Here is a 137,078-nt window from a genome sequence, read left to right on the forward strand (position 1 = left end):
GTAAGACTTTCATAAAAGAACAAACTCGGGGCTGGAAAGGTGGCTCAGTGGTAGAGTGCTTGCCTTGCATGCATGAGGCCCTGGGTTCGATTCCTCAGCACCACATAAGCAAAAAGAAAAAAGCTGGAAGTGGCGCTGTGGCTCAAGTGGTAGAGTGCTAGCCTTGACCTGAAGAGCTGAGGGACAGTGCCCAGGCCCAGAGTTCAGGCCCCACAACTGGACACACACACACACACACACACACACGAACAAACTCAAGTAAAGGGGAGGGGGAGATAATAAAAAAACGCGGGGTGGGGGGGATATTAAGGAGGGGATAAGACCCTTCAAAAAGAACTGTACTCATTAACTTGCTTATGTAACTATAACCCCTCTGTACATCACCTTTACAATTAAAAACAACAACAACAAAACATTAACTAAGAATTCACACAGAGTGGGGTGTTGGTGGCTCACACCTGTAATCCTAGCTGCTCAGGAGGCTGAGATCTGAGGATCATGGTTCAAAGCCAGCCCGAGTAGGAAACTGTGAGACTCTTATCTCTAATAAACCACTCACAAAACCAGAAGTGGCACTGTGGCTCAAGCGGTAGAGCGCTCACCTTGAGCTGAAGAGCTGAGTGACAGCGCCCAGGCCCAGAGTTCAAGACCCAAGACTGACCAAAAAAAAAAAAAAATAGAATTCACACAATAAATATTAGGGCAAACAATAGGGCGGAGCTTCTCCACGGCCACGCCTACTGGGCTGGGGGAGCCTTGAGCGCGTTGGAAGGCCCTGCTTTTACGCATGCGTAGTCAGCCACGTTAGTTGGCGCAGACTCCCAGGGGCGCCGAGTAGCTTGGATTTGACCCCATTAGGCCACCGTCGCAGTGACCGGAAAAGAGCGCTGAATGCTTGCTTCCGGCGATCTCCTCTGGTTCCTTTTCCCTCCCTCACGCTGCTTCCCCTCCCCCTGGTCCCTTTTTTCGCCGGGTTTTGTTTTTGCTTCGAGGTGGACCCCTGAACGAGAGTGCGGGGTCTGGTGAGAGGAACATTAAAACGCTCGTAGTGGGAAGCAGGGAGGAGAGGCGAGTACTTCTTACTCAGGTATTTAAAGACCAAAAGCTTCTCTGAGGCGTTTTGTTTGTGTGGGGGAGGTCGGCGCGGCTGTGGAAATGTTCTGGAAAGGCGATCGCGAGCGGGGGCCGGGGGCGCAGCCCGCGCTGGGCCTGCGGCGCGGGGCCGCACCCCCACAGTGGGTAGCGTGGGGCCGGCGTGGGGGCGTGGGGGAGTGGGCGCCGCTGCTCCGCGTTGGGGTCTTGGACACGTGTGGTATCAGCGTTGCTTCAACGGTTTGACGAGAGAGGGAAAAAAAAGCACTTTTTTGTTTTTTGGTGCAGGTCCTGGGGCGGCTTGAACTCAAGGTCTGGGCGCTGTCCCTGAGCGTTTTCGCTCAAGGCTCAGGCTCTACCACTTGAACCACAGCTCCACTTCCGACTTTTTTTTTTTTTGTTTATTGTAGATAAAGGTTTTTTTTTTCTGCACGGGCTGGCTTCGAACCTTGATCTTTAGATAGCAGTTTGGAGTAGCTAGGATTACTGGAGGAAGCCACTGATGCCCAGCTTCCCCACACCCACACCCCCCGACCTTTTATGGTGGGTGTTAGATACTTACATTTTATGTCCCTGTTACTTGCCTGCTTTTGTCTTTGGAGAAACCTTTTCGCTGCCAGTCTTTGTGTGTTTAACTATGAACGACCTATTCAGATCATTTTCAGGCTGAGGATTGAAGCTAGGGCCTCATGAATACTATGCATGCATGCCTTTTTCATGGAGTCCGTACACTCCAGGCATGGTAGACTTGTAAAAAGTAAATTAACATATAACAAAGCAATAAAACAAGCAATAAGAAAAACAATGAAGTAGTGATTCCTAGGAGCATGTGTTGTTTCAAATAGATACAAACTAGGAACAAAGATTTATTTCTCAGGGGACACATTAGGTCACAGAGATAACTTCATTTGTAGGTTGGCTCTCTTCACTTTCCTGAAACATTATTTTCTGTAGCTCCATTGTATAAGCAGTGTTCTCAAACTTGTGAAGTTGTATTCAGGCCTGATAGTCTTTCAGAAGATGAGGCCATAAAAATCTCAGTATCAGATTGTCTCTGGAGAAGGAGAGAGACCTATTTGAAAAACAATAAATGGCTCTCCCACTCAAGGTGAGCTCTCTATCTCTCCTCTCTTCTCCCTCCATCCTTCCTCCCCTCTCCCCCTCACCAATTCTGGGGCTTGAATTCAGGGCCTGGCCACTGTCCTTGAGTTTCTTTTGCTCAAGGCTAGCACTCTAACTCTTGAACCACAGTTCCACTTCCAACTTTTTCTGCGTATGTGGTACTGAGGAATTGAATCCAGGGCTTCATGTGTGCTAGGCAAGTACTCCACCACTAAGCTATGTTCCCAGCCTCCTTTGGCTTTTTCAGTGAAGGCTGGCACTCTACCACTTGAGTGACATCATTTTTTGGTGGCTAATCGGAGATCAGAGCTTCAGACTTTTTGACTTGTGCTGGCTTTGAACTGAGATACTTAGATTTCAGCCTTCTGAGTAGCTAGGATTACAATGAGTGCCAGGCAAGAGAGAGTTTCTTAATTGTGACTATATGTGATTGCAATGCAGTGTTACTATTTTTATTTATTTATTGGGGGGGGGTTAAACTCAGGTCCTGTGCATCTTAGGCAAGCTTACTTTATCACTGAGCCAATATATTCAGCCCTTTCTGAAATAATTTGAGCTTCTTGTTGAACACAGGACAAAAGCATGTCCTCCCTCCCTGGGTGCATTGGTTTGGGTGCAGCAAGAGCTGCAATGGAGTCTGAAGAGATTGCAGAGCTGCAGCAGACAGTGGTGCAGGAGCTGGGTATCTCTATGGAGGAACTTCGGCAGTTCATTGATGAAGAACTTGAAAAGATGGACTGTGTACAGCAACGCAAGAAGCAGCTAGCAGAGTTGGAGACATGGGTAATACAGAAAGAAACTGAAGTCGCTCATGTGGACCAGCTCTTTGATGATGCATCAAGGTAATGGGAAATAATGAAATATGTTGGTTGGCACATATTTTTAGAGTATAATTATGCATGATATGTACCAAGTACTTTATACTTTGTGAAGTACAGTTGTGTGGAACCTTATTCTTCCTCAGTTTAAAGTCCAAAATTTGATCTCACAATTATATGTATGTGTGTATTGTATATGTACTGCACACATATATATATACATATATGTGCATATTATTGTACATAGAAACCTATTAAGTTTTTTAGCTTTCTGAAACTAAATTATCAATAATAAGGAAATACAAGTCTTTTTGTTGTTGATGTTGCTGGTACTAGGGCTTGAATGTGGGGCCTGGGCTCTGTCCCTTAGCTTTTTCCCTCAAGGATTATGCTCTACCACTTGAGCCATAGCTCTACTTCCAGATTCTTTTTTGCTAGATATTGAAAGATAAGCGTCCCAGACTTTTCCTGCTTGAGCTAGCTTCAAACTGCAATCCTCAGATCTCAGATTCCTGGGTCTTGAACTCCGGGCCTGGGCACTGTCCCTCAGCTCTTCAGCTCAAGGCAAGCACTCTATCACTTTGAGCCACAGCGCCACTTCCTACACCCTCTGTTGACTTTGACTTTTTCAAAATGTGTTCTACTCTCAGGGCAGTGACTAATTGTGAATCTTTGGTGAAGGACTTTTACTCTAATCTGGGACTTGAATACCATGACAGTAGCTCTGAGGATGAATCTTCCCAGCCCACAGAAATAATTGAGATTCCTGATGAAGATGATGATGTCTTAAGTATTGATTCAGGTAAGAGATGAGGCTTTGGATAAGAAAGTCTCAACATAGAGGTTCAAATACTGAAAGATGAGCAGGTAGAAGAAAAAAGAAGAATGGAGAAACCAGGCCAGGAGTTGGTGGCCCATACCTGTAATCCTAGCTATATAGGAGGCTAAGATCTCCAAGTTACCCTTTGAAGCCAGCTGAGGCAGCAAAGTTCATAAGACTTATCTCCAATTATCAAGTATAAAGACATAAATGGAGGTGTGTCTCAAGTGGTAGTGTGCCAGCCTTGAGCTAAAAAGCAAAGTGAGAGCATAGTTTCTGCATTTAAGCCCCATTACTGGCACAAAAATAAATAATAAACAAATAAAAGCAAAAGCTCAAGCCAAGTGTCATGGCTCATACCTGTAATCCTAGCTACTCAAGAAGATCACAGTTCAAAGCCAGCCCAGGCAGGAAAGTCTGTGAGACTCTTTATCTCCAATTATCCCGCAGAAAACGAAGTTGTAGAGCACTAGCCTTGAGTATAAAGAGCTGAGGGACAACCCAGGCTTCCATGGTCCATGCCTGTAATCCTAGCTACTCAGGAGGCTGAGATCTGAGGTTCAAAGCCACCCTGGGCAGGAAACTGTCAGACTCTTATCTCCAGTAAACTACTCAGAAAACTGGAAGTGGTTCTGTGGCTCAAGTGATAGAGTGCTTGCCTTGAGCTGAAGAGCTGAGGGATAATGCCCAGGCCCAGTGTTCAAGCCCCAGGACCGACCAAAAAAAAAAAAAAAAAAAAAAAGCTCAGGGACAGGCTGGGAATGTGACTTGGTAGTAGAGTGCTTGCATAGCATGCATGAAGCCTTGGGTTCAATTCCTCATTATCACATAAACAGAAAAAGCCAGAAGTGGTGCTGTGGCTCAAGTTGTAGAGTGCTAGCCTTGAGCAAAAGAAGCTAAGGGACAGTGCCCAGGCCCGGAGTTCAAGCCTCAGGACCGACAAAACAAAAAACTCAGTGAGGCCCCAACTTCAAGCCCCATGACTGACCAAAAAGAAGGTATAGAGCATAGCTCAAGTCATAAGAGCACATGCTTGAGCGTTAGAGAAGCCCTGGGACAAATTTCATGTATATATGTACATAACATACACTTAGGCACTTATATATACACATATATATGTCTGTATCCATATATACATATAATATGCATGTATATATGTTCATTTCAGTGTTATTCATAATATCCAAAAAGGCCCCAAATATCCATTAACTATGAATAGGTAAACAAAGTATGGTATATCCATATAATGGACTATTATTAGCCATAAAAATCAGTGAAGTGAGTTGGGAATATAGCTTAGTGGTAGAGTGCTTGCCTAGCACGAATGAAGCCCTGGGTTCTATTCCTCAGCAACACATAAACAGAAAAAACTGGAAGTGGTGTTGTGGCTCAAGTGGTAGAGCTGCAACCTTGAGCAGAGAAAGTTGTAAGGGATAGCATCCAGGCCCCGAGTTCAGTCCCCAGTTCTATAACATACATACACACACAAAAGCAATAATGTACTGATAGGTTCAACATAAATGAACCTTGTGTGGATTGCATAGTATATGATTTTATTTATATGAAATGTCTAGAATACGCAACTTCATAGGGATAGACGATAGATTTCTATGTGCCAGGATTGGGCAAAAAGTTTCTTTTTGGGGCAATGAAAATATTCTCAGTAGATAGGGATAATGGTTTCATAATAGTGAATGAACTTAAAAGTCACTGAACTATATTTATCTTGAAAAGGTAGATTTTTATGAAAAGCAAATTATAATACCTCAGCTTGTTAATTAAATGAAATTCAGAATTGATTTCCTCAGTTATATTAACCACATTTCATGTTAGTGGAATGTATTGGATATATAGGATATTTCTATCATCGTGGCTGGCTCTTTTGTACAGTGCTGCTTGCAAATAAATATTTTGTTAATTTGTTAGCCACTCCTCCCCCTCCTCCCCACCATACATGGGGCTTGAACTCAGATACTGATCACTGTCCTTGAGCTTCTTTTTTTTTTTTTTTTTTTTTTTTGGTTGGTCGTGGGGCTTGAATGCTGGGAAGGCAAGTGCTCTACCATTTGAGCCACAGGACCACTTCTGGTTTTCTGCCCAGGCTGGCTTTGAACCTGGCTTTGAACTGTGATCCTCAGATCTCAGCCTCTTAAGTATCTAGGATTACAGGCATGAGCCACCACTACCCAGCTTTTATCTTATTTTTTTGCTCAAGTCTAGCACTCTACCACTTGAGCCACAGTGCCACTTCTGGCTTTTTCTGTTTATGCAGTACTGAGGAATTAACAGGGCTTCATGCATGCTAGGCAAGCACTCTTACCACTAAACAACTTTCCTACCTGGGTCTTTTTTTTTTTTGCTGGTGTCTTGTGGGGCTTGAACTCTGGGCCTGGGAGCTGTCGTTGAGTTCTTCAGCTCAAGGAGAGGGAGGGAGGAACTGGGGGGGTGGGAAAGGAAGTGATGGTAGGGGAAAATCACAGGGGGTAACAATGTTCGGTAGAAAATGTACTCATTACCCTACTCATGTAACTGTAACCTCTCTGTACGGTATTTAAAAAAACAAACCAGGCTCAGTGGTAGAGTGCTTGCCTTGCATGCATGAAGCCCTGGGTTCGATTCCTCAGCACCACATAAGCAGGGGAAAATAAGCTGGAAGTGGTGCTGTGGCTCAAATGGTAGAGCGCTAGCTAGCCTTGAGGTGAAGAGCTGAGGGACAGCACCCAGGCCCAGAGTTCAGGACCCATGACCGGGTGCAAAACAACAACAAAAAACCAAAAAGGCAAGCACTCTACCACTTGAGCCACAGTGCCACTTCCAGTTTTCCGGTGGTTAATTGGAGATCAAAGACTTTCCTGCCTAGGCTGGCTTTGAATCGAGATTCTCAAGATCTCAGCCTCCCGAGTAGCTAGGATTACAGCCTTGAGCCACCAGCACCCAGTGGGTGTTTTTGTTTGTTTTGTTTTCTACTTGGGTCAGTTCTGGGCTTGAACTCAAGGTCTGGGACTGTCCCTAAGTTTCTTTGCTTAAGACTGGCAGTCTACCACTTGAGCCATAGTTCCACTTCTTGAGTTGCTTTTTTTACTTATTCTTCTTTTAATGCTGGTCCTGGCTTGGACTCTGTTCTTGAGCTACTCTTGCTCAAGGTAAACTCCATACCACTTGAGTCAAGCTCCATCTCCAGCCTTTTGTGATTAATTGGGAGATAAGAGTCTCCTGAACTTTTCTGCCCAGGCTGTCTTCAAACTATGATTCTCAGATCTGTTACCTGAGTAGTTAGGATTATAGTCTTGAGCCACCAGCACCTGGTTTTGTGTATATGTTTTTATTTAATTTGTTTTTGGCTATTACCATTAATGCTTTTGTTACTATACTTTTAAGTCACTATTTATTGAATTTCTGGAAATTTTTGTATTAAGTTTCTTACACTCATAGAATTCTTCTCTTCCATAGGTGATGCTGGGAGTAGAACTCCCAAAGACCAGAAGGTGAGTTGGGATGGATAAAGAACGTTAAGAAATTAGCCCGGGGCATTGATGGCTTATTCCTGTAATCTTAGCTACTCAGAGCTAAAAATCTGAGGATCAGTAAGATCTGAGGATCACAGTTCGAAGCCTGCCCAGGCAGAAAAGTCTATGAGACTCTTATCACTAATAAACTACTCAGAAAAAAGCTGGAAGTGGCACCGTGGATCTGGTGGTAAAGCACTAGCCTTAAGCAAAATAAGCTTAGGGACAGTGCCAAGGCCCTGAGTTCAAGTCCCAGGACTAGAAAAAACAAAACAAAACAACAAATTAGCCACCAGTCATTCATGCTCTGAGCCCTGCAGTTGACAGTCCTCTGATAGACATTACAAAAAGGAAAAGGCTAACCACTGGTAGCTCGTGCCTTTAATCCTAGTTACTGAGGAGGCTTGAGGTCTGAGGATCAAGGTTCAAACTAGTGGGGGCAGGAAAATTCCTGAGACTCTTATCTCCAGTTAACTACTTAAAAACTGGAATTGGCACTGTAGTTCCCAAGTAGGAGGGCTAGACTTGAGCAAAAAGAGCTTAGGGACAGTGCCCATACCCTGAGTTCAAGCCCCATGACTGACTCCAAAAATAATGGAAAAGTTACCAAGATACCAAATACAACGGGGCTCAGCAAGGAAAGATTCAGAAGAGCTTTGTAAAGTTAATTTCTAAGTGGCTTTTTAAAACAGGGCAGTTTTTGCTTGATGTAACTGTGTTTTCCAAATATAATTGATTCCATTTTGTTTTTTTAAGGAGGTATTTCTTATTCTCAAGTTTGTGTGTGTGTATGCACACACCTGTGCGCCAATACTAGGGCTTGAACTTATGGTCTTTAGTTCTTGCTTGGCTGTTTTGCTTAAGGTTAGCCCCACCTCCAATTCCTGCTTTTTGCTGTTAGTTAACAGCAAGTACTCTGCCACTGAGCTGTTGCCTTTAGCTCTCTCACATTATTTCTAAACTATCCTGTTAAAGTTTGTGTCCTTTATCCACATTCCTACAGCTTCGTGAAGCTATGGCTGCCTTGAGAAAATCAGCTCAAGATGTCCAGAAATTCATGGATGCTGTCAATAAGAAGAGCAGTTCCCAAGGTCTGCATAAAGGTTAGGGTCCAGGAGTACCTGGGTATAGATGGGAGGTGAATTCTCACAGTGATTTCATGATTATGAAATTCCTTCCTATCTGTATCAGTTTCTTTTTTTTCTTTTTTCTTTTGGTCCGGTTGTGGGGCCTGAACTCTGGGCCTGAGCACTGTCCCTCAGCTCTTCAGCTCAAGGCTAGTGCCTTACCACTTGAGCCACAGCGCCACTTCCGGCTTTTTTCTTTTTTGCTTATGTAGTACTGAGGAATCGAACGTAGGGCCTCAGGCATGCAAGCCAAGCACTCTACCACTGAGCCAACTTCCCAGCCCCTTTTCTTTTTTCTTTTTTGTCTGTCCTGGGGCCTGAACTCTGGGCCTGGGCACCATCCCTGAGCTCGTCAGCTCAAGGATAGCATTCTACCACTTTAGCCATAGCACCACTTCCAGCTTTTTCTGCTTATGTAGTGCTGAGGAATCAAACACAGGGCCTCATGCATGCAAGGCAAGCAAGCACTCTACCACTGAGCCACCTTCTCAGTCCTTGTATCAGTTTCTTTTCTTTTTCTTTTTCTTTTTTTTTTTTTTTTTGGGTCTGGTCATGGGGCCTGAACTCTGGGCCTGGGCACTGTCCCTCAGCTCTTCAGCTCAAGGCTAGTGCTCTACCACTTGAGCCACAGCACCACTTCTGGCTTTTTTTCTTCTTGCTTATGTGATGCTGAGGAATCGAAGCCAGGGCCTCATGCATGCAAGGCAAGCGCTCTACCGCTGAGCCACCTTCCCAGCCCTGTATCAGTTTCTTTTACCACATATGTCCACATTTGTTTCTCTTGTCTGCTTGTCTTTTGTCTGTTGATTGTGATATTCTAGATTCATTGTCCTTAATAGTCATTAAAGCCTAACCACGCTAGCGCTGATTTTCATGTTTTTCCTGTTAGTATAAATAGTTATCTGTATCTTATGTTTCTTTAACAAGAATTCAACAAAAATGACTGAGGATTACCTCATTTTATTTGATACCATACTGCCCATTTGTGGTGTCACTTTTTAGAACAACTTCACTTTTCTCCATAGGAACTTTGAGTCCCATGTCTGGAGAACTGAGCAAAGATGGTGACCTGATAGTCAGTATGCGGATTTTGGGCAAGAAGAGAACCAAGACATGGCACAAAGGCACCCTTATTGCTATCCAGACAGTTGGTATGTTCAAGCTAGAGGAAGGACTAACAAAAGGTGGCATATTAGTCTCCTTTGCTGATAGTTTTTTTTCCCTATAGTCTTTCCTTTCTTCTTACATAGAAGTCAGGACTTACATGGAAACTGTTTTTAAATTTTAATTTGTCTTTCTTTTTACCTAGGACCAGGGAAGAAATACAAGGTGAAATTTGACAACAAAGGAAAGAGTCTGCTGTCAGGGAACCATATTGCCTATGATTACCACCCTCCTGCTGACAAGCTCTATGTGGGCAGTCGCGTGGTAGCCAAGTACAAAGATGGGAATCAGGTCTGGCTTTATGCTGGCATTGTAGCTGAGACACCAAACGTCAAAAACAAGCTCAGGTACCTGCACAGGGGATTGAAAAGTCTAGAAACACAATGCCTGTCCTGTTCATGCCTTAATTGAGATTTTACAATTAGCTTTTGTACTCTTAATCCTCAGTGGCCAGGATCCTGCATAAGCAGAAAAGGTTTATTTCTTAACACACAAGTCATGAGGGCAATTTCTTTTTTTTCTTTTTTAAATTTTTTTATTGTAAAGATACTATACAGAGGGTTACAGTTACATGAGTGAGGTAATGAGTACACTTCCTCTTGAACATTGTTACCCCCTCCATTGTTTTCCCCCTACCATCCCCTCCCTCCCTCCCTCCCCCAGGTTCTTTTTTTTTTTTTTTTTGATTGTGATTACATAATTTCCGGAAATTCACAGTATTGTGGAATAATGATACTCATTTAAAGTCACAAGTTCATTCTAACTTTCCTGGAACAAATTGTCTATCACAGTCTGTAATATATCACGGTGCACATGAGGGCAATTTCATTTGCTTTTTCTTTTTTCTTAAGGAGAAGTCAATGGAAAGCTAGAGTAAACAAGATTGATTAATCATTAAGAGAATAGAGAATTCACACAGAATGAAGAAATGAGATGGAGACAAGTTGACACCAGAAGAATGAAATAAAGAAGGAAAAATAAGGCTAGGAATGTAGCTTAGTGGTAGAGTGCTTGCCTAGTATGCATGAAGCCCTGCGTTCAATTCCTCAGGACCACATAAACAGAAAAGGCCAGAAGGGGCATTGTGGCTCAAGTGGTTGAGTGCTAGTTTTGTGCAAAAGAAGCTCAGAGACAGTGCCCAGGCCCTGAGTTCAAGCCCCAGGACTGGCATTAAAAAATAGAGAGAAGCCGGGTGCTGGTGGCTCATGCCTGCAATCCCAGCTACTCAGGAGGCTGAGATAGGATCGCAGCGGGAAAGTCTGTGAGACTTCCAATTAACCGCCAGAAAACTGGAAGTGGTGTTGTGGCTCAAGTGGTAGAGTACTTGACTTGAGCTGAAGAGTTCAGGGACATGCCCAAGCCCAGAGTACAATCCGACCACCAACCAAAAAAAAAAAAAAAAAAAAAAAGAGAGAAGGAAAATAAATAATTTTTATTTATTTTATTTTTTATAAGGGTGATGTACAGAGGGGTTACAATTACATAAGTAAGGTAATGAGTACATTTTTTGACAAACATTGCTATCCTTGCCCTTGTTTTTCTTGCTTTCCTCCCGTTCTCCCCCCCTACCCCGCCTAGAAATGACTTTTAAAAAGTGAGGCTGTAGGGGCGGGAATGTGGCTTAGTGGTAGAGTGCTTGCCTAGCATGCATGAAGCCCAGGGTTCAGTTCCTTACTACCACATAAACAGAAAAAGCTGGAAGTGGTGCTGTAGCTCAAGTGGTAGAGTGCTAGCCTTGAGCAAAAGAAGCTCAGAGACAGTGCCCAGGCCCTGAGTTCAAGCTCCAGAACCAGCAAAAAAAAAGTCGGGCTATATTGATTACATAAGGAAACTTTTTTTTTTTTTTGGGTCCGGTCATAGGGCCTGAACTCTGGGCCTGGGCGCTGTCCCTCAGCTCTTCAGCTCAAGGCTAGCACTCTACCACTTTAGCCACAGCGCCACTTCCAGCTTTTTCTGTTTATGTGGTAGTAAGGAACTGAACTCTGGGCCTCATGCATGCTAGGCAAGCACTCTACCACTGAGCCATCTTCTCAGGGCTTGAACTCTGGACTTGGGCGCTATCCCTGCGCTTTTCAGCTCAAGGCGAGTGCTCTACCGCTTGAGCCACAGAGCCACTTTCAATTGTTTGTTTTTTTAAATTTATTTTGGTGCCAGTCCTAGGGCTTGAACTTGGCCTGGGAGCTGTTCCTGAGATTTTTTTTTTTGGGTCCGGTCGTGGGGCCTGAACTGTGGGCCTGGGCGCTGTCCCTCAGCTCTTCAGCTCAAGGCTACCACTCTACCACTTGAGCCACAGCGCCACTTCCGGCTTTTTTCTTTTTGCTTATGTGGTGCTGAGGAACCGAACCCAGGGTCTCAGGCATGCAAGGCAAGCGCTCTACCACTGAGCCACCTTCCCAGCCCCATCCTGAGATTTTTTTTTTGCTCAAGGCCAGTACTCTACTACTTGGTCTATAGTTTTACTTCAACCTTTTTTGGTACTTAATTGGAGATAACAGTCTTATGGACTTTCCTCCCAGGGCTAACTTTGAACTGCCATTCTCAGATCTCAGCCTCCTGAGTAGCTGGGATCATAAGCATGAGCCATTGGCACCTAGCTTAAAATTTTTAATTTTTGGGCTGTGGAGAAAACTGGCTTGTTTTCTCTGGAGTACATTTTATCCAGGGGAATAGAGTTAAGATAAAATTATCTTTGGATGTTATATAAATATACCCCCGCTTTTAAAAAATCATTACTTTTCCCTTATAGGTTTCTCATTTTCTTTGATGATGGCTATGCATCCTATGTCACACAATCAGAACTGTATCCGATTTGCCGGCCATGTAAGTGTCTTTCCATTCTATCCATAGATGTATCATTTTCTTGAGATGTTCAGTTGAAAGACCATAATGTTTGGTTTGATTTTTTTTTTTGGGGGGGGGGGGTTCAGTCGTGGGGCCTGAACTCGGCCTGGGTGCTGTCTCTCAGCTCTTCAGCTCAAGGCTAGCACTCTACCACTTGAGCCACAGAGACACTTCTGGCTTTTTTTCTTTTTTAGCTTATGTGGTGCTGAGGAATCAAACCTCAGGCCTCATGCATGCAAGGCAAGTGTTCTACCACTGAGCCACCTTCCCAGCAAGGCTAGTGCTCTACCACTTGAGCTATAGCGCCACTTCTGGCTTTTTTTTTTCTTCTGCTTATGTGGTGCTGAGGAATCAAACCCAGGGCCTCATGCATGCAAGGCAAGTGCTCTATCACTGAGCCACCTTCCCAGCCCGACCATAATGTTCTTGGTCTTCTAGTCTTGAAATTGGTTAGTGTCCTTTGGGAAATACAGGTTTTATTGGCTAACTGTGGCTAGGTCTTTGTAATTGAAGAGTGAAACACTAGATCATGACTTACCTTAGGTAGACTGCTCATTTTTAGAGATGTGTTTTGGTTTCCTTTCTCAGTGATTTAAGTTTTAAAAGGTATTACTTCTTTTTTAGTCCCATACTTCACCATAACATTTGTAAATCTGTGGTTTGCCTAATGCTTCCTAGAGAAGCTGTGTTAGATGAAGCTTCATGGTAGTCTCTATTACTCTGGTTTGATAACACACTCCTACGGAAGTAACTCTGTTGTTTTTTTTTGTTTTTTTTTTTTATTTGGTCGGTCGTGGGGCTTGAACCTTGGGCTTAGGTGCTATCCCTTAGCCTTTCAGCTCAAGGTGAACACTCTACCGCTTGAGCCTCAGTGCTACTTCTGGTTTTCTAGTGGTTTATTGGAGTTAAGAGTCACACAGACTTTCCTGCCCAGGCTGGCTTTGAACCATGATCCTCAGATCTCAGCCTCCTGAGTAGCCAGGATCACAGGGGTGAGCCACCGGTGCCTGGCTCTGCTTTTTTTTTACTTTTATTTTTTGGTAGGTCATGGGACTCGAACTCTGGGCCTGGGCGTTGTCCCTCAGCTCTTCAGCGCAAGGCTAGCGCTCTACCACTGAACCACAGCGCCACTTGGGCTTTTTCTGTTTATGTGGTGCTGAGGAAATCAAACTCAGGGCCTCATGCATTCGAGGCAAGTACTCTACTACTGAGTCACCTTCACAGCCCCTCTGCTTATGTTTTGAAATAGAGTCCCACTAGGTTTTTGGTTTTGTTTCTCCCAGGCTGGCCTTAAATCACAATCTTCCTGTATCTTCTGATTAACTGGGATCATAAATGTCTACCACTATGCCCAGCAGCAGTTGTATTTCATTGCAAAAGAATCAACAAGTACTTCTGTGTATCTATATATCAAGTCAATGAGTATATTTATTTTTATTTTTATTTATTTATTTTTTTTTGTCGGTCGTGGGGCTTGAACTCTGGGCCTGGGCGCTGTCCCTCAGCTCTTCAGCTCAAGGCGAGTGCTCTACCACTTGTGCTACAGCGCCCGGCTGGCTAATGAGTATATTTATAATCCTTTAAAAACATGTATAATTTTAAGCCAGGCGCTAAGTGGCTCATGCCTATAATCCTAGCTATTCAGGAGGCTGAGATCTGAGGATAGCAGTTCAAAGCCACCCAGGGGAGAGAAGTCTATGTGACTATTATCTCCAAATAACCACCAAAAAGCCATGAAGAAAAGCTGTGGCTCAAGTGGGAGAATGCTAGTCTTGAGCAAAATAAACTTAGTAACAGCTCTCAGGCTCTGAATTGAAGCTCCAGAACTAGTACAAAAATCTACAGCTGGAGGCATGACTTAAGTGGTAAAGTACCAGCCATGAGTAAGAAGAGTTCAAGGCTGGGCATTGGTGGCTCATGCTTATAATTCTAGCTACTCAAGAGGCAGAGATCTGAGGATCATGGTTCAAATCCAGTGAAGGCAGGAAAGTCCATGAAATTTTTTTTGTTGTTGTTGGTCATGGGGGCTGAACTCAATTCTTTAGCCCTAGGTTGGCACCCTACCACTTGAGCTACAGCACCACTTCTGGCTTTTTTCTGCTTATGTGGTGCTGAGGAATTGAACCCGGGGCCTCATGTATTTGAGGCAAGCACTCTACCACTGAGCCAACTTCCTAGCCCCCCATGAGACTTGTATCTCCAGTAAATCATTCAGAAAACTGGAAGTGGAGGTGTGGCTCAAGTGATACAGCACTTGCCTTGAGCTGAAAAGCTGAGGGGCAGTGCTCAGGCCCAGAGTTCAAGCCATATGACCAATCAAAAAAAAAAAAAAAATTTAAGCTCCTTTTGAGTTTAAGCCCTAGTACTGCGCCCCTCCCCCCCAGTTTCCATTTACATGAAATGAGTATCACTTATATTAGTGTGTTTTCTAATTTAGTATTTACTTGATTTGTATATGCATTTATTTATTTATTTTTGGGTCCGGTTGTGGGGCCTGAACTCTGGCCCTGGGCGATGTCCCTCAGCTCTTCAGCTCAAGGCTAGCACTCTACCACTTGAGCCACAGCGCCACTTCAGGCTTTTTTCTTTTTGCTTATGTGGTGCTGAGGAATCAAACCCAGGGCCTCGAGCATGCAAGGCAAGCACTCTACCACTGTAGTGCTGAGGAATCGAACCCAGGGCCTCATGCATGCAAGGCAAGTGCTCTACCACTGAGCCACCTTCCCAACCCTGTATATGCATTTATACATTAGGTTCAATACTTAAGATGATTTGGGTTTTATTTCCCTTGGAGTTACGATTCTTCACTTACTTTGTTTTCTCTTTCAACTTGAATAATACAAAAATTTGCACTACCTTCTCACCAACCATTTTCCTCTATCAAGACATGTCCTACCTGCCCTCTCTCAGCTTTATCTCTTCCTTGGGACAGTGAAAAAGACTTGGGAGGACATAGAAGACATTTCTTGCCGAGACTTCATAGAAGAATATATTACTGCCTATCCCAACCGTCCCATGGTGCTGCTCAAGAGTGGCCAGCTTATCAAGACTGAATGGGAAGGCACATGGTGGAAATCCCGAGTTGAGGAAGTAGATGGCAGCCTAGTCAAGATCCTCTTCCTGGTACTGTTCCTCCATGGAATTTTGGGAAGGTTAAGGTGGGGATTTGGTACATTTAGGGGGCAGCCATAAGAGTAATCAGGATGATATCATAGTTGTTCATAGCTTTCTTCTTCCTTTATTCTTATTTTGGTCAAATTTTATTTTGTCCTTTTGTTCCTATAAACTAGTTACTGCAAACAAATTTTCTTTTTTTTTTTTTGGTACTGGGGATCAAACTCAGGATGTGGCACTTGCTAGGCAAGTGCTTTGCCACTGAGTGACATTCCAGCCCTGCAAACAAATTTTCCGACTTAACTATGACTCTAATCTGCATAGCTTGGGTTTTTGGGGTGTTTTTGTCCTTTGGGTACTGGGGTCAAACCTAGGGCATTACACTTGCTAGACAAGCACTTTGCCACTGAACTATATCTCAGCCCATTGCATGGTTTTGATTTTTTTTCTCCATGTTTTAATAGTCTTTGTTCCTAAGACTTATGCTCTTCATTATGTTTTTGTTTTGTTTTTAAGGGGGGGGAATGGTATTGGGGTTTGAACTCGGGCTGGGTCTATCCCTTAGTTTTTTTCACTCAAGGCTATTATATATATTCTCCACAAGTGACAGGATAGATTCTAACAGATCTTGCTCATTTCCCTTGATTTTCCTTATCTGCCTGTCCCCCAGGATGACAAAAGATGTGAGTGGATCTATCGAGGTTCTACACGGCTAGAGCCAATGTTCAGCATGAAAACATCTTCAGCCTCTGCATTGGAGAAAAAACAAGGAGGACAGCTCAGGACACGTCCAAATATGGGTATGTCCTAAAAAGCACCTGAAGGAAGGAAGAATAGGGCATGGTAGCCAAGGATTTTATATATGCTTTGTTTACTCTAAGTTGTTGCTAGTAATGGTGATGGATTTGTGGTTCTGCCCCCACATTCTGTGGCTTTGATTTTAAACAGCCACAGAAAAATGTGCAACAACTGATAACTTTTGCTGTTCCCCATGTGAAAATTATCTGCTTTCTGTATTATCAATCGTTAGGTTATTTCTTTAAGCTTAGACTGCTTTTTTTGGTTGTTTCTTATTGTGTCTGTTATAGTTTCTGATTTTTCTTTCTTTTCTTTTTTTGGGGGGATCATGGGGTTTGAATTCTGGGCCTAGGTGCTGTCCCTCAGCTCTTCAGCTCAAAGCTAGCACTCTATCACTTGAGCCACACAGCACCACTTCCTGTTTTCTGAGTGGTTAATTGGAGATAAGAGTCTCATGGAGTTTCCTGCCTGGGCTGGCTTTGAACCAATATCCTCAGATTTCAGACTTCCTGAGTTGCTAGGATTACAGGTCTGAGCCACCGGCGCCCAGCTTAGTTTCTGATTTTTCTCACCAACATTAGTTATCAAAGAGTACATTTCTCAAAATATGCACCAAAGTCAGGCTAGTGGCTCATGCCTATAATCCTGGCTATTCAGGCTGAGATCTGAGGATTGTGGTTCAAAGCCAGCCTGGGCAGAAATGTCCATGAGACTCTATCTCCAGTTAACCATCAGGAAACTGGAAGTAGCGCTGTGGTTCAAAGTGGTAGAGTTATATATCGTTAAGCAAAAAAAGCTCAGGGACAGCCTGAATTCAAGCCTTACAACTGATAAAAAAATAAAAAAAACCCACAAAAACCAAAATATACACTGAAGTATAATCTGATTGATGAAATTCAAAACCATTGTATGGTAGTATTCCTACTTATTAGTGTTAATAATGAGAATAGTCTTAGCACTTACTCAGAATGCCTCTTGTAAGTTGAGGATCAGATATATAAATGAATATAATTAGCAAGATGTCATTTTCTCAATGATTAGTTTCCTTTTTATATAGGTGCTGTGAGGAGCAAAGGTCCTGTTGTCCAATACACCCAAGACCTGACTAGTACTGGAACCCAATTCAAGCCAATGGAGCCTCCACAACCCATAGCTCCACCTGTTCCACCTGCTCCATCTGCTTTACCTGCTCCACCTCTGTCCCCCCAAGCAGGTGACAATGAGTGAGTGCTGTTCACTGTTTCTTCTTCACTTTTTTCTATATATTTTCTACATCCTTTATTATATGATTTCATCTCAAATCTCCTAGAAGCTTGGAAAGCCAGCTTGCTCAGTCACGGAAGCAGGTGGCCAAAAAGAGCACATCATGTCGACCAGGATCTGTGGGCTCTGGTCATTCCTCTCCTACATCTCCTCCACTCAATGAAAATGCCTCTGGCGGGAAATCTGGGATTAACCAGACATACAGGTGAGACAAATGTCAGCCTCTGTCTATGTAGGCAGGTTGGCAATGTGGCCTAAGTGGTTACTGTGTAGTGAAAGGCCCTTGGCTCCAACAGGCTTTACTTTGAAGTTAGATAGAAATGTGGACTTCAAAAGGAAGTGTTAACTTTGGACACTTCTGAATTACTGGATACTTAGAAATACTGTATTAGCCAGGCGCCGGTGGCTCACGTATATCATCTAAGTCCTCAGGAGGCTGAGATTTGAGGATCGAGGTTCAAAGCCGGGTGGCGGGGAGGAGGGCAAGAAAGACCGTGAGACTCTTATCTCCAGTAAACCACCAGAAAACTGGAAGTGGCGCTGTAGCTCAAGTGGTAGGGCACTTGCCTTGAGCTGAAGAGCTCAGTGCCCAGGCCCAGAGTTCAAGCCCCGTGACCGACCAAAAAAAAAAATTTATATACACTTGCACACACACTGTATTATTAGGCAGTTACTTTTCAAAACTTACAATTGAACAAGGTGCCAGTATTGCTTCAGTAGAAAGGATATATCATTATCTACTTCTTTGAGTCCTAAGAGTTAGTAAGGATGCATACAGGACATTGTGTACAGAAGACTGTATTCTACTGTCAGGATTCAAAGTAAATACGTCTTAGGGAAAAGTATACTATTGAAATAGGGAAGTTATGTCTTGCATTTTATTTGCAGATCACCTTTGGGCTCAACAACCTCTGCACCAGCACTCTCAGCTCCTCAGTTGCCTCCAGTCAGTGATGAGTAAGTGAGGCTTTTCATTGGCTGGGTTTGGTAAGGCAGTCTAATTTTCTTATGTAATCTTTAGTTGTGTGGTGGTACACATGTGTAATCCCAGCACTTGGGAAGCAAAGAAAAAGAGGATTGTAAATTGTGGCCAGCCATGGCTACATAATGAGACTATCAAAAGAAAAACATCTTTTCTGTATGAAAGATGAGGAAAATGTCTTAGCTAGGCGGAAGGATAATTATGTAAGAGAGAGGTCCTGTTGACTTCTGATGTGATTACATGTGTTTTATTTGCAGATTACCAATAGTCTCAACAACCTCTGCTCCAGCACCCCCAGCTCCTTCTGGGCCTCCAGCCCCACCAGCCTTCCATGGCATGTTGGAGCGGGCCCCTGCAGAGCCCTCCTACCGTGCCCCAATGGAGAAGCTTTTCTACTTACCTCATGTTTGTAGCTATACTTGTCTGTCTCGGATCAGACCTATGAGGAATGAGCAGTACCGAGGCAAGAACCCTCTGTTAGTTCCACTATTGTATGACTTCCGGAGGATGACGGCTCGACGCAGAGTCAACCGCAAGATGGGCTTTCATGTTATCTATAAGACACCCTGTGGCCTCTGCCTTCGGACAATGCAGGAGATTGAACGATACCTATTTGAAACTGGCTGTGACTTCCTTTTCCTGGAGATGTTTTGTTTGGATCCTTATGTTCTTGTGGACAGAAAGTTTCAACCCTATAAACCGTTTTACTATATTTTGGATATCACCTATGGAAAAGAAGATGTTCCTCTGTCCTGTGTTAATGAAATTGACACAACCCCCCCACCCCAGGTCGCCTACAGCAAAGAGCGAATCCCCGGCAAGGGTGTTTTCATTAATACAGGCCCCGAGTTTCTGGTTGGCTGTGACTGCAAGGATGGGTGTCGGGACAAGTGAGTTGGGGGAGGGAGTATTGCTGCCTCGGCCTCCAACTTTATTGTGATTGCTTTTCTTTTTCTTTTTTCTTTTTTTTTTTTTGGTCGGGTCATGGGGCTTGAACTCTGGGCGTGGGCGCTGTCCCTCAGCTCTTCAGCTCAAGGCTAGCGCTCTACCACTTGAGCCACAGCGCCACTAATGCTTTTTTCTTTTTGCTTATGTGGTGCTGAGGAATTGAACCCAGGGCCTCATGCATGCAAGGCAAGCACTCTACCACTGAGCCACCTTCCCAGTTCTGTGATTGCTTTTCTTTTCACCTCTTCCTTCTTTCCCCATCTCACTTTACTTCCTCCTTCAGCTGGAATACCTGCCATAAGGCCTTCATGAAAATAATGAGGTAGGGAGGGCAACATCTGATGTGGCGCCATTGAGTAATCCTGGGCACATGTGTCCTGTGTTGTTTCTCTGATCCTCCTTCCTTTATTTGGCTCCTATCTCCCACTTTTCCTAGACTTCTGTCTATCATGTTTTCAGTGCTACTCCCATTCAATTTTCTCATTCTCTTGTTCTTTCCCTTTTTTATTATTTATTTATTTATTTACTTTTGTCAGTCGTGGGGCCTGAACTCTGGGCCTGGGCACTTGTCCCTCAGCATTTATGCTCACTTCCGGCTTTTTCTGCTTATGTGGTGCTGAGGAATCAAGCCCAGGGTCTCATGCATGCAAGGCAAGCACTCTACCACTGAGCCACCTTCCCAGCCCTCCCTTTTTTATTTAAACACAAAAAATGAAAAAGAAAATTTTACTGTCCCCATTTTCTTTTTTTGGTCGGTGTGGGACTTGAACTCTGGGCCTGGGTGCTGTCCCTGCGCTCCTCAGCTCAAAGCAAGAGCTCTACTTCTTGAGCCATAGTGCCATTTCTGGTTTTCTATTGGTTTGTTGGAGATTAGAGTCTCATGGACTTTTCTGCCTGGGCTGGCTTTTATTTATTTATTTTTACTCTAGTTTCTAAAGAAAATCTCAACTCTTAACCGTCATATATTTATATCTTCTACAGGTCGAAATGTGCCTGCCATCAACTCACTATTCAGGCTACGGCCTGTACCCCAGGGGGCCAAATCAACCCTAATTCTGGCTACCAGTACAAGAGATTAGAAGAGTGTCTGCCTACAGGGTAAGTACTTAGGGCAGTTAGGACATCTCAGAAGCTGAAGAATATGTTCTTGTTAACTTGGCACTGGTGGCTCACACCTTAATCCTAGCTACTCAGGAGGCTGAGATCTGAAGATCTAGTTTGAAACCAGCCTGGGCAGAAAAGTCTCATTAATTAACCACTTAAAAACTGGATGTAGTGCTGTGGCTCAAGTGGGAGAGTGCTAGCTTTGATCCTCTCACTAGTCTTGAGCACAAAGAGGCTCAGGGACAGGACCTAGGCCCTGAGTTCAAGCCCACAACCAAAAAAAAAAAAAAAAAAAATCCAAAGATTAGATGTAGTGGCACTTGGAAGGTAGAGGCAGGAGGAGTCCTAGTTTAAACCCCAGCCTGAGTTATGTAGTGAGTTTGATACAGAGATACTGTCTCAAGAGGAATGTATAGTCATTTTCTGTTTGAGAAAAAGATGAGGATAATTTGATAGCTATGTGAATGTACTTATGATTTATTATAGCAAGTGATTTATTTTCTAGAGAGGACAAGCAGGTAAAGAATGAATTATAATAGGGTTTTGCAACCTAGACTGAACAGTTAGAATCAAATGTATGGGGTGATGGGAAGTAGTTACTTGTAGGTAGTTATTTGTTTTTAAAACTCTCTAGCTTCATTGTAGAGTGTAGATTTTAGAGCAGTGAAAGCTGCCCTTTAACCCTTTTGGGGTTTGAACTCAGGACTTCGAGTTTGTTTGATGCTTTACCACTTGAACCAAGCCTCTAGTCCAGCATTTTTCCAGTTATTTTGGAGATGGTGTCTTAGACTTTTCTGCCAAAGCTGACTTCACATCATGATTCTTTAGATACCTAGATACCAGCCTCTGGAGTACCTAGGATTACAGTCTTGAGCCATTAGTGCTTTGATTAAAGCACAATTTGAGCCAAGCTCTGGTGATTCATGCCTGCAATCCTAGCTAAGATCTGAGAATTGAGATTAGAAGCCTGTCTGAGCAGAAAAGTCTGAGAGAGTCCATCTCCAAAATAACCAGCAAAAAAAAAAAAGAAGCTAAAGGTGAGGCAAAAGTTAGACTGGCCCAGCACTGGTGGCTCACACCTGTAATCCTAACAATTCTGGAGGCTGAGATCTGAGGATCGCAGTTCAAAGCCAGCCCTGGCAGCAAAGTACTTAGGCTCTTACCTCCAATAAACCACCAGAAAACCGGAAGTGGTGCTGTGGCTCAAGTGGTAGAGCGCTCGCCTTGAGTTTAAGAGCTGAGGAACAGGGCCCAGGTCAGTTCAAGCCCCATGACCAACAACAACAAAGTTACAGAGTGCTAGCCATAAGCAAGCAAGCTGAGTTAATGTACAAGGCTCTGTGTTTATGCCCCAGAACAGGCAAAAAAAAAATTAAAAAATTATTTAGAAGACTAAGAGATAATTAGAAAAGTATCAAAAATAAATTATAAAAGCTGGGGCTTTTACTATAGTGGGCTGACGTTAGAATTAAAAGAGGCTGGGGCTGGAGTTGTTGCTTTATAGTAGAGAGCACAGTGTGTACACAACCGTGGGCTCAATCTCTAGCAAGAGTGGGGAGATTCACATGTTAAATTTTAGATGTCTAGCTGGGAAGGTGGCTCAGTGGTAGAGCGCTTGCCTTGCATGCATGAGGCCCTGGGTTCGATTCCTCAGCACCACATAAGCAGAAAGAAAAAAGCCGGAAGTGGCACTGTGGCTCAAATGGTAGAGTGCTAGCCTTGAGCTGAAGAGCTGAGGGACAGCGCCCAGGCCCAGAGTTTAGGCCCCACAACCAGACCCCCCCCCAAAAAAATTTTTTTTTACATGTCTATTATGTGACCTACATACAGATATCAAGAAGGTGATATGATTTCTGGAGCAAAGAGTAGGAGCTTGACATAAAAACCTGGGAATCAGCCGGGTGCCGGTGGCTCATGCCTGTAATCCTAGCTATTCAGGAGGCTGAGATCTGAGGATCTCGGTTCAAAACCATCCTGGGCAGCAAAGTCCCTGAGACTCTTATCTCCAATAAACCACTGGAAAACTGGAAGTGGCGCTGTGGCTCAGGCGGTAGAGCACTAGCTTTGAGCTGAAGAGCGCAGGGACAGCGGCCAAGCCCAGAGTTCAAGCCCCACGACTGACCAAAACAAAACAAAACTCTGGGAATCAGCAGTAGAGGCATAATATTAAAATTTAAAGGAATTTTATCTACTCTATAGAGAATGTTGATCATGAAGAAGAGGCCCAGGAACAATCCCTGGTTGTACCCACATGTATTGGAGAGGCAGCGTGTGAGATTGAGAAAAATAGGTTAGGGAAAGAAGAGGATGATGAGAGAGTGAGGTATGATATAACATGCTCAACTGTGCGAATGCTCAAGATGACAGAAGAGGAAAAGAAAAAAAATACCAATGAGGGGCTGGGAAGGTGGCTCAGTGGTAGAGTGCTTGCCTTGCATGCATGAGGCCCTGGGTTCGATTCCTCAGCACCCCATAAGCAGAAAAAGCCACGAGTGGTGCTGTGGCTCAAGTGGTAGAGCGCTAGCCTTGAACTGAAGAGCCCAGGCCCAGAGTTCAAGCCCCACAACTGGCAAAAAAAAAAAAAAAAGTATCAATGAGGTAATGTAAGATTTCTTCTAATTGAAAAATCTGTTTCCAAAGTCAAAGGCTTATAGGCAGTGGGGAATGGGGGGCTCAGTGGTAGTGTGAGGCCTAGATCTATGCCAAAAAGAAAAAAAAAAAAGTATTACTTAAGCCTCATCATAAAAAACAAAAGAACTAGGTGGCTCATGCCTATAATCCTAGCTACTCAAGAAACTAAGATCTGAGAATTGCCATCAAATCCAGCCCAGCCCAAATCCAGCCCAGCCAGTGCTGGAAAGTTTGAGATTCTTATCTCCAGCAGAAAACTGGAAGTGGCCCTGTGGCTCAAGTGGTAGAGTGCTTGCCTTGAGGTGAAGAGCTCAGACAGCCCTAGGCCTGGAGTTCAAGCCCCACAACTGACCCCCCTCCCAAAAAAAAAAAAAAAAACCACCATAATCAGCCAGTTGCCAGTGGCTCATACCTGTAATCCTCTACTCTGAAGGCTGAGATCTGAGGACCATGGTCAAAGCCAGTCCTAGAAGGAAAGTCAGACTCCTATTCACAAAACCGAAGGAGAGCTGGGTCTGAAGCAGTAGAGAGATAGTCTTGAGTACAAAAACTCAGGGACAGATCCCAGACCAAGTTCAAGCCCCAGGACCAGCCAAAAACAAGATTTCTTAGACTGGGCCTTGTGGTACAGGTCTATCATCCAAGCTATTCAGAAAATGGAGATAAGATAGAAAGTCTGAAACCTTTCTTTTTGCCTCTGGCAAAAACTCAAAACCCTGTCTGAAAAATTAAAGCAGCAAAAAGGGCAAGGAACGTGTCTCAAGTGAAAGGGATTGCAAGACCCTGAGTTTGAAATCTCTTTACCACCAAAAATAATAGCAAAAGGCATGATCATAAAAAAAAAGATAAGAGGGGCTGGGAAGGTGTCTCAGTGGTAGATAGAGTGCTTGCCTTGCATGCCTGAGGCCCTGGGTTCGATTCCTCAGCACCACATAAGCAGAAAAAGCCAGAAGTGGCGCTGTGGCTCAAGTAGTAGAGCACTAGCCTTGAGCTGAAGAACCCAGAGTTCAGGCCCCATGACCGGACCCAAAAAAAAAAAAAAAGATAGTTATTTAATTGTATTATTGTATTACATTTACATTTTAATTGTAAGTAAAGTTCTGGACCTCATAACACTTTCTGATTTAATAATACTGGTTGGTTGGTAGCTGTATGAGTGTATATTAATATCTTTGGGCGGGGGGAGCGGAGGTAAGGCCAGTTCTGAGCTCTTTTGGTCAAGGTTAGCCCTCTACCACTTGAGCCACAACTCTTCTTCCTGCTTTTTGGTGGTTAGTTGGAGTTAAGAGTCTTCATGGGGGCTGGGAAGGTGGCTCAGTGATAAAGTGCTTGCCTTGCATGCATGAGGCCCTGGGTTCGATTCCTCAGCACCACATAAGCAGAAAAAAAAGCCGGAAGTGGCACTGTGGCTCAAGTGGTAGAGTGCTAGCCTTGAACTGAAGAACTGAGGGACAGCGCCCAGGCCCAGAGTTCAGGCCCCACGACCAGCCCCCCCCCCCCAAAAAAAAAGAGTCTCATGGAATTTTCTGCCTTTGAACTGTGTGTGATCTTCAGGTATCAGATTCCTTGAGTAGCTAGGATTACAACTATAAGCCACCAGCATCTAGTTTATTATACCTTGTTTGAGTCTTTTTTGTTGTTTGAATCTTTAAAATGTTTTTATAGAAGCTGGACACCAGTGCCTCATACCTATAATCCTAGCTAATCAGGAAGCTGAGATCTGAGGATGGCGGTTCAAAGCCAGCCTGGGCAGGAAAATCTGGAAGACTTTTTTTTTTTTTTTTTTTTGGTCATGGGCTGAACGCTGTCCCTGCACTCTTCAACTCATGGCGAGTGCTCTACTGCTTGAGCCATAGCGCCACTTCTGGTTTTCTAGTGGTTTTATTGGAGATAAGAGTCTCAGGGCTCTTGTCCCGGCCGGCTTTGAACTGCGATCCTCAGATCTCAGCCTCTTGAGTAGCTAGGATTACAGGCATGAGCCACTGGCACCCGGCTTCCGGGAGACTTTTATCTCCAATAAACTATAAGAAAACTGGAAGTGGCACTGTGGCTCAAGTGGTAGACCGCTAGTCTTGAGCTGAAGAGCTGAGGGACAACACCTAGGCCCAGAGTTAAGCCCCATGACTGACCCCCCACCTCAAAAAACAAAAAAAAAAAACAAGTGTTTTACATAGCAGGATGTAGCTCATTGGCAAAGTACTTGCCTCACAAGTGCAACATCCTGTGTTCAATCCCCAGTACCGAAAAGGAAAAAAAAAGTTGAAGCTGGGTGCTGGTTGCTCATGCCTGTAATCCTAACTACTCAGGAGGCTGAGATCAAAGCTAGCCCAAGCAGGAAAGTCTGAGACTTTTTTTTTTTTTTTTTTTTTGTCATGGGGCTTGAACACTGGTCCTGGGCACTGTCCCTCAGCTTTTCAGCTTTTCAGCTAGCACTCTCCCATTTGAATCACAGCACCTCTTCTGGTTTTCTGGTGGTTAATTGGAGATGAGAGTCTCAGGGACTTTTCTTGCCCAAGCAGGCTTTGAGCATGATCCTCAGATCTCAGCCTCCTGTGAGTAGCTAGGATTACAGGCGTGAGCCATCAGCACCTGGCACCATGAAACTTATTTCCAATTTACCACCAGGAAACCAGAAGTGGTGCTTGTGGCTCAAGTGGTAGAGAGTTCACCTTGAGCTGAAGAGCTTAGGGACAGCACCCAGGCCCAGAGTTCAAGCCCCATGACTGACAAAAAAAAAGTTAAAATGTTTTATATATATTGAGGAGGTAGAGGGGTCAGGGAGAAGAGGTTTAACCCAGAGCCTTGCACATGCTAGGTAGTATTCTACCACTGACCTCCATCTCCAGTCCTATAAAAAAATTGATTTTTTGAGATAGGATCTCACAGGTATAGCTCAGATTGGCCTAGAATTCACTCTGTATTCCACACTAGCATTTGAGCTTGATATCCATCCTCCTCCCTTTGCCTCGTGTTAGGATTTTACAGGTATGTGCAGCCATGCCTGGCAAAAGTATTTTTGATTTTGTTTTGTTTTGTTTTTTTTGGTCTGGTTGTGGGGCCTGAACTCTGGACTTGAGCACTGTCCCTCAGCTCTTCAGCTCAAGGCTAGTGCCCTACCACTTGAGCCACAGTGCCACTTCCGGCTTTTTTCTTTTTTTTTATGTGGTGCTGAGGAATCGAACCCAGGGCCTCAGGCATGCAAGGCAAGCGCTCTACCACTGAGCCAACTTCCCAGCCCCGCAAAAGTATTTTTGAGTAACCACAAATAATGCTTATTATTTCCCTGCTAATCCTATTAGCTTCCCATTGCACTGGAAGTTTATTCTAGCCCTTAACTCATTTGGGTTAAGGGCTATCTGGCTCCTTATCTCTTCCTCCAAAGTTCTTCCAGTTATGCTTAAGTTCACTTTTTTTTGTACATTTTTTTGTGTAAAAATGCTGTACAGAAGGGTTACAGTTACATGAGCAAGGGAATGAGTACATTTCCTATTGAGCATTGTTGCCTCCTTAGATTTTTCCCCTACCATTCCTTCCCTTCCATCTCCACAACTACCTTCCCCATCCCCCTAAAGTTTACGTCTTCAGTTTACTTCACACCATGTTTTCCAGAGTGCCTCTGTGGCGTTTGTACACACTGTACTTTTTTGGCATCCTACATTGTTCTTTGTGTGGTATCTTCTTTTACATTGAGCATGCAGCTTCAGTCTTCCCTCCTTAAAAAGACTGTCCAAAGCCAGGCACTGGTGGTTCACACCTATGATCCTAGCTACTCAGGAGCCTGAAATATGAGGGTCTTGGTTCAAAGCCAGCTGAGGTAGGAAGGTTTGTGAGACTCTTAACTCCAATAAACTATTCAGAAAAAGTTAGAAGTAGCAATGTGGTTCAAGTGGTAGAGCGCTAGTCTTGAGCAAAAAGCAACTTAGGGACTGCACCCAAGCAGTCCCAGGACCGGAAAAATAAACAAGACTGTCCAAAGCTAGGAACTAGTGGCTCACGCCTGTAATCCTACCTACTTTGGAGGCTGAAATCTGGGGATTGCAATATGAAGCCAGGCCAGGCAGGAAAGGTTGTGAAACTCCAGTTAGCCACCAGAAAAACCTTAAGGAGAGCTGTGGTTCAAAATGATAGAGTAGAAAAGTTTAGAAACATTACCCAAGTACTGAGATCAAGCCCCACTGACCAAAAAAAGCAGGGAGGTGAGGGGGGCTGGGAAGGTGGCTCAGTGGTAGAGTGCTTGCCTTGCATGCATGAGGCCCTGGGTTTGATTCCTCAGCACCACATAAGCAGAAAAGGCCGAAAGTGGTAGAGTGCTAGCCTTGAGGTGAAGAGCTGAGGGACAGTGCCCAGGCCCAGAGTTCAGGCCCCTCAACCGACAAAAAAAAAAAGGACAGGTAGGCACACGGTGAGACCAAAGGAGAATAGTTTAAGGAGAGGAACGCAAAGGCACAATGCCTCTGTGCCTTTGATCATATCAAATGTTCATTGGAGGGCTGGGAAGTTGGCTCAGTGGTAGAGCGCTCGCCTTGCATGCTTAATGCCCTGGGTTCGATTCCTCAGCACCACACAAGCAGAAAAAAAAAAGCCGGAAGTGGCGCTGTGGCTCAAGTGGTAGAGTGCTAGCCTTGAGCTGAAGAGCTGAGGGACAGCGCCCAGGCCCAGAGTTCAGGCCCCACGACCGGAAAATAAAAAAATAAAAAAAAATGTTCATTGGAATGGATTCTAGGAAATTGAAACAAACAGAAACTGTCCATGTCAGTCTAAGAGTAGACCGTTTTTACTCTTAATTCTCCTGTTGAGCACCATGTTTGTATTCTTTATAATCTTTATAACAGTCTTATTCATTGACTTGGTTTTGTTTTTTTCATTGAAATGTAAGCAGTTCAAAGCCAACCCAGGCGGGAAGTCTATGAGACTTACCTCCAATTAGTCACTAAAAAGGTGGAAGTTGATCTGTGGATTTAGTCATAGAGCACTAACCTTGAGCAGAAAAGCTGAAGACAGTGTCCAAGCCCTAAGTTGAAGCCCCAGAACCAGCACAAGCAAACGAAAAGAATGTAAGCTATATGAGAACTGGGGCTCTTAAGTCTGTCTCCCTATCTGTCTTATATACCACTGCATCAGTAGCAGCTAACTTAATACAATGGCTGGTATATAATAGCCACTTAGACAGATTTTGTGAAATAAATGACTCAGTGTGGCCATTCTATAAAGGTTTTATGTGGTAGTGTTGGACCTGAGTTCTAATTCTGGCCCTGTACATTCCAAGCTAATCCTGTTTTGTTGGTTCTCAACAAAAGATAAAAACACAAATAGCATTCTGTTCCCAATGGAAACAAAGTTGTTTCCTGATCTGATGCTTATTTTGCAGTTTGTGGAAATTGAGTTATATGGTTCTAATGTGAATGATTTCCTGTGTTATATCACACTCAGTAATACTTTTTTTGTTTCATTTGTTTTGTTTCTGTTGTGGATTGAACCAGGGTCTCATGTGTGCTTAAGCACAGGTCTACTACTAAGCTATATATTTTATTATTTTTTTGGGTCCGGTCGTGGGGCCTGAACTCTGGGCCTGGGCACTGTCCCTCAGCTCTTCAGCTCAAGGCTAGCGCTCTACCACTTGAGCCACAGCGCCACTACCGGCTTTTTTCTTTTTGCTTATGTGGTGCTGAGGAATCAAACCCACGGCCTCATGCATGCAAGGCAAGCGCTCTACCACTGAGCCACCTTCCCAGCCCCATACTACTAAGCTATATACACAGCCCCAATAGTTGTTTTTTGTTGTTTTATTGTTGTTACTGGGATTTGAACTAAGGACCTCATACTTTTACTTTATTTTTTTTTTTACTCAAGACTAGTGCTATACTTGAGCCACTACTCTACTTCTGGCTTTTTGCTGGTTAATTGGAAGTAAGTCTCATGGGCTTTTCTGCCTGGCTGGCTTCAAACTGTGATCCTCAGATCTCAGCCTACTTAATAGACAGTATTCTATGCATGAGCCACCAATACCTGGATCCAGTAGTCCTCTTGAAAGTTAAAAAAAGGGGGGCTAAGCACAAAAAAGAAGCTTTTGCAGCCGGGAGCTGGTGGCTCATACCTGTACTCCTAGCTGCTCAGGAGGCTGAGATCTGAGGATCACGGTTCAAAGCCAGCCCAGGCAGGAAAGTCCGTGAGACTCTTATCCCCAACAAAGCATTAGAAAACCGGAAGTGGCACTGCGTCTCAAGCAGTAGAGCCCTCACCTTGAGCTGAAGAGCTGAGGAATAGTGCCCAAGCCTTGAGTTCAAGCCCCACAACCGAAAAAAAAACCTTTTGGAAGGCACCTTTGAAGATAGAGTAAAAATAATGTGCGTTAAACATAAGATATTTACATAATGCCAGACAGTGTAGGGTATCTGTATACATACACATATATTTAGGGGTAGTACTCGGGTTTGAACTCAGGATCTTGTACTTGATAAGCAGATGTTCTTCCTGCTGTGCCAAGGACTCTAGCCCTGCTTCTGCTGATTATTTTTAGATAGGGTCTCTCACTTTGTGTCCCAGGTATACAACTGGACACAATCTACCATGTTTGGTTTCCTGTCAGCACTAGAATAACAGGCACCACTGCATTTTGGGTTTCATGAACCTTTCTGCCTGTACTGGCTTGAATTAGGAGCCTCCTATTCTAAGCCTCCCCAATTAGTAAGATTATTCATAGGCATGAGCTAGCAATGTCCAACCACAAAGCGTATTTGCAATAAGTAGATGATGTTGTTTATCCTTTGTCCAGAGGATATGGTTAATGTCATCCACCAACTAATGGTACTGTTGGCTTTCCAATGTAAAATGCCTCAGGGAATGTGGCACAGTGGTAGAGTGCTTGCCTAGCATGAATGAAGCCCTGGGTTCTATTCCTCAGTACCACATAAACAGAAAAGGCCAGGAGTGGCGCTGTGGCTTAAGTGGTAGAGCGCTAGCTTTAAGCTGAAGAGCTGAGGGACAGCATCCAGGCCCGGAATTCAAGCCCCAGAATTGGCACACAAAAAAAATAAATAAAAAGAGATTGTTGAAGGTAGCCATTATGACCGTTTTCATTGTTGTATTCCCAGTAACATGCACAGCTCTTGCTGCTTCAGTGTTTACTGACTGAATGAAAATCAGCTTTATATTTAAAAAATCCTATTAACTTCCTGCCTTTCTTTTCCCTTTATTACCTATCAATATCTATAATGACTTCTTTCTTTTTTTTTTTTTTTTTTTCGGTTGGTCGTGGGGCTTTAACTCTAGGCTTGGGCGCTGTCTCTGCGCTCTTCAGTTCAAGGTGAGCGCTCTACCCCTTCAGCCACAACGCCACTTCCAGTTTTCTAGTGATTTATTGGAGATAAGAGTCTCATGGACTTTCCTGCCCAGGCTGGCTTTGAACCATGATCCTCAGATCTCTGTCTCCTGAGTAGCTAGGATTACAGGTGTGAGCCACCGGCACCCAGCTAGATTTTATACTTTTACAAATTGACAAAGTCTTTATACTTAACTCTAGTATTTCTGCAACCTGTGTTCATATTGCTTGCTTAGCTTTCCTCTAGGTAGTAGGCATTCTGGCATTTATATACTATATCACTATAAATATCTTTTCTTGGTCATGACTGCATGGGGCTTGAACTCTGGCCCTGGGTGCTATCCCTGAGCTCTTCAGCTCAAGTCTAGCACTCTACCACTTGAGCCACGGTCCCACTCCTGGTTTTCTGGTGGTTAATTGGAGGTAATAGTCTCATGGGGTTTTCTGCCTGGGCTGGCATCTTAACTGTGATCCTCAGATCAGCCTCCTGAGAAGTTAGGATTACAGGCATAAGGCACCAGCAGCCAGGTATAAATATCTTTTTTTGGGGGGGTCCGGTTGTGGGGTTTGAACTCTGGGCCTGGGTGCTGTCCCTCAGATCTTCAGCTCAAGGCTAGCACTCTACCACTTGAGCCACAGTGCCACTTTTGGCTCTTTTCTGCTTATGTGGTACTGAGAAACCGAACCCAGGGTGCCTCATGCATGCGAGGCAAGCACTCTACCACTGAGCCAACTTCCCATCCCCATCCCTTTAAGTATCTTTATAAATCACTTTTCCTCCTTTTGAAATGTTTCCATGGGCCATATTAAATAAGTCATCTTAGAAAATCCCATAAGTGACTTAGGTAATGCCTTAATTTGTAATCTTTATACATGACACATTTTGTAGATTTCTAGTGCCCTAATGATGTGTTTGCTTCATTGATTTTACTCTAACCTCTTCCTAGGGTTTATGAGTGTAACAAACGCTGCAAATGTGACCCAAACATGTGCACAAATCGGTTGGTACAGCATGGACTACAGGTTCGACTACAGCTATTTAAAACACAGAACAAGGGCTGGGGTATCCGCTGCTTGGATGACATTGCCAGAGGCTCTTTTGTCTGTATTTATGCAGGTTGGTGATAAAATACAAAGATTGCTTCCTGGACTTTGACATGGTGGGGTATTGATCCAGAGACAAATTGAACAGAATAAAGTTCTAGCAAGACATTCCAGCATGGAGAAGGCTAGAACAGGGGAACTTTTTTTTTTTTTTTTTTTTTTTTTAGTGTCAGTCCTTGGGTTTGAACTCAGGGCTTGGGCATGTCCCTTCCCTGGATACAGTCTCCAGTACCATTTGATCCAGTCTCCAGTACTTATTTAAGTGGGTCCAAGAATATATAGAGATTTCTTCTATAAAGGAATTATGTTCTTGTTTGAGAGGACCAGAGAGGGACAAGTGGCTTATAAAAACAAAAATGAAAAGGGTTTGAACATTGGTATTTCACAGGAGTGACACCATTTAAATTCCCTCGTATCATTTTCTCCTATATCACTTCACCCAGAGATCTTTTTGCATAGTTGAAATCTTTCAGTAAATAAAGTAATGAAGAAATGGGAAGGCAAAATGGCAACATTTTAAACTATTAATAGCCTTTACCATACTTTCATCCTAAAGACACAAAGGTGGTATCAAAGAGAAGCTGGAGTCAGCACCGTGGCTCATGCCTGTAATCCTAGCTACTCGGGAAGCTGAGATCTGAGAATCATGGTTCAAAGCCAGCCTGGGCAGGAAAAGCCAAGAAACTCTTTTTTTTTTGGGGGGGGGGGTCTGGTCATGGGGCCTGAACTCTGGGCCTGGGCACTGTCCCTCAGCTTTTCAGCTCAAGGCTAGCGCTCTACCACCCAAGAAACTTTATCTCCAATAAACAACCAGAAAACTGGAAGTAGCGCGGTAGCTCAAGTGGTAGAGTGTTTGCCTTGAGCTGAAGAGCTGAGGGACAGCGCTCAGACCCAGAGTTCAGGCTCCATAACCAACAATTTAAAAAAAGAGAAGCCGGAGACTATAATGTAGACATTCCAATTCTGCTACTGGACAGGGTACTCATAAAAATAACCTTTATTTTCCTAGAAGATCCCCACAACCCTGAAAGACTTAAAATTCTCTTCATTCTTAGGCAAAATCCTGACAGATGACTTTGCAGACAAAGAAGGCCTGGAAATGGGTGATGAGTACTTTGCAAATCTGGATCATATTGAGAGTGTAGAGAACTTCAAAGAAGGATATGAAAGCGATATACCCTGTTCCTCTGACAGCAGTGGTGTTGACATGAAGGACCAGGAAGATGGCAATAGTGGTACAGAGGACCCCGAAGAGTCCAATGATGATAGCTCAGATGATAACTTCTGTAAGGATGAGGACTTCAGCACCAGCTCAGTGTGGCGTAGCTATGCTACCCGGAGGCAGACCCGAGGCCAAAAAGAGAATGGACCCACTGAAACAGCTTCCAAGGACTCACGCCCCCCAGACCTTGGACCCCCACATATTCCTATCCCTCCTTCAATCTCTGTAGGGGGCTGCAATCCACCTTCCTCTGAAGAGACACCCAAGAATAAGGTAGCCTCGTGGTTGAGCTGCAATAGTGTCAGTGAAGGTGGCTTTGCTGACTCTGATAGTCGTTCATCCTTTAAGACTAATGAAGTTGGGGAGGGTCGGAGTGGAGGAGGCCGAGGGGAGGCTGAGAAGATCTCCACTTCAGTACTGGGCATGAAAGATGAAGGAGACATCAAGCAGGCCAAAAAAGAGGTAAGTCTCTGAAAATTGAGAGCAGAGGCTTTTGGGGGTGGGTTTTTCTGTTATTTTGGTTCATTTTGCTTGGCTAGTAGTCAAGCAAAGTGGTTCTGCCACTCTAGTCACATCTCCAGGTTGCTTTTTTGCTGGTTATTTTATAGATAGAGTCTCAAGGACTTTCCTGTCCAGGCTGGCTTCAAACCTTGATCATCTAGTTCTTCAACTTCCTTAGTAGCTAAGATTACAGATGTGACCCACCACATTGCCCAACTGCCACAAGGACAATGTCTTTTAACTTTGGTGTAATAAATCTGCATTTAGATTATTTACATGATGTGTGTATGACAACCGATTATCTGCCCTCTCAACCCAGTGTATTCCTGGTGTTTATTTAAAAACCAATTTAGCTGAGCACTGTAGAATAAGGCAAAAAGGGCTGTGAGTAGCTCAGGTGATAGAGCATCTGCCTGGCAGTTCAAGCCCAGTACCACCAACAAAGAATTACCTTAAAATCCACTTCCTCAGGGAGAGTGTCTGATTTAGATTTATCCAAAAGATTTATATGGAGTTCTTTTTCCTTGTGCTGGGGAAGGGTTTGGCCAATCCAGGGGTTTGAACTCAAGGTCTGGAGGTGCTAGCCTAAACCTTGCTAGCTCAAAGCCAGCACTATACCACTTGAGCCACAGCTCCACTCCTGGCTTTTTTGGGGGTGGTTAACTAGAGATAAAGCCTCACAGACTTTCCTGCCAGGCTGGCTTTGAACCTTGATCCTCAGATCTCAGCCTTTTGAGTAACTAGGATTTTAGGCATCTGGTAGCATTATTTTTTAAGTGGTGTTTTAAAAATAGGCAGGTGGCTTATGCCTGTAATCCTAGCTATTTGGGGTTAAACCCAAAGAATTGTAGTTCAAAGCCAGCCCCCCCCCCAAAAGTCTTTAAGATCCCATCTTCAAGTAACCAGTAAAAATACTGGGCTACAAATGTGCCAGCAGAGTGGCTCTCAGGCTCTCTGAGGCACCAAGTTCCAGTACTTGCACACCCAGAAAAGGTGTTTCAGTTTGTCTACATCATTGATTACTTTTACTAAAATAGATAGCTCAAAGCCAGGGAATTTTTGTTTTTATTTTGTTGACTATGGGGCTTGAATTCAAGGCCTGAGCACTGTCCCTGAGCTTTTGTGCTCAAGGCTAGTGTTCTATCACTTGAAGCCATATTGCCACTTCCAGTTTTCTGGCTATCAAGAGACTCACAGACTTTCCTGCCTGGCAGGCTTTGCTTCAAACCACAATCTTCAGATCTTGGGCCTCCTGAGTACCTAGGGTTACAGGTGTTGAACCACCAGTGCCCAGCAAAGCAGCAGAGTTTAAAGAGGAAGCTCATTTAAGCCAGAAGTTTGAGGCCAGCCTGGACTGTACATATGGATATCCAGTTCCAAAAAAGAAAATGAACTGATTTCAAGTATATCATATTGACAGTTAATACATTGCAGGTAATGAAAGTGTTCTGGGTCTTTTATTAGACTCTGGTCATAGTATTTTTCCTGTGAGGATTATGTCTCATCATTGTGAAAGGGTTAAGGAGTTCTGCGGGGAGAAATAAGTGATAGAACAGTATTGTTGCAATATGATTGTTGCTGTCAAATTGCCAAGTGATTTCTCCACCCCTACCACAATTTAGACAATGTACCTTTGTTGGTTGTCTCTGAAGATCATTTGAAATGAAGTCAAATTATTGGATTTGCTACCTTGTTAACGTTTCACCTTTTTTTCTAGGATCCTGATGATCGAAACAAGGTGTCAGTGTAAGTATTTGTCATTTGACTTGCTTCCAAGTGTGCTCTCTCTTCTCAAGCCAGTGACCTGAGCTCCTGATTTCTTTCCCTCCTATCAGAGTTACTGAAAGTTCTCGGAATTACGGTTATAATCCTCATGTGAAGCCAGAAGGACTTCGCCGTCCATCTAGTAAGACTAATATGCATCAGAGTCGGCGACTCATGGCCTCTGCCCATGCCAACCCTGATGTAAGTGACCTTTTTGAGCAATGCCTTACCCACCCTTCTGTTTTATCCAGAGTTAAGTGAAAAAGCATGGAGCCATCTTGCCATATCAACTAGTGGAATTACTGTTAAATCTTTCCTTGCTTCTTCAGCCTTCCTTTCTACCTTAACTTTCATCCCATCTCTAATCTTGTTAGAGCTTGGCTCTTACAGAGCAAAGTAGCTCTTACATTGCAAAGACTTGAAACAGACTCCCATTTACTTTTTCTTTTTTTCTTATCCTTGTGTCTCTAGGATGTCCTGACACTCTCCAGCAGCACAGAAAGTGAGGGGGAAAGTGGCACCAGCCGCAAGCCCACTGCGGGGCAGACTTCAAACGCAGCAGTTGACAGTGATGATATCCAAACCATCTCCTCTGGCTCAGAAGGGGAGGACTTTGAGGACAAGAAGAACATGTCTGGTAGTCTTGAAAAATTGCGGGAGTGGGAGGAAGAAACAGGAGCAAAGTAGAAATAGAGTATTTTTGAAGGAAGCCAAGAAGGGGGAAAAAAACACAGATTCTAGGACTCCAGGCATCACTGGAGGGCTCCCTGACTAATCTAACTGTTCTTTAACAAGTAATCTTCCTCTCCTTTTTCCTTTTTTCCCTAGCTCCTTTGTCTAGATCTAATTCTGCTTTGTGATACAGTGCTTGCCTCACATACATGAAGTCCTGGATTTGATTCTCAGTACCACATACACAAAAAGTAGCGTTGTGGCTCAAGTGCTAGTGCGCTAGCTTCAAGCAGAAAGAAGCTCAGGGACAGTGCCCAGGCCCTGAGTTCAATCTCTAGGACTGGTTAAAAAGACAAAAACAAAAACTGCCATTTAGCCTAACAACTCAGGAGGCTGGGATGAAACTGAGTTCAAACCCCATTTATTGACACCCCCCCCCAAAAAAAAAAAAAGGGCAGGGCAGAATGACAAATTAGGATGGGCACTAACCCCATTCTTCCTGTCCAGGTCCAACAAAGCGCCAGGTGGCAGTTAAATCAACCCGAGGCTTCGCTCTTAAATCAACCCATGGGATTGCCATTAAGTCAACCAACATGGCCTCTGTGGACAAGGGAGAGAGTGCACCTGTTCGAAAGAACACACGCCAATTCTATGATGGTGAAGAGTCTTGCTACATCATTGATGCCAAGCTGGAAGGCAACCTGGGTCGCTACCTCAATGTGAGATCTTTTCCCCCACTTCTAGACTGGGATTTTCCCACAGTCCTTAAATTTCTGTTAACATCCTATATAAAGCCACCTTTTCTTATAAATTGACTTCAAAGAATCTTAAGAGGTAGCTTTCTTTCAAAACATCTCTGCTGTAATGGGGAGGGTTAGATATCATTTACTTTCTAACTCACCCCACAAAACCAGATTCTATTTCTGTGGTTCTGATTCAATGCCATCCTTATACTTACAGCACAGTTGCAGTCCCAACCTGTTTGTCCAGAATGTCTTTGTGGATACCCACGATCTTCGCTTCCCCTGGGTGGCCTTCTTTGCCAGCAAGTAAGAGGACGTAGGAAGAGGGATTGTTTGGGGAGGGGTGAGAACTATTGAAATCCTAAGGGCTCTTAGGATTGTGTCTGGTCAAATCTCCAACTCTACTCTCTGTAACTCCAGGTGCCTGTGTTATCTGCTACCTTTACCACACCGTGTCCTTCTTTCCCTCTCCAGGAGAATCCGAGCTGGGACAGAACTTACTTGGGACTACAACTATGAAGTGGGTAGTGTGGAAGGCAAGGAGCTGCTCTGCTGCTGTGGAGCCATTGAATGCAGAGGCCGGCTTCTTTAGAGGAGAGCCCTCCTCATGTTCAGAACCCTTCTTGAACTGTCTTTTTCCTCAGGAACTGGGTCTTCCTGACTGTTGAACTCTGACCTAAGCAAGCCTCTGGTCTAGCTACTCCCCAGCTCTTAGTAGGTAGAAATGGGGAGACTGGATCAGGAGAGCTCTTCCATTGTGGTGCTAGCAGGCAAGGTCCCTTTCTTGATTTACAGAGCGATAGAATAGGGAAGGATTGGGGGATTGACTTAACACTCTAGCCTGAGCCTGATAACCCTCCTATCTCTTTGTACAAGTGTCCCTATTCTGATAAACCGGGTCTGTGCATCTGCCTATCCCTGGTTTGTACTGGTTCTTCAAAGATTTGGCAAGAAGATTGTGATTTTGATTTTATTTCTCTCTCTCTGTCTCTATATCCCAATTCTGGATCTTTAGTCAAAGATCTGTTTCCCCATCCTTTACAATAGGCAGCTGTCAATCTTGTACTTTCTCTACTTTTGTTTTCTTACTTGCCATGTGAAATTTTAAAAAGAAAATGTTACATAACTACAAGGAAGGCATAAGAAAGACTTTTACTTTATTTAGTTGCTCCCCTTTCTTAATTCCTAATAGTCGGACGCTTGTTACCATATTTTATTTAATCTTTAATATATTTTAATTAAAAAAAAAAAACCATTAACAGTACATTTTGGTCTGAAATGGTCCCTCTGCTGAAATGCCAGGTGCTAGCTGTAGTTCTAGCTTTAAAACTGAAACCCCAAATGTTTAATAAATAAAAATTAGAACTAGTTGTCATTTACTCCAAACCAGCTAAACAAGAAGAGAAGAGAGATCAGAGAAAGGAGGCAATAAGATCTTGGACCTATGGTTAAAGGAACAGCTAGCAGAGAAATAACACAAAGACCATCTGCACAGTCCCCAGTGTAGCCCCACTTTTTGGCAGAGGTGTGGGAAGGGTTACATATGCTCTCCTACAGTCAATTCATGTGTGGGGAGAGAAAAAGTTAAAAGTCAGCTCAGCTTTGGTTTCTGGCCCAAGTTTGGGAGCTTAGAAAGATGAGCCTTGGTCCAGCTTTGGCAGAATGAGGCCCACAGGTGGGGCAATAAGGCACAACCCCGACTTCAAGCAGGGAGTCAAAGGCAAACAACTAGAGCCAATTCTTGGTAAGGAATGTGAATTATAACCTCCACCTCTAGAGCTGAGGTCTCAAAAGCAATAGAAAGAATAACTTGGGAGAATAGAGAGGAAAATATGACCATCCCCCCCTCTAACAAAGGATATAACCAGCCTCCTCTACCTGGGAATTGGCTGGTTACAATTTGGTTTAAAGGCAACTGGGTGATAAAAGGAGGAGGGAGGACACAGAGAAGTCTCCTCTCCCTTTCTCCTCAGTCCCCAGAACTTAAATAGACCCTACTTTGAAAGTTGGCTCGTTCCTTGGCTTTATGCATTAATGTGGGGAACGGGTGGGACAATAGTTCAGTCAGTCTTACGATGGTTGTTATTGAGAATAGGATGGCCATTGGCTAGGGGCCGACTTTTTATTCCTCCCCCAGATGCAGCCTCTTCCCCCTCTGAGCTCTCTGTTTCATCACGGTCACTGCGTTCATCTTCTACCAGCTGTGAAAAAGGGATAAGAGGAGTTATATATTTCAAAAGGGTTTGCTGGAATGTAAGTTTAAAATTCTAAAGAGTTAAAAGATTTAAGGCCTATAAACACCTTCACCTTTCCAGTTATGAACTTGTGGGCCATTCGCAAAATGAGGTAGGCCCAGAAGATATGTAGCGCCTGCAGCACTGTCATCATGATATTGAAGAAGTAATAGCCAAAGAAGGCAGGATAGAGCTCCAGCGGATACAACACGGTACAGTACAGCATCCTAAGGATTAAAGGGGGAAATAGAACTGTAAACACAGAAGGGGGAAAAGATGGAGGGTGAATAAATGAGGGGAAGAAAGGCAAGACTTCTACATTCTTGACCACAGTATAGTCTGACCACCTACTTACCAGAAGGGCAGGATGACTAGCCGAGTGATGATGAAAACAGCAGCAAAGACGATGAAGATGTTGTTACAGGTGTTTTTCCATCCCGCGTAGTTGAACATCTTGGCTGACTGCATAAATAGCCTCGTCTATCATCATGTGTCCCTGACTCTCCCACGTACACTCTCATGTACACCCTGTTAGCAGTACTGGCTCCGTGCCCCTCCCCCTAACTCAGCCCCAGGAATGTCACTCCCCCTCCCCATTGCGGAGCCTCCAGTTGAAAGAAATCTAACCTCCAACAAGTAGTCAGAAGAGTCATGGAGAGCCATAATGAGAGTCCCCGCACGGATGTAATTGACAACCCACGAGAAGCTGACGAGAATGATGGTGGCCACGTGGTGGATGATCTGCTCCTTGAAATCCTGCAGAAAAGACTCCGGCTCCAGGGAACTTTTTCCTGCTCCTCAACTTCCCACTATTCCTTCCTCCCACCACCTTCGATTCCACTCAGATCCCAACAGCTCCTTCCAAAGCCCACAGAACCCAAAAGAAACAAGGGCCTCACTTGGCTGCTGGATTTAATTGTACAACCCCTTCACCCACCTTTCGCTTGACGTCAGAAGCAACGCTGAAGAGAAGGGACCAGTAGAAGGAAAGCTCAATCATGTAGTACCAATACTGGGAAGGGATAATGCTCTGGGAGAGGAGAGAGAGGTGAGCCCCAGAGCAACAAGTCTCGGGGGGCTCACCTCTCCAAGCCCAGCCCTTCTAGCTCCTAGGGTTATTCACAGTTCAATGACTGAATTACTCTACGGTGTGTTTACACTCTTCACAAGGGTGTGAATGTCTTAGCCACCCCTATAAAGGGGCCTACTTCATACCTGTATGGGATATCCCTCCCAAACTTTCCTCATGTCATAGAACCAGGGTTTCTGCAGAAAGATGATGAGAGGTTAGAAGACCAAGGACCTCAAGTACTACTAATGGCCTCAACCACTCTGCCAGAGAATTTTAACTCCCACTGCCCAGTTACCCCAACTCACATCCACAATGACGGCCATGCCAGCAATGAAGGCAATCAGGTAAAATGTGAACCTCCAGCTGGAAGAGGAAGCAGAACTGGCTAGGGAGAGAATGGCACAGCCCCCAACACTTCCCAAGTGCTCCCAGAGACTCTGATAGCACTGTGAGAGACTGAATTCGTCTGCCATTGCCAACTGCCAGGACCCACCCCTCCCAGCAAGGAACAGCACCTCTCTGCCCCTCAGTTTCATTTGCCCCAACTTGCTGCACCTTGCTTCTCGGAACTTCTTGAGAAGACTCGGCCGGTCCTGGTTGCGGCGACGGCGGAACCAGCGTTCTACCTGGCGGCCAGAAAGCCCACTCTGCCGGGACAAGAGCTCCACTTCTATCTGGGTGTAGTGAAAAAGTCATTTCGTTCTGCCTCAGAATAAACAGCTCCCGCACTGGCCCAACCTCTCCCAGTATCCACCCTAGCATCCTAATGGTCTCCACCCACCAGGGCTAGCCTTCACATCAGAACCCAGGAACTCACAGAGCCTGAGCACAGTCTGCAGCTTGTACCTGCTTGGGCTGCTTGCCACTGGTTAGGTAAAAATGCTCCAAGGTGGGGTTGGGAGGCGCTCGTAACCGAGTTTTCTCCTTTACATTCAGGAGGGCAGCCAGTGGTGTAGCCACATAACTGGGGAAAGGACATGACAGAGATGTGTCTGGCTTTCTTGGAGCAATTCCCTGAACTAGGAAGGGAGAAAGGACTCCCAAGTTCAGATAACATTTTCTGGACCTCAGTTTCCCCAGTTTCCTGGCAACCCCCTTTCTTCTGGGCTACTGGGCTGCCCGTAGCTTACAAAGCCGCCTGTGTTTACTACTGGCCAGGCAGTAGCGGGTGGAGGGTAATAACAAATAACCATTGAAGGGAAAGGGCCTAGGGGTGCCGAGCCCTCAGAAGACAATGGTGCCCTGGGGGTGGGAGGGGGGTGGGGGACACAGTAGGCAGGGACTTGAAGGGCCAGAACACAGTCCAGAACTAGATAGCAAGAAACAAAGGTGAAGTCCAATAGACTGTATAACAGGCTACTGAGAAAGGTATGAGGCCGCCTGGTATGCTCACAGCTCAAAGAAGTATCGAATGATGAGGAAGAGCAAGGCCAGGGGTAGTGTCATATACAGGTCTGAAGCTTTGGCATAGACACGTCCATCTTTATCTTCTAGATCCGCCCAGGTTAGGTTCCCAGGTAGCCATAGCCGTTCCCACCAGAAGTAATCATACAAGGTCTGGAGCATCCTGAGTGAGAAGTAATAAGAGAATGTCAAAAGTGGGTACCTGTGGGGAAAAAGATGAAGAAAAGCTTTCTTAGCATGTCAAAAGGTGCCAAGGGGTTGCCAGGCACTGATGGCTTTCACCTGTAATCCCAACTATTTAGGAGACTGGGATTGCAAGCCTCCTATCTCCAACTAACTAGCAAAAAGACAAGGATGTGGTCTTGAGCAGAAAAAAATAATCGAGAGCACGAGGCACTGAATTTAAGCCCCAGAATGGCACAAAAAGAGCAGCTTCTGCTCTTTTTTGATTTTGGTCCTGTCCATGTGGCCTTGGAACAAATCGATTTTCTCATCTGAGATGTAGAGGCTTAACATTTACTGTTTATATTGGAAGAAAATGACAGCGAGGGGTGTCACAGTTCAAAAAGAAGTCATTACTTGATGTGTAAGTATAACCCCTCTGTACAATTTTTTAAAAAAATACTGTTTATGACATTGACATCAAAGACATCTTTGGAACCTTGGTGGCTGGGTGCCAGTGATTCACACCTGCATCCCAGCTACCCAGGAGGCTGAGATCTGGGAATACTGCTTTTCAAGGCCGGAGGGCAGTAAAGTCCACATGGCTCCATTTCCAAAATAACCAGCTAAAAGCAACTCAAATGGTAGAATACAATTTGAACAAGCACGTTCAAACCCCAATTCTGGCCAAAAAAAAAAAAACTTTGCAGTAGATGTAGTGGTTCATACCTGTAATCCTAGTAACTCTGAGGTAGAGATTGGGAGGATCAAGGTTTGAGGCCAGCCCAGGCAAAAAGTTGGCAAGACCCCATCTCAACCAATAAAAGCTGGGCATGTCATCATTGCTACCTAAGAAGCATAAATAAGCAGGAGGACCATGGTCCAAGCCAGCCTGGGAGTAAAAGTGAAACTCTATGGAAGAGAGAAATAAAAAAGGGTTGAGGGGGAAGATGGCTCAGTGGTAGAGTGCTTGCTTGCGTGCATGAGACCCTGGGATTGATTCCTCAGCACCACATAACCAGAAGAAACTGAAAGTGGCGCTGTGGATCTAGTGGTGGAGTGCTAGCCTTGAGCTGAAGAGCTGAGGGACAGGGCCCAGGCCCAAAGTTCAGGCCCCACAACTGAGAAAAAAAAAAGGGGGGGGGGGGCGTTGAGTGTGTGGCTCAGGTGGTAGAGTATCTGCCTAAGAAGCACAAAGCCCACAGTGTTCTCTCCCCCACCCCCGCCACCCACTTTTGCCTTTGGTTGTCATTTTGCTATCTCAATCTGGAGGATAAGGACCTAACTTGAGAAGTTATAGCCAACAATCTAAAGTCAGAAGCTCTTTTTCCTCACCTTACTCTCAAGGCTACCCTTTAGCTGCCCTGGAGCAAGGGGCAGGAAGAAAGCCCAAGAACAGAAGACTAGGGCAAAAGCTTCCTCCCCTTCCCTACAACCTAGAGAAAAGAACCATCTACTGTGCCAACATAAGGCACAGTAAGTCCTTCAGTAAAACCTTCAGAACAGGCAGTAAGCGTGAGACAACAGCACACAGAACTGACACTGCAGACAAGTGATGGAGCCCCCACACGAGCCAAGGGAACCCCATCGATGAACCTCTTTTTAGAAAGTGAAGGCTGAAACCAAGAAAACGCAGATGGAAGCCAAACATCTTTATCTAATGGAACTAAGCTTTTTTTTCCTTTTATTTTTTATGTGGTACCAAGGAATCGAACCCAGGGCCCCAAACGCGCATGCTAGAAAAGCACTCTACCACTAAACCACATTCCCAGCCCTTTCTTTTCCATTTCCTGAGATCAAGTCTTGCTATGGATCTCAGGCTTGCAAGCCTCCTGCCACGACCACCCCAGCACTGAGACTACAGGTGATATCATGCCCCACTCAAGCTATTTCTAAGTTGCTTGTCTGTTTTTTAAATATTAGCTTCTATCAGTTGCTTAAGGGGGTGTTTCACTGTGACATTTCCATACCTGCATACAATGTCACCAATCAACTTCACCCCTCATCACTCTTCCTTATCCCCAACCCCCTCTTCTTACAACAGTGTCAAGCCGGTTGCTCATGCCTGGAATCCTAACTACTCAGGAGGCTGAGAGCTGAGGATCACAGTTCAAAGCCAGCTCGGGCAGGCTGTGGCTCAAGTGGTAGAGTGCTTGCCTTAAGCTGAAGAGCTCAGGGACAGTGCCCAAGCCCAGAGTTCAAGCCCTATGACCGACCAAAAAAAAAAAGTCGTTTCATTGTTCTAATTTCTTTCTTTTCCTAGAACTGGGGTTTGAATTCATGATGGCCTTGTGCTTGCTGGGCAGGTGCTCCAGCTGAGCCATGCCTTCCAGCTCGCTATTTTCATACCTGTATATAAAGTACTTTAACATAATCGCCCTCACTCATGCCCTCTCCCTCCTGCTGACACCTGTTTTCCAATGGAACTTGCTTTACTCTCCCGTCATTCACTTCTCTTAAGTGCGTATTACCAAAGGATTTTGCACATGCATGTATTCTATGTTAACCAGAGGAACCCCTTCTATTGCTCTCTCCTTCTCAGTCCCCCACTTCTCAGGGGCTCTTTCATACAAAGTACATAAAATAGTTTGCAGGAAGACCCATCATAAACACTCCTCAACCCAGGAAAGAGCTGTTGCTTTAGCGCTTCTCCCCTTCCCTCCACTGAAAGATAAAGGGACCATTGAGCAGGCATGACCAACTAGACACTCAGCTGAGGAAGGGACTGGTTTGTGGTTCATGGAGGGACAGTAGATGCTTGGAGCTCAGAGATGCAATAAGACAGCTCTGGAAAGTCAGGGATGCAGGGTGGAACGCGACCCCTGGCAGTTGTGGAAGCAGGGCAGGGCAGCCAGGGAGGTCTTGCTCAGGCTCCTCACCCCCTATTCTCCTCCCAAGAGGAAAGGGAGAGTATTCAGATTGGCTTGAAGACTGAGAAAGAAAAGTGATTTTCCTTTCATCTAGGAAAGGGTGCACAGAGCTTTTCCACCATGAATGGAGGTGGCAGAGGCCAATGGGTCCGGCAGAAGGCAGGCCAAATCCTCAGCCCACAGCTGAGCTGGGCTGGTCCTAGTTCCGATCAGCCTCCCAGCTCCGCCCTGCTCTCCACAGAAGCCCTTGCGAAATCCCTCTCAGCCTGTCACGGGTCAGTATTCCAGCTCAAGGACTTTACCCTCTTGTCCCCAACTGCTGGTCACTGCTCTCTTGGATGAAATCAGAGGTCAGCATTTGACAATAAAGAAGCTTCAACTCCACCTCCCCCCTTGTGGAGCCCTCTCCCAGTCACACACATTCCAGGCCACAGCACCCAAGGCACTACTACCCTCTCCCCCTCCACCTTAGCCAGAATAAATATTTAATTAGTTAAAAGAGATGGAAGCTTTTTGAACTGAACAAAATTAAATATAATTGCTCATGGTGAAACTTTCCCCACACAAGCAAACATTCTTCCTACAGAAAAGTAGAAAACTGAAGAGAAAGGACAATGCCATTTGCACACCTCCTCCACCCACCCCCAATCTTTTTTTTAGCCTGACTGGAATGGGGAATGCTATCTGCCTGCTAGGGTCCTGGAGTCCCATCTTTTCTTCCAATGAGACCTACAGCCAAAGATGCAGACAGGCCTAGGTCCTGGAGTCCCATCTTTTCTTCCAATGAGACCTACAGCCAAAGATGCAGACAGGCCTAGACCTTGCGCCCATCCGTCCATCCCACTCTGAAGTGGAAACTCATAGGGATGTTTCTTTGGTCAGGGGCATTTTGAGGGTTAGGGACTAGAAAGGCTGGGGGGGGCGGGGAGCTGGAGATAGCTGGAGCCTCTCCCCTAGCCTCCTGGGGCCCAAAAGTATCTTGTCTACACCTCGAATGTGAAGTAAATGGACAGAGTAGGTGTGAGCGAATGGTCAAGGCAAACAACTGAATAGTGCCCCTCTGTCAAGCCCTGGACAAGCTGGCACTTGTCCTTTCCTCTCCAAGCAGGGAAAGTGGGAGCAGGATGTGTCGGGATTCATGCGGCCGCCCGCACACCTGGGTTTCAGGCTTTCAGTGACCACAGCCCTCCCAGGTATTCTGGAACACCATTAGCAGAGATGTACTGCCTGCCCCAGCTAGCAGGGAGATGGCACTGGATTGAGCAGGGTCAGGACTTCGGACTGCATAGAAGGGGAAAGGATGCAACTTGGAAACCACATCTCCACACAACTAAGGAGCCTACGCCCTATGGCAACCAAAGTGTCTTCTTGGTACTTGCACACCAAACAAAGCATCCCATACACGAGACCTGACCAAAACAACAACAAAACAAAAAAATTAAGGTCATGTTGACTGAAGTGTAGGAGATAACCCTGATTTTCCAGCCTCCTCAGTCCTCGGGGCAAATTCTTAATTTTCTTACAGGAAAAAAAAAACAACAACACACCTATACTTTTCCATTATTACACACACACACAAAATGGGGCAAGTACGTGCATCTTTCTTTCACACACACACACACACACACACACACACACACACACCTGCCTGAGACAGTGCTACTTTCTGAGGCACAAGCCTTGGATAGGGGCCAAAAGAGCAGGGATTTCATGAGCATTAGATTACTAGGAACTTGAGCAGGGCTCTGCCCAGCCCTAACCTTTGCCCCAACTCTGACGGTCCCCTCCCCAAGCCCCTCTATGTCCAGGTGGATAAACTTGTAGACCCAGAAGGCTCAGAAGGCAGATGTTTACCCGAACAGTCCTACTGACTGCTGAGTTTGAAGAAATAAGGAAATCTAAGAATCAGCAAGGGCCGAGAGAGAAAACAAGAGGGTCTCAGTCTCTGTTTCTGGAGAAGCAACTGCAAAAAAAGAAAAAGAAAAAAAAAAGGTGGAAAGAATCCTGAATAATCTCCCCTGCTGCAAACTTTCTTTTCCACTCACAGGAGCAGGTCATGAACTAGAAGGCTGCAAGCAATGAGTGAAGCCAGCAAGAGGTGTGTCATCACTCCAGGCTCAAAATTTGGGTCAAATTCTGGGAAAGATGGGGGTGAGAGGCAATGAGAACAGTGGTCCTCAGGCCTCATCTGCATTACAGCTCATCCAGGTTAATGCATCAAAAGCCCCCTCCCTCCAACACTCCCGAGACTAGAGCCAGGAGGGGCAGCCAAAGGCTGGAGGGTGTTGGGGGGTGTTCCTGGAGCGCACAGTGGTGGGAAAAAGAGACCCCTCTTCCAGGGCAAAGTCTGTCCTGAAGCCCCAGTACCAAAAAAAAAAAGGTAGCAGAGAAAACAAAACCACTTCTCTCACTCTCTCCTCTCCCTTGTGCAGGTCACTATGTGGTCAGGGCCAGGTCCTAAGGGACAGGGCTGCAGACAAATCATTGTCCATCACAAACACTGTCACTCACATTCAGACCCACCTCCACTCAAACACCAACAACAAAGCAGCCCCCATCCCCTCCCTCCCTGCCCTCTGCTCTAAGGTAGGGGTGAGTCACCTGAGGCCTTCCTTCTCTGACAAGACAGCCTGGCACCTGGCTCGTGACAACTCAAGTGTTAAGAGCCGGATTCTGCTGCCAGGAGCCTGGCTTGGGGCATAAAAACTCAGGCGGAGGGGGAATGTCACACACCTGCTGCAGCGACTGCCCTGGCCTGCGGGGCCGCGGGGCCGGTCGTGAGCCAGCGGTGGCCCGGAGAGCCAGTTTTGCCAGCTGCTCCCCAAACCAGCCACACACTGCTCATAACGGTATGGAGGAGCCTACCTAAGCCCTTCGGGGCCGGGGCCCGCTCAGGGCCACTCCTTCCTGTTTTCCGTTAAGCACATGGACGCCTGAACCTCGGCCCGGGGTGGGCACGGCGGGCACAGGAAGAGAAGGCGGCAGAAGCCGCCTCTGCCCACCGCTCCCCGGACGCGTCCGGGCCGGGACGACCCCGCGGGGCGCTGCCACGCTGGGGGATGTGCGCGAGGGGTCATCGGGCTTCTCCACTCCCCGGCCAGCGGGCGCCCGCGGCGGGGGGCAGGGGGGGAGGCCCGCGCCCCATCCCCGCCCCCACCTGTTGCCCCGCAGCGCTCCCCGGAGCCAGGGCAGCGCGTCCCGAAACGCCCAGGCGCCGGGCCAGGCAGCCCCCGGGCGGCGCTCGGGGCCCCGGCCGCTCCCGGCAGGCGCTCGGCCCGCCCTCCGGCCCCGGGCCGCCGCCATGAGCCAGCGCCCGGCTGAGGCCCCCCCGGCCGCCGCCGGCCCCTTCCCGGCAACTCGGGTGGGCTCGGCGCCCTCCCCCGGGGTCGCATCGCCCCCTCTTCCAGCCCGCGCTCACCCCCGAGCCTCGGCCCTCCCCACCCAGCCCCCACCCGAGGCCTCCGTCCCCCCCACGCACCAACTTGGCCTCCACCCCTGCCTTTCCGCGCCCACCCGGGCGCGCGCGCCGCCCGGGATCCCGGAACCCGACTCACGCGGCGGTGGCGGCGTCGCGGGGCTGAGTGGGCCGGGAGCCGCTGCTCCGTTTGTAGTCCCGGGTCCGGGCCCCGCCGGACTGGCTCGGCCCCGCGCTCTCCTCCCCCTTCCGCCCGCCCGCGCGCGCCGGCCCGCTCCCTCCGCCTCCTTCCTCCTCCTCCTGCTCCTCCTGCGCCTCCTCCACCTCCCTCCTCCCCTTCCTCCTCCTCCGGCCTCCCGCCGAGCTCAGGCCGGCCGAGTCCCAGCCCGGCACCGGAGAGAAAGGCCGCGGGCCGCCGAGGGTGGCGCGAGACTGGGCGTGGGCCGGCCGTCCAGGAGGGGAGGGGAGAGGGGGGCTGGGGGGAGGGGAGGAGAGAGAAGGTGGGAGGGGAGGAATGGGGAAGGGGAGTGGGGGGAAGAGGAGAGGGCAGGCTGGAGGGGAAAGAAGGGGGAGGGGAGGGGCTGCCGGGGCCGCGGGTTCCCCGCAGAGCTCGCCCCCCTCCCGACCCCCCCCCGCGGCCCGCCCACAGCAGTCTCGCCGCCCCTGGGGAGAGGACACCCCAGGAGGGCCGGCCGCTGTGGCTCGCGGCATGACGTGACAGGAGGAGCCGGGACAGGCGAGTTTGTTTAGAGAGAACTCTTACTCTTCCTTGCTTGTTTGTTGCCTCTCCCCCCCCCCCCCAAGTCCCCCTGTAAGTACTGGAGCTTGAACTCATTTGGCTTTTTTTGCACCAGGCTGGAGCTCCACCACTTGGGCCACACCTTCACTTCTGGCTTTTTGCTAGTTAGGTGGTTGGAGATAAGAGTCTCACAGGATGGGGCTGGGAAGGTGGCTCAGTGGTAGAGCGCTTGCCTTGCATGCATGAGGCCCTGGGTTTGATTCCTCAGCACCACATAAGCAAAGAGAAAAAAGCCATAAGTGGCGCTGTGGGTCAAGTGGTAGAGCGCTAGCCTTGAGCTTAAGAGCTGAGGGACAGCACCCAGGCCCAGAGTTCAGGCCCCACGAAGGACAAAAAACAAATTGGTGTTTTACTGCTGTCAGATGAAACACCGGTGACAGTGTCCTTCAAAATCTAGTCAAGGCCGGGCGCTGGTGGCTCACGCCTGTAATCCTAGCTACTCAGGAGGCTGAGATCTGAGGATCGCGGTTCCAAGCCAGCCCGGGCAGGAGAGACCGTGAGACTCCTATCTCCAATAAACCACCAGAAAACCGGAAGTGGCGCTGTGGCTCAAGTGGTAGAGCGCTCACCTTGAGCTGAAGAGCTGAGGAACAGCGCCCAGGCCCAGAGTTCAAGCCCCACGACCGACAAAAAAAAAAAAAAAGAAAAATCTAGTCAAGTCCAAGCTCTCTCCCATCCTCTGAGGAGGGTTTATCGTAATCACCTAACACCAGCCCCTACCCGTCCAAGGCTTTTCTTGGAGGGTAGAGAGGCAGAAGTTTGACTGACTTCAAACTGTTCATTTCCTCCTTGTACCAGGACATTCAGGAAATCAGTTGACCTGTCCTCTGCATCATCAGTCGCCCAGGGCCCTCTAGGCTTTTCAAACCTCAGGCCTACCTGATTTTTTTTTTCCAGTTCTCACCTATCTAGGCTGGGCCCGCCCATATCCCTTTAAACTCCTTCCCTGCTTAACCTGTGTTATGCTGCATAAAGTATGATACATTGTATCTTTCTACTGGCTTGTGACAGCCTTCCAATTCTCTTCAGTGTCCCCCTGGAGTCTTTGCTACTCACTAAGATGGGTTTTCCTAGTTTTATTTGTTTTTTGGGGGAGGGGGTTCGGTTGTGGGGCCTGAACTCTGGGCCTGGGCGCTGTCCCTCAGCTCTTCAGCTCAAGGCTAGCGCTCTACCACTTGAGCCACAGCGCCACTTCCAGCTTTTATTTTCTCTTTGCTTATGTGGTGCTGAGGAATCGAACCCAGGGCCTCAGGCATGCAAGGCAAGTGCTCTACCACTGAGCCACATTCCCAGCCCCCCATCCTGGAACTTTTGTGCTATTTATATCCCCTCTTTTAGCTTCTGGATCCTTTTCTCAAGTGGTTTTCATAGATACCACACTTTCCCATTGTTCCCTCTCTGTGTTTACTTAGGCAGTATTAGAGTTTGAACTCAGGACTTGATGCTTGCAAGGCAGATGGCTTTACCATTTGGGCCATGCCCCCAACCCTTTTGGCTGTATTTTATTGATTAGCTTGTTTATTTATTTTTTGGGGGGGGGTCCAGTCATGGGGCCTGAACTCTGGGCCTGGGCGCTGTCCCTCAGCTCTTCAGCTCAAGGCTAGCACTGTACCACTTGAGCCACAGTGCCACTTCCAGCTTTTTTCTTTTTGCTTATGTGGTGCTGAGGAATCAAACCCAGGGCCTCATGCATGCAAGGCAAGCGCTCTACCACTGAGCCACCTTCTCAGCCCCTAGCTTGTTTATTTAAGTATATTTATGTACCAGTCTTGCGGCATGAACTCAGGACCCGAGTGCTGCCCCTGAGCGTTTTTGCTCAAGGCTAACACTCTTATCACTTGAGCCACAGCTCCACTTCTGGCATTTTTGCATAGTAAATTGGAGATAAGAGTTTCCCACTTTCCTGCCTGGACCAGCTTCAAACCCAGATCCTCAGTTCTTAAGACATAATCCATCTGTGCGTGTTTTTGTTTTGTTTGGGGTCATGGGGCTTGAACTCAGGGCCTGGGCACTGACCCTGAGCATTTCCCACTCAAAGCTAGGGCTGTACCACTTTGAACCACAGTTCCACTTCCAGTTTTCTGGTGGTTAATTGGAGAGAAGAGTCTCACAGACTTTCCTGCCTGGGCTGGCTTTGAACCGCTATCCTCAGATCTCAGCTTCCTGAGTAGCATGACAGGCATGGGGCACTGGCAATGGGCTCTGTGGCTGGTTTTGTTTGTTTTCTGTCCTGGGGTTTGAATTCAGGACCTCCTGCTTGCTAGGCTGGCACTCCACCACCTGAACCACACTTCTAGCTCAGCTTTCGTCATTTTTTGAGTAGGGTCTTGCTTCTTGCTGGGAGAGGGCAAGCTGGACAAATACCTTACTATTTATACTTTCTCCATAGTTAAGCTGACAGGAGTACACCATTGCTTGCAGCTCTGAAATTTTGCCCTGGTTATCCTCAAAACTATGATCCTCCTGATCTTAAGTCTCCTAAGTAGCTAAGATTACAGGCATGAGCCACTGTACCTGTCTAGAAATAGCTTTTGTGGGTTTTTTGTTTTATGCTTGCTCTGTAGACACTCTACTTCCAGTTCCAAAATGTTTAAATACTTACTTGCAAAGACCGAAGACTGATGAACTTTTTTAATTATAGCAGTGAGGAGATGGGGGCAGGAGGATAATGAAGGCCTGAGAATTAAAAACAATGTACCCCTCCCCCAGGAGACAATGGATAAAGTGGATAGAGAAGGGAAAACTGGACCTTAGCCAGCATTAGGACCATGTTATTCCTGCACTGTCTTGGCTAGACCAGGAGATTCTGATCACCATCTCCCCTCCCCCAGACTGGCATGCCCATGCCCATAGTGCCTCAAGTACAGCCTGCCTTGTAGTGACTCACTTCCTTCTGTATGGGCTGATGAGGTGTCCCAAGGCAGAGGACAAGCCCTAAGGACCAGAGTTTAGATAGCTGAGTAAGCTCCTGGGCCAGGCCAACACAGGGACCTCAATTCTGAAAGGTGGGCCTTATATGTAACACAGAAACTGTTGGGCAAGGAGGAGAAGTTTCCTGACAAGGTAACATAGGACAGAACTCTGTATATCCTGACATCATGTAATGCAAAAGTATGGGTAGAAAAGCAATATGGGGATTAAGGGTATACAAGTTTTCCTGATTCAACTAACAGTTGAGTATTCCACTAAGAGGGACTGAAAACCAGCCGTGTCCTCAAGGGGTGAGATATCATCAAGAAGGAATTGGGAAATTGGGTTCTATTCTAGCAACATAGCCTTGGGAAATCACACGCCTTCCTTGAATCAGTAATTAAGGAGAGCAGATTAGATAATCTCTTAGATATAAGATTTCAAACCAAGCTTGAAATCCTCTAATTTAGAGCGTGGGGTGGAAGGTGAATCAGAAAGCCTCCTTCTGCTCCTGGTATTAAGCAAAACAAAACCCACAAGCAAAAGGAGTGATGTGGGGATGTGGCTTAGAGGTACAGTACTTGCCTAGCATGCATGAAACCTTGGGTTCAATTCCTCAGTTCCACATAAACAGAAAGTGGCACTGTGGCTCAAGTGGTAGAGTGCTAGTCTTGAGCGAAAAGAATCTCAGGAACAGTGCCCTGAGTTCAAGTTCAAGTTCCCCAGAACTAGAAAATAAAAATAAAGTAAATAAAGGGAATGAGTTTCCGTCCTAGTATCAGCAGAGCCACTAAAATTGCATCACACACACACACACACACACACACACACACACACACACACACACACACACACACACACACACACACACACACACACACACACCTCCTGCTCTTCAGCCACAAGACTTCACTTCTGCCACGTGATTGGGCTTCTGTGTACCTTCTCCAGATTTCAGAGTGTAGTTTGCTGGGGTTTTTGTTTGTTGTTTTTGTCAGTCCTGTGGGCTGGAAGTCAGGTCCCTGGCCCAGTCTCTGGGCTCTTTTGCTCAAGACTAGCACTCTACCACTTGAACTTCAGCACCATTTCTGGTTTTCTTGAGGTTAATTGGAGAAAAGGGTCTCACAGACTTTCCTGGCCTGGCTAGCCTCGACTTATGATCCTCAGATTTCAGCCTCCTGAGTAGCTAGGATTATAGGTATGGCCTACCAGCACCAAGCGATAGCTTGCAGTTTTGCCAGGAATTGCTTAGAAAGGTTTGGACTGGGCAACCAGGTACCCTTACCCTTCCTTCTTTTTCTCCCAAGCCTGTTGGGCATGTACAGCTAGAAGAGCTTCTGAAGAGTTCCAAAACCCAGGGCATGGAGACTATGGCTGTATTGTAGTCAGCCAGCGTCACTGCAGTCTTTGCATGTATCCAGAGGTCTGCCTCATGTGGATGCGGTAAGTAGAAATCTACCTGAAGCTCTTCTGACTCTATCTACCCACCAGGGCCATGTCCTTAGGAGTCTGCACTTCTCAACAAGTTGGCAGAAAGAGCCCTTTGATATCTGGGGGAGGAGCCAGAGATCTCAGGCAGCTTGTAGTGCAGGACTCCATATTCTTGGTGGTTGGTGGTGTCCTCTTGTGGCCATATTGGGGGATTGCAAAGAGGAAGTTGCAGAAGAGGGCTAAGGTAGGACATGTAGTAGGACAAGTAGTAATAAGCTATCATTATAAAATAATGTTGTAACAATACTTATTGTTATATATTAGTCAACATTTTGACACCCGTACTTAATACTCTGTACCTAGAACTTTTCTTAAGTGTATTTGGGTGGGGAAGGAGATGCTGAGGATAGAGTCCAGGACCTCACCCAGCTAGGCAGACAATTAACTGCTCTGTCACTGAGCTTCCTGCCTACCTACCCATGTGTACTTAGTTAATTTTCACAACAATCCAGAATGTAAACACTACTATGTTTTGTTTACTATTTTTATTAGCATACATGACGGGCACACAAGGAGTTCATTTTAATAATTCCATAGATACTATGTGCTTTGAGTAAGTTCACCCTCTTTTTCAAACAGTGTTTGGTGGACTTCCTTGTATATTTGTGTGTGTGTGTGTGTGTGTGTGTGTGTGTGTCTAATGTACTTATGCCCGCTTTACTCCCTAGAAGTATCTCCTTTCTACCTTTCCTCTGATCACCCCTAAGCAGTCCCCCATTTATACTCATGTCACATTATTATTATTATCACCATCATTGTCATTTTAGGTCTAGAGTGAAAACGTGATACTTGGCCTTTTTTTTTTTTGTCAGTCGTGGGGCTTGAACTCTGGGCTTGGGCACTGTCCCTGTGCTCTTCAGCTCAAGGCCAGTGCTCTGCCACTTGAGCCACAGCACCACTTTCCATTTTCTGGTGGTTTTACAGGAGATAAGAGTCTCACAGACTTTTCTGCCCAGGCTGGCTTTGATCTGAGATCCTCATATCTCAGCCTCCTGAGTAGCTAGGATTACAGGCGTGAGCCACCAACGTCCAGCTATACTCCGCCTTTTTAGTTTGACTTATTTCACTCACCAGAATGATCTCCAGTGCCATCCATTTTCCTGAAAATGTCATAGTTTTGTTCTTTTTTTTTTCCCGTCGTGGGGCTTGAACTCTGTGCCTGGGCACTATTCCTCAGCTCTTCAGCTCAAGGCTAGCGCTCTACCACTTGAGCCACAGTGCCACTTCCAGTTTTCTGGTGGTTTATTGGCCTCCGGGTGCTGGTGGCTCATAGCTACTCAGGAGGCTGAGATCTGAGAATCTCGGTTCAAAGCCAGCCCCGGGCAGGAAACTCTGTGAAACTCTTATATCCAATAAACCACCAGAAAACCGGGAGTGGCGCTGTAGCTCAAGTGGTAGAGAGCTATCCTTGAGCTGAAGAGCTGAGGGACAGCACCCAGGCCCAGAGTTCAAGATCCACGACTGACAAAAGAAAAAAAAAAAAGAATCTCATGGCCTTTCCTGCCCAGGCTGCCTTTGAACTTCGATCCTCAGATCTCAGCCTCCTGAGTAGCGAGGATTACAGTCGTGAGCCACCAGCACCCGGCCTAGTTTTGTTCTTGTTTATGTCTGAGGAACGCTCTATGGAACACTCTATATATACCACATTTTCTTTAATTCATTACAGGTCAGTAAGCACGTAGGCTGATTCCACAGCTTGGCTCCTGTGACTAGTGCTATGTACTATGACTGTTTTGAAGATGAGAAACTGAGCACAGAAAGGCTAACGTTCTTACCCAGCAACACACAGAGATCAGAACTCTGGCTTGCCAAGTTTGGCTCCAGCACTTCTGCTTCTGGCCACCATGCTAAGACTCAGTCGCGCTTTCCATGTTGCCAGGTAAAACACAGGACACCCAGCTAACACCAGGTAAACATAAGGCAGAAATCTATTACATGAAATATTTGAGTCACACCGACAATCATTCATTGTTTATCTGAAATTCTAATTTAACTGGGTGTCCTGTATTTTTGTTTGCTCACCCTAACACCTCTCATTTACAAGGTAGTTTTGTCTGCCACATGCTATTACACACATTATCTCATTTATTCCTCCTAGGAAACCTGTCCTTAGATGCCCGGGCATATCTCCCAAGCTCAGTCTCTTCCCCAATAGAGCCATTTAGCGGGCTCCAATGACTTAAGTGGATAGAACCTTACAATTGGCGGAGCCTGGGCTTGAACCCATGCCTGCTGGCTCCAGGTTTACCATTTTAATACAAAAGAAAAATGAAAAGTAACTAGTTACCTTGGAAATCTTTCTTAGTGGTGTTTCCCCAGGCTGGGATGTTCTTGTGTGGTGACTGTGGAAGCACTGTAAATCCCTCTTTTAGGGATACAGGAAAACCAGGAGCAGCCTCCTGGTCTGGGCAATTAGCAGAGGCGTGAAGACAAGTAATGCCGGTTCCATGCCAGGCAAGAAGGAGAATGCCTTGAACCCCTAGAGGGTTGAGGCTGGAGCCACCGCTCAGGCCTCCTGAGGCTCCACAAGACTTTCACCTGCTGCTCTGTGCCCTGAGCCACCTTGAACACAGGTGCTGAGTTTGCATCACCAGCAGCAGAAACATCTAGAGAGCCCCAGCAGCCAAAAGGCAACTGGAAGAATCTAAAAAAACCAGGGCCCAGGGAGCTTTATCCTTCTTTATCCATGGCCTTTGGAAGCAGGATGCTCCCACGAGCATGCAGGAAACACCCTGCACATTTTTCTCTCCTGACTCTGCCCATCCCACCCCTGATTACCTAGGCCCTTCCTTCTTCAGATATAAACAGTCCCCTGTCTTCCCCACCCAGGCTGGCTGGCTTTCATAAGGCAGTCATCAAGGAAGTTTCTAGGCTGGGACCCCCCTGTGGGGTACAGGCTGGGGTGCCCTACTGGTATGTGCCCTAACTGGTTTTTCTCTATCAATCTTGAAATCGGCCCCGAGCTTGTCTGACCTGCCCCCCCAGGGAGCTGGAGCCAGAGGCAGAGCTGGGTCAGAAGCTAGACTTCAGGCTTCTGAGGTCCCACCTGGCCCCACAGGGAAACCAATGCACAAAGCCTCCTGTGTCCGGCTGAGCTGCCCAGAGTCAGGCTGAGTTCACTTGCGTGGGTTAAGGCCCAGTTCCTGGGAGGAGAGATGCTAGGCAGAGAGGTGTTTGTATGTGGACCGGGTACTGCCTGGTCCTCTCCCACAGCTGGGAGGGGCCAACGCCTAAAACAACAGCTGGGTTGGTCTACAAGAGAGGTCATCTGACCAGCTGCTCAGCCGAGACTGCCCACGCCCCCTTCTTCTACCAGGCTACACACCAGCTGGTGCCCACACAGGCAAGCCACTAGGCCACCACCATACCTACCTCTAGCTCCATTGGGTAAGTGCTGGCCCGCAGGTGTGGGAGAGGGGCTTGTGGATGACTTGGAGAGGGGGAAATGTTTTCCTTCCCCAGATTGAGAAGCTCTGCTGTCTTGTTCAGGGACCCATGTCCCCACAAGGACACATCCATCAGCTCAGAGATTGCACCTGCTGACCTGAAGACCCCAGCCTGAGATTCCTAGGGAGAAAGGCAGACAAGCAGGTAGGCAACTTGGTGGCCAGGGGTTGGGGGCTTACCTGTGGGAGGGAGGCACGAGTCGGAGCTGTCTCCTCTCCCGTGTGCTGAATTGAGCCACATCCCCTGAACTCCTCTGCACTGCCCTGGGACCTGGAAGGACTTAGACCTCAGAAGGAAGCACCACCTCTGGCTAAGGACTGAAAAGTCTTGGGTCCAAGTCTTTCTGGTCAGTGCTTGCTGCCTAAGGAGGGTGACAGGTGGGGAAAGTGGGAAGTTCCCTCTTATCCTCCCCCCCCCGCCCCCCGGAGTCTACATGAGGAGGGCAGTCATGGTAGCCCCAAGGAGGAGATTCACCTCAACTCATCCCCGTTTCCTTCCTTAAGGAAGTCGGTTGTACAATGTCTGTGAGCAGCGACAGTATGGGACACTCCGTGACGCGAGAGATACTCAGCTACCTGGGCCTTGCCAACAAGGTAGAGACTGCTGGAATTTTAGGAACTTATCTATCTAAATAATATTTATGGGGGCCCAGGGCTTTATGTGTGTCAGGCAAGAGCTCTACCCCGGAGATAAATGCTCCAGAACCAGGATCTTGTACTAGCTAGACAGGTGCTCTACCCTTGAGCCAAGCTCCTAGGCCCAGGATTTTTCCTTTCTTTCTTCCTTCCTTGTCTGCCTCTCTCCCTCCCTCCCTCCCTCCGTCCCTCCCTCCCTCCCTTCCTTCCTTCCTTCCTTCATCTCTTGTCTCTTTTGCCAGTGCAGTGGCGGTGTGGGGGGGGGGAGGGGGAGAGAGGTAAGGGACACTTTTTTTTTTGGTTGGTCGTGGGGCCTGAACTCTGGGCCTGGGCGCTGTCCCTCAGCTCTTCAGCTCAAGGCTAGCGCTCTACCACTTGAGCCACAGAGCCACTTGCAGTTTTCTGAGTGGTTTATTGGAGATAGTCTTAGGGACTTTACCTGCTCAGGCTGGCTTTGAACCATGATCCTCAGATCTCAGTCTCCTGAGTAGCTAGTATTACAGGCTTGAGCCACTGGCACCCGTCAGTAAGGGACACTTTTTTTTTGGTTGGTCATGGGGCTTGGGTGCTGTCCCTCAGCTCTTCAGCTCAAGGCTAGTGCTCTACCACTTGAGCCACAGTGCCACTTCCCATTGGTTTTCTAGTGGTTTTTATTGGAGATAAAAGTCTCATGGACTTTCTTGCCCAGGCTGGCTTCGAACCGTGATCCTCAGATCTCAGCCTCCTGTGAGACTTTTTTTAATTAATTAATTAATTAATTAATTTTTTGGGTCCCGTCATGGGGCCTGAACTCTGGGCCTGGGTGCTGTCCCTCAGCTCTTCAGCTCAAGGCTAGTGCTCTACCACTTGAGCCACAGCGCCACTTCCGGCTTTTTTCTTTTTGCTTATGTGTTGCTGAGGAATCGAACCCAGGGCCTCATGCATGCAAGGCAAGCGCTTTACCACTGACCCACCTTTCCAGCCCCTCCAGGATTGTTTTTAATGTGCTAACTCAGGGGCTATGAGTGGAGAACCTTCCTGAGGTTGTGCCAAGGGGAGCCATTGAGCAATACTCCCTCTTAATTGTGTCGTGTTCTTACAGACTGCCGCTTGGGGAACCCTGGGTACTCTCAGGACCTTCTTAAGCTTCAGTGTGGATAAGGATGTGCAGAGGCTGCTGAAGGCCATTACTGGCCAAGGTGAGCCCTCTTCTTCTACAATTAGGAATGACCTTTTACAAGCTAATCTATAGACCTAAGAGGAGCCAGAAAGTTAAAATTGCTAGTTGCATGGGAGTGTGTGTGTATGTATGTCTGTGCACATGCATTCATGTGTGTGCACATGTACACTTCTGCTGGCCCTAGAGTTTGAACTCAGGGCCTGAGCACTGTCCCTGAGCTTTAGTGCTCAAGGCTAGCACTCTACCATTTGAGCCATAGCTCCACTTCTGGTTTTTGGATGGTTAATTGGAGATAAGAGTTTGGACTTTCCTGCCTGGGCTGGCTTTGCAGGTTGATCCTCAGATCTCAGCCTTCTGAGTTGCTAGGATTACAAGCGTGAGCCTCTGGTGCCACATTTAGGAGCCACCAGTGCCCTGGAATTTTTTTTTTAATCGTCACATCAGATTACTTTGGCTTGAATTTGGGTAAAATTTCCATGCCATTTTGGCAGTTTGTTTGCATTTTCTTTTGAGAGCCAATGGAAGTAGGGGGGAAGTCACCCTGACTTCTTTCCTTCCCAGGCCTTTTTAGGCCTTGTTCTCTGCTCTGGGGTGTAGGGGATCCCCCTACAGAGCCCCTGGTGATAGCCTGGCTCTCCCCTCGGTCCAGGTGTGGACCATGGCGCCATTGTTGATGTCCTAACAAATCGGAGCAGAGAGCAAAGACAGCTCATTTCTCGAGCCTTCCAGGAACGAACCCAACAGGTGAGACCATTCACTCTGGCCTCCCAGGAACAGAGGACTAGAGTGAGGACCCGCGGCGGGGATTTGGGGTGCAGCAGCAACTGCTCCCTAAGCTAGCCCCTGCATTCTGGCTAAACGGGAAGCTGATGCTTGAAATAAAATGAAAACTAGCCAGATCTCTCTCCCCTCCCTCTCTCTCTCTCTCTCTCTCTCTCTCTCTCTCTCTCTACACACACACACACACACACACACACACACACTCACACACACACACACACACACACACACTCTTCTGGAGTTCTCCTCCTGAACCCCACTGCCTCTGCCATGGGGGGCATTTATTTCAGGACCTGCTGAAGTCACTGCAGGCCGCGCTCTCAGGCAACCTGGAGAGGATCGTGGTGGCTCTGCTGCAGCCCCCAGCCCAATTTGATGCCCAGGAATTGAGGACAGCCTTGAAGGTAGCAGGAGAGGACACTGGCTGAGGTGTCCAAGGATCAAGGACACCACTGAGGGAAGGAGAGGGCCCACTCCTTGGGCTTTGCCCACTCCAGAGGGTGGACTTGGTGCCTATCCTCCTAACCACCCCGAGTGACTCAGGGTGGACAGTAGCCCGTGTCTGCTGTCTGCCTTTCCATCTGCCATCTTGCTGTGCTACTGACCTGGTCCAGTCTCAGATCAGCCTCCTCATTTCTTATAGGCCTCAGGTTCTGCTGAGGATGTAGCCATGGAAATTCTTGCCACCCGAGCTCCAGCCAGGCTGCAGGAGTGCCTGGCAGTCTACAAACACAGTAAGAATTCAAGAGGGGGTCACAAGAGAGGGAGAGGGGTCCACAGGACAGTCCATTCCTCTCCAGTACTTCCCTTCAGCTGAGCCATCTGAGAACCCGGATGACCAAGTTCCATTCCCTCAAGCTCTCTCCCCTGCCAGGGCCTCAGTTTTCCCAGAGGAAACAACCAGATGTTGTCATTAAAGACAAAGAAACAAAGATAAACTATCCTAGTCTGAGACTTCAGGGCAGATTGGAAAAGTAATAACAATGTTAAACTCCTGAACAGTTTCAAAGGGACTCTTGTCACCCCCGTAGCCCCAGGGGTCAACCTTATGCCTCCCTGAAGCCTGGGGGTAAGGTGGGGCCTTTAAGTCTTGGATGTCACCTTTCAGGCCCAAGAAGCTGGCCCTGCCCGGTTGCCACAAACAGGCCTTACCCTCTAATTTGTAACTAGCTTTTTTCCTCTTTTTTTTTTTTTTTTTGATGCTGGTACTGTTCCTGCTTCAGCCTCCTGAGTAGCTAGCATGGCAGATATGAGCCACAGGTGCCTGGGTCCCATCTCTTCTTACCATTTTACTCCTTTATCTTGCTTTCCCCAATCTTGGCCTATGTTTTTAATTCCTTCCTTCCTTCCTTCTTTCCTTCCTTCCTTCCTTCCTTCCTTCCCTCCTTCTTCCTCCTCTTTCTCTTCATGGTGCTGAGGATAGAACTCAAGATCTTAGCATGTGCCAGACAAGTATTCTGGCACTGAGCTATACCCCCAGCCCATGCTTTCCTCGTTTTCCTTCAGTTCCTCCTTTTCTTGTTCTTCTACACTGTGTCCTATCTCCACCACTGGGAATCGGATGGAGGGCTAGGCCCTAGCCATCTGTCTTCACGGGATCCATTTCCCCAGCCGGACACCACTGCAATGATGGATGCTTCCTGCTGGGAGGAGAAGGAATGAGGCCACGCCCACCTCACAGCTTTGGGGTGCTTTTTGAGTGGTCAGACTGGCACTTGTGTCAGACATCCTGGGAATGAACAGCCATTAGGTTATTACCAGTGGAAATAGCCAGGATGGCAGGACACAGTGGGTCAGAGACGCAACCCGTCACGGGGAACTCTACTCTCTCTATTCTGAGGGGAGGGAGAAATCAGGAGGGATCAGAGAGCTCCTGTCCCCACGGCAGATTTCCAGGTGGAGGTTGAGGCGGACATCAAGTGTAACACCTGTGGCATGTTGCAGGACCTGCTCCTGGCTCTGGCCAAGGTGAGGACCGGCTTGAGAAGGAAGGGAGTTTCACACCTCCGATCTGGGGATGGGCGAGAGAGCAGTGGGCACGGCTGGCAGGTGATGGACAAGCAAAGGCTTTAGGGAGGCCAGGGTCTGGTTTGTCCATCTGGAGATGAAAAGTAAGAGCTGCCTCTCACAAAGTCTTCCTAAGAACAGTGTCTCCTTGCAGGGAGGCCGGGAGAGCTACTCTGGAATCATCGACTACAATCTGGCAGAACAGGACGTCCAGGTGAGCCAGGGGCTTGGGAGAGTGTGCACAGCGCCCCTCCACCATTGCATCTTTGGGCCTAGAACCATCTACCTGTCTGCCCTGTCAACTCGTTTCTGCTGCAGGAGGTGTCTCGCCCCCCCTTCCCCTTCCCCTCTGCTGCTGACACACTCCTCGGGAGGACTCTGGGGTCAAGGAAGCTTCCCTAGATCTTGTCTTAGGGATTGGAAATTATTTAATTCCTCAGAACAAGGATTTTCCCAAATCAAGGGATAGAGTTGCAAATATAGGGCCTCTCTCAACAAACGATGCCAAGCACCTGGGGCTCACACCTGTAATCCTACTCAGGAGGCTGAGATCTGAAAATCATGGTTTGAAGCAGCCCCGGTAGGAAAGTCTGTGAGACCTTTATCTCTAATTAAACAGCAAAAAGCTGGAAGTAGCGCTGTGGCTCAAGTGGTAGAGCTCTAGCCTTGAGAAAACAAGAAACAGACAAACAACTCAGGGACAGCACACAGTCCTGGAGATCAAACTGGCACCAAAACCAACTCACCACTATGTTGAAAATAAACTATACAACTTATGAATGGGTCTAAGAGGGAAAAACTGGGAGAGAGCAAGAGAAGAGGTGACATTGTCCCAAAAGAAACATACTCAGGGGCTGGGAATGTGGCTTATGGTAGAGTCCTTGTCTCAAATGGGTGAAGCCCTGGGTTTGATTCCTCAGTACCCACATACACAGAAAAGGCCACAGAGACAGTGACCAGGCCCTTAGTTCAAGCTCCAGGACTGGCAAAAATACAAAAAAAACCCTAAAAAACCCTACTTAGTACCTACTTATATAACAGTAACCCCTCTGTACATCAACTTGATTGATTGATGATTGATTGATTGATTGATTTTCGTAGGGCTTGAACTCAGGGCTTGGACCCTGTCTCTGAGCTCTTTTGCTCAAGGCTAGCACTTTACCACTTTGAGCCACAGCTCCACTTCCAGTTTTCTGGTGATTTATTGGCGATGAGTCTGGGCTAGCTTCAAACTGCGGTGCTCAGATCTTAGCTTCCTGAGTAGCTAGGATTATGGGCATAAGCGATCAGCACCAGGCTACATCACCTTAATAATAATAATAAATTAAAATTGAAATTTTAAAAAACTTAAAGGTGCTGGGCGCTGGTGGCTCACACCTGTAATCCTAGCTACTCAGGAGGCTGAGATCTGAGGATCTCGGTTCAAAGCCAGCCTGGGCAGGAGAGACCGTGAGACTCCCATCTCCAATAAAACCACCAGAAAGCTGGAAGTGGCGCTGTAGCTCAAGTGGTAGAGCGCTCGCCTTAAGCTGAAGAGCTGAGGGACAGCGCCCAGGCCCAGAGTTCAAGCCCCACAGCCGACCAAAAAAAAAAAAACAAAAACTTAAAGGTGAAAAAAAAATTACCCTTTCACTCCCAATCCACTTCCATCACGCTGGAACAGCAGCACCCCAAGGGAAAGATCCCGCTTCACTTCTAGCTGAGTCCCTCCTCTCTCCCCAGGCACTACAGCAGTCTGCAAAGCCCAGCACAGAAGACCCATGGATCCTAATCTTCACCCAGCGCAATCCTGAGCACCTTGTTCGAGGTACACACAGCCTTCTTGAACGCTCCCTTCCCCCCAACCCCAGCTTTCTCTAACGATGAGTTAGGCTGAGGAGAATGAGGGCAGAAGGGATGGGATCATCTTTCTCTGTGATAATTAATTCTCCTTCCCTTCAATTGGTTTTCCTCACCTCACAAGTGTTTGATCAGTACCAGCGGTGCACTGGGCAAGAGGTGGAGGAAGCAATCAGGAAGCATTTCCACGAAGGTGCCCAGGCGGCCCTGCTCAGCCTAGGTAGGGAGCAGCTGTGGATGTGTGGGCAGGGTTCTCTGCTGGGATGGGGAGCTGGGGCTCTGACAGTGGCCCTCCATCCTTCCCTCTTTGCTTCCAGCCTCCGTGATCAGGAACACTCCACTGTACTTTGCAGACAAACTTCAGTTAGCCCTGCAGGTGAGAGGTATACTCCTTTTCCCTCCTATGGAAAGAGATTTTTCCAGGTTGTTTAGAACATTTTTGCATGTGTGTGTGTGTGTGTGTGTGTGTGTGAGAGAGAGAGAGAGAGAGAGAGAGAGAGAGAGAGAGAAAGCCTGGCCACTGTCCCTTAGCTTTTTGTTCTGTTCAAGTCGGGTGTTGGGGGCTGGGAATGTGGCTCAGTGGTAGAGTGTTTGCCTAGCATACATGAAGCCCTGGGTTCAATTCCTCGGTACCACATAAACAGAAAAAGTTGGAGTGGCACTGTGGCTCAAGTGGCAGAACATTAGCCTTGAGTACAGAGAGGCTTAGGGACAGTGCCCAGGCCATGAGTTCAAGCCCCAGGACTGGTAAAAACAAAAAACAACCACAATAAAAAGATCAAATGCTAGGCACCAGTGGCTCATGCCTATAATCCTATCTACTGAGGTGGCTGAGATCTGATGATCACGGTTCAAAGCCAGCCCACGCAGGAAAGTCCATGAGACTCATATCTCCAATTAACCAACAGAAAATCAGAAGTGGTGCTGTGGCTCAAGTGGTAGAGCACTCACTTTGAGCTGAAGAGCTGAGGAACAGCTCCGAGGCCCAGAGTTCAAGCCCCATAACACAACCAGCAAAAAAAAAAAATGAGTCTGGTGTTGTACCACTTAAACCACAACTCCACTTCTGGCTTTTTGCTAGTTAATTGGAGCTAAGAGTCTTAGATCTCAGCCTCCTGAGTAGCTAGAGTAACAGACATGATCTATGGTGCCTGGCTTGGAACAATCTCTTATGCACTTTATAAACCTATTGTAGCTCTCTTACAGTGTTTACACACTGTCTTGTCAAGCACAGAGGAGTAAGTTGTCATTAGAATTGAGCGATGCCCATGAGGGCACTGAAGCTAAAGTGTTGGTATTGTGAATGTCTAGAGGATCAAATATAGATATGAATTTGCTTTGTAAGACAGTGCCTTGTCCATCATCAGATGTCAGAGGTCGTGGCAATAAATCTAGCAATAGTGTTAACGGCAAGAACCAATGCTTCTTAGGTGCTCATTGTGTGCCAAGGCCTATCAGTATGTGACATACCTCAATAATCCTCCAAGCCATTCTGCTTTCAGATGAGAAAACTGAGCACAAAGAGGTTAAGTACCTTGTCCAAAGCCACACAGCTAGTAAGCCATAACATACAGTTTCTGCCCTGTGCAAACTCCTTTGTCTTAAGTGCTTTTAGTACCTAGGGTACCTCTTCTTCAAATGTTACATTGGAGTCCATATTGGTGTTCTGAAACTGATGACCTTCACTAATCCAGCCATTTTGCCAGGTACTGATGGTTCATGCTGTGTAAACCTAGCTACTTAAGAAGCTGAGACCAGCCGGGCGCTGGTGGCTCATGCCTGTAATCCTAGCTACTCAGGAGGCTGAGATCTGAGGATCACGGTTCAAAGCCAGCCCAGGCAGGAAAGACTGTGAGACTCCTATCTCCAATAAACCACCAGAAAACCGGAAGTGGCGCTGTAGCTCAAGTGGTAGAGTGCTAGCCTTGAGCTGAAGAGCTGAAGGACAGTGCCCAGGCCCAGAGTTCAAGCCCCACGACCGACCAAAAAAAAAAAAAAAAAAAAGAAGCTGAGACCACCAGGAGCTGGTAGCTCATGCCTGTAATCCTAGTTACTTAGGAGGCTGAGATCTGAGGATTGTGGTTCAAAGCCAGCCTGGGCAGAAAAGTCCCTATGAGGCTTTTTTAAAAAATTAATTTTTTACTGTAAAGATACTATACAGGGGGCTGTGAAGGTGGCTCAGTGGTAGAGTGCTTGCCTTGCATGCCTGAGGCCCTGGGTTTGATTCCTCAGCACCACATAAGCAAAAAGAAAAAAGCTGGAAGTGGTGCTGTGGCTCAAGTGGTAGAGCACTAGCCTTGAGCTGAAGAACTGAGGGACAGCGCCCAGGCCCAGAGTTCAGGCCCCATGACCGGGCTCTCCCCCCCCCCCCCCCCCCCCCGCAAAAAAAAAAAAAAAAAGATACTATACAGAGAGGTTTCAATTACATGAGTAAGGTAACGAGTACATTTCCTAAGGAGCATTGTTTTTTTGTTTGTTTGTTTTTTGTTGTTCTTGGGTCCGGTCGTGGGGCCTGAACTCTGGGCCTGGGCGCTGTCCCTCAGCTCTTCAGCTCAAGGCTAGCTCTCTACCACTTGAGCCACAGCGCCATTTCTGGCTTTTTTTCTTTTTTTTGCTTATGCGGTTCTGAGGAATCGAACCCAGGGCCTCATGCATGCAAGGCAAGCGCTCTACCACTGAGCCACCTTCCCAGACCCCTAAGGAGCATTGTTACCCCCTCCTTTGTTCTTCCCCTACCATCCCTTCCCTCCCCATCTCTCCTAGTCTTCCCTCTCTTATCTCAAGTTAATCACTCAAAAACAGGAAGTAGAGTTATGGCTCAAAGTGGTAGAACACTAGCCTTGAGCAAAAGAGCTCAGGGACAGTGCCCAGGCCCTGAGTTCAAGCCCCAGTTCCAGCACAAAACAAGCAAACAAAAAAAGAATCCAGTCATTCTGTTGTATGAAGATCTTTGAAGTGTAAAATTGTGAACAAGAGGAGAGGGTGATCATTTTGTAGAGGGAATAGCTTTCTGTCTACTGTCTGAGAAGGCGTTGAAGACTATTCCAAACAGTCTATATAGTACTTGCTCCCTCACCCAGAGATTTCTATCTTCACAGAAGATTACTATACTTGCCCAAGAAAGCTTGGATCATTGTAATGAGTCAACATTGACACTCATTCAAAGAGCTATGGTTATCTGCCTAAATTCCTGTCATAAAAATAACTTGTGGGCTGGGAGTGTAGTTCAGTGCCAGAGTACTCTGTAGTACACTCATGTGCGTACACACATACACGTATGCCAGCATTCCATGATTTTTTTTTTCCAATCTGGGACTTAAACTCAGGGCCTGGGCACTGTCCCTGAGCTTCTTTTTGCTCAAAGCTAGCATTCTACTACTTGAACCACAGTGCCACTTCTGGCTTTTTCTGTTTATGTGGTAGTGAGAAATCAAATCCAGGGATTCATGCATGCTAGACAAGCATTCTACCACTAAGCCACATTCCCAGCCCCATTAGATAATTTTTGAGACTATTGGGATTATAGGACCTACATTCTTGGATGTAAATGTCAAGTTTATCGTTCAAGTTAGAAAAAAATATTGGACCATTTTTCTGAATTTCTTTTTTTTTTTTCTTGTTTTTCTTTTTTTTTTTGGTTGGTCGGGGGGCTTGAACTCTGGGCTTGGGTGCTGTCCCTATGCTCTTCAGCTCAAAGTGAGCGCTCTACTGCTTGAGCCCAGCACCACTTCTGGCTTTTTTGCCTATGTGGTGCTGAAGAATTGAACCCAGGGCCTCAGGCATGCAAGGCAAGCGCTCTACCACTGAGCCACCTCCCCAGCTCCCTGAATTTCTTTAAAAGGGAAAAAAAACAAGATCACCATACTCTCATAGTATTCTTTTCTGAGAGACTTTTCTGAGAGATTGTGACGAATTTTTGTTTAGAAAAATAACTTCTAGTGAAGGCTAACTTGGAACATGTTTAGATCAATCTGAACTCTTTTTTTGGTGGTACTGAGATTTAAGCTGAGGGCTTCATGCTGCGGGGCAGGTGCTCTACTGCTCGAGCCATGCCGCCACTCCATCTGAACTCTCAGTGAAGGTTCCCGGTGAAGGCCCTGGGGCATTATGAGATGCCAAGTATATTTTTAAGTGCTAAGACTAGAATTATGTTTAATATAGCTTTGGTGTAAAGAGTACTTGCACATCGGTGAGAATATTTAGTTAATGAATGGCTCTTGCCTCAGTTTTATACCTTTGTTAGTAGGATAAGATTGGGCTAAAGGAGCCAGACGTCCTGGCTCAGGCCTGTACTTCCAGCCCTGGGGAGGGTGAGGCAGGAAGACTGAATTCAAGGCTATCTTGGGCAACACAGTGAGACTCAGTCTAAAAAAAAAGAATTAGGAAGGAATGGAATGTATACTCAGGAACAATTGGCAGTCTTTATGACAACTGATGACTCATGAAAGTTAATGAAGTAGCCATGAAGTCCATGATAATTACTCCAGAAGAAATATAGGTTCATGCCTAAATAAGCCTATCTACTCAGGAAGCTGAGATCTGAGGATCATAGTTCAAGCCAGCTGGAACAAGATAAAGTCCATGAGATTCTTTTTTTTTTCTTTCTGCTTATGTGGTGCTGAGGAATCGAACCCAGAGCCTCATGCATGCAAGGCAAGCACTCTACCACTGAGCCACCTTACTAGCCACCCCCTTTTTTTGTTGTTGGTCATAGGACCTGAACTCTGGGCCTGGGCATTGTCCCTCAGCATTTCAGCTCAAGGCTAGCGCTCTACCACTTGAGCCACAGCGCCACTTCCAGCTTTTTCTGTGTATGTGGTGCTGAGGAATGGAACCCAGGACACCTAAGGCAAGCGCTCTACCACTGAGCCACCTTTCCAGCCCCAGTCCATGAGATTCTTATCTCCAATTAAAATATCAAAAAGCCAGAAGTAGAGCTGTGGCTTAAGTAGTACAGTGAGCAGTAAAGTTCAGAGTTCAAGTTAGGCCCTGAGTTCAAGTTTTAGAACCTGCACACATTCAAAACAATAACAACGAAATACAATGTTTTGTTTTTGTTTTTCCTGGTTGTAGGGCTTGAACTCAGGGCCTGGGTGCTGTCTTGAACTTCTTTTTGCTCTACCACTTGAGCCACAGTACTATTTCTTTTTTTCTTTTTTCTTTCTTTTTTTTTTTTTTGTCGGTCGTGGGGCTTGAACTCTGGGCCTGGGCGCTGTCCCTCAGCTCTTCAGCTCAAGGCTAGCGCTCTACCACTTGAGCTACAGCGCCACTTCCGGTTTTCTGGTGGTTTATTGGAGATAGGAGTCTCACGGTCTCTCCTGCCCGGGCTGGCTTTGAACCGCGATCCTCAGATCTCAGCCTCCTGAGTAGCTAGGATTACAGGCGTGAGCCACCAGCGCCCGGCTCCACAGTGCTATTTCTAGCTTTTGCTGGTTAGTTTATTGGCGATAAGAGTCTCATGGACTTTTTTGCCCAGGTTGGCTTCGAAGGGCAACCTCAGATCTCAGCCTCCTGAGTAGCTAGGATTATAGGTATGAGCCACCACCAGCCAATTCAAACCTTATTCTTTTTTAAAAAAATATATATAGGACTGGGAAGGTGGCTCAGTGGTAGAGCGCTTGCCTTGCATGCATGAGGCCCTGGGTTCGATTCTTCAGCATCACATAAGCAGAAAAAAAAAGCCGGAAGTGACACTGGCTCAAGTGGTAGAGCGCTAGCCTTGAGCTGAAATGCTGAGGGACAGCGCCCAGGCCCAGAGTTCAAGCCCCACTACCGGACCAGAAAAAAAAAATTTTTTTTTTCTATTATGGTTAAGTTATTACATAAAGTTCACAAATTTCATAGTATTGTGAGATAGTAATATTAGTTAAAGTCACAAACACATTCTAACCTTCATGGGACAAATTGTCATTATCATCCTAACCTTCATGGGACAAGTTGTCACTATCATGGTCTATAAAGCTTGTGAATTCTATGAGCTTTGACAATACAGCTATTTCTTCCGCATCTAGTGATGTGTACATTTCTTTCCTTTTGCTTAGTGTCAGCTGTTCCCTCTTTCCCTCTCATTCCCTCCCTCCCATTGCTGCCATTGAGTTGCTTAGTTTGTTTTCATCAATGTCCAGTGCAGCTGATGGGTCCCGCTGTTGTATGTTTTCCTGTTTCTCTCTGTTTCTGTGTCTTCCTTCCAGTTACCCTCAGATGTGTGCATATGTACCATATCTGTGTTCAGCAGCATGGGGTCATTTAGTAATGATATGACCAGATGAGTGGAGGTCCTTTGTTTCTTATCTCCTTATGTTTTGGATTTAACATCCACATATCAGGGACACCATGTGCCATTTGTCCCTTTGCTCTTGGCTTACCTCACTCAAAATGATTTTTTTCTAGTTCCATCCATTTCAAATGCCATTATTTTGTCCTTTCTAATGGCTGCATAATATTCCATTGTATATAGGTACCACAAATTTTGGATCCATTCATCTGTAGTGTGGCATCTGGGTTGTTTCCATATCTTGGCTATTGTGAACAGTGCTGCAATGAACATGGAGGTGCATGTGTCCTTGTATCCTGGCTTCTGTTGCTCAGGGTAGATGCTTACAACTGGTATGGCTGGGTTATAGGGGAGTTCTATATTTAGTTTTCTGAGGAACCTCCAGACTGCTTTTCAAAGTCAAACCTTATTCTTTTTTTTTTTTTTTTTTTTTTTTTTTGTCAGTCATGCGCCTGAACTCTGGGCCTGGGCGCTGTCCCTCAGCTCTTCAGCTCAAGGCTAGTGCTCTACCAGAGCCACAGCACCACTTCTGGCCTTTTCTGCTTATGTGGTGCTGAGGAATTGAACCCAGGGCCTCATGCATGCAAGGCAAGCGCTCTACCACTGAGCCTCCTTCCCAGCCCTCAAACCTTATTCTTAATGAAAATTTTACTGTCCACCCTAATCTGTTTCTTTCTTTCTCAGGAAACTGAGCCCAACTACCAAGTCCTCATGCGAATCCTTATCTCTCGAAGTGAGACTGACCTCCTAAGCATCCGAGCTGAGTTCAAGAAGAAATTTGGAAAGTCTTTGTATTCTTCTCTCCAGGTAAAACTTGTCTAGTTTGTAGTGTGAAGCCCCAGAGCCTCACTTCCTCTCCTTCATCTACCTTCCCTACCCACAGCTGACCATACTCACCATATAAAACATGAACAAGCCACTTGCCAGTGGCTCATGCCTGTAATCCTAGCTACTCAGGAGGCTAAGATCTGAGGATTGTGGTTCAAATTCAGCCTAGGCAGAAAAGTCCATGAGACTCTTATCTCCAATAAACCACTCAGAAAACTGGAAGTGGGGCTGTGGCTTAAGTGGAAGAGCACTAGCCTTGAGCTGAAGAGCTGAGGGACAGCGCCCAGGCCCAGAGTTCAGGCCCAAGACTGACCAAAAAAACAAAAAAAAAACCCAAAAAAACCCATGAACATTCAGTGAATTGAGTTCAGGACTACAAGCGCCAGAAGCATGCCCCCTCCGAGATGAGCTTGGCCCATGGTGGCAAAGAGCTTTCCTCCTTTTTTTTTTTTTGGTCGGTCGTGGGGTTTGAACTCTGGGCCTGAGTGCTGTCCCTCAGCTCTTCAGCTCAAGACTAGCACTCTACCACTTGAGCCACAGCGCCACTTCCGGCTTTTTCACTTATGTGGTGCTGAGGAATCGAACCCAGGGCCTCATGTATGCAAGGCAAGTACTCTACCACTGAGCCACCTTCTCAGCCCCTTTCCTTCTTTTTATTGTGCTAGTCCTGGTGCTTGCAGTTGGGGCTTGGGCAATGTCCCTAAGCATTTTTGCTCAAGGCTAGTGCCACCCCTAGGGCCATAGTTCTACCTCCCACTTTTTATTTATTTATTTTTGTCAGTCGTGGGGCCTGAACTCTGGCCTGGGCACTGTCCCTCAACCCTTCAGCTCAAGGCTAGCCCTCTACCACTTGAGCCACAGCACCACTTCCGGCTTTTTCGCTTATGTGGTGCTGAGGAATCGAACCCAGGGCCTCATGCATGCAAGGCAAGCACTTTACCACTGAGCCACCTTCCCAGCCCCTACTTCCACTTTTTGGGTAATTAATTGAAGAGTCTCACAGAATTTCTTTCCTGGGCTGACTTCAAACCACAATCCTCAGATTTCAGCCTCCTGAGTAGCTAGGATTACAGGCGTGAGCCTCCAACACCTGGCTGGCAGTAGGCTTTCTAACACTTCCTTCCTTGCTGACAGGACACAGTGAAAGGAGACTGCAGGTCAGCCCTACTGGCCTTGTGCAGAGCCGAAGACATCTGACACCTTCCGGCCCATCATCTTCACGTGACATTCAAAGACGAGCAATGCCTATGTTTGGCTGAGCCTGTGGGAGTCTAGCTGGGCCTCCGAATGGAATATTTTCACCCAGTACCACATACTCCATCTTCTCCTTGAAGCTATACATTTCTTTTAAGTCCCTTAAATTCCCTTATCTCAAAACTTTTTCCGTCCCTGAGTCTTTTACCTCTGTCTTGGGGTGGGGTAATAGGACCTCTTCCATAGTGTTTGCCCCATTCATCCTTCCCCTGTTTGGGCCAGTACATATTGCTTGTGCTTGATTTCTTTGGCAAACGTCACCATCGTTCATGGTCCTTGATTGAAGTTCAGGTGGAGCAGGACATGGACCAGGAAAGAGGCCTTGGGGCTGGAAGTACCTTTGATGTGATCTTAGCTCCTCAGCAAGGTATCCTGTTTTTGCCTCTGCGCACAATCCACCCTCTTGGGTCTCCCCTCACCCTTTGTATTCTCTCTCAGGAAATTTCAGGCAAGATAATTGAGGAACAAATACCAGAATGAGATCAGAGGTAGCTAAGCACCATCTAGATGAACTGGCAAGAAAGGAGAGAGTCAGTGCCAGGTGCCAGTAGCTCACACCCATAATCCTAGCTACTCAGAAGGGTAAGATCTGAGGATCCCGGTTCAAAGCCAACCTATGCAGGAAAGTCCATGAGACTTTTACCCCTAATTAACCACCTGAAGTGGAGCTGTGACTCAAAGTGGTAGAACTTGAGCACAAAAACTCAGGGACGTGGCCCAGGACCCACATGTGTGCTTGTACACGTGTGCATGCACAGAGAGAGAGACAGAGAGGGGGCAGGCTTTGGTTCCCCCTGCTGGCTCCATTGGAAATGACAGGCAGCTTCCTCCCCCCCCCCCCCCCCCTTCCACATTCCTCCATTGGGTCAAATATTTAACCCCACTGCTGCAGGGCAAAACAAACAACCGATCTCAGGAAAGAAATTTATTTGCAAACCCTTAGGAAGGCATTACAAATAACAAAGATAGAAACCCAAATTAAACCCTGAAACAAATGGGAACCAGCCTGCTGGGTAGCCAAGCGCCTTGAGGCAGGCAGGGTAGGGTAGCAGAGGAGAGATGCATTCCAGATAGGGACCCGATCCTAGTGCCTGAGTCTGTGTATTCAATGACTATTCTAGGAGAGGGAATTAGGAACCAGAAATCTTCACCCCACCCCTCCCAGCCTTGCCCTGGCTGGGTGGAAGAGAAGTCAGCAGCACTTGAGGGCAAAGACAGTATGGAGTTTGATCTGGACATTTATGGCCAGCTCTGACTCCAACTAGCCCATAAATAAATGACCCTGCTTGTGTCAAGGGTTGAGGTGGAGAAGTAAGCTAACTAGTCACAGCCTCTGGAAGAAGGGGCAGGTCTGCCCAGCATCAGGCGGGGCTATAGAAGAACACAGTCTGACTCGGGCTTTGGTCTCTGCCGTCGTTCTCCGGCTGGGCGTCCAGATGCAGCTCCTCTCCCCTAAATGGGATTTAACAGTTGGTCATCTAACAACCTTGGAAGCACACGAAGGACAGAGGAGATTCTAGAAGGCAAGTGTCATGATCTGTAGGGAAGAAAGATAGGGAGGGGTGCCAGGAAAAGAGGGACGGAAACCTGGCAGAGAATAGTGAAGGAATAATATTTGTTCTGGACCAGGCAGAGGCAGGTGGCCCAGCGTGCCAAGGGAAGAGCAGAGCAGGCTCACCTGAGGTGACAGGACCCGTGTGTGTGCAGGTTGGACCATTGGCTGTTGTTGATATTCTTCCTGCTGAAGTTGCTGGGCCAGTTCCAAGTCGCTAAGACCCACTGTTCCTTGTGGCTGTTGCTGCTGCTGTAGAGATAAGGCGATCAGGTAGTCCTAAAAAGACCAAAAGTCACCGGGTAGACTAAGGCGTTGGAATGGAGATTCAGGTTATGTTTCTAAAGCAGAGTTTCCTTTAAATTGTCCAGCCCTAGCTGGGCAATACTGATACAATCCAAGCCACTTCAGGAGGCTGTGATCTGAGGATGGCAATTTGAAGACAGACTCTTGTCTCCAATGAACCAACAAAAAGCTGGAAGTGGAGCTGTGGCTCAAGTGTTAGCGTGGCAGCCTTGAGCAGAAAAAGCTAAGAGACAGTGTCTAGGTCCTGAGTTCAAGCCCCAGTAACGGCACATGCATGCATCCACCCACCCACCCCCAGCCCCACCCCACATCTGCAGTCCTTGCCTCTCTGAATTTAAACATAGTGTATTATTCACGGTACCAGAAAATACACACCAAGCAAGGGGATTCTTACAGTGAAGGAGCAGGGGTGTTAAGGGTTATTTCTACATGATAAAATGCACCTAGCCCATTTAGGGTAAAGAGTTCTCTGTGACAAATGAGCTCTCTTCATCTTTCCCATACACACCTGGTCTACCTGCAGCTGCTTTGCTGGGGAGCCACTCCCACCTTCTGCCCCAGGGTCCTGGCCCAGGGAATGACTTAGATGGAAGTCAGAGTCACAGAAGCAGCTGTCTCCGTCCACATTGTGCAGGCTCTCCCATACCACTTGTTCCTCCTGTAGAAAACCCTGGTCGGTGACCAGTAGATACAAGTGACTCTGCCCAAAAAAGGACAGAGCAATTGGTGAGACAGGTGTTTGGACTCAGGTTACTGCTGCCAGCAGGAAGTTAGAGACCTTTTGAACTCAGGTGCTGGTGGCTCTTGCCTATAATCCTAGTCAGGAGGCTGAGATCTGAGGATCATGGTTTGAACCCAGCCTGGGCAAAAACCCAGCCTGGCCATAAGATTCTTTATCTCCACTTAACCACTACAAAGCCAGAAGTAGACCTGTGGCTCAAATGGTAGAGTATTAGCCTTAAGCAAAAAAGCTCAGGGACAGAACCCAAGCTCTGAGTTCAAACCCTAGTACTGGCAGCATTTAAAAAAAAATGTAAAAAGATCTTTTCTTTTTTTTTTCTTTTTTTCTTTTTGGCCAGACCTGTGGCTTGAACTCAGGGCCTGGGTACTGACTGAGCTTCTTGTTCAAGCTAGCGATCTACCACTTGAGCCACAGTGCCACTTCTGGCTTTTTCTGTTTATGTGGAACTGAAGAATTAAACCCAGGGCTTCATGCATGCTAGGCAAGCACTCTACCACTGAGCCACATTCCCAGCCCTGTCAAAAGATCTGAGTCAACTGGTGTGCTGGCTCATATCAGTATGAGCATGTGGGCCTTTCATAAATGTGTGTAGCTGCGGGGAGAGGGAAGGGATGTGAGTATGGTAGAGATTTTGATCAACCCAAGGGCCTGCTTTCAATCCTATATCCCCTGGTCCTCAGAGACTTCTCCCCTCTTCACTTAGTTCCCAGACTGCTCTGGCCACTTGTAACTCTGGGAGACTCACCACGTTCAAAAGCTCCAACTGCCCCTTTTGGGAGAGGCTTACGCTTCCCTGCCCACTGACAGCAGGCTTGCATCCCTCTTTATGGCTCCCTCTGGCCTTGAGATGTGAGCCAAAAGGACCATTTATCACTTCCAGGCAAGAAGCATAGAGTGAGTGCAGAGTTTCCCTCTCCTTTCCCACATATACCAGATAAAGCACTTCCTGTCAGTCTGGGCCCCAGAGTGAAGACAGTATGGGCCAGAATGTAGCTGGTTCCCAATGAACAGGCAGAATAAGTGAGAAATAAGTCATTGTTTTGCTAAACCACAGGATTTTAGGGCTAATGTGTTGATACAACTTAACCCAATATCTTTTCTTAACCCCGCCCCTTTTTTTTGGTGCTTGTCCTGGTACTTGAAGTGGGCCTGGGCGCTGGCCCTGAGCTCTTTTGTTCAAGGATAGCATCTACCACTTGAGCCATAGCCCCACTTCCAGCTTGTTGGTGGCTAACTGGAGAGAAGAATCTCACAGACTTTCCTGCCCAGGCTGGTTTTGAACCTCGATCCACAAATCTCGGTGGTCTTAGTAGCTAGGATTACAGGTGTGGGTCATGGTAGCTGGCTCAATGACCTTCTCTCGACTGAAACACTGACCCAGAGAAAGAGGCATGGGGAAATACCTCACCGCAACCCCTCCACTTCCAAACCCTCATCACCTTGTGCTTAGTCAGCGTGCTGAAGTGGTTGTTTCGGAAAAAGACGCTAAGTTCGCCTTCCTTGGCAGCTGCTGTGAGTTCACACAGGCCATGGTAGGTGAGCTGCGCCGCCGTGGTCTCCAGAAACTGCTCTGCAATCAGGCCTGAAGACACAAAAACCAGAGGAATTTGGCTTAAATTCAAACTCCATGGTCCCCTGAATAGCACCTGAGAGGCTCTGCGTTTGATCCCTGCCATATCATGACACAAACAACAAAATAAATTCCAGCATCAGGAGGATCCTGCAGTAAGCCCTTGTCAGAAGCCTTCCTGAGTCCCATCTTCCGAATCCCCTTCCTAAGGGCTGCGGATGTAGGTCCGTGGTGCAGTGGGTGCTTCACATGTATGTGGCCTGGGATACCATCCTTGGCACGTACAAAAAAAGTTGAGATAAACCTCTTCCTTGAAGCCTGGATACATGTATTCAAGAAATACTCAGCCCTTGAGAAACCGAGGCAGGAAGACAGCAAATTGAAGGCCAGCCTGAGTTACACAGGGAGACCCTATCTCCAGAAAACAAAACAACTGATAAACAGCTACCTTGTTGTCTGGTAATGTATGAAGCACTGGGTTGATACGTCAGTGAACTAAACAGATAATTTATCAGTCTTGTGGAGCTTATATTCTAGTAGGAGGTAGTGGGAGGTGAAAATCAGAAAACAGTAAACCTAAACATTAGCATTCCCGAGTACATGATCCATGAGGAAGCGGGAGTGTCACCTTCTGTCACCAGGTTGGGGTCGCTGGAATGTTTGCAGGTGATAATCTTCTCTACTAGCTGGTTGTAACTCAGTTTCCCAACAGCACCCACAGACTCAGGACTCTGGGAAGATGGGGTGGGACAAAAAAGATATTGAAGCTGGGTGCTGGTGGCTCACACCTGTACTCCTAACTACTCTGGATATCTGAGGATCAGAGTTCAAAGCCAGCCCTGGCAGGAAAGTCTATGAGACTTTTATCTCCAATTAGCCACCATAAAACCAGAAGTGGAGCTATGGCTCCAAGTGGTAGAGCACTAGCCTTGAGAAAAAGAGCTCAGGGACAACGTCCAGGCCCTAAGTTCACACCTATGACTGACAAAAATAAAATAATAAACCAGGCGTCAGTGGCTCACGCCTGTAAACCTAGCTACTCAGGAGGCTGAAATCTGAAGATCACAGTTCAAAGCCAGCCTCGGTAGGAAAGTCTGTGAAACTCTTATCTCCAATAAACCACCAGAAAATCCGAAGTGGCACTGTAGCTCAAGTGGTAGAGTGCTAGCCTTGAGCTGAAGAGCTGAGAGACAGCGCCCAGGCCCAGAGTTCAAGGCCCACGACCAACAAAAAATAAATAAAATAAAATAATAAATTGAATTTTTTTTAAAGAAGGTAAATAAAACCAAGCCACCCCATGATCAAAGGTTCCTGAACATTCGATGTCTACAGAACTAAGCCTATTTGCATGTGATTTGCTTGGATTAGAATGCTACCCCCTAAAAAAAAAAATGTAAGGAATTCAGCACCAGGGTTAGCCCTAGTACTCTTCCCAAACCAATCTAATTTCCACCTCACAAAAATCAGCTTCACTACTGTGAGCATGAGCTGGAAAAGAATCTCCCTGGGCCTCCTGCCCTCACCTGTGGATCGACCAGCCAGCCATGGTACAGAGGTATGCCTAGTAGGTCGAAGATGCTGCATTCGGGCGTATACTCAAAGTCAGAGACGCCTGTGAATCGCACGTTGACATCCAGACCTGTGGCCAGTTTAGGCAACACTGTCATCGCATCATTCACATTCTGCGGACAGAAAAGAAAATGACGGGTAGTCTAGCTTCCTCTACACGACTCATTCCCACCTCCAGAAATAAAACAGCTGGGGCCACCTGTAATCCTAGCTACCTGGGAGGCTGAGATTTGAGGTTCAAAGCGATCCTCAGATCTCAGCCTCCTGAGTAGCTAGGATTACAGGCGTGAGCCACCAGTGCCCGGCTTCCAGGAGACTCATCTACAATTAACCACCAGAAAATCAGAAGAGGTGCTGTGGCTCAAGTGCTAGAGCACTCACCTTGAGCTGAAGAGCTCAGTGACAGTGCCCAGGCCCAGAGTTCAAGCCCCACAACCAACAGAAAAAGAAAAAAGAAAAGAAACCCTCTTTAAGTGCCATAGGTATGCTCAGTAGCCTAGAAGTACAAGGCTCTGAGTCCAAACTTCAGTACTACTCCACTCCCCCCGCCCACAAAAAAAAAAAAATCAACTCTCTTTAAAAGCAGCAAAGGCTTCTCTCAACAGTGCCAGTGTTCCCAAACCTGCAACCCGTCTCTGCAGAGCTATTCCCTTACCTGCTGAAAATTAAGCTGCAGTCCCTCTGACTTCTCTTGGGGCTTGATGGACAGGAGGCAGTCTCCTACAAGGTAAGTTCCCTTATCAATTTACTCTTTCAACTGCCTTAGAAGTTCAGCTTTCCAAACTCCTAACAAATAGGGATACTTATAGTACTACAAATAGTGTCAGAGTTGGAAAAGACCTTAGAGTCTAATCTAAAACCTTCATTTGGCCGGGCGCTGGTGCCTCACACCTGTCCTACTCAGGAGGCTGAGATCTGAGGATCTCGGTTTGAAGACAGCCTGGGCAGGAAAGTCTGTGAGACTCTTATCTCCAATTAAATAAAAAAGCTGGAAGTGGCATTGTGGCTGGAGTGAAAAGTGCTAACTTTTAGCAAAAGGAACATAAGAACAGTGTCCAGGCCCAAAGTTCAAGCTCAGGACTGGCAGAAATTAAAAAATAAACAAAATGTTCTCAGAGGAAGAAAGAAAGTTCCACCAATTTCAGGCAAGGGAAGAGGCTGAGAATATATATGCAGCCCAGTGGTAATAGCGTTTGTTCAGAATACTCAAGGCCTTGGATTCCATCCTCAGCACTGAAAACAAACAAAAAGGCTAAGCACAGGATTGTTGTTATAACCTAGGATTCTGGACACCCTGACCTTTGCTCTCCAGCCTTGCAGAGAAACCCCACCTACCCTTACCATCCCTGCCACACCAAAGCCCCAGTGGGGATCCTTCAGTAGTGTGGACTTTAGGCTGAGGGAATTGCTCTTGGACCCCTTTGGGAAATTCCTCTTCAAGGCCCAGTCACTCACCAAGATGCGCCATTAGCTCGTCTGATGTGATCATTTCCTTCTGGGGGGGAAGCTTCACCTGGAAGTAGAAAGGGTAATTGTGTGGGTGCTTTCCAGCCCAGAGTACAAAGGAGAAACCCATAAGAAGAGAGGGATCCATTGTTAAAGGTAAGGTGTGTGTGTGGGGGGGAGACAAGAGAATGAAGGGGAAGTAAGGCATTCCCAAATCCTAGGGAGTTGTTGAAATAGAACTAGAAGAGAATAGAGCTGGGCACCAGTGACTCACACTTATAATCCAAGCTACTCAGGAAGATCGCAGCTAGAAGCCGGCCCAAGCAGGAAAGTCCATGAGGCTCTTATCTCAGTTAACTACCAAAAAGCTAGTAGTGGAGCTGTGGCTCAAGTGGCAGAGTCCTAGCCAAGCAAAAATGTTCAGGAACAGCTCCCAGGCACTAGCTCCCAGGGCACACAAAGAAAGAACAGAGAATAATCTGGAAGTGTGTGTGTGTGTGTGTGTGTGTGTGTGTGTGTGTGTGTGTGTGTGTGTGTGTGTGTGTGTGTGTGTGTGTGTGTGTGTGTGATGGTAGTAAGGCTTGAATTCAGAGCCTTGCTCCCTTTGGCTTTTTCTGCTCAAGAATGGTGTTCTACCACTTGAGCCACACTTCTACCTCTAGCTTTTTTTTTTTTTTTTTTTTGCTGGTTAACTGGAGATACAAGTTTCTTGGATTCGTCTACCCAGGTTGGCTTCAAACGTAGGTCCCCTGGTCTCAGCCTTCTGAGTAGCTGGGAGTTTGGTGTGAGTGGAATGTTGGAGAAAAGCAGGACAATCCAGGTGAGTGAGGGAAGAATTCTCCCAGGTATTTTCTGAGCTCCCATCCAAACTCTGTCTTACCTTCCACTGCAGAAAGAGGATATTCATGATAGCAAGAAGAGGGCAAGGGCCATTGGTGCTCTGGGTGATAATGGGAGTCCGTTCTCCCTTCCAGGGGATCCACTTTACACAGTAGACATCTAGCTCAGGCTGTCGGGTCCTGGGGGACTGGGGAAGCTCCTGGGCCCTGGAGACTGCTCCTAGTGTCTCTATTTCAGGTGACATGCCACAGGGTGGCCCAGGTTGACTTGGGCTAGTCTCAGGAGGACACGACTCAAGATTATCCCCAACCTGGCCAGGGAGCGAAGCTTGATCTCCTAGCTCCTGTTCTCCATCTGTTCCATCAGTGTTCCTGGCATCCTTGTTTTGCCAGTGCCCATCCCGTTCTGCTGGGACCTTGTGGCTTTCAGAGGTGCCGGCTTCCGTACTCTTGATCTTATCAGGGGCCAAATGTTCTGGCTGAGGGTGTTCCATGGTAGGAAGGAAATCCACTGAAGGGCACTTGAAGGTGTTTTCTGATCTCAGGCCACAATTGCCTAGGCCAATTGTGGTATACAAAAGCAAGATGTGTCCAATAAGAAGACCATTGAGCTGAAAAGGAAAGGGATCTAGAAAAGTGTTAGAAAGGTGTGTGGCCTGCAAAGCTGGCACTAGCACCGGCACTCCTGGCTCTGAGTGGTACCGGGCCCTTCTCAGCTTGTGTAAACAGGACTCAGGCTGAGCAGGTTCCACCTCTAACTTGCTGTAACCTGATGAGAGGAACAGACGGAAGCTTCTGGCTTGAGCGGGAAGAAGCTGGTTGAATTGCTTCCCTAAAACAGAGAATGGCAAGAAATGAAGAAAAGAGAAAAAGGGAGAAAGATCAGGGAAAGAGATGAGGAAACATTAAACTATCTTTTCTTTTTTTTCTGAGTTGTGTGGGTTTTTTTTTTTCTGTCAGTCGTGGGGCTTGAACTCTGGGCTTGTTTTTCTTTTTTTCTGTACTGAGGCTTTACCTCAGGGCCTGGATGCCATCCTTTAGCTTTTTCCATTCAAGGCTACCATTTGAACCACACCTCTACTCTGGCTATTGGAGATGAGTCTCCTGGACTTTTCTATCTCAGCTGGCTTTGAACCTTGATCCTCAGATCTCAGCTTCTTGAGTAGCTAGGATTACACCAGTACCTAGTTTAAATCTATCTTAATACTGTTTGGGGCCTAGGTCTAGGGTCTAGCATGCAAAAGGCCCTAGGTACAATCCCTAGCACTAGTAACTTGTTTTAAAAGGCCAAGAATCAAAAGCAGACTATCCTAATGGCTAATTTGATCGTGAGCTTTGGCTAATTTGATCATGAGCTTACCCAGTAAAAGGAATCACATCCGTAACCCACACAGAGGCAGGATGGCGGAAATTCCTCTGCCTCACACCAAACTCCTCCTCTTCACAGAACATCCTGAGTACACACAGGCTCCGTAGGGATATCTTCTCCCCACCTCACCCCAGGGTTGAAACGATTAATCACCACCTATTTGTTGGGTGGAGTAGAGATGCAGCCTGTCCCCAGCTCTTTATAGTGACAGGGGCAGTTATTCTCCTCAAAGGACTCTGCTGAACCTTACACAATCCCAAACCACAAGCAAAAAGGTTGTGGGAGGGGCTTCCTGTAGGCCGGAGAGGGGAAATGTAGGTTGTGGAAGCTTGAATCCGAGAATAGTTAAGTACAGACTGGGGCATCAGACACAGTCCCCACAAATTCTTTCTGTAAGCTTCTCTTGACAGCTGGAGTTGACACAGCAACTTCTCTTTGTTCTCCCAACTGCCTAAACCCAGAGACACTCCCTTGCCCATTATTCATATGAATATGCATATAATGATTATTTGCACAAAAATAGTCCCTCTGCACTCACTGAACTCATATGTTCTTTTTGTCTGGTTCCATCTAGGTCATGGGATTTTTTAAATTTTATTCATCGATTTTATATTTATTGTGTGTGTGTGCGTGTGTGCGTGCGTGCGTGTGCAGGTATTGGTGCTTGAACTCAGAGCCTAGGAGCTGTACTTTAGTTTTTTCATTCATGACTGGTGTTCTGCCACCTAAGCCACAGCTCCACTTCTGGATATTTGGTGGTTAATTGGAGATAAGAGTCTCAAGTGCTCTTTCTTCTGGCTGGCCTCTAACCTGGATCGTCAGATCTCAGTCTCATGAATAGCTAAGATTACAGATGTGAGCCAGTGGCACTCAGCCTCTTCTTTTTCTTTTAATTTGTGAACACTGGACCTGTTTAACCTGTTCTCTATCAGCACTAAGCACTGAGTCAAGCACAGAGACATTTAATCAACACTCAACAGTAAATGATAAAAAGTCACAAACCCTACTTTCTGTCTTCCCTCTCTCTTCAATCTCCCAGCTCCCTTCCTAGCTCTCTAGTCAGGATTAAAAAAAATGAGGAAAGCCAAGCACTGGTGGTTCACACCTGTAACCCTAGCCACTCAGGAGGCTGAGATCTGAGGATCATGGTTGGAAGCCAGTCTGGACAGGAAAGTCCATGAGACTCTTCAATGAACTACTACTCAGAAAAAGCCAAGAGTGGTACTGTAGCTCAAGTGGTAGAGAGCTAACTTTGAGCACAGAGAAGCTCAGGGACGGAGCCTAGGCTCTGAGTTCAAGCCCTAGGATCAGCAAAGGGAAAAAAAAAAAAAAAGAGAGAGTTGGGAATGTAGCTCAGTGGTTGGGAGCTTCCTCAAGTGCACAAGGCTCTAGGTTTAATCCCCAGCACTGCACACACACACACACACACACACACACACACACACACACACACACACACACATGCTCACACACGGAAAGGGGGATCTATAGGAGAAATTATATTTAGAAATCATCTCTTTTCACTGGGTGCTGGTGGCTCACGCCTGTAATCCTAGCTACTCAGGAGGCTGAGATCTGAGGATCATGGTTCACAGCCATCCCGGGCAGGAAAGTCTGAGAAACTCTTAATCTCCCATAAACCACCAGAAAACCGCAAGTGGCACTGTAGCTCAAGTGGTACAGCGCTAGCATTGAGCTGAAGAGCTGAGGGACAGCGCCCAGGCCCAGAGTTCAAGCCCCATGACTGACGAAAAAAAAGAAAAAAAAAGAAATCATCTCTTTCCTCCTCCAGCTTCATCCATAGCGTCAGGATAGCTGATACAGCTAATGCTATCTATGCTTTCTTTTTGTAAACTTATAGGAATTTTGGGCTGGGGAAAAGGCTTGGAAGGTAAAGATAAAGAACATTAAAATTACTGAAATAAAATAAGCCTAGTCACCCAAACTGATCAAACTCCTGATCCAAATACAATTCATGCTAGTTGCTTTTGGATTAGAATCAGAAATTGTGTGTAGGCCTTACACTCTCTCTCTCTCTCTCTCTCTCTCTCTCTCTCTCTCAGTCTCTCTGTCATTTTCCTTCCTTATACATGGCATTTACTACGAGCTTTGGAGCAGATGCTAGAACATGGGAAAACTGACAAAACCTGAAAGCTTGAAGAAAAGTTAAGACTCTTTTCTACCTAGTACTAGAAATGATCAATCCAAGTGGGGGCTGGGAAGCTAGCTGGCCAGAGGGATAAGCCAGAAAAAACTGGGTGCTCAACATCTAAGGGATGGGCTGGGAAGGTGGCTCAGTGGTAGAGCACTTGCCTTGCATGCATGAGGCCCTGAGTTCGATTCCTCAGCACCACATAAGCAAAAAGAAAAAAGCCGGAAGTGGTGTTGTGGCTCAAGTGGTAGAGAGCTAGCCTTGAGCTGACGAGCTGAGGGACAGCGCCCAGGCCCAGAGTTCAGGCCCCATGAATGGACCGCCCCCCCCCCAAAAAAAAAACACCTAAGGGAATGGAATCTCAGAGAATTGTTCAGAGCTAAGTGGGCAGTACATATAAGAGGGTCCAACCCCCCCTATAAGGGACACTCCCAGTGGGAAGGCAAGGTATATTTCAGTGTAGGAAAGAATGAGGGGGAGATCAGGGTTTTCTTGTTTTAATAGATGTTCTTATTTTATTTATTTATTTATTTTTTGGGTCCAGTAGTGGGGCCTGAACTCTGGGCCTGGGCGCTGTCCCTCAGTTCTTCAGCTCAAGACTAGTGCTCTACCATTTGAGCCACAGCGCCACTTCCGGCTTTTTTCTTTTTGCTTATGTAGTGCTGAGGAATGGAACCCAGGGCCTCATGTATGCAAGGCAAGCACTCTACCACTGAGGCACCTTCCCAGCCCCGAGATCAGGGTTTCATCCTTTTCCTCCTCTTTTCTCACCTCACTTTTTTTGGGGGGGGCTGGGGGGAGTCAGTCATGGGGCTTGAACTCTGGGCCTGGGTGCTGTCCCTCAGCTCTTCAGCTCAAGGCTAGAGCTTTACCACTTGAGCCACAGCGCCACTTCCGGCTTTTTTCTTTTTTCTTTTGTGGTGCTGAGGAATTGAACCCAGGGCCTCAGGCATGCAAGGCAAGTGCTCTACCACTGAGCCACCTTCCCAGCCTTCACCCTCACTCCTTATACTTCCTCTCCAGCTGTAATTATCCTAAGGTGGCAGGTAAAGGGCTTAGAATAGCCTTGACTTCTCCCCAGTCAGTGGCAGTAAATAGCCCCAGAGTGGAAGAAATGTATCAAATAGGTCTGGATGTAGCTTCAAGAAGCCATCATCCACTCCCAGGAACCATCTTCTCCCCTCAAGTCCCATGCTAATCTCCTCAGTTTGACCCAAATCTTCAGAAGAACTCCCACACCACTACAACGCACTGTCAACCTGCTCCGGAGGAGGGAGGGTGAGTTGGAGGAGGGAGGGTGAGTTGGAGGAGGGAAGAAATGGAAAGACCAAGCAGTGCCTCTTACATATTCCTTCTGCCTTAGTTCTTCTAACCCATTCACATAGTGGAGAGGGAAAGAAAAAAAATCATTAAAACAAAGTTTGTCTGTTGTTGTTGTTGTTGTGTTTTTACCTTAAAGAGGTGGGTGAAGCTCCAGGAAGGTGGTGGGCTCAGCTCTTCGGCAGCTGGACTGCGAGGGGTGGACACCAGGGCCCCCCACCAGGGCCAGCTGCTGCCTTCCAATAGTCAACGCCAGAGCTTGGACAGGCTGACACACGTTCAGAAGCGCTGCTGTCGTTGCCGTCCTAGCCAGATCATGGCCACTTCCAGACTCACTTCCAGGATTGGGGAGCCCCCCGCAGAGGGGTGAGGACAAGTAGAGGTGCAGACAAGATGCTCCCGGTGGTTCTCAGCGCCTTCCGAATTCCTGAGTGGCAGAGTGGAACAGTGGTGCCGCTCCAGGCCCTGACTGCACACGCTGGTTTTCAAAGGAACTTTGTGGTTATTCTTTTTCTCTTCTCTCTTTCTTTTTTTCTTTTGCCCATCGGGACAAAGAAAAATTAATCAAGGACAAGCTCCTAAGAAGAGGAAGGGCCTACCTCGCACTGAAGGACTTCCATTATGGCCTTCTGACCCGGTCAGCAGCCTGCTGATCAGCAAAGAGAGAGAGAAATAAGGAGAGAAAAACAACAGACCCTTTCTCTTCCCTCCTCCCGCGGCTTGGAAGGGACGGAGCGCTTGTGCCTCTCTGGTGAGAATGGGGAAGAGCAAGTGCCGTGGCTGGGCGGGGAGGAGCAGGGCTGGACAGCAGCAGCGTAGTGACAGTCCTTTCTCCTCCCCACAACTTGCTCTGTACCCAAAAAACCTGGTCACAGAGCATATTTGCAGATTTACTCATGTAATTCTTTTTTAATTTCCTGCTCTGGTGTTTAAAATAAAGTCTAGAAATAAAATTGGTTGGGTTTGGGCATCCAGTGTACACAGAAGAAGGTGTGGAAGAAACCCAGGCTCTCAGAAAAGAACACTGTCGGGAGAGAACCATCAGAGCAAGGGGAGATTCAATGCTCCGAACCCTGATTTCAGATTCAGCCTCTTTCTCAGTTTCCAGCTTGTGGGAGCAAGATAAGCTGGTAGGAAGCTAGTGGTAAGGAAATGAAAGAATCGATTAATAAATGAGGGGACATTTGATACATTTGATGACAAAGGGGTTTTTTTCTTCATTACTCTGCACTACTTTGGGGCTGGAAAGTGGCCGCTAAGGAAAGTCAAAACCTAGCTCCACATTCTGTGTGTGTGTGTGTGTGTGTGTGTGTGTGTGTGTGTGTGTGTGTGTGTGTGTGTGTGTGTGTGTGTGTGTGTGTGTGTGTGTGTAGCTCTACATTCTGGGGTGTGTGTGTGTGTGTGTGTGTGTGTGTGTGTGTGTGTGTGTGTGTGTGTGCGTGTGCTGGTATTGGGCCTTAAACTCAGAGCTGGGATACTGTTCCTTAATTATTTTGCTTAAGGCTGCTGCTCTACCACTTGAGCTACAGCCTCACTCTGGCTTTTTGGTATTTAGTTGGAGATGGGAGTCTTAGAGACTTTCCTTCCAGGGCTGGCTTGAAATAGTGATCCTCAGATCTCAGCCTCTTGAGTAGCTAGGATTGCAGGTGGGAGCGAACCATCAGCCCCTGGCTAGTAGCTCTCAACATTCTGAAGGGCCCTTCACATTCTATTTACACAACTGCCACAAGATGAGACTTTAAGCAACTCTGAAAGCTGAAAGATCAATTTGAACAGTTGGGTAGTCAGGAAGCAAACTCAGGGTTATAACAGCCTAAGAATGTAATGAAGAGGTATTTGTGGAGATTGAAGAAAACTATAGAGTTGTAAAGAAGAACCAAGTTAGAGGGACTGTATGTAAACGCACAGGAGTAAAAAAAAATTATGCTAATATCTTTCCATCATGGACAACCAGAAAATTGGTGGGAATGGTCAGTTTGGGAAAGGGAAGAATTCAAGGAAGGAAAATGGAAAACTGTTATGCCATGTTGTAATTTGTCAATCAGAATGCGCATGGTGGCCCATACTTGTCATGCCAGCACGCTAGAGACTAGGCAGCAAGGTCCCGCGTTTGAGGTTGGCCTAGACTACATAGCGAGAAGCGTTGGATAGTCGTCCCTTGCTATATCATGGTTCACTTGTTTGTACTTGGCGGATATTTACCTATTGCAGGGATTTGGGGGGGGCGGTGTCTCTGGAATGTAATGTGAGGGATCACTACATATTTAAAAAGCAAACAAACAGTGAAATGAAGGGACTGAGAAAGTGGCTCAGTGGTAGAGTGCTTGCTCGCATGTACTAGGCCCTGGGTTCGATTCCTCAGCACCATCTAAACAGAAAAAGCCGGAAGTGGTGCTGTGGCTCAAGCGTGTGGCTTCAGCCTTGAGCTGAAGAGCTGAGGGACAGCGCCCAGGCCCAGAGTTCAGGCCCCACGACCGACAAAAACAACAACCCCCCCCAAAAAAAAAAAAAAAAACCAAAACAGTGAACCGAGATATAGCGAGGACGACTCTATAAGTATGTGTCAAAGTTTTCAGAAACTTGTCCCGTCTGCAATGGAATGGGGCGTCTGGAACGTCTGAACTACGTCTCCCAGAATGCCACGCGATACGCAACCCCGCCCCCTCGTTCTCTGGGAGACGTCCCATGAGCCTCTGGGCGTAGACCTCCGCCTCCGCCGCTGGGGGCGGGCGGCGTCGGACTCCGGGAGCACCGGATTACGTACTTCCTGCTGAGGTCGGAGGCCGAATCCCTTTATGGCGGGTTCGAGACCCGCCTCCTGGCTCGCCTCTAGCCCCTGAGCCCTGGGCGGGGTGTGTTCGCCGGGTAACCTGTGTTCGTTCACCATGGAGGCCTTCCTGCAGGGTTGTCGAGCTGCTCTGCAGGTAACGGATCTCTGTGATCGTAAGGAATGGATCTTGGGGGTCCGGGAAGGACGGGGATGATGTGGGAATCTAGGGAAGCCCAGACAGTCGGTGTGGAGAGGTTGCCGACGTGTGGGAAGGAGGTTTGGGGTCTGATCAGGCTTGGGGAATTTCACGCGCCGGGGGCGGCCGCTCGGGCTCCGGGCTTTTGAGTCCCCGCCTTTGGGGACTGACCGGGATCGAATGGGGAGGAGGAGTCTTGATGTTTGAGTCTCGGCTGGCTGTCGCCCGGGTAGTTCCCGCTAAAGGACCTGAGCCTTGCCGCCGCCAGCCTAGCCTCTTAGGGTGTGCTCTTTCCTTGTTTTCCCCTCGCCCCTCTGTCAGTGATCTGCTCCCAAGGCTTGGCTTAGCCCGTTGTCCGCAGGTGAACCTCGAAGGTGTGGAGAGAACCCGGGTGCACGGCTGTACTTGCTCTAAATGGCGGATTCTCTGTGGTGGCCCGACTCTTTTCTAGGTGTTAAAGGTGGTCGCGTAGAATCTGTGTATTTTAAGCCAGACATACATGAGGCATTAGGAGTTGACCCACAGCCTGCATTCCTTTGCTTCTAGATTTCTTCTTGGCCCTAATGCCCACAAATTACTTAAAAATCCCCACCCTCCTCCTGGTCAGGATAAGCACAGGGTGTTTGAAATCAAAACACCTGAATGTTTTGTCGCTTGTTTTAGGTTCCTACCCTGCTGACTGGTCATGCAGCAGTGGGCTGCTTCTCCCCTGTTAGCAGCACAAAGCTAGTCAGTGAGAATTTAGAAGGTCTCCTGGATCCCCCTACTTTGAGTTACACTGTTCCTGAAGAAGCCCAGACAGACGGCCTATGGTCTTCCATTTAGAGTATCTTATCTGGGTGTGGTGGATTGTGCCCAGGATCCAAGTACTTGGGAGGCAGGAGGGACTAAGTCCCAGAAAAACAAAACTAGCCAAACACTGAGGTCTACCTGTAAGTTCTGATCTTTAACAAATGCCAAACATCACCTAATTCCTTTCTGGGATAAATAAATGCTCTCTTATTGGGATGAGGTTCAGTTTTTTTTTTCTTTTATTTTCCTCATTTTTTTGTCAGTCATGGGCCTGAACTCTGGGCCTGGGCACTGTTCCTCAGCTCTTCAGCTCAGGGCTAGTGCTCTACCACTTGAACTACTTTTTCTGTTTATGTGGTGCTGAGAAATTGAACCCAGGGTCTCATGCTTGCAAGGTAAACACTCTACCTCTGAGCCACCTTCCCAGCCCCAGGTTCAGTTTTAACACCAATTAACACCAAAGTTTTCTTTGTGAAAAATTTATGGGAAGCGTTTTAATGCATAACAATTTGGAGCCAATGTTTTCTTTCTTCATTTTCATTCCCTTCCCCCCTCCCCCCATTCTTTTTCCTTTTTTCTTAGGCAGGGCCTTCCTGAGTAACCAGATGGGTCTTTTTTTGGGGGGGGGGGGTCTGGTCATGGGCCTGAATTCTGGGCCTGGGTGCTGTCCTTCATCTCTTCAGCCCTCGGCTCTTCAGCTCAAGGCCAGCACTCTACCACTTGAGCCACAGTGCCATTTCCGGCTTTTTTTTGTTCTGCTTATGCGGTGCTGAGGAACTGAACCCAGGGCCTCATGCATGCAAGGCATGCGCTCTACCACTGAGCCACCTTCCCAGCCCCCAGATAGGTCTTGAAATACACATATCAATCTCCCAAGTACTTGTGTGCCTTTACACGTGGCTTTTCTCTTTCTTTTTTTTAGGTCAGACCTGGACTCAAACTCAATACTTGTTGCTTTTGCTTATTGGCTAGAGCTCTGCCAACTGAGACATGAGCGGGAGGGGGGGAGGTCAGCTGCCCCCTTCCCACACACTTTTGTTTTCCTCCCCATAAAGGTTTGAATTCAGGGCCTCATGCTAGCTTGCTTGCTTGGCTAGCGTTCCACCACTTGACCACACCTTCAGGCTGGGCTTTTTACTGGTTATTTTTTTGGAGATGACACCTCAGGGACTTTGCCACCCTTTTCTGGCTCAGCTGCATCAAACCTTGATCTTCTATAGCTCAGCCTCTTGAGTAGCTAGGTAGCTAGGATAATAGATGTGAGCACTTAACACCCACTATTTTTTTTTTTTTTTTTTGCCAGTTCTGGGCCTTGAACTCAGGGACTGGGCACTGTCCCTGAGCTTCTTTTGGTCAAGGTTAGCACTCTATCACTTGAGAGCCACAGAGCCACTTCCAGTTTTTCCTGTTTATGTGATACTGAGGAATCAAACCCAGGGCTTCAAGCATGTTAGGCAAACACTCTACCACTAAGCCACATTCCCAGCTCAACACCCCACTTCTTTTGGGGTACTTTCTGGGAACTTATTGGAGTTCAGCTGGAAAAGGGTATTAACTGTTGGTGAATTTTTATGGCACCATTCTATGGTTTAAAACAGTTGGGCTGAGCCGGTGCCTGTGGCTCACGCCTGTAAGCCTAGCTACACAGGAGGCTGAGATCTGAGGATTGAGGTTCAAAGCCAGCCCAGGCAGGAAAGTCCGTGAGACTCTTTATCTCCAATAAACCACCAGAAAACTGGAAGTGGTGCTGTGGCTTAAATGGTAGAGTGATCGCCTTGAGCTGAAGAGTGCAGGGACAGCGCCCAAGCCTAGAGTTCAAGCCCCATGACCAACAACAACAACAAAAACAGTTGGGCTGGGCGCTGATGGTTCACACCTGTAATCCTAGCTACTCTGGAGGCTGAGATCTGAGGATCATGATTTAAAGCCAGCCCCAGCCCAAGCAGGAAAGTTCATGAGTCTTTTATCTCCAATAAACCACTCAGAAAACTGGAAGTGGTGCAGTGGCTCAAGTGGTAGAGTGCTAGCTTTGAGCTGAGGGACAGCACCCAGACCAAGAGTTCAAGCCCTCCAACCAACCCAAAACAAAACAAAAACAGTTGGGATTTTCTCCCAAGTAACTTTCCCACCATTTGGTGAAGAGCCCTTGTACCTGAAACCTCACTAAAAAGCGTTTGCTGTGAATCTACTTTCTAGTACCTTTGTAGTCTCCAGGCCTCTCTATAGTATTATAAAGTTGGAAGAGATTTGATTTTTCTTAGTATTGCTGTTACCTGCCCTTTCCTCTGCACCCCTGCCCTTCCTTTCCTTTCCCTTCCCTTTCCTCCCTCTCTCCCTCCTTTCCTTTCCCTCTCTCCCTCCTTTCCTTTCCCTCTCTCCCTCCTTTCCTTTCCCTCCCTCCCTCCCTCCCTCCCTCCCTCCCTCCCTCCCTCCCTCCCTTCCTTCCTTCCTTCCTTCCTTCCTTCCTTCCTTCCTTCCTTCCTTCCTTCCCTCCCTCCCTCCCTCCCGTCCTGGGGCTTAAATGCAGGGTCTGGACCTGATGCTTTCCCTGAACCTCATTGTGCTCAAGGCTAGTGTTCTACCACGTGAGCCACAGCTCCACTTCCAGCTTTTTCTGAGTAATTTATTGGAGATAAGAGTCTCAAGAGGGGCTGGGAAGGTGGCCCAGTGGTAGAGCCCTTGCCTTGCATGCATGAGGCCCTGGGTTCGATTCCTCAGCACCACATAAGCAAAAAGAAAAAAGCTCAAAAAGAGCTGTGGCTCAAATGGTAGAGTGCTTGCCTTGAGCTGAAGAGTGCAGGGACAGTGCCCAAGCCCAGAGTTCAAGCCCCACGACCTGACCCCCCCCAAAAAAAAAAAAGTCTCAAGAATTTTCCTGCCCTGAGCTGGCTTCAAACCACAATCTTCAGATCTCAGCCTCCTGAGTAGCTAGGATTACAGGCATGAGCCACTGGCGCCCTGCTCTTCTCTGCCTTTTTCCACCCCCAAAGAGTAAGATGCAAATGTTCATTTCTAAACTTGTGAACTCAAGGTGAGTTAGAATACTGATCACTACACAGTCTTGCCAGGACTTGGGAAGAGAAGGAAATTAAACTTTAGGACTGTTAGGTAAACTGATGACAGGATATACCAGTGCCTACCAAACATTAGAACTGTTTTAAATTATAGAAAGTAGTAAATGTACATAGGGAAATATTAAATATGAAAAGATAAAATGAGGGCTGGAGAATGTGGCTCAGTGGTAGAGTGCTTGCCTAGCATGCATGAAACCCTGGGTTCAGTTCCTCAATACCACATACACAGAAAAAGCCAGAAGAGGCACTATTGCTCAAGAGATAGAGTGCTAGCTAGCCTTGAGCAAAAGCAGCTTAGGTGATGTTAGGAGAAATGAACCCCAGATAAGGACTCAAATGGTTTTTCTTTCTTGCTATTGTTTCTAACATATTTATAAGATGATTTCTTTGTTGCTTTGTATGTCCCTCTCCCATGGTATAACCCTTGTTTTCTCTGTATTTGATGTTGGTATAATTTGGGGAGGAGAAGGGAAAAAACATTGTTTAAATTGGGATACAGGTGAACCCATTGCAACAATGAGATGTACAAGACATCATGTCGAAAAATGAACTTTAGGGGCTGGGAAGGTGGCTCAGTGGTAGAGCGCTTGCCTTGCATGCATGAGGCCCTGGGTTTGATTCCTCAGCACCACATAAGCAAAAAGAAAAAAGCCGGAAGTGGCACTGTGGCTCCAGTGGTAGAGCGCTAGCCTTGAGCTGAAGAGCTGAGGGACAGCACCCAGGCCCAGAGTTCAGGCCCCACGACCGGATCCAAAAAAGAAAAATGAACTTTACAGTTTTGGCGGGGGAGGGTGGAGGAGGTAGGGGGGATGGGAGGGCAGGGATGGTAAGGGGAAATAAAGGAGGAGGAACAGTGCTTGATAAGAAATGTACTCAGACGCCGGGCGCTGGTGGCTCATGCCTGTAGTAATCCTAGCCACTCAGGAGGCTGAGATCTGAGGATCGAGGTTCAAAGCCAGCCCAGGCAGGAGAGACCCTGAGACTCCTATCTCCAATAAACCACCAGAAAACCAGAAGTGGTGCTGTAGCTCAAGTGGTAGAGCGCTCGCCTTGAGCTGAAGAGCTGAGGGACAGTGCCCAGGCCCAGAGTTCAAGCCTCACGACCGACAAAAAAAAAAAAAAAAAAAAAGAAATGTACTCAGGCTGTGAAGTGTGAAGGTGGCTCAGCAGTAGAGCCCTTGCCTTGCATGCATAAGGCCCTGGGTTTCTCAGCACCCATAAGCAAAAAGAAAAAAGCCGGAAGTGGCGCTGTGGCTCAAGTGGCAGAGCACTAGCCTTGAGCTGAAGAACTGAGGGACAGCGCCCAGGCCCAGAGTTCAGGCCCCACGACCAGACCCAAAAACAAAAAACAAAAAAAAAAACCCAGAAATGTACTCAGGGAAATGGCACTGTGGCTCAAGCGGTAGAGCGCTCGCCTTGAGTTGAAGAGCACAAGGACAGCACTTAAGCCCAGAGTTCAAGCCCCATGACCGACCAAAAAAAAAAAAGAAAGAAATTTCTAGTTCCTTTATCATCATGGGTCCCATTTTTTTTCTGAGTTTGCCTGTCTTTGCCTCTTTTTTTTTTTTTAACCCTTCTCTCATGAACTATTTTGTAGAATAGTTATCCAACTTTATTCAGCTTCAGTGGTTTAGTTTGCTAGCCCTAAACCCCCTTCTTATCCCTTACTGAGGCCACAAAGAAAATATCAGGATACGTATCATTGCAACTACTAGAGGTCTTTTTAAAGAACAAGTTTATGTTTACTTGTGGCTCTTGCATTGTATTTCTTCCATTGGCAGCTTGGGTTTCCTCATGCTTCTAAGTATAGCTGTGTTTCCCCTAAACTCTTCCTCTGATGGTTAGAAAACTGAGGCTATTTGGCCTGTGTTTTCAACTGGTGTGGGGGGGGCCCAGGGGGGGAGAAGCAGGGGAGGAATGGCTCAAGCTGTAGAGCACAAGCCTACCAAGTACAACCAACCCCCTGAGTTCCAAGAATATAGTCTGAATGAAGAGAAGTTAGTCTAAATTCAAAACATATAGTCACTCATAGCTGTGTTAAGAATTAGAATGCACAGCCATGAAGATAGTGAACCCCTTAAGGAAGAAGTTAGGTTCTGTCTGAGAAACCTATCTGCTGGAAGCTGGAAGTTGAGAGGAAGACGATTGCTCTGGCCTGGGTGGTAAGGAAGACTTTACAGAGAAAGGGTGCTTTTAGGTAGGACTAGAGTGAACATAGAATAGAGAAAGATGGAAGGGAACAGGTCATTTAGGCACTTGATGCTATCTCATTTAATCCTAATAACTTCATAAAATTAGTTCCAGTGTTAGCTCTATTTTCTTTTCTTTTTCTTTCTTTCTTTTTTTAAAAATTGGTCATGGGGCTTGAACTCTGGGCCTGAGTGCTGTCCCTCAGCTCTTCAGCTCAAGGCTAGCGCTCTACCACTTGAGCCACAATGCCACTTCCAACTTTTTTCTGCTTACATGGTGCTGGGGAATCAAACCAGGGCCTCATGCATGCAAGGCAAGTGCTCTACCACTGAGCCACCTTCCCAGCCCTGCTCTATTTTCTTTTCTGTTTGTTTTTGTGCCAGTACTAGGGCTTGAATTCAGGGTCTGGGTGCTGTCCCTTAACTTTTTCACTCAAGGCTGGTGCTCAAGCTACAGCTCTACTTCTGGTTTTTTGGTGGGTGAGTGTATATAAGAGTCTCATGGATTTTCCTGCCTCGGCTGGCTTCCAACCCTGATCCTCACATTTCAGCCTCCTGAGGAGCTAGGATTACATGCATGAGCCACCAGCACTCAGCCTCATTTTCTAATATAAAAAGCAGTAAGAAGCAAATCTGAGGTTCAGCTTTTCGAGTGCTGGGCCTACTGCTTTCAGAGAACAAACAGTATAAAGAAAGGACAGAGTGGAATGTGCACATCAGGGTTTGGGGGTGGAATATTCCAGTTAGGCTAGAGTAATGGAGGGTGCTGACTGGGAGAAAGAATGCTACCACCTCCCTAAGTTACACACCACACCACACCATATACACCTCTTCCAAGGTTTGCTACAAAACTAGTATCCCATTTTTATTCATTCCTTTTGTTTGCTGCTCTCATCTAGGCTTGTCTTAGCACAGCAGTTAATTATTAGTTCATTTTGTTCTAGAGATCTCTCCTCACCTCAGAGCCACGAAGTTATATTGGTCCCTGCTTTCTGCTTTCCTTTGCCTACTTTTCATGCTGCGAATCTTACAGATCCTGATTCAACTGCCACATGCAATGATGCAGCAGTCTTTGTGTGTGTGTGTGTGTGTGTGTGTGTGTGTGTGTGTGTGTGTGTGTGTGTGTGTGTGTGTGTGTGTGTGTGTGTGTGTGTGTGTGTGTGTGTACCAGTCCTAGAACTTGAACTCAGGGCCTGGTCACTGTCCCTAAGCTTTTTTTTCTCAAGTCTAGCTAGCGCTCTACTATTGGCGCCACGGTGCCACTTCGGACTTTTTCTGGGTAGTTCATTGGAGATAAGAGTCTCCTGCCTGGGTTGGCTTTGAACATTGATCCTCAGATCTCAGTCTCCTGAGTGGTTTAAAATTACAGGCGTGAGCCACCAGCACCTGGCTGAAGCAACTCATATTCAAACTGAAAAGTTTTTCTTTTTCCCCAAGAGCCTCCTTGAATAGCAATAGTTTCTCTACCTTGTTCTGCTTTTTCTGTTTCTCACCTTTCTTCTTCATAGGCAGGGCCATGTGGTTCTCCTGTGTTTCTATAGTTCCCTCTCTAGAGAACACAGGATGCCCCTTCCTGCCTCAGTGAGTAGATTATCCACAGCAAGCTATTTCAAGTGTTTTGCTGTCACTTTGGTCCACAGCCATCTGGTATGTGGTCCACAGTGTTTGGTATCCAGGAAACAAAGGGGCCTTTTCTGGTATGAGGATTAGGAGTTACAAGTCAGAGGACTTACTGTAAGATTGAGATCTTGTGCCCAGAGTTCTCTTTCTTTTGGAAAATAGTGTTGAAAAATTTCCCGGTATCCATGAGCTTCCACACAATATAGACATAATAACCAAGGTAAAATAATTTATCTAGTTTTGATACATGTACATAATGTGTAGCATTTTTGGGGGGGGGGTCCGGTGGTGGGGCCTGAACCCTGGGCCTGGGCACTGTCCCTCAGCTCTTCAGCTCAAGGCTAGCGCTCTACCACTTGAGAGCCACAGTGCCACTTCCGGCTTTTTTCTTTTTTCTTATGTGGTGCTGAGGAATCAAACCCAGGACCTCATGCATGCAAGGCAAGCGCTCTACCACTGAGACACCTTCCAGCCCTCCAATCAGCATTTTTGTTGGATAATTGGAGATGGAATCTCAAGGACTTTTCTGCCTGGGCTAGTTTTGAAATTGAGGGTGGCCTGAGATCTTTAGATCTCAGCTTCCTGAGTAGCTAGGATAGAGAAATGTGCCACTGGAACCTGACATTTTTTGTGTATATGAGTGTGGAGGATAGGAATTGAAGCCACGGCCTTGTAGTACATGCTAACCACAACTTATATATATAACAAAGCTATACACCCTAGCCTCTTCTCTCCATATGCGGAAATATGCAAAACTTTCTGTACTGGCTATTTTAGAATATTCAGTCATTGTCAACTATAGTTACAGGTGCTGTATTAAAGGACACTAGAAGGTTAATGGGCAAGGGTGCCCATTAACTGTCCTCTTCTCCGCTCTTCCCCCAGGCTCTGGTAACTACTTTTCTACTCTACTTCTTTGAGGTCAATTTTTAGGCTTCCACATATGAAAATGTGTGATATTTCACTTTCCGTGCCTATCTTCATATAACATACTATTCTTTAGTTCAGTCCATGTTGCTGCAAATGACAGAATTTCATTCCTTTTATAGCTGAATAAATACTCTATTATGAGATTGTGGTTTGAGGCCTGAAAGTAGAAAAGTCTGTAAGACTTCATCTTTAAAAAAGCTGGGCTGGCCAGGCACCGGTGGCTCATGCGTATAATCCTAGCTACTCAGGAGGCTGAGATCTGAGGATTGCAGTTCAAAGCCAGCCCGGGCAGGAAAGTCCGTGAGACTCTTTATCTCCAATAAACCACTAGAAAACCGGAAGTGACACTGTAGCTCAAGCGGTAGAGCGGTAGAATGCTAGCCTTGAGCTGAGGAGCACAGGGACAGGGCTGAAGCCCAGAGTTCAAGCCTCACAACTGACCAAAAAAAAAAAAAAAAAAGCTGGGCTGGCCAGACACCTGTGGCTCATGCCTGTAATCCTAGCTACCCAGGAGCTTGAGAACTGAGGATTGCCATTTAAAGCCAGCCTGGGCAGGAAAGTCTATGAGACTCTTTATCTCCAGTTAACCACCAGAAAACCAGAAGTGACGCTGTGGCTCAAGTGGTAGAGCATATATCTTGAGCTTAAGAGCTGAGGGACAGCGCCCACCTAGAATTCAACCCCACACCGGGAGGGGGAAAAATGAAGCTGGGCTAGCAATCAAGCAGATTTGTGAACCTGAACTCAACCTATCTGAGCAGAGGGACAGGGACTGCTGCTGCATTAGGGATAAATAGGGGAGTAGCCTGCCTGTTCTGTGTGCTTGCTTGCCAGATTTCTGACTGATGGCTCATCCTTTTGCAAAAGTAAATACTGCCTTGCTGAGGAAGAAAATAAAAAAAAAAGCTAGTTTGGCTGGGCACCAGTGGGTCATGCTTGTAATTTTACTACCTAGGTGGCTGAAATGAGGATTGTAGATCAAAGCTTGCCCAGGCAGGAAAGTCTGTGAGACTATTATCTCCAATAAATTACCATCAAAACGCTGGAAATGGCCAGGTGCTGGTGGCTTACACCTGAAAGCCTTAGCTAGTCAGGAGACTGAGATCTGAGGATCATGGTTCTAAGCCAGCCCAGGCAGGAAGGTCTGAAACACTTATCACCAGTTAACTACCAAAAAAAAAAAAAAAAAGCTGGATATGGAGCTGTGGCTGAAGTGGTAGAGCACTAGACTTATGCAAAAGAAGCTCAGAAATAGTGCCCAGGCCCTGAGTTTAAGCCCCAGGACCTGCACACACACAAAAGAACAACTAGGTTGGAGGCATGTCTCAAGAGGTAGAATGAGGGGCTGGGAAGGTAGCTCAATGGTAGAGCGCTTGCCTTGCACGCATGAGGCCCTGGGTTCGATTCCTCAGCACCACATTAAAAAAAAAAAAGACAAAGCTGGAAGTGGCGCTGTGGCTCAAGTGATAGAGCACTAGCCTGGAGCTGAAGAGCTGAGGGACAGTGCCCAGGCCGAGTTCAGGCCCCACAACTGTGCCCCCCCCAAAAAGAGGTAGAATGACAGCTGAACAAGCATGAGTCTCTGATATCAAGCCACCAAAAGAAGAAGAGGAGGAGGAGGAGGAGGGTGGGGGAGAGGGGGAGGGGGAGGAAGGGGAACCCCATTTATTTATTTATTTATTTTTAAATTTAAAATTTTATTTTATTTTATTTGAGAACATACTGTACAGAGGGGTTACAATTACATGGGCAGGATAATGCATACATTTCTTTTTTTTTTTTTTTTTTTTTTTTTTTTTTTTTTGTCGGTCGTGGGGCTTGAACTCTGGGCCTGGGCGCTGTCCCTCAGCTCTTCAGCTCAAGGCGAGCGCTCTACCACTTGAGCTACAGCGCCACTTCCGGTTTTCTGGTGGTTTATTGAAGATAGGAGTCTCACGGTCTCTCCTGCCCGGGCTGGCTTTGAACCGCGATCCTCAGATCTCAGCCTCCTGAGTAGCTAGGATTACAGGCGTGAGCCACCGGCGCCCGGCTAATGCATACATTTCTTACCAAGCATTGCAGCCTCCTCCTTTGATGGGAACCCCATTTATAACTAGATAGTATAATTTATAACATCTCTTCCTCCCTGGCTTTTTAGTAGGGGAAGTGATAAGGATAGTCTATACAGGAAAGACAACACTGAATATTCTGGACTTTCCTTTTTCATCAAGTTATATTTTGTTTGTTTGTGATGTTGGTACTGGGCTTAACCTCACAGCCTGGGTGCTATCCTTTAGTTTTTTTTCACTCACAACTGGTGTTCTACCACTGAAGCCATAGCTCCACTTCTGTCTTTTGGTGGTTAATTGGAAATGAGTTTCCCATCCTGGCTTCAAACTGTGATCCTCGGATCTTAATCATCTGAGTAGCTAGGATTACGAGCATGAGCCACTGGCATTTGGCTTTTTTTTTTTTTTTTTAAATAGGGACTTATGTATTTCTTTATTTCTTTTTTCTTTTTTTTTTTGTCGGTCATGGGGCTTGAACTCTGGGCCTGGGCGCTGTCCCTCAGCTCTTCAGCTCAAGGCAAGCGCTCTACCACTTGAGCTACAGCGCCACTTCTGGCTTTCTGGTGGTTTTATTGGAGATAGGAGTCTCACGGTCTCTCCTGCCCTGGCTGGCTTTGAACCTCGATCCTCAGATCTCAGCCTCCTGAGTAGCTAGGATTACAGGCGTGAGCCACCAGCTCCCGGCTTTGTATTTCTTTATTTCTGCAGTGCTTTTGCCTGTGCCTCCTGTGTAGCTGGAACTAAAAACATGAATCACCACTGCTCAGCTTTTTTGTTGAGAAGAGGGTCTCAATACCTTTTTACCCAGGCTGCCCTAAAGCCACAATCCTCATGGTCTCTGCTTCCTGAATAGCTGGGATGACAAACATGGGCCATGAACACCTGGTCAATAATTCTCAAAGTACCTGCCTCATTAGGTTTGAGGATTAAATGATTAGTATGATTTGTTAATGCACATGAAAATTAGAAAGTGCCTGGCATACTCAAATGTTTAAAAATACAGCAAACCTCTGTCTCTGCTGTTGGGGGCATATAGTCTAAATGTGCTTTATGTGTACTCATAGTTGGATGTTATGGTTGTTATGCTGTAATCCCAATACTCCGGAGGGTTGTGAGTTTGAGGCCAGCCTGGACTGCATACTAAGATCAAAAAAAAGAAAAGGAAGACTAAGGCGAAAGCTTTCCCCTCCATCTCCCTCCTCAGAGTTCTTAGCAGCAGCTGGGCTTCCAAAGCTTTAAAAATAAAAATTCCAGTAGCAGCAACTGTTGTTGCTATAATCTGAATCTGTTTCTTGGGTTGGTTGTGTGAGGTACTTGGTTGTTATATATGGTTATCATTTGAGACTTCTCCTGATAGAATTTTTCCATATAATAAATTTGAGCTTCTGAACTTTATTTGGTCAGTTATGGGGCTTGAACCCAAGGCCTGGGTGCTGTCCCTGAGCCTCTTTGTGCTTAAGGCTAGTGCTTGACCAATTGAGCTACAGCTCCACTTCCAGGTTTTGAATGGTTAATTGGAGATAAGAATCTCTCAGGGCCGGGCGCTGGTGGCTCACACCTGTAATCCTAGCTACTCAGGAGGCTGAGATCTGAGGATCGCGGTTCAAAGCCAGCCCGGGCAAGAGAGACCGTGAGACTCCTATCTCCAATAAACCACCAGAAAAACCGGAAGTGGCGCTGTAGCTCAAGTGGGAGAGTGCTCACCTTGAGCTGAAGAGCTGAGGGACAGCGCCCAGGCCCAGAGTTCAAGCCCCATGACCGACAAAAAAAAAAAAATCTCTCAGGGACTTTTCTGCCTGAGCCAGCTTCTAACCTGGATCCTCAAATCTCAGCCTCCAGAGTAGCTAGGATTATAGGTGTGAGCCACCAACGACCAGCTGGAACTTTATTAATTAATTTATTATTATTATTTATTATCAAGCCCCATTCCTGGGGCTTGAACTCTGGGCATGGGCTTTCCCTGAGCTTCTTTTGCTCAAGGCTAGTGCTGTAGTACTGGAGTCACGGTGCCACTTTGGGCTTTTTCTGAATAGCTTATTGAAAATAAGCGTCTCATAGACTTTACTGCCTGGTCTGGTTTCAAACCTGGATCATCAGATCTCTGCAGTAGCTGGAATTACAGGTGTGAGCCACCAGCACCTGGCTTGAAACAGCACTCATAGCACTTCCGGCTTTTTCTGTTTATGTGGTACTGAGGAATCGAATCCAGGGCTTCATGCATGCTAGACAAGCACTCTACCACTAAGCCACCTTCCCAGCCTAGTCCAATGGTTTAGAATGTAAGGATCGTTATCCCTGGTTTGAAAATGAGGGCAGTAGATTGGGACAACAGCCAGGGTTGATAGTTTAAGAGTGTGACTTGAATTTACCAACTCCCCATATGGTACTTTTGACTATTGAGTGCCTAAAGAGGCATAAGAAATTAGATCATTGTTTACTGTCCTGTAAGATAATATTCCGAGACTACTTAGAGAAAAAGCACTTTTCCACCAACTGAATGTGTGTGGAGTGCGTGCAGCTCAGCTAAAACTCTGAGGCCCTATCTGCTAAAACCCTCATCCACGATGTAAGGAACAATAAGATTATCCCACTTCCTCTGTGAAGATCAGTGAGAGGATGAGTGTGAAGGCCTGGTGAGTATAAGGTGAATGGAAGTGAAGAGACCACTTTGGCAGTTTCCCCTTCCTCCTCTCCAGGAGTCCCGGCCTCTACATGTTGTATTGGGAAATGAAGCCTGTGACTTGGACTCCATGGTATCTGCTCTGGCCCTGGCATTTTACATGACAAAGGTGAGTACCTAAATAATCCCTTAGAATGAATAGATTTGAATTCAAGACCCAACTCTGCCACTTAACAGTGGGTAAATTAAATCCCTTGACTGCTGAATCTCAGGTCACTATCTGAGAAGACGCTGTTTTACAGTGTTGTTGTGAAGGCCAAATGAATAGATATGTTTTGAGGGATATTTGTAAGTCATAAAGCAATATTTGAACTAATTATCATTGAATTTCAGAGATCCAGTATGTATTTCTTCTGTCAAGTCAGCTTTCGTGCCTGTACTTGGGCTTAGACTCAAGGCCTTGAGCACTTAGCTTTTTTTGATCAAGGCTGGCACTTTACCAGTTGCCATACCTCCATTTCCAGCTTTTTCCTGGTTAATTGGAGATAAGAGTCTCAGATTTCTTTGCCTGTGCTGGCTTAGAACCTCAGATCTTAGCTTCCTAAGTAGCTAGGATAACTGGTGTGAGCCATTGCTGCTCAGCTCCGGGTTAGTTCTTGAGCTCTGCTAATCCTTTCTCTACAGCAGCACTTCTATAACTAGGTCTTTTCCATGCTAAGAGGGAAGGGGCTTGAGATCCCTTTGGAACCAAGAGTGAAGGTTTAGTGTAAGTCTGTCAGAGTCCATACGTGGCATGAACTCCATTCTTTGTTGGCCTCAATTCCCAGTAAAAAAGGTAAAAGAAAAAAAAAAAAAGAACAATCCTTTTATTTTCATAGACTGGGTAATTGTGGCTTGGGGAAGATGGTAACTTGCCCAGGATCATGTATGTCTCCTTTGGTCTCAGTAGTCTTGTTAATTGAGCTATATTCGCCAGCCCAGGCTTGTGACTTCCTCCTGTGTATTCTAAAACATTTTGATTCCTTCTTTTCACTATCCAGACAACTGAAGCTGAGGAAATCTTTATACCAGTTTTAAATATAAAACGTTCTGAGCTACCTCTGCGAGGCGACAACATCTACTTTCTTCAGAAGGTTCACATTCCCGAGACAGTCTTGATTTTTCGGGATGAGATTGACCTCCATGCGTTGCATCAGGCTGGCCAACTCACCCTCATCCTTGTTGACCATCATGTCTTACCCAAGTAAGGAGATGGACCATACTGGAATTTGGTGAATGAACTGTAAAGAGATGAAAAAAGCAGTTTTGTTTTCAGGAATTTCACAGCTAATTATGATTGACAACTTCATGTCTAATATGGAAAAATCAATATAAAATAGCATTACTGTGCATGTTTATGGCATAAAGTTGTGTACCATAATAAAAGACAAATAATAAAAAGAATTAAAATTTTAGTTTTTCAGACTAAAGAAAAACCCCCACAATAATTTAAATCTTCCTTTAGTATTTAAGACTTTTTTTTGGTCAGTCGTGGGGTTTGAACTCTGGGACTGGGCGCTGTCCCTGAGCACTTTAGCTCAAGGCTAGCACTCTACCACTTGAGCCACAGCGCCACTTCCACCTTTATCTGCTTATGTGTTGCTGAGGAATTGAATCCAGGACCTCATGCATGCAAGGCAAGCACTTTACCACTGAGCCACCTTCCCAGTCCCTAAGACTTTTTTTTTTTTTTTTTTTTTTTTGTCGGTCGTGGGGCTTGAACTCTGGGCCTGGGCGCTGTCCCTCAGCTCTTCAGCTCAAGGCGAGTGCTCTACCACTTGAGCTACAGCGCCACTTCCGGTTTTCTGGTGGTTTATTGGAGATAGGAGTCTCACAGTCTCTCCTGCCCGGGCTGGCTTTGAACCTCGATCCTCAGATCTCAGCCTCCTGAGTAGCTAGGATTACAGGCGTGAGCCACCAGCGCCCGGCTAAGTTGGTCTACTTTCTACAAATCTTTTTTTTTTTTTTTTTTTGGTTGGTCGTGGGGCTTGAACTCTGGGCTTGGGCGCTGTCCCTCAGCTCTTCAGCTCAAGGCATGCGCTCTACCACTTGAGCTACAGCGCCACTTCCATTTCTACAAATCTTAAGTATTTTCCTCAAGTATATCATGATTGGAATAAGAAAAGTACTGTACTCTGAATGCATCAGTGCATCTCCGAATCTGAGAGTATGAAGATGAAACAGTCTGTTTTCCTGAAGCTTTCAGTCAGGAAAAGAGCATCAGACAAACAGATTATTGTGATGAGTATAAATGATGGGATGTAAATTCAGTATACCTGAGGAGAATGGAAGGTATCAGAGAAGGTTTTGTAGCAGAATTGATCCTTGATCAGTCTTTTTTGTTTTTGTTTTTGTTTTTTGGTCCAGTTGTGGGGCCTGAACTCTGGGCCTGGGCACTGTCTCTCAGCTCTTCAGCTCAAGGCTAGCGCTCTTCCACTTGAGCCACAGCGCCACTTCCGGCTTTTTTCTTTTTGCTTATGTGGTGCTGAGGAATCGAACCCAGGGCCTCATGCATGCAAGGCAAGCGCTCTACCACTGAGCCACCTTCCCAGCCCCCTTGATCAGTCTTAAGAGACTTAAGAGTGGAGGAGGCAACAGTGCATGATAAGAAATGTATTCATTACCTTGCCCATGTAATTGTAAACCTTCAGTACGGTATTTTCACAATTAAAAAAACAATGGCCTAGGGGCTGGGAAGGTGGCTCAGTAGTAGAGCACTTGCCTTGCATGCCTGAGGTCCTGGGTTCGATTCCTCAGCACCACATAAGCAAAACGAAAAAAGCCAGAAGTGATGCTGTGGCTCAAGTGGTAGAGCGCTAGCCTTGAGCTGAAGAGCTGAGGGATAATGCCCAGGCCCAGAGTTCAGGCCCCAAGACTGGATCCAAAAAAAAAAAAAAAAGGCCTAAAGTAGAAAAAAAAAAAATCCTAAGAGTTCTAGGTGGGGGGCTGGGAAGGTGGCTCAGTGGTAGAGTGCTTGCCTTGCATGCATGAGGCCCTGGGTTAGATGCCTCAGCACCACATAAGCAGAAAAAGCTTGAAGCGGCGCTGTGGCTCAAGTGGTAGAGCTTGAGCCTTGAGCTGAAAATCTGAGGGATAGTGCCCAGGCCCAGAGTTCAGGCCCCAAGACCCACACACACACAAAAAGAGAGTTCTAGGTGTTTACTGCCTAAATGGGAGGGGAGATGTTTAAGAAAGGCATTCCAGGGCAAGGGAGTAATTAATAGAAGCAAAGCCAGGCAGGCATGAAATAGCATAATGATTTAGGGGGACTGGAATTTGTTTTGCACAGCTGAAGCATAAAATCAGAGAGGAAAGTAGGACATGGGAAAAGATGAGACTAAGAAGATAGGCAGGAGGTAGCTCACAGAGGCTTTGAAGGCCCTTTTAAGGAGATTGGACTTTTTAAGGTGATGTTAAATTTGATTATATTTATTCCTAACAGAATTTGCTTTTTTTCAAATGATCATTGACAACTCTGGGAAGGACAATTTAAGAAGGCCCTTAGTCTGAAGTGGTGATTGGTTAAGAGACAGTTGAGGGGCTGGGAAGATGGCTCAGTGGTAGAGCGCGTGCCTTGCATGCCTGAGGCCCTGGGTTCGATTCCTCAGCACCACATAAGCAAAAAGAAAAAAGCCAGAAGTGGCGCTGTGGCTCAAGTGGTAGAGCGCTAGCCTTGAGCTGAAGAGCTGAGGGACAGCAGCCAGGCCCAGAGTTCAGGCCCCACAACTGGACCAAAAAAAAATAAAAAAAAAAAAAAAAGAGACAGTTGAAAAAGTCTGGATGAGAGATAGTGAAGGCTTGAACAAAGCAGGCTGAAAAGGATGACTTGGTTAAAAACCCCAGTACTTGGTGATCTGCGTGGAATTTGAATATTGAGAGGTTTGAGGGAAGGAGTGAGAATTTGATGGGAATGGAAGAACCAACAAGGAAAGCAAAACATGTTTAAATACCATGTTACTTTCAACATTAAAGAGAATGAGGAGGTGTGAGGCAGAGGTAGGCTTGACAAGACATCTCCTATGTTTGCCTGAGACATCTATTCTCACCTTTATTGGGAAGGCAGACTAAGATTAGCTAGAAGCTGAAGTACCCCTGCCTATCTTTCTTTCTCTTTTACCCTCCCTCCTCACAGGAGTGACAGAGCTCTGGAGGAGGCAGTAGCAGAGGTGCTAGACCATCGACCCATCGATCAGAAACACTGCCCTCCCTGTCATGTTTCAGTGGAACTGGTGGGATCCTGTGCCACCCTAGTGACCGAGAGAATCCTGCAGGGGGCACCAGAGGTCTTGGACAGGCAAACTGCAGCCCTTCTGCATGGTAAATATGACTGTGAGCCATGAAATCAGAGTAGTTTCAAAGAAGTTGAAAAGTCTAGACTCTTCCAGCCTAACTATATGATCTCAAAGCCATTTAGTTCATGATGAGGGTGGGATTCTTTTGGAAACGGGCATTCAGTGGCCTAGGGCATGTTTTATTGGAGAAAGTGTGAAGGAAGCCCAAGGCAATAGACTAGACCTTGAAGCTTCCTATTGTCTATAGCAGTGTTTAATGGAAGGAGGAGGGGCCAAAGAGGCAGAATCCGGATTCTGATAGCACTTCCACCAGAAAATAGTTATGTGTCCATAAGTGAATCTCTTACTAATCTTTTTCTCCTATCTCCACTTATTAAAAAAGAGGATTATCTCTTCCAATTTAAAAATTGATAGAATTTAGCTCGCTGAAAATGTATTTGATGACATTAGGAAATTCCACCAGGACTTCTTAAGCTTCCTTTCCACCTTTGCTCCGTTTCCCTATTTTTTTTTTTTTTGGTTTGGGGGAGGGGGTTGGTCATGGGGCTTGAACTTTGGGCTTCGGTACTGTCCCTGTGCTCTTCAGCTCAAGGCTAGGTCTCTATCACTTGAACCACAGAGTCACTTCCAGTTTTCTGGTGGGTAATCGGAGATGAGAGTCTCATGGACTTTTCTGCCTGGCTGGCTTTGAACCTCTGTCCTCAGATCTCAGCCTCCTGACTAGTTAGGATTATAAGCATGAGCCACCTGCTCCAGTGTTCAGCTCCCTACTTTTTAGGTTAGATTTGGGAAGTCTTAACTCAAGATACTGAGTCAATCAGTTGATGTTTCTCATTTTGTTTTCAGTGACTTTATCTTGCAAATCTCTTCTGTTTAGTTTGAAGGTTTTATGTGTCCTATGCTTGTAAGTGGTTGAATCACAGTATTAAAATTCTGTCACCTCCCTTCCTTAGGAACCATCATTTTGGACTGTGTAAATATGGATCCTAAAATTGGAAAGGCAACTCTAAAGGATAAAAAATATGTGGAAAAGCTGGAGGCTCTCTTCCCAGATCTGCCCAAGAGAGAGGATATCTTTGAATCCTTACAGAAAGCAAAGTTTGATGTCTCAGGTATAAAATTTCAACCTGAATTCTCCATCTTCCTCAGGAGTAGGCTGGTGGACAAGCATTGTTCCTTATATTCTTGAATGCCACCTAAACAATTTTAGAGCATGCGTAATGATTTAAGCTTTATACCAGAGAGAAGCGGAGTATGAACATATGAGTCCTGTCATTAACTCTTGGGTAATATAAGGAAGTATGATGGTGTATACCTGAAATCCTAGCATGTAGTGGGCTTAGACAGGATTTTGAGGTTGAGGCTGACCTTGGCTACAAAGGGAGACCCTATCTAAAAAAAGTCTCAGGTTTAAGTCAAATGTGAGAATATAGCACGTAAATAAAATATATTGAAGGGCTAGTGAATTATCAATGTGCTATATAATTGGTTGGAGGCAGAAGAAACATTTAGAGTGACTATATAGGACTGGTGATGTGGCTCAGGTGGTAGAGTACCTGCTTGGCAACCTGGAGGCCAAGTTCAAATTTCAGTACTATAATAATGAACATACAAATGATGAAGAGAACAAAAATATCCATAAACTCCAACCCAGCCACCACCTATTTAGATGAAAAGGAAAGAGGATTGTCTAGGGGAGAGGCAAGGAGAGATACTGGGGGTTGAAGAGGTCCAAAGTATGTTATTTGCATGTGTGCCCATGTACACACCTGTGTGTGTGTGTGTGTGTGTGTGTGCATGAGTGAATGTATACATATATATATATGTATATACATAAGTAGAGACACATAACGAAACCTACTAAATGCTGTTTGTAAAAGGGAGAAATTGGATGGGGGCTTAAGGAACATAATAAAGGGGGTAAACTCATTCCAAGTATGCGGTGCATGGATAGAGTGATAGAGGGCCTGACTAGAAAGCATATGACCTTGACTCCAAACTTCAGTATCATCAGTCAATTCAAACTCTTACGAAATTAGGATAATGAGACCTCCTTGTAGTATTACTATGTGCTAATTTAAAACAAGTGGAAGGAAAGAAAGAAAAGTACACATATACTTTTAGAAATTTAAAGCAATACAGAAGGGGGAAAGGAGGGCTGGGGTATAGCTCAGTAGTGCTGTACCTGCCTGCATGCAGAAGGCCCTGAGTTTATTAACCCAGCAGTGCAGAAACAAACAGCAAAGGAGCAGGAGAGGTGGAAGCCTCTCCTTCCTTTGACCTTTCTGTATAAAGTCCCTTGATCCAAAGGTAACTGCTGTGCCCAATTATTTAGCTCATTATAAAACAACATTTTGAGTTCTCTTTCGTGTTTGTTGTATCAAAGAGAGACTATGTTTTTCCTTTTCCTTGTTTTTCCCAACCTGGTGCAGGGACCTGGGTCTCCCATCGTACTCCTACTCTCACATCTATTTTCTAGGACTGACCACTGAGCAAATGCTCAGAAAGGACCAGAAGACCATTTATAGACAAGGCACCAAAGTGGCCATTAGTGCAGTATACATGGATTTGGAGGTAAGAACAAGTTGTGGTGTGAGTGGGAAGGGAAAACCTTTAGCTCTGATTGTGTGATTTTGCCCTTGTTGCCAGCTTAGCTTTAGAATACCTCTGTGCCCGCCTGTACTCTGTGACTCTACAGCCTATCGTCTCTCACTGCACCACATACTCGTTTCAGTTTCCCTGACTCCACTTCTGCACCTCTACAAATCACTCTCCCCACAGCAACCAGATCAATTGTTTTAAGATGTTAAATCATATCCAAATACTTCACCTTACTTCCTTTCCATTGTGCTTCTAATATAATCTAAAGGCCTCACTGTGGTTGCGGGACCGTAGCTCTATCTCAATCTGACCCTTGTCTGTCTGCCCTTCCTTCCTTCCCTCCTTCCTTCCTTCCTTCCTTCCCTCCTTCCTTCCTTCCTTCCTTCCTTCCTTCTTTCCTTCCTTCCTTCCTTCCTTCCTTCCCCCCTTCCTTCCTTCCTTCCTTCCTTCCTTCCTTCCTTTTGGTCAGTCATGGGGCTTGAACTCTGGGCCTGGGCGCAGTCCCTCAGCTCTTCAGCTTAAGGTGAGCTCTCTACCACTTGAGCCACAGCGACACTTCCAGTTTTCTGGTGATTTATTTGAGATAAAAGTCTTATGGACTTTACTGCCCAGACTAGCTTTGAACCATGATGCTCAGATCTCAGACTCCTAAGTAGCTAGGATTACAGGTGTGAGCCACTGGGCTGGGCTTTGTTTTGTTTTAGTCAGTTGAGGGGCTTGAACTCAGGGCCTGAGTATTGTCCCTGCACATTTTTGTTCAATCCTAATGCTCTACCACTTTGAGCCACAGTGCCACATCCAGCTTTTTGGTGGTTAATTGGAGAAAAGGGTCTTACAGACTTTCCTATCTGGGCTGACTTTGGACCTTGATCCTCAGATCTCAACCTCCTGAGTAGCAAGGATTATAGATAGGTGAGGAGCACCTGGCTGACTTGTCTGTCTTTCTTACCTCTTCTCATTCCAGTCCCACTTGTGTACTCATAGTCCAGCAGTTCTGTAGCCACCCCTGTTTTCTTTTCTAAAACCATTAAACTCAAGGCCTTTAAACTTGATTTTCTCTTTGCATATTGGCTTCTTCTTATCCTTCAGGCCTCAGCTAGGATTTATTTATTTTTTGTTTTGTTTTTTATTTTTATTTCTTGCCAGTCTTGGGGCTTGAACTCAGGGCCTGGGCACTGTCCCTGAGCCTCTTTGTGCTCAAGGCTAGCACTCTACCACTTGAGCCACAGCACCACTTCTGGCTCTTTCTGAGTAATTTATTGGAGATAAGAGTCTCAGGGAGTTTCCTACCTGGGCTGGCTTCCTCAGATCTCAGACCCCTGAGTAGCTAGGCATGAGACATAGGTGCCCAGCTAAAATAATTTTATTTTATGGTTTCTTTACTACACGTCTCTTATTTCTCTGCTGCTTTATCAGTTCCCCTAAAATACCACCATTTGTTTTGTTCTGTCTGGCACCTTTGACTGTGCCTGGTATAGTGGTTACTGTTGAATGAATGTTGAATGCCTTATTTCAAATGGAAATTTTAACTTTAACTGTAGTAATTTTTTGGCTATTGGGGAGGTTTTGAACTCGGGGATTCACATTTGCTAGGTAGGCACTCTACTGCTTAAGCCACACTTATAGCCCTTTTGGTAGTGTTTATTTTGGGCCAGTACCAGCTCTTGAATTTAGGGCCATAAGGCTCCTGCTCAGCTTGCTTGCTAAAAACTGGCACTCTGTATCACTTGGTCTGTGCTTCCAAGATTTTGCTAGTTAGTTGAAGGTAGAGTCTCAAGGACTTTTCTGTCTAGGCTGACTTCCAACTGAGATCCTCTAGGTCTCAGCCTCCTGAGTAGCTAGGATTATAGGAATGAACTATGTGTGTGTTGGGTTTTTTGTTGTTGTTTTGGGGTTTTTTTGTGTGTCAGTCCTGGGGCTTGAACTTGGGGCCTGGGCTCTGTCCTTGAGCTTTTGTGCTTTTTGTGCTCAAGGTTAGCATTCCACCACTTGAGCCATAGCTCTACTTCCAGCTTTTTTGGTAGTTAATCCTTAGATCTTAGCCTCCTGAGTAGCTAATACAAGTGTGAGCCACTAGTGCCCAGCTTCATTTTCTTTTGTTTGTTTTGTTTGTTTGTTTGGGTTTTTTTTTTTTCGGTCATGGAGTTTTAATTCTGGACCTGGGCACTGTCCCTGAGCTCTTCAGCTCAAGGTGGCTACTCTACCACTTGAGTCACAGCGCCACTTCCAGTTTTCTGGTGGTTGATTGGATCTAAGAGTCTCATAGACTTTCCTGCCTGGGCTGACTTTGAACTGCAATCTTCAGATCTCAGCCTCCTGAGTAGCTAGGATTACAGGTGAGAGCCACCAGTGCCCAGCTATCATGTTTAATTCTTTTTTTTTTTTTTTTTTTTTGGGTCTGGTTGTGGGGCCTGAATTCTGGGCTTGGGTGCTGTCCCTCAGCTCTTCAGATCAAGGCTAGCGCTCTACCACTTGAGACATAGCTCCACTTCTGGCTTTTTTCTTTTTTCTTATGTGGTGCTGGGGAATCGAACCCAGGGCCTCAGGCATGCAAGGCAAACGCTCTACCACTGAGCCACCTTCCCAGCCCATCATGTTTAATTCTTAAAGCAAATGTTGATGTCTTATTTTGTCAATGAGGTAATTCAGGTTCAGGAAGTAGTTCAAGTCTTTAATCATATAGCAAATAGACAATAGGGCTGATTTTTTTCAAACCCAATCTGTTTTATCCAAAGCCTATTATTTTCCCCATTCTATCACACTGCCTCCCAACATGTCTATAACACAATAGTAGATATCTTTTTAATAGAGCACAAGTTGTAGGTTAACATATTGATGATAACAAGGATTGTCCAGCTTTAAGCCTTCATCCCTCTCCATTTCTTCCTTTTCAGGCCTTTCTGCAGCGATCCAACCTTCTTCCAGAGCTCAGTGCTTTCTGCCAGGCTCACAGCTATGATGCCCTGGTTGCCATGACTATCTTTTTCAATGCTCACAATGAGCCAGTGCGGCAGTTGGCTATTTTCTGTCCTCATATGGCACTTCGAATGTTGGTGAGTCTTCATCCTCCCCCAGCATGAGACCTTGCAGGGCTCGTTTTTGTTTTTTGTTTTTTTTGGTCGTGGGGCTTGAACTCTGGGCCTGGGCACTGTTCCTGAGCTCTTCATCTCAAGACCAGTGCTCTACCACTTGAGCCACAGCGCCACTTCCTATAAGGGCCTTTTTTTGATCGCCATCTTTTTTTGTCGGTCGTGGGAATTGAACTCTGGGTCTAGGTACTCTTGAGCTCTTCAACTGAAGGTTAGCGCTCTACCACTTGAGCCACGGCTCCACTTCTGGTTTTCTGGTGGTTAATTGGAGATAAGAGTCTCACAGAATTTCCTGCCCAGGCTGGCTTTGAACCACAGTCCTCAGATCTCAGCCTCCTGAGTAGCTAGGATTATAGGCATGAGCCACTGGCATCCAGGTTTGGTCCTCATCTTTGCACAGAGGTTCTTTGACCTGATTTTAGGACCTCTCACTTCAGCTTTTTTCCATACTGTACACATGTGAAAATCCTTAATCATAGAGATAATAAATAATATTAGACACACGATTCCTGCCTATTAGGAACTTGAAATCTGGTTTAGGAAGAAATGTTACAAATGTGGAGTTAGAATTCGATTCTTGGTTTAATCATTAACTTCTCACCCATGAAAAACTTTCCTTTCTCTTCTATTGCCCTGACATAGATACAAGAGAAGCCTAGAAGTGTGGCTTAGTAGTAGAGCCTCATATTTGAGGCCATGGATTCAGTTCCCAGCACCATAAGAAATAGCCAGCTCGGGGCTGGGAAGGTGGCTCAGTGGTAGAGCGCTTGCCTTGCATGCCTGAGGCCCTGGGTTCGATTCCTCAGTACCACATAAGCAAAAAGAAAAAAGCCGGAAGTGGCGCTGTAGCTCAAGTGGTAGAGCGCTAGCCTTGAGCTGAAGAGCTGAGGGACAGTGTCCAGGCCCAGAGTTCAGGCCCCACGACCGGACCAAAAAAAAAAAAAAAAATGAAATAGCCAGCTCATGTCTCCAGTTGGGAGGCTAAGGCTGGGATGTCACTTTTTTTTTTTTTTTTTTTTTTTTTGTCGGTTGTGGGGCTTGAACTCTGGGCTTGGGCGCTGTCCCACTTGAGCCACAGCGCCACTTCCAGTTTTCTAGTGGTTTATTGGAGATAAGAGTCTCATGGACTTTACTGCTTGGGCTGGCTTTGAACCGTGATCCTCAGATCTCAGCCTCCTGAGTAGCTAGGATTACAGGCGTGAGCCACCAGCGCCTGGCTTGGAATGTCACATTTTGAGGCCAGCCTGAGCAAAAAGTTTACAAGGCCTAGCATCCCCATAGCAACCAATAACTAGTGTGGTAGTATATGCTTATTATCCCTAGCAACACAAGACAAGTGAATAAAGATTCTCAGTCCAGGCCAGTTTGTGCAAAAATTTATACTCTGTCTCAAAAGTACCCAGAACAAAAAGGGCTAGATGTGTGGCTCAGATGGCAGAGCGCATGCCTAAAAACTAACAAAAAACAGAAGAAACTTTTTCTACTATACAACATGCCTGGATTAATCTGTATGGTGTGAACTTTATAGGACAATGATAATATATTAAAGACCAGATTTGTTTCTTTTTTGGCCTTCCATTGGTCACCTCTCCTAACTCCTCCCTTTTTTTTCTCTCTCTCTTTTTTTGTTTTTTTTTGTTTTTGGTCATTCGTGGGGCCTGAACTGTGGGCCTGGGCGCTGTCTCTCAGCTCTTCAGCTCAAGGCTAGTGCTCCACCACTTCAGCCACAGCACCACTTCTGGCCTTTTCTGCTTATGTGGTGCTGAGGGATGGAACCCAGGGCCTCATTCATGCAAGGCAAGCGCTCTACCACTGAGCCACCTTCCTAGCCCACTCCCTTTTCTTTTTATCTCTTGGTTAAAGATTAATCCCTAAGTGGACTTAAGGCAGTTTAGGAGCTCTTTGGGTTGCTCAGACCATGTGAGGACTGCTAAAGATAAAATGTAGCCAGATAGCTGGGCACTGATGGCTCATCCCTGTAATTCTGGCTACTCAGGAGGCTCAGATCTGATGATCACCATTAAGAGCCAGTCCATGCATTACAGTCTGTGAGACTCTTATCTCCAATAAACCACCAGAAAACTGGAAGTGGCTTGAGCTGAAGAGCTCAGGGACAGTGCTCAGGCCCAGAGTTCAAGTCCCACAACTGACAAAAATAAATAAATAAATAAAAATATATGTATGTAAATGTATATAGCCAGATAGTCCTTTGTTTTCATGAAAGGTCTGTCTGCCCTATCTGTTCACCTTTGTTTTCTCCTCCAGAAAGACTGTGATTTTATTCACCATACAGGAGTTTTGACATTGTGGGAAGAACTAGATCTAAAAACTGTTCTGGATGTGGTAGCACACACCTCTAATCCCAGCATTACAGAGGCAGAGGCAGTAGGCTAGTGAGTGTGAGGCTAGGCTGAGCGACATCACAAAACCCTGTTCCAAAAAATAAAATCAGGCCGGGCACTGGTGCTTCATGCCTGGAGTCCTAGTTATTCAGGATCCAAGGATCACAGCCTGCCAGGTAGGAAAGGCCACAAGACTCATCTCCAACAGACTACTCAGAAAAATCTGGAAATGGTGCTGTGGCTCAACTGGTAGAGCACTAGCCTTGAGCAAAAAGAAACTCAAGGATAGCATCTAGGCCCTGAGTTCAAACCCCTAGGCCCTCCCTGCCCTCCCCATACTCTAATAAATAAAATCAGAAACCTGTTGAAATTATTTTATGAAGGGGAGGGTGTGAATCTGATCAGAGTTCATTGTAAGCAAATATGAATATGTCAGAGTAAAACCCCCTTGAACAACTGATAGGTACTAATTTAAAAAAAAATAGAGGGGGCTGGGAAGATGGCTCAGTGGTAGAGCGCTTGCCTTGCATGCCTGAGGCCCTGGGTTCAATTCCTCAGCACCACATAAGCAAAATGAAAAAAGCCGGAAGTGGCACTGTGGCTCCAGTGGTAGAGCATTAGCCTTGAGCTGAAGAGCTGAGGGACAGCACCCAAACCCAGAGTTCAGGCCCCATGATCGGCAAAAAAAAAAAAAAAAAAAATAGAATGGGGCTGGGAAGGTAGCTCAGTGGTAGAGTGCTTGCCTCGCATGTATGAGGCCCTGGGTTCGATTCCTCAGTACCACATAAACAGAAAAAGCCAGAAGTGGCGCTGTGGCTTGAGCGCCAGCCTAGAGCTGAGGAGTTCAGGGACAGTGCTGAGGCCGAGTTCAAGTCCCACAACCAACAAAAAAAATAATTCAAGTAGACATACCTTTCTATTTGCCTTTGAGCTCTGGTAAATCAGTTCACTTGAATCTGAAAATGGCATACTAGTCCCTACTGGTTATTAACCTAATATCATACATTGCTGGGAACAGAATACTCAAAACATGGTGGCTTTTACTAATCATGTCATGAAGACTACCTACCTTTCAGAATCTAGTCCCTTCTCTACTGTTGTTCTGTAGCTCATTTAAATGAGATAATATTTTTTGGTCGGTCATGGGGCCTAGGCACTGTCCCTAACTCTTGCACAAGGCTAGTGCTCTACCACTTTGAGACATAGCTGTACTCCCAGTTTTCTCCTGGCTAGTTGGAGATATGAGTCTCGTGGACTTCCCTTCCTGAGCTGGCTTTGAACCATGATCTTCAGATCTCAGGCTCTGGAGCGGCTAGGACTACAGGTATGAGCCACCCGTACCCAGCCTTGTATTCTATCCATTCTATATAGCTGTTCTATATAGGTGCTAGTTCCAAGCTAAGTAAGGTTAGAGTTTAGATCTTCAAGAGCAGGTACACACGTGAAAATAAGTAGCTAGGATTACAGTCATGAGCCCCTGTAATTCTAGCTACACAGGAAGCTGAAATCAGGTTCAAAGTCAGCCTGGTCAGGAAAGTATGTAAGACTCTTACTCCAACTACCAAAAAGCTGGAGATAGAGCTGTGGCTTGTTAAAAATAGCTTGGGATGTTGGGGTAGTACATAGGAAGAATAAACACACGGGGGCTGGGAAGGTGGCTCAGTGTTAGAGCACTTGCCTTGCATGCCTGAGGCCCTGGGTTCAATTCCTCAGCATCACATAAGCAAAAAGAAAAAAAAGCCGGAAGAGGCGCTGTGGCTCAAGTACTAGAGTGCTAGCCTTGAGCTGAAGAGCTGAGGGACAGTGCCCAGGCCCAGAGTTCAGGTCCCACGACCGGACCCAAAAAGAAAAAGAAAAAAAAAAAAGAATAAACACACGAACGTTACTCAGCAAAGTTTACTTCTGCAGAGAGATGTGCCATCAGCCAAAAAACAAGCAAGCACAGAGCCAGGCTACTTTTTTTTTTTTTTTTTGGTAGTCTTGGGGCAGGCGCTATCCCAGAGCTTGTCAGCTCAAGGCTAGTTAGTGCTCTACTATTTGATCCACAGTGCCACTTTTTCTGTTTTTTTTGTTTGTTTTTTTGTTGGTCGTGGGGCTTGAACTCTGGGCCTGGGCACTGTTCCTGAGCTCTTCAGCTCAAGGCATGTGGTCTACCACTTGAGCCACAGTGCCACTTTCGGTTTTCTGGTGGTTTATTGGAAATAAGAGTCTCATGGACTTTTCCTGCCCAGGATCCTCAGATCTCAGCCTCCTGAGTAGCTAGGATTACAGGCATGAGCCATCAGCACCCAGGTAGGCTGCTCCCTTTTTATCCCTAACCCAGCACCCTCTACCCCTCTGCTCACATTAGCTGAGCTCAGGTTCAACTGTCTGGAAAAGGATGTGGCTTGCTTAATAGGATATGGTTAAAATTCAAGGAACTACTAACAGGTTGTCTTAATTAAAGGTGTTCAGGAAAAGGATGCAGTAAACAAGGACTAATCCACCTGCCAAACCCTTCAGAAAAACAATTCTCTCAAGATTATCAGAAAGGAAACAAACTGCTTTGATAGAAAAGATGCTTTTCGGGCTGGGAAGGTGGCTCAGTGGTAGAGCTCATGCCTTGCATGCCAGAGGCCCTGGGTTTGATTCCTCAGCACCACATAAGCAAAAAGAAAAAAGCCAGAAGTGGCGCTGTGGCTCAAGTGGTAGAGTGCTAGCCTTGAGCTGAAGAGCTGAGGGACAGCGCCCAGGCCCAGAGTTCAGGCCCCATGACCGGACCCAAAAAAAAAAAAAAAAAGAAAAGATGCTTTTCAGCCAGGAGCCAGTGGCGCCTGTCTATAATCCCAGGTACTCAGGAGGCTGAGATCTGAGGATCAGGGTTCAAAGCCACCCCCAGGCAGAAAAGTATGTAAGACTCTTTTTTTTTTTTTTTCTGTCGGTCGTGGGGCCTGAACCCTGGGCCTGGGCACTGTCCCTCAGCTCTTCAGCTCAAGGCTAGCGTTCTACCACTTGAGCCACAGTGCCACTTCAAGCTTTTTCTGCTAATGTGGTGCTGAGGAATCGAATCCAGGGCCTCATACATGCAAGACAGGCACTCTACTACTGAGCCACTTTACCAGCCCCCATGAGACTCTTATCTCCAATAAACCACCAGAAAACCAGAAATGGTGCTGTTGCACAAGTGGTAGAGCACTAGCCTTGAGCTGAAGAACTCAAGGACAGTGCCCAGGTCCAAAGTTCAAGACCTACAACCAACCAAAAAAAAGGGTGGGGGGCTGGGAAGGTTGCTCAGTGGTAGAGTGCTTGCCTTGCATGCATGAGGCCCTGGGTTCGATTCCTCAGCACCACATTAGCAGAAAAAACTGGAAGTGGTGCTGTGGCTCAAGTAGTAGAGCCCTAGCCTTGAGCTGAAGAGCTGAGGAACAGCGCCCAGACCCAGAGTTTAGACTCCACGACCAACAAAAAAAAAAAAAAAAAAAGAAAGAAAAGATGCTTTTCTCACAGGCTTAAGTAATAGAGCACCAGCCTTGAGTAGAAAAAACTAAAGGACAGCGCTCAGACTCTTTGAGTTCAAACCCAGTGTCAGCAAAAAAAAAACCCTATTAGTTTAAGAGCTGAGGCTCCCTGGGTTCTGGCTCAGATTCTATTATCATCCACATGCTCTCACTGTAGATAATGTCTCTCAGCTCAGATTTCCTTATTCAAATGAAATTTATGTTTCTTTTGTTGCAAGCATTAAAACTGAAGTTTGCCTCCTTTGTCGCAGCCTCTTGCTTAGAAGCCTCAGCTCTTTGCTACACAAAGCTATGTATCACTTCTCTTCTTGTCTCCTTTATAGCTCTGTGGAGTCCTGGAACGCTCCCACTCCCCAGCCCTGAAGTTGACCTCTATGCCAAGCATCCACCCTGACCTCCAAGCCTATCTTCAAGGCAACACACAGGTCTCTCGAAAGAAACTTCTGCCTTTGCTCCAAGAAGCCCTCTCAGCATATTTTGACTCCATGAAGATCCCTTCAGGGCAGCCCGAGACAGCACACGTGTCCAGGGAACAGGTGGACAAGGAATCGGACAGGGCAACTAGCACCCTGATTTCTGGACTGAGTCAAGATGAAGATGACCCTCCACTGCCCCCCACGCCCATGAACAGCTTGGTGGATGAGTGCCCTCTGGACCAGGGGCTGCCCAAGCTCTCAGCAGAGGCCGTCTTCGAGAAGTGCAGTCAGATCTCGCTGTCGCAGTCTGCCAATGCCTCTCCATCAAACAAGTGACTCTGGGGAGAGAAGGGCTAGGAAGAGTAGGGGAGGTGGCTTAGTCACCTCTAGTGCATGTTTTGAGATGTTTGGCGAGTTCAGCAATTGTGTCTTTTATTGCTCCAGGATCTAGTGTACTGTTCTCATAAAACTGTGAGGAGAAAGAAGGGAAGGAAAGCAGCTGCTTTTAAGAATGGCTTTCTGCCTTTTCCCTCCAATCTCTTATCAAATCAGATTTTATTATTTAATTTTATTATTATTTAAATCTGCACTGATTTTCCTCTATTTTCCAGGGATACATTATAATATACTCAGTGTCCTAGCAGAGGGGACAAAAAGAATGTAGACCCCAAAAGTGCCCTGAGTAAGGATTGTACACAGAATCAGTATCTGTCACAGAATTCAATGTTTGTTGCTGGTCTCCGTTAATGCAGTTATTCATTTTTTTTCATTCAAGTCTTCATTGAATATCTACTTTGAACCAAAAGGAGTATGTTTTAGAAACTCTTCTTCCAGTTTTCAGCCTTCACTAGATTTTGAAGTCTCTCTCTTCTTTTGGCTTCAGTTAGATGATAGTGTTTGATTCAAAGATTTGAACTCTGTCTTCTGAGCTTATTGTAAGTATTTCATGTTTTACTTGGAGCAAATTGGAGTCCATTATCTTCTTTCTTGACCTTTTTTTTTTTTTTTTTGGTCGGCCGTGGGGCCTGAACTCTGGGCCTGGGCGCTGTCCCTCAGTTCTTCAGCTCAAGGCTAATGCTCTACCACTTGAGCCACAGCGCCAAGGTGCGGAATCAAATCCAGGGCCTCATACATGCAAGGCATCTACCCCTGAACCACTTTCCCAACCCAACCTTTCTTTGGGTCTCATGCTCACAGGGCCAAAAGAACCCTGAAGAAACCTGAAGATCCCTGTGGGTTTAGTTTGTTTTTTTGTTTTTTTTGGGGGGGGTCCAGTTGTGGGGCCTGAACTCTGGGCCTGGGTGCTGTCCCTTAGCTCTTCAGCTCAAGGCTAGCGCTCTACCACTTGAGCCACAGCGCCACTTCTGGCTTTTTTTTTTTTTTTTGCTTATGTGGTGCTGAGGAATCGAACCCAGGACCTCATGCATGCAAGGCAAGTGCTCTACCACTGAGCCACCTTTCCAGCCCCATAGTTTGGTTTGGTTTTGATACTGGGTTTTGAACTCAGAGCCTCTAGCTTGCTAGGTGGGCACTGTACAGAATGATAGACAATCAGAACCCAATCTCTGGTTCTTGAGAGTTCAGAAGGCACTAGGGAAGACTTTAAGACTCCATAGGCACTTTTCCCAAAAGACAACCAAACTGGAATAAGAACCCTGGTCTGTCTGCTCACAGAAGACAGTTTTCCTCCCCCAACTTTACTTTCTTCCCCCCTCCACCCTTTTTCCTCTTTTTTGTTCATGTTAAAAAGCAGCATGCAACTCTAATACTGACTGCCATAAACTGTGTGTCTTTTGACAAGACATTTCCTTACTCCAGGTCTCGTTTTCCTCATCTGTAAAACAAAGGTTTGGACTAGATGTTCCCTGGTATTCTGTGGTCTGCCTCTGGCTGCCTTGCTTTCTCTCCTCTACTTCTCTGTATTTTCATTGGGAACGCTCGGGGTCACTGGACTGTCTGTGTTTATGTGTGATGGTACTAAGGGACTTAGCCTCATGTAGCATGTACAGGGGTGTGATTGATTCATACCATGATGACCCAACTAAGAGCTCCTTCCACTGACTTGTTCTGCATGTGTAATCTCCCTTTTTTCTTCTGACCAACCTCTTCCCCCCTTTCCATACCCCATGTAAGTTGCCAGCATTTCACCCAACAGCGGGGTATGTGAGGGATTTGGTATGACATCTTCCAGTTGAGGGGGACAGTGTGACTTTAAGGGTACGACGTCTGTAGCTATTTGGAATGTAAAAATGGTCGTGTGATTACTGAACCAAAGGAATTTATGTTTTGTAACTTGGGTACCTTATTTTGCATTTTGTTAAAGTATTAAATACTTTTTTTCCTGTTTGAGTTCTTATTGTCTCTTTTTACAAATATCAGGCTTTTCCCTTCAGTAATTTTTTCAGCCTCCTTCCCACTCTACTTTTTTTGTTGTCTCTGAGCCACAAGGTCTGAATCCTTCCCCTTCTTTTTTTCTTTTATTCATTCTCCTAGACCCTTCCTTGTAAGATACGTATCTCCAGTTTTACTTACAATAAAAAGTAGGCCCAAGATAGTCAGGCCTAAGATAGTCTTATAACCAAAGTATTAGTGACTAGCCACCTTCGCAAACACTCTCCTCCCCCAAGCCCGCCCCCACGTAGGAGGCAGGCTTTTTCTTTTGGGCAAACCTGCTCCTTGGGAGGAGAGGTGACAAAACCTGTTTGAAGTTGAGGTTCCCTCCCTTCCACACCTCCCTCTTCCTGAGAGGCAAGAGCAACAACAGCGGAGCCAGAAAAGGGTAAAGAAGTATTGGGGGGGAAGGGGGGGCTAGGACAGCCAGCTCCCTTGCAACTCTTTTGTTTAAAGAACAGAAGAAGATCGTGAAGATGGAGACTATACACGAAGCAGAAAAAAAATCAGATCTTGGGTAAGTCAAAGGTTGGCGCATTTGATTGGAATCAAATTGGAGTGAGGATTTTTCCCACCATCCAGCCCTTACTAGGTTGGATCTTGGGTTCCTCTAAGGGAAAATACTTCTAAGAGGTAATTTGCAGAGGAGGGCTGGGGTGGGTTTAGAAGTTAAAGGAAGGCCAGGTGCCCAGAGGGTGCTGAGTGACTCACGCCTGTAATCCTAGCTACTCAGGAGGCTGAGATCTGAGAATCATGGTTCAAAGCCAGCCTGGACAGGAAAGTCTGTGAGACTCTTCAATTAACCAGAAAACGAAATGGTGCTGTGGCTCAAGTGGTAGAGCACTCGCCTTGAACTGAAGAACGCAGGGACAGTGCCCAGGTCTAGAGTTCAAGTCCCACAACAACAACAACAAAAGTGAAAGTTTTCTTTAGTCTCTGATAAGTCTGCCCATGTTCTTTTCTTTTTCTGTCTCCCATCCTCTAGAATATCCATCAGAAAAGATGACTCAGAACTCCACTTAGAGCCAAGTTCTTCCCCAGCAAATCTCTCACCTCCTCCCTCCTCCATTGTTTCCCCTAGCCACTCCCCTGCTTGGTAGGAGAAAGGCGGGCCTGGTTAGGTGCCATCTTTCCCAACTTTGCCCAGGGATGGCTGGGACAGGTTTATCTGGGTTCTAGGCAATTGTAATATGGGACATCTCACCCTTACATTGTAGGTGGAGTCACTGCCATAATGGTAAATTATGATTAGCTTTATATTCTATTTTCTCTGCTCCACTGATCAGTGGTTGCTTTTGGTTCTAACAAGCAGTGAAGGTGGGAGAAACATCTATGGAGATAAGAGATGGGATTGTTGATTGCTTTTGTTTTTTGGTGCTAGTTTTAGGGCTTGAACTCAGGGCCTATCCCTGAACTAGTTTTAGGGCTTGAACTCAGGGCACTATCCCTGAGCTTTTTCACTCAAGGTTAGGGCTCTACCACTTTGAACCATAGCACCACTTTCAGTTTGCTGAGGGATTATTGGAGATAAGAGTCTCATGGACTTTGCTGCTTGTGTTGGCTTTGAACCATGATCCTCAGATTGCAGCCTCCTGAGTAGCAAGGATTAAAGGCATGAGCCATCAGCACCCAGCAGATGAGTTCTTTTGAAGGCCTGTCCATTGTACCGTAGTTACACTCACTCAGGACACTCTAGATTGTCTCTCTCTTTATTTTTTTCTTTTGGGGGACTATCTTAGGGACAAGGAGAATGTAGAAGCAACAGAATCAGGAGCAACCCTGAGACTTGAGGAGCTGGAGCTGAAGGAGGAATGGCAAGATGAAGAATTCCCTAGGTGAGATGATCACAAATATAGGGGAGGGAGGATGCATTAGGACTGGATGGGAAGAGGTGGGGACGCTGGATGGGGGGTAAATTTATGGTGTGATGCCTTTAGTCTGCTGTGTCTATGAGTCCTTTTTAATCTTTTCCCTTTTAGATTGCTTCCTGAAGAGGTTGGTCCTTCTGAAGATCCTGAAGACCCTCAAAGAGACTCACAGGCAGGTAGGTTTGATAGCAGCTAGGCCTCAAGTTTTTGGTTCTAGTGCACTGAAGGGTTATCTGTATTCCTGTGCATTTCTGTCTCCCCCTTTCCCAAATATCCCCCGTGGCACTTTGTTTCATGTTTTCCCCTATTATCATATCATATCATATATGTATATTTCTTTCTTTCTTTCTTTTTTTTTTGTCGGTCATGGGGCTTGAACTCTGAGCATGCGCGCTGTCCCTCAGCTCTTCAGCTCAAGGCTAGCGCTCCCCTCTTGAGTTACAGCACCACTTCTGGTTTTCTGGTGGTTTATTGGAGATAGGAGTCTCATGGTCTTTCCTGCCCAGGCTGGCTTTGAACCGTGATCCTCAGATCTTAGCCTCCTGAGTAGCTAGGATTACAGGCGTGAGCCACCAGCTCCCGGCTCGTATCTATATTTCTATATTTAGGAATTCTAGCCCCCACCCTCTGCCCCCAACTCACATCTTTCTATGTATTTTTTTCCTCCCTCTCTCCAACCCCAGGTACCCCAAGCACTTTATCTCTGTGTGGCCAGCGCCCCATGCGTAAACGTCTTTCTGCCCCAGAGTTGAGGCTGAATCTGACAGTGGGGCCCAGTGATAATGGAGCTCCTTCCACCCACTCCACATCTTCCTCCTCTGATGACAGTTCAGACCTGGAGGTGGATGAATTGGAGACGCCTTCAGACTCAGAGCAGCTGGACAGTGGACATGAATTCGAATGGGAAGGTGGGAAACTAATCCAAGGATTCAGGATGGATTTAATAGGGTTATTATTAGAACTGATAAGGCTAGGGCCAAAAAGAAAGGCTAGCAAAGTTAGAGCTTATACATCCATTGTGAGACTAGTCAAGAGGAGAAAAATCCTTTGTTTATGAAGGAAAACTTGAATGCCAGTTTCATGCAATCTTTCAATTAGGACTGAATTTTTGTTGTGCTTTTTTGTTTTGTTTTGTGCTAGTCCTGGGGCTTGAACTCAGGGCCTGGGCATTGTCTCTAAGCTTCTTTTGCTCAAGGATAGCAAGCTACCACTTGAGCCACAGCTCTACTTTTGGCTTTTTAGTAATTAATTGGAAATAAGAGTCTCATGGACTTTCCTGCCCAGGCTGGCTTTGAACCACAATCCTCAGATATCAGCCTCCTGAGTAGCTAGAATTACAGGCATGATCCACCAGTGCCTAATTCTGTTTTGTTCTGAGATGAGGATCTCACTATGTAGCCTAAGCTGGCCTAGAACTAGAAATACTCTTGCTTCAGCCTCCCTAAGTATAGGGAGCTCTATACTACTATACCAGGGATTTATAAAGACAAGCAAAATAGCCCTTCCTCTAAGTTAATACTCTGTTTAGTAGGAAATAAACATTATATACAAATAATGGCAATTAAAGGTTAGGTGCTACATGTGCTTAGCATACAGTAGAGAAGGCAAAGGTCAGTTTCTGTTAGGAAAGACTTTACAGAGGAGGTGATTCTCTGGTGAACTTTGAAAACGAAACCACAAAGCAATAGCATGGAAGCTGGGGAATTCAAAGTATGAAGCATGACTGCATACAAGAAAGGCTGGGAAGTGAAAAAAAGAATATGAAAGGAAAGCGCTGGGTCATGCAGGCAAAGGTCGAATCTCGAGGCACTTGCTGCCATGCTAAAGAGTCTACATTTGTGTTGTAGGCAGTGGGGATAATGTGCAAAGTTTAATCATGGGAGTAATTTGGTCAAATTGAAAGACTAAAAGATCCATCTCATGCGGCTGGGAAGGTGGCTCAGTGGTAGAGTGCTTGCCTTGCGTGCATGAGGCCTGGGGTTCGATTCCTCAGCACCACATGAGCAGAAAAAGCCAGAAAGGGTGCTGTGCCTCAAGTAAGCTGAAGAGCTGAGGGACAGTGCCCAAGCCCAGAGTTCAAGCCCCACTACTGACCAAAAAAAAAAAAAAAAAGCCATCCTAGCAGATATGGTAATGCACCTCTGTAATCCAGCCCTCAGGAGACTGAGGCAAGAGGATGGAGATCCAGGTCAGCCTAGACTGGGTTAGTGAGACATTGCCAAAAAAGCACTCAGCAGCTTACTTTGTGTATGTGTCTGTATATCGGTGTGTCTGTTTCTCTGTGTCTGTGTCTGTGTCTGTGTCTGTCAGTGCTGGGGCTTGAACTCATGGCCTTGGCACAATCCCCCAGCCTTTTCTGCTCAAGGTTAGCTTTTTGGTGGTTAATTGGAGATAAGAGGAGTCTCACAGTCTTTCCTGCCTGGGCTGGCTTTGAACTGCAATCCAATAGTAGCTAGGACTACAGGTATGAGCTACCAGTTCTCAGATTTTTTTTTTTTTTTTTGGTCAGTCGTAGGGCTTGAACTCTGGGCTTGGGCACTGTCCCTCAGCTCTTCAGCTCAAGGTGAGCGCTCTACTGCTTGAGCCACAGCGCCACTTCTGGTTTTCTAGTGGTTTATTGGAGATAAGAGTCTCAGGGACACCCTTCCATCCAGCAGTCAGCAGCTTTGCACACGTTACCACTAGGGAGCTGTTCCTGCACTTGCACCCAGGGTGGACCCCTCCCAAAGCACTACTATTTATTCCTGCCCTGCCTGTACTACCACCATCAGCACACCACCCGCTTCCCGAAGGCTGACCTGTGCTGACCTGGTCCATAATGTCAGCCTCTCTAGTGAGAGGTGTATAATCTTGTTTTAATAGATATGTGTAGCCGGGCGCTGGTGGCTCACGCCTGTAATCCTAGCTACTCAGGAGGCTGAGATCTGAGGATCAGGGTTCAAAGCCAGCCTGGGCAGCAGAGACCGTGAGACTCCTATCTCCAATAAACCACCAGAAAACCGGAAGTGGCGCTGTAGCTCAAGTGGTAGAGCGCTCGCCTTGAGCTGAAGAGCTGAGGGACAGCGCCCAGGCCCAGAGTTCAGGCCCCACGTCCGACAAAAAACAAACAAACAAACAAAAATAGATATGTGTGTGTGTGTGTGTGTGTATATATATATATATATACATGTATTATATATACATATATGTGTTTTAAATTAAAATGTGTATAGTTACCTTTCAAAAAAAAAAAAGTCCCCTGGACTTTCCTGCCCAGGCTGGCTTTGAACTTCAATCCTTAGATTTCAGCCTCCTGAGTAGCTAGGATTACAGGCATGAGCCACTGGCACCCGGCTCAGTGCTCAGATTTTTTTAAAATATATTTTATGATTCTGGGGATTGAATCCAAGGCAAACTGCATGCTACTCTACTACTGCAAGTATTCTACTACTGAGATATACATACCCCAGCCCCATGCAACTATTTTTAAAGATGAGGCTGTTCTTTCTGGTGTTCTAGAAAAATCATGCTGGATGGTGGGTATAGTATATTATCATTTAAGTTAAAAAGCAAGAGCAGGGGGCTGGGAAGGTGGCTCAGTGGTAGAGCGCTTGCCTTGCATGCATGAGGCCCTGGGTTCGATTCCTCAGCACCACATAAGAAAAAAGCCGGAAGTGGTTCTGTGGCTCAAGTGGTAGAGTGCTAGCCTTGAGCTGAAGAGTTGAGGGACAGTGCCCAGGCCCAGAGTTCAAGCCCCAGAGTTCAAGACCAAAAAAAAAAAAGCAAGGGCAGTTAGGAGGCTAGTACTAATGCCAGGTGAGAAATGCTAATAACCCAAACCATGGAGGTGGTAGTGGAAATGATGACCAAAGAAAATGATGGATGTAGAGGACTGGGGGATTTGAGTGCTGATAGTCTTTTTTTTGGGGGGGTGGGGGGAGGGGTACAGTGGTGGGCCTGAACTCTGGGCCTGGGTGCTGTCCCTCAGCTCTTCAGCTCAAGGCTAGGGCTCTACCACTTGAGCCACAGCACTACTTCCGGCTTTTTTTCCTGCTTATGTGGTGCTGAGGAATTGAACCCAGGGCCTCATGCATGCAAGGCAAGCACTCTACCACTGAGCCACCTTCCCAGCCCCTGATAGTCTTACATGATATAATTTTCTCTCAGGCAGCGAGGTAAATGGGATCAAGATAGGAAATACAAGGCAGAGGAAAAAATAGAATGATTTTGAGTTCTCTTTTGGGTCTGTGACTTGCTGACCAGATGATACCAGCGGAGATGCCACTCTAGGCATTTACAGATATGAATCTGAGTAACAGAGACTATTTTGAGAGTCACCTTACTGGTTATAATTGAAGACATAGAAATAGTTGAGCTCAGCCTGGAAGAAGCATGTAAAGAAAGAAATGGAGAAGTAAGTGTGGTGATGCATGCTTGTAATCCCAAGTACTTGAGAGTCTGAGGTGGGAAGATCCCAGGTTTAAAGCCAACCTGGGTGACATAGTGAGAACCTCATCTCTAAAAACAAATGGGGCTCGGGCTGGGAAGGTGGCTCAGTGGTAGAGCACTTGCCTTGCATGCCTGAGGCCCTGGGTTCGATTCCTCAGCACCACATAAACAGAAAAAGCCGGAAGTGGCGCTGTGGCTCAAGCAGTAGAGCGCTCGCCTTGAGCTGAAGAGCTGAGGGACAGCGCCCAGGCCCAGTGTTCAGGTCCACGACCGGCAAAAAATAATAATAATAAAATTAAAAAATAAAAACAAATGGGGCTGGTGGTGTGACTCAAATGGTAGAGTGCCTGCCTTGTAAGTTAAAGGCCTTGAGTTCAAGCCCTAATACCACCAAAAATAAATAAAAAATATAGAGGATAAAATTCTGATACTAGGAAGAGCCATAGACCTGCCATAGTACAAGGTCACCCTAAGACCTTGAAAAGGTGAGGCTAATGAATCTCAGGAGAAAGAGACCAGTAAGGGGTTGGATTAACTGGACTCACTGGGGTTAAAGATCAAGAGAAAAACTTGAGGAATGAGCTGGGCACAGTAGCTCATGCCTATAATCCATCTATAGAGATAGAGATCAGGAAAATCAAGTCTAAATCAGTCACAAAAGTTATTGAGACCCCCTGTCTCAATAAATAAGGCAGGTAGTTGTGCACGTCTGTAGTCCTAGCTATGCCAAAGGCCCTAGGATCAAAGTCTGAAGCTAACCTTGGACAGATATGTGAGACCCTACCTGAAAAATACCTAAAGCAAAAAAGGGCTGGGTTGTATGGCTCAAGTCATAGAACACCTGCCTAGAGAGTGTAAGGTCTTGAGTTCAAACCCCTGTACTGCTAGAAATAAATAAGTAAATAAATTTGAGGAATGTCAGGCACGTGGCTCATGTCTGTAATCCTAGCTACTCAGGAGGCTGAGATCTGAGGATCAAGGTTCAAAGCCAGCCTAGACAGGAAAGTCTATGAGATTCTTATTTCCAATTAACTAAACAGAACCAGAAATGGTGCAGTGGCTCAAAGTGGTAGAGCACAAAAGTACAGGGTTAGAACCCAGACTGAAAGTAGGAAATCTACTCTGTGGATTCTTCCCTACTCCTTTATTTTAGACGACCTGCCCCGGGCAGAGAGCCTCCGAGCCAGCGAGGCAGCTGAAAGGCTGGGCCGGGGTTGTGTGTGGGATGTGGCTGGAGAAGATGGTCACCGCTGGAGAGTGTTTCGAACAGGACAGCGGGAGCAGCGAGTGGACATGACTGTCATTGAGCCCTATAAGAAGGTCCTGTCTCATGGAGGTAATGGTTAACAGAAATGGAGGAGTCAAAACTATACCTTCTTTTTTTTTTTTTTTTTGGTCAGCCGTGGGGCTTGAACTCTGGGCCTGGGCGCTGTCCCTCAGCTCTTCAGCTCAAGGCGAGCGCTCTACCACTTGAGCTACAGCGCCACTAAAACTATACCTTCTTGACTAAACTGCCTAAGCTGGAGATTCAGATATTAGGTTCACCACGCTTCCTGTAACTTCCAGAAACCTTCAGCATCCCTCAACCTAAACAGAGGGACTGTCTGTCATTTCATATTTGTGGCCTAAGTGAATTTTCCCTTCCCTCTAGGCTATCATGGTGATGGTCTCAATGCTGTCATCATTTTTGCTTCCTGTTATTTACCCCGAAGCAACATCCACAATTACACCTATGTCATGGAACACTTGTTTAGGTAAGGTGCAAAGTCTGAAGAGCCACAGAGAGGGAATAAGGAAGGGAAGGGAAGAAGCCTGTCCAAGAGCAATAGATAATACCCCTTCATTCCCCCAAACCAGCAACACGTACCTCACCTACCATTTCCTCCTTCAGGTATATCGTGGGAACTCTAGAGCTGCTGGTAGCTGAAAATTACCTGCTTGTTCACTTGAGTGGAGGCACAAGTAGGGCCCAAGTTCCCCCTCTGAGCTGGATACGCCAGTGTTACCGTACTTTGGATCGACGGTAAGACTATAGCTCAAGAGGACCACAAAACACTTTTCTAAACTTTTCCATCTTTTTAGTCTCTTCATCTTTTTATTTACGTACTTCTTTTTCTAAGATTAGATCTTACTATGTGGCCCAAGCTGACCTCAAACTTAATAGTCTCCTATCTTTGGAGCCAGGTACCAAATAGCTCATGTCTGTAATCCTGGCTACTCAGGAAGATGAGATCTGAGGATCAAAATTTGAAGCCAGCTGGGCGCTGGTGGCTCACGCTTGTAATCTTAGCTACTCAGGAGGCTAGGATATGCGGATCACGGTTCAAAGACAGCCCAGGCAAGGAAAGTCCGTGAGACTCTTATCTCCAATTAACCACCAGAAAAAAACAGAAGTGGCACTGTGGCTCAAGTGCCTGTCTAGACCTGAAGAGCTCAGGGACAGTGCCTAAGCCCAGAGTTCATGCCCCACAAATAACTACAAAAAAAAAAAAAAAGCCAGCCCAGGCAGGAAAGCCATGAGACCTGTCTCTAATTAAACACCAAAACTGCTGAAGTGGAGTTATGGCTCAAGTGGTACCGGCCTTGAGCATAAAAGCTCAAGGACAGTGCCCAGATCTTGAATTCAAAGCCCCAGGACCAGTTCAAAAAAATAAAAATAAATTCTTCCCTCTTAGTCTCCTGAGTTCTGAGGTTGCAGGTGTAGACCGCCTCATTTGATTCTCTGTATCTTTCATTCCTCCATAGCCCCTTCCAAAGCCTCTTCGATCTAAGGTCTACTCCTGGCACCAGGGCTATCTAGCTTTGAATCTTGTTTTTATCACTTATTAGCTGAATGATCTGGACAAGTTGTTTCACTTTTCTGGGCCTCAGTTTCCTCGTCTATAAAATGGCAATGGTAACCTTTGCCACTAGGCGTCTGTGGAGATAAAAAACATCAGCATATTTCCTGACAGAAGGCTCTCTTTCTCTTCTTCAGTCTGTGTTTACTTCCCATTCCACATGACCATTGTCTTTTCATGAGATTTTTTTTTTTTGGTCCAGTTGTGGGGCCTGAACTCTGGGCCTGTGTGCTGTCCCTCAGCTCTTCAGCTCGAGGCTAGCACTCTACCACTTGAGCCACAGTGCCACTTCCGGCTTTTTTCTTTTTGCTTATGCAGTGCTGAGGAATTGAACCCAGGGCCTCATGCATGCAAGGCAAGTGCTCTACCACTGAGCCACCTTCCCAGCCCATGACCATTGTCTTCTCTTCCTTCTACCTGTTCTACATGTCTTTTCCTACTTCTATGTTCCCTTTTTTTCTTTTGCTTCTCTCATCTTCCCTTTGCTTACTATTCTTTTTCCTGCCCTTTTTCTTCCTTATTGATTTTCTTCCACTTGAATTTTTCTTTTTTTTTTTTTCTTTTCTATTTTTGAGGTGTTAGGGCTGGAACTCAGGTAGGCACTCTACCACTTGGGCTACTCTTCCAGCCACAATGGAGTTTTATAAATAGTCCTGGTCAGGAAAAGAGGTGGTTCATACCTGTAATCCTAGCTACTAAAAAGGCTGAGACTTGGAGGATCATGGTATGAAGGCCAGCATGAGTAGGAAAATTTGAGTGAGACCATCTCCAATTAGCCAGCAAAATGCTGGGCTAGAGGCATGGCTCAGCATGATAGCATACCAGTTGTGAGCAAGCAAGCTGAATGAGACTATGAGGGCTTGAATTCAAACCCCAGTACCAGCACACACAGACCCCCCAAAATTATTTATTTTTGCAAAAGGAATTTTCAGAATAGGGCATGAGGGAAATGGGGTAAAGAAGGCTAGACTCGCCGGGCACTGGTGGCTCACGCCTGTAATTCTAGCTACTCAGGAGGCTGAGATCTGAGGATCCCAGGTGAAAGCCAGTCTGGGCAGGAAAGTCTATGAGACTCTTATCTCCAATTAACAATCAGAAAAACCAGAAGTGGTGATGTTGTTCAAGTGGTAGAGTGCTAGCCTTGAGCTGAAGAGCTGAGGGACAGCTCCCAGGCCTAGAGTTCAAGCCCCACAACCGACCAAAAAAAAAAAAAAAAGGCTAGACTCAGATATTCTGAAAGGAAGATTTCCTAAAAATGAGCGTGGAGGGCTAAATAAGCTGGGTGGAGCTGAGACGGCAGCTAATGGAATGGGATTAGACCCAACTGCTGGAGAAATCTAGAAATTAGAGAAGCCAAGGAGCTTGCAGGATGGAAGAGAGCGCCACCTGATCTCCAGGATGAAGCTGGAACCAGGAATAAGCCCATTTCCTCATGTTCTCCTGCAGGCTCCGGAAAAACCTACGCGCCCTAGTGGTTGTCCATGCTACGTGGTATGTGAAGGCATTTCTGGCCCTGCTTCGGCCCTTCATCAGGTACTAGCCCTGGGGAGAAGGACTCCCCATTTTCCTGTTTTCAAAATCAAGACTTAAGAGATTCTTCCCCAACCTAGCGCTGGTGGCTCACACCTAGAATCCTCGCTACTCAGGAGGCTGAGATCTGAGGATCACAGTTCAAAGCCAACCCAGGCAGGAAACTCTGTGAGACTCTTATCTCCAATAAATCACTCAGAAAACCAGAAGTGAGGGCTGGGAAGGTGGCTCAGTGGTAGAGTGCTTGCCTTGCATGCATGAGGCCCTGGATTCGATTCCTCAGTACCACATAAGCAGAAAAAAGCTGGAAGTGGTGCCGTGGCTCAAGTGGTAGAGTGCTCGCCTTGAGCTGAAGGGCTGAGGGACAGCGCCCAGGCCCAGAGTTCAGGCCCCACGACTGACAAAAAAAAAAAAAAAAAGGAAAAGAAAACTCGAAGTGGTGCTTGTAGCTCAAGTGGGTGCTTGCCTTGAGCTAAAGATCTGAGGGATGGCACCCAGGCCCAGAATTCAAGCCCCACGACTGACAAAAAAAGAAAAGAAAAAAAAAAAGGAGATTCTTCCCCACCATTCTATTTGATACATTTTCCTTTGCACTTGGGTTTGAACCTGGGGCCTTGCACTTAAGTGTTTTGCCACCTGAGCCACAACACAGCCTTTGGTTGTCTGTGAGATAGATGATTGTGGCCTATCCTCTTGTCTTAGCCTGCTGAACTGCTAGTATTATAGCCATGCCCAACCATGCCCAACCCTTTATAAAGATGTGCAGGGCTGGGAAGGTGGCTCAGTGGTAGAGTATTTGCCTTGCATGCATGAGGCCCTGGGTTCGATTCCTCAGCACCACATAAGCAGGAAAAAAAAAAAGCCAGAAGTAGCACTGTGGCTCAAGTTGTAGAGCGCTAGCCTTGAGCTGAAGAGCTGAGGGACAGTGCCCAGGCCCAGAGTTCAGGCCAATGACTGGACATAAACCCCTCCCCCCCCAAAAAAAAAAAAAAAAAACAAGGATGTGCAAATACTGGCCTCTCAGTACAAAACATATTTTGTATATTCTTTTTTTCAGTTCTAAATTCACACGAAAAGTCCGTTTTTTGAACAGCCTGGAGGAGTTAGCCCAACTCATCTCTTTAGATCAAGTCCACATTCCTGAAGCTGTCAGACAGTGAGTATTCTTTAAGGAGGAAGGTTGGGGTGCGATGTGTAAAGCCAGTGTCTCTCTCTCCCTCCCCCACTCCCTCTCTCCCTCCCTCTCTCCCTCCTCCTCTCCCTCTCTCCCTTTCTTCCTCTCTCTCTCACCCCTCTCTCTTTGTGCCAGTCCTGGGGCTTGAATTCAGGATCTAGGTACTGTCCCTTAGCTTTTTAGTTCAAGGCTAACACTACTACTTGGGCCACAGGCCCACCTGTGGCTTTTTGCTGGCTAATTGAAGGGAAGTGTCTCATAGACTTTCCTGCCCCAGCTGGCTTCAAACCATGATCTTTAGATCTTAGCCTCCTAAGTAGTTAGGATTACAGGCACAAGCAACTGGATCCAGCAGTCCCCTCCTTTCCTTTCCTTTCCTTTCCTTTCCTTTCCTTTCCTTTCCTTCTCTCCCTCCCTCCTTTCTCTTTCTCTTTCTCTCTCTTTCTCTCTCTCTTTCTTTCTTTCTCTCTCCTTCCTTCCTTCCTTCCTTTCTTCCTTTCTTTCTTTCTTTCTTTCTTTCTTTCCAGGCCTGGGCACAGTCCCTGATCTTCTTCTGTTCAAGACTAGCACTGTACCACCTGAGCCACAGCACCACTTCTGGTTTTTTCTGCTTATGTGTTGCTGAGGGATTGAACCCAGGGCCTCATGCAGGCAAGGCAAACACCCTACCACAGAGCCACTTTCCCAGCCCCAGTCCCCTCTTTTTTAATGCCTTGGGGAAGATACAAAAGAACTAAATAACTTTTTTTTTTTGTCAGTCGTGGGACTTGAACTCTGGGCTTGGGCGCTGTCCCTGTGCTCTTTAGCTCAAGGCGAGCGCTCTACTGCTTGAGCCACAGCACCACTTCTGGTTTTCTAGTGGTTTATTGGAGATAAGAATCTCACAGACTTTTCTGCCTGGGCTGGCTTTGAACCATGATCCTCAGATCTCAGCCTCCTGAGTAGCTAGGATTACAGGCATGAACCACTGGTGCCCGGCTCTAAATAACTCTTTTAGGTCTTCAGTGTATCTGGAAAATGTTCATCTGCCTAGAGGAGAAATTAGGGCTACTATTACATTCATCAAGAACAAATGAAAACAATTACATATTAAAATTCAGAGACATTGAAGAATAATTATAGCCCAGACTTTACAATCAGAACAACCTAGAGATTAGGATGGGCCATGTTGACAGTGCTTAGATTATATCCAGTGGAGAAGGAAGTATTAGGAAGCAAAAGATGCTATGTAATGACTCAAGCACCCAGTCTTCTAGTCTGTTCAATTCATCTTCCTTCCTTCCCCAGATTAATAAATAAACCCAAGCCCTGACCCCAAACCACTTCTTTTCCCCACTCACTTATATAGGTTGGACCAAGAAGTTCATGGCTCAGGAAAACCTAGCACGACTGGATAAAAGACCTTAGAACCAAGCAAAGACCTGCCTACACATCAATCCCAGAACCATCTGAGCTGCTTTGTAAATCATCTCACCCTCCATCCCAGCACCACCCCATGGCATCTTGACTTCTTGTGATGACATTCCCTCCGTGGTGCTGCTGGAATCCAGGAGGGTTTGGAGGCTGGGAATCTGATCTGCCAGTGGTTTTCATTACCATTGTCCCAATGGAAAGCTGACTGACTGTAGTAGCATTGGAAGTGTCAGACTCTGGATTGCAACCCTGCTTTAGCTGTAAAAGCTTGGCCAAATAACCTCAGGTCTTTGGGTCTCATTTTCCACCTCTGTAAGAGAAGGGGCTGAGGGGAGATGAGGTAGAGGAGCCAACCACAGCCCAACCTGCCTGCTGGGAGCCGGGAGGGCGCTCCCAGGACCTCAAGAACCCATATATATACCTGCCGCCTCTGCTCCTGGGAAGGAGCACTTTGAACGCCTGTGTTTTTGTCTTTGTTAGTAAATTCTGCCCTGTAACTGTTAATAAACGGAGGAGAGATAAAGTCTGTATCAAGGAAGTAAACGACCCTTGTCCCATCCCCTTACATCACAATCCGCCTTTTGGTTCTAGCTCGGAATTCTCACTGGCCCAGGTTCCCTAGGATTTTGAGCTCAGCCCCACCTCAGGGAGAGGACTTAGGGGAGGGGCGTGGGTCGTGGTGAGTGGAAGGGAGGGAGAGAAGGTAGGAACCCGCCCCCTCCCAACCCCAAGCCTCCCAGCCCCATGGTCCCCGCCGCCGGCGTGCTGCTCTGGGCCCTGCTGCTTAGTCTGGGGTCCCCGGCGGCGGGGGCCCACAACTCTACCTCGGCTCCCACGATGACCACGGGGATGCAGCGGGTCAGCTTCCGCTTTGGGGCTCCAGCCCGCAGCCGCAGGACCACAAACAACGCCAACCAGACCACTCTTCGGAAGCCCAAGATAACTCTGGAGGACGAGAACGATGCCCTGGCCACCGCTGACCGCCTGGCCGGCCCGGCGGCTGCCGAGCTCTTGGCCACCGTGACAGGCATCAGCCGGACGGCTATCCCCAGCCCCAATGAGGACGAGGACGGGTCTTTGGAAGAAGGGGTGGTGATTGATGCCCGAAAGAATAACACCAGCTCTGGGACGCCCAATACAACTCCCAATAAGGTGTTAAGTTCCAGCGCCCGCAAGGTGGTTGCTAACAGTCAGGATAAAGAAATCAGGATGACCACAGACCTGCCGCCCCTCACTGCGAAGTACACTGATGAACTGCTGAGCTCCGTGGCCTCCCTCAACCAGTGGTCCACCGCGGGCTCCACCCCCAAGACGTGGCCATCATCTTCACACACAGCCATGCCAGCTCCTGAGGATCTGCGGTTGGTGCTGATGCCCTGGGGCCCATGGCACTGCCATTGCAAGTCGGGCACCATGAGCCGGAGCCGGGCCGGGAAGCTGCAAGGCTTATCTGGGCGCCTCAGAGTTGGAGCACTGAGCCAGCTCCGCACCGAGCACCGACCTTGCACCTACCAGCAATGTCCCTGCAACCGACTGCGGGAGGAATGCCCCCTGGACCCCGGGCTCTGTGCTGAAAGCAGCTGCAGCTCTCAGACGACCACCACCTCCCGGACCACCACCACCACCATCCTGCCCCCCATCCACCTCCGACGAAGACCCCTCCCGGTGCCTCCCACCACCCCCAGCCCAGCTCTCGCTTTTTGGAAACGGGTCAAGAATGGTTTGGAAGATATCTGGAATAGTCTCTCTTCAGTGTTCACCGAGATGCAACCAGTAAGTGTTTGAATGATGAGCCAGTATCTAACAATTGGGGATACTAAGCAAATCCTGTTGCTATGCCAGTGTTTGCATAGACTGTTACTATCTTGGTTATGGATTCATAAGATGCACTACTTATTCATATTATCGTTGGCCATTCTACCCATTTCCATTTTTCCTTTTGAGACAGGGTCTCAGTATGTTGTCTAATCTGGTCTAGAACTTCAGGGCTCAGGTGATCCTCCTGCCTCAGTCTACAGAGTTAGACTACAGTCTAACTAGACTCAGTCTACAGGCATAGACTACTATACTTCTTTTGTTGTTGTTGTTTTTCCATGCTGGTCCTGGGTTTGAACTCAGGGCCTAGACGTTGTCCGGAGCTCTTTTGCTCAAGGCTAGTGCTTTACCTCTTTGAGCCACAGCTTCACTTCTAGTTTTTGAGTGGTTGATTGGAGATGAGTTTCATGCACTTTCCTGCCCTCAGTCCTCAGATCTCAGCCTCCTGAGTAGGTAGGATTACAGGCATGAACCACCAGTGCCCAGCTCTGAACTCTTTTGTGCTGGTAGTAGGGCTTGAACTCAGGGCCTAGACAGTCCCGTAGCTTTTTCACTCAAAGCTGGTGCTCTAGCACTTGAGTCACATCCCCACTTCTACTTTTTTTTTTGTCTGTTGTGGGGCTTGAGCTCTGGGCCTGGGCACCGTCCCTCAGCTCTTCAGCTCAGGCTAGCACTCTACCACTTAAGCCACAGTGCCACTTTCAGTTTTCTGGTGGTTTATTGGAGATAAGAGTTTCACAGCCTTTCCTGCCTGGGCTAGCTTTGAACTGTGATCCTCAGATCTCAGCCTCCCGAATAGCTAGAATTACAGGCATGAGTCACCAGCGCCTGGCCTTTTTTTTTTGGTGGTCATGGGGCTTGAACTCTGGACCTGCGTGCTGTCCCTCAGCTCTTCAGCTCAAGGCTAATGCTCTACCACTTGTGCAAACAGCACCACTTCCTGTTTTCTAGCAGTTAACTGGAGAGAAGAGTCTTCTGGACTTTCCTGCCTTGGCTGACATTGAACCTTGATCCTCAGATCTCAGCCTCCTGAGTAGGATTACAGGTGTGAGCCACTGGCACCCAGTTCCCACTTCTACTTTTTGGAGAGAAATATGGACATTCTTGCTTGGGTTGGCTTTGAACTACAATACACATACAGTACTCTTTAGTAGCTAGGATTACATGCATGAGCCATCAGGCTAACTTGGTTTATTTTTTCTAGTGTTGGGGATATTGAACCCAGAGCCCCATTTTAGGCAAGCTGTCTGTACTCTACCACAGAGTTGGAGCTTTTTTTTTTTTTTTTTTTCTTTTTTGCTAGTCCTGGGGCTTCAACTCAGGGCCTGGGCACTGTCCCTGAGCTGCTTTTGCTCAAGGCTACCACTCTATCACTTGAGCCACAGTGCCACTTCTGGCCTTTTCTCTTTATTTGGGTCAGAGGAATTGAACCCAGGCAAACACTCTACCACTAAACCACATTCCCAACTTCGGTGCTTTTTATTTTACTATGTGGTACTGAGGTTTGAACTCAGGGCTGCACTTGCTAAGCAGGTGTTCTACTTCTTGAGCTATTCTATCAGTTTTTTTTGTGTTTTGGTTTTTTTGGTGGTAAGGCTTGAACTCTGGGCCTGGGCACTGTCTCTGAGCTTTTCAGCTCATGGTGAGCATCTTTTCACCCTGGTTATTTTTTAAATAGGGTCTTGCTTTATGCCTAGGTTGTGATCCTATTTGTGCTCTCCTCCCTGCCCCACTTTTTTTGTCAGTTGTAGGACTTGAACTCTGGGCCTGGGCACTGTTCCTGAGCGTTTTAGCTCAAGGTGAGGGCTCTACCACTTGAGCCACAGCACTGCTTCTGGTTTTATGGAAGGTAATTGGAGATAAGAGTCTCATAGACATTTCTGCCCAGGCTGGCTTTGAACCGCGATCCTCAGATCTCAGCCTCCTGAGTAGCTAGGATTACGGGTGGCACTGGCGCCCAGCTGTGCTTCCCTTTGTTGCTGGGAAGACAGATGAGGGGCACTGTGTCCAGCTACTGCGCTTCCCCCATAGCTTGGGAAGTCAGGTTCCCCTTCCCTCCCCCCAAAAAGGCCAGAAGTGGAGCTATAGTTTAAGTGGTAGAGCACTAGCTTTAAGTGAAATGGCTAAGAAACAACATCCAGGGCCTGAGTTCAAGCCCCAGTGCGGGCATACACACACATGCAAATCCTCAAGAAAAGGACAGTCCTTTGCTTTACCAAGAATTATAAATGTTTGAATTGACCTGATAGAGTAGTCTTAACTGCTAGGGATAATGGGTATGTGAGAGATAATAAAGGGTATATAGGGCTGGGAAGCTGGCTCAGTGGTAGAGCACTTGCCTTGCATGCCTGAGGCCCTGGGTTTGATTCCTCAGCACCACATAAGCAAAAAGAAAAAAAGCCGGAAGTGGCGCTGTGGCTCAAGTGGTAGAGCGCTAGCCTTGAGCTGAAAAGCTGAGGGACAGCACTCAGGCCCAGAGTTCAGGCCCCACAAGTGGACCCCCCCCAAAAAAAATAAAGGGTATATATACAGAGTGATTTTGCTGGCTTATAGGCATTTTTGGTGGTAATGGAGTTTGAATTGCTAGGCAGCCCAGTATTATTTTTAGTATAAAAATGAAAAGCCAGGCGCCATTGGCTCACACCTATAATCCTAGCTACTCAGGAGGCTGAGATCTGAGGATTGTGGTTGAAAGCCAGCCTGTGTAGGAAAGTCTGTGAGACTTTCACCTCCAATAAACCCCACTACAAAACTGAAAGTGGCGCTGTGGCTCAAGCAGTAGAGTGTTCCCTTGAGCTGAAGAACGCAGGGACAGCGCCCAAGCCTAGAGTTCAAGCCCCATGACCGACCAAAAAAAAAAAAATGAAGCATGGCTGGGCTGGGAAGGTGGCTTATTGGTAAGTGCTTGCTTAGCATGCATGAAGCCCTGAGTTTGACTCCTCAGTACCACATACTCTGAAAAGTCAGAAATAGTGTTGTAGCCCAAGTGGTAGAGTGCTAGCCTT

The 137,078-nt window shown here is 46.5% G+C and overlaps 7 protein-coding genes across 18 annotated transcripts in view; 5 read left to right on the forward strand and 2 right to left on the reverse strand.

Annotated features, from left to right (window-relative positions):
* The first annotated feature begins 910 nt into the window (after positions 1-910).
* LOC138821523 (histone-lysine N-methyltransferase SETDB1) lies at positions 911-37,693 on the forward strand. 3 transcript variants are annotated; one of them, XM_070013827.1, is made up of 23 exons: positions 911-1,087; positions 2,788-3,056; positions 3,683-3,834; positions 7,303-7,337; positions 8,362-8,461; positions 9,511-9,636; positions 9,795-9,996; positions 12,396-12,469; positions 15,423-15,613; positions 16,275-16,404; positions 17,460-17,625; positions 17,712-17,870; positions 18,554-18,622; positions 18,905-19,537; positions 20,577-20,693; positions 31,596-31,765; positions 32,808-33,436; positions 35,193-35,221; positions 35,311-35,440; positions 35,711-35,876; positions 36,419-36,630; positions 36,872-36,960; positions 37,129-37,693. In XM_070013827.1, the coding sequence occupies exons 2-23, from the start codon at positions 2,797-2,799 to the stop codon at positions 37,244-37,246; spliced, it is 3,957 nt and encodes a 1,318-aa protein (XP_069869928.1). In that variant the 5' UTR covers positions 911-1,087; positions 2,788-2,796; the 3' UTR covers positions 37,247-37,693. The 3 variants fall into 3 exon arrangements, with proteins under 3 accessions (XP_069869928.1, XP_069869929.1, XP_069869930.1); XM_070013828.1 differs by having other exon boundaries at positions 17,715-17,870; XM_070013829.1 differs by having other exon boundaries at positions 8,362-8,449.
* Positions 37,694-37,787: 94 nt separating this feature from the next.
* LOC138821525 (ceramide synthase 2) lies at positions 37,788-48,077 on the reverse strand. Of its 3 annotated transcripts, none has more exons than XM_070013830.1 (11): positions 47,951-48,077; positions 41,354-41,527; positions 40,807-40,924; positions 40,516-40,634; positions 40,266-40,323; positions 40,104-40,154; positions 39,826-39,918; positions 39,516-39,644; positions 39,244-39,350; positions 38,956-39,115; positions 37,788-38,855 (listed from the first exon to the last, which is right to left on the reverse strand). In XM_070013830.1, the coding sequence occupies exons 2-11, from the start codon at positions 41,524-41,526 to the stop codon at positions 38,715-38,717; spliced, it is 1,149 nt and encodes a 382-aa protein (XP_069869931.1). In that variant the 5' UTR covers position 41,527; positions 47,951-48,077; the 3' UTR covers positions 37,788-38,714. The 3 variants fall into 3 exon arrangements, with proteins under 3 accessions (XP_069869931.1, XP_069869934.1, XP_069869932.1); XM_070013833.1 differs by having other exon boundaries at positions 38,962-39,115; positions 47,951-48,075; XM_070013831.1 differs by lacking the exon at positions 47,951-48,077 and adding an exon at positions 47,875-47,889.
* Positions 48,078-50,945: 2,868 nt separating this feature from the next.
* Positions 50,946-71,529, forward strand: LOC138821492 (annexin A9-like). 5 transcript variants are annotated; one of them, XM_070013775.1, is made up of 17 exons: positions 50,946-51,831; positions 52,828-52,963; positions 54,678-54,920; positions 56,328-56,398; positions 56,501-56,602; positions 56,962-57,051; positions 58,175-58,271; positions 58,902-58,996; positions 59,323-59,436; positions 59,676-59,766; positions 60,921-61,000; positions 61,194-61,253; positions 62,762-62,846; positions 63,003-63,098; positions 63,196-63,254; positions 69,837-69,959; positions 71,115-71,528. In XM_070013775.1, exons 6-17 carry the CDS (start codon positions 56,977-56,979, stop codon positions 71,175-71,177), a joined length of 1,038 nt encoding a protein of 345 aa, XP_069869876.1. In that variant the 5' UTR covers positions 50,946-51,831; positions 52,828-52,963; positions 54,678-54,920; positions 56,328-56,398; positions 56,501-56,602; positions 56,962-56,976; the 3' UTR covers positions 71,178-71,528. The 5 variants fall into 5 exon arrangements, with proteins under 5 accessions (XP_069869876.1, XP_069869877.1, XP_069869879.1 ...); XM_070013776.1 differs by lacking the exon at positions 50,946-51,831 and adding an exon at positions 52,696-52,718 and having other exon boundaries at positions 54,678-54,890; XM_070013778.1 differs by lacking the exons at positions 50,946-51,831; positions 52,828-52,963; positions 54,678-54,920 and having other exon boundaries at positions 56,061-56,398.
* A 617-nt stretch (positions 71,530-72,146) lies between these two features.
* On the reverse strand, positions 72,147-84,838 carry LOC138821580 (ubiquitin carboxyl-terminal hydrolase MINDY-1-like). 4 transcript variants are annotated; one of them, XM_070013969.1, is made up of 10 exons: positions 84,232-84,838; positions 79,300-80,090; positions 78,429-78,486; positions 77,629-77,693; positions 76,928-77,086; positions 76,033-76,135; positions 75,274-75,416; positions 73,601-73,750; positions 72,913-73,065; positions 72,147-72,686 (listed from the first exon to the last, which is right to left on the reverse strand). In XM_070013969.1, the coding sequence occupies exons 2-10, from the start codon at positions 79,750-79,752 to the stop codon at positions 72,606-72,608; spliced, it is 1,365 nt and encodes a 454-aa protein (XP_069870070.1). In that variant the 5' UTR covers positions 79,753-80,090; positions 84,232-84,838; the 3' UTR covers positions 72,147-72,605. The 4 variants fall into 4 exon arrangements, with proteins under 4 accessions (XP_069870070.1, XP_069870068.1, XP_069870069.1 ...); XM_070013967.1 differs by having other exon boundaries at positions 73,601-73,792; positions 79,300-79,814; positions 84,232-84,837; XM_070013968.1 differs by having other exon boundaries at positions 72,913-73,038; positions 73,601-73,792; positions 84,232-84,837.
* Positions 84,839-86,839: 2,001 nt separating this feature from the next.
* Positions 86,840-118,963, forward strand: LOC138821446 (exopolyphosphatase PRUNE1). Its single transcript, XM_070013661.1, has 8 exons — positions 86,840-87,023; positions 100,415-100,507; positions 101,379-101,581; positions 104,510-104,694; positions 105,623-105,781; positions 107,149-107,243; positions 110,165-110,323; positions 116,522-118,963. Exons 1-8 carry the CDS (start codon positions 86,985-86,987, stop codon positions 116,948-116,950), a joined length of 1,362 nt encoding a protein of 453 aa, XP_069869762.1. The 5' UTR covers positions 86,840-86,984; the 3' UTR covers positions 116,951-118,963.
* A 385-nt stretch (positions 118,964-119,348) lies between these two features.
* On the forward strand, positions 119,349-132,755 carry LOC138821441 (bcl-2/adenovirus E1B 19 kDa-interacting protein 2-like protein). Its single transcript, XM_070013653.1, has 10 exons — positions 119,349-119,522; positions 120,745-120,840; positions 120,985-121,049; positions 121,557-121,781; positions 126,455-126,637; positions 126,953-127,055; positions 127,193-127,324; positions 129,588-129,674; positions 130,729-130,827; positions 132,194-132,755. The coding sequence occupies exons 1-10, from the start codon at positions 119,482-119,484 to the stop codon at positions 132,240-132,242; spliced, it is 1,080 nt and encodes a 359-aa protein (XP_069869754.1). The 5' UTR covers positions 119,349-119,481; the 3' UTR covers positions 132,243-132,755.
* A 120-nt stretch (positions 132,756-132,875) lies between these two features.
* Positions 132,876-137,078, forward strand: part of LOC138821568 (protein MENT-like) — a 4,793-nt gene continuing 590 nt past the window's right edge. The window contains exon 1 of the mRNA XM_070013943.1: positions 132,876-134,031. Coding sequence (XP_069870044.1) covers positions 133,003-134,031 — 1,029 coding nt within the window. The 5' untranslated portion in view covers positions 132,876-133,002. The remainder of the gene's footprint in view (positions 134,032-137,078) is intronic.

The sequence above is a fragment of the Dipodomys merriami genome, unplaced genomic scaffold (assembly GCF_024711535.1).
Source record: "Dipodomys merriami isolate MVZ:Mamm:240054 unplaced genomic scaffold, mDipMer1.0.p SCAF_92, whole genome shotgun sequence".
NCBI lineage: Eukaryota > Metazoa > Chordata > Mammalia > Rodentia > Heteromyidae > Dipodomys > Dipodomys merriami.

What these genes read in the sequence shown, in the direction of transcription:
- LOC138821523 (XM_070013827.1), top strand. Translation starts at nt 2,797, where the DNA reads ATGTCCTCCCTCCCTGGGTGCATTGGTTTGGGTGCAGCAAGAGCTGCA. An exon ending in TTTTGTCTGTATTTATGCAG is followed by an intron (nt 31,766 to 32,807) that starts GTTGGTGATAAA and finishes CTTCATTCTTAG; the next exon opens with GCAAAATCCTGACAGATGAC. An exon ending in CTGCCCATGCCAACCCTGAT is followed by an intron (nt 35,441 to 35,710) that starts GTAAGTGACCTT and finishes TTGTGTCTCTAG; the next exon opens with GATGTCCTGACACTCTCCAG.
- LOC138821525 (XM_070013830.1), bottom strand. Translation starts at nt 41,526, where the DNA reads ATGCTCCAGACCTTGTATGATTACTTCTGGTGGGAACGGCTATGGCTA. An exon ending in GCATGGCCGTCATTGTGGAT is followed by an intron (nt 40,155 to 40,265) that starts GTGAGTTGGGGT and finishes ATCTTTCTGCAG; the next exon opens with AAACCCTGGTTCTATGACAT. An exon ending in GGGAGGGATATCCCATACAG is followed by an intron (nt 39,919 to 40,103) that starts GTATGAAGTAGG and finishes CTCCTCTCCCAG; the next exon opens with AGCATTATCCCTTCCCAGTA.
- LOC138821580 (XM_070013967.1), bottom strand. Translation starts at nt 79,752, where the DNA reads ATGGAACACCCTCAGCCAGAACATTTGGCCCCTGATAAGATCAAGAGT. An exon ending in TCCTCTTTCTGCAGTGGAAG is followed by an intron (nt 78,487 to 79,299) that starts GTAAGACAGAGT and finishes TTCTACTTCCAG; the next exon opens with GTGAAGCTTCCCCCCCAGAA. An exon ending in GCACGCTGACTAAGCACAAG is followed by an intron (nt 73,793 to 75,273) that starts GTGATGAGGGTT and finishes TTTTTTGGGCAG; the next exon opens with AGTCACTTGTATCTACTGGT.
- LOC138821441 (XM_070013653.1), top strand. Translation starts at nt 119,482, where the DNA reads ATGGAGACTATACACGAAGCAGAAAAAAAATCAGATCTTGG. An exon ending in GAAAAAAAATCAGATCTTGG is followed by an intron (nt 119,523 to 120,744) that starts GTAAGTCAAAGG and finishes GGACTATCTTAG; the next exon opens with GGACAAGGAGAATGTAGAAG. An exon ending in TCAAAGAGACTCACAGGCAG is followed by an intron (nt 121,050 to 121,556) that starts GTAGGTTTGATA and finishes CTCCAACCCCAG; the next exon opens with GTACCCCAAGCACTTTATCT.
- LOC138821492 (XM_070013775.1), top strand. Translation starts at nt 56,977, where the DNA reads ATGTCTGTGAGCAGCGACAGTATGGGACACTCCGTGACGCGAGAGATA. An exon ending in TGCTCCTGGCTCTGGCCAAG is followed by an intron (nt 61,001 to 61,193) that starts GTGAGGACCGGC and finishes GTCTCCTTGCAG; the next exon opens with GGAGGCCGGGAGAGCTACTC. An exon ending in GGCGGCCCTGCTCAGCCTAG is followed by an intron (nt 63,099 to 63,195) that starts GTAGGGAGCAGC and finishes CTTTGCTTCCAG; the next exon opens with CCTCCGTGATCAGGAACACT.
- LOC138821446 (XM_070013661.1), top strand. Translation starts at nt 86,985, where the DNA reads ATGGAGGCCTTCCTGCAGGGTTGTCGAGCTGCTCTGCAG. An exon ending in AACTGCAGCCCTTCTGCATG is followed by an intron (nt 104,695 to 105,622) that starts GTAAATATGACT and finishes TCCCTTCCTTAG; the next exon opens with GAACCATCATTTTGGACTGT. An exon ending in AGCAAAGTTTGATGTCTCAG is followed by an intron (nt 105,782 to 107,148) that starts GTATAAAATTTC and finishes TCTATTTTCTAG; the next exon opens with GACTGACCACTGAGCAAATG.